Source organism: Emydura macquarii, unplaced genomic scaffold (genome assembly GCF_026122565.2).
Source record: "Emydura macquarii macquarii isolate MOO-44397 ecotype Brisbane River unplaced genomic scaffold, CSIRO-AGI_Emac_v2 contig_3113, whole genome shotgun sequence".
NCBI lineage: Eukaryota > Metazoa > Chordata > Testudines > Chelidae > Emydura > Emydura macquarii.
This window is the reverse complement of record NW_027133250.1, coordinates 6,223,293-6,358,190: the sequence shown is the minus strand read 5'-3', so window position 1 is coordinate 6,358,190 and position 134,898 is coordinate 6,223,293. Positions and strand designations below refer to the sequence as shown.

General features: G+C 48.4%; 4 protein-coding genes, 1 long non-coding RNA gene, 6 other non-coding genes and 1 pseudogene across 16 annotated transcripts; 2 read left to right on the top strand and 10 right to left on the bottom strand.

Annotated features, from left to right (window-relative positions):
* Positions 1-5,101: 5,101 nt before the first annotated feature.
* Positions 5,102-20,129, bottom strand: GMEB1 (glucocorticoid modulatory element binding protein 1). Of its 2 annotated transcripts, none has more exons than XM_067530830.1 (9): positions 19,002-20,129; positions 17,102-17,184; positions 15,871-15,995; positions 12,466-12,569; positions 11,757-11,914; positions 9,927-10,055; positions 8,920-9,057; positions 8,200-8,322; positions 5,102-7,160 (listed from the first exon to the last, which is right to left on the bottom strand). In XM_067530830.1, exons 1-9 carry the CDS (start codon positions 19,127-19,129, stop codon positions 6,457-6,459), a joined length of 1,692 nt encoding a protein of 563 aa, XP_067386931.1. In that variant the 5' UTR covers positions 19,130-20,129; the 3' UTR covers positions 5,102-6,456. The 2 variants fall into 2 exon arrangements, with proteins under 2 accessions (XP_067386931.1, XP_067386930.1); XM_067530829.1 differs by having other exon boundaries at positions 17,102-17,214; positions 19,002-20,128.
* An 8,817-nt stretch (positions 20,130-28,946) lies between these two features.
* Positions 28,947-88,662, top strand: LOC137141694 (discoidin, CUB and LCCL domain-containing protein 1-like). Of its 3 annotated transcripts, XM_067530747.1 has the most exons (16): positions 28,947-29,108; positions 44,692-44,913; positions 64,014-64,151; positions 67,832-67,883; positions 69,155-69,227; positions 69,909-70,042; positions 71,514-71,551; positions 72,282-72,476; positions 75,314-75,435; positions 77,302-77,470; positions 78,356-78,448; positions 80,199-80,289; positions 81,624-81,661; positions 83,853-83,975; positions 86,514-86,644; positions 87,264-87,346. In XM_067530747.1, the coding sequence occupies exons 1-15, from the start codon at positions 28,952-28,954 to the stop codon at positions 86,600-86,602; spliced, it is 1,734 nt and encodes a 577-aa protein (XP_067386848.1). In that variant the 5' UTR covers positions 28,947-28,951; the 3' UTR covers positions 86,603-86,644; positions 87,264-87,346. The 3 variants fall into 3 exon arrangements, with proteins under 3 accessions (XP_067386848.1, XP_067386845.1, XP_067386847.1); XM_067530744.1 differs by lacking the exon at positions 86,514-86,644 and having other exon boundaries at positions 87,264-88,662; XM_067530746.1 differs by lacking the exons at positions 86,514-86,644; positions 87,264-87,346 and adding an exon at positions 84,476-85,303.
* Positions 88,663-92,676: 4,014 nt separating this feature from the next.
* On the bottom strand, positions 92,677-94,807 carry LOC137141695 (uncharacterized). The gene is made up of 3 exons (XR_010916710.1): positions 94,591-94,807; positions 93,784-93,989; positions 92,677-93,629 (listed from the first exon to the last, which is right to left on the bottom strand). It is a non-coding gene; the product is annotated as an uncharacterized lncRNA (long non-coding RNA).
* Positions 93,118-93,259, bottom strand: LOC137141757 (U11 spliceosomal RNA). The gene has a single exon (XR_010916725.1). It is a non-coding gene; the product is annotated as a U11 spliceosomal RNA (small nuclear RNA).
* On the bottom strand, positions 93,690-93,761 carry TRNAC-GCA (transfer RNA cysteine (anticodon GCA)). Its single transcript has one exon. It is a non-coding gene; the product is annotated as a tRNA-Cys (tRNA).
* Positions 94,808-95,003: 196 nt separating the features above from the next.
* TAF12 (TATA-box binding protein associated factor 12) lies at positions 95,004-106,657 on the top strand. 3 transcript variants are annotated; one of them, XM_067530766.1, is made up of 7 exons: positions 95,004-95,186; positions 98,435-98,517; positions 101,140-101,391; positions 103,063-103,140; positions 103,543-103,657; positions 104,356-104,444; positions 106,186-106,657. In XM_067530766.1, the coding sequence occupies exons 2-7, from the start codon at positions 98,449-98,451 to the stop codon at positions 106,219-106,221; spliced, it is 639 nt and encodes a 212-aa protein (XP_067386867.1). In that variant the 5' UTR covers positions 95,004-95,186; positions 98,435-98,448; the 3' UTR covers positions 106,222-106,657. The 3 variants fall into 3 exon arrangements, with proteins under 3 accessions (XP_067386867.1, XP_067386864.1, XP_067386865.1); XM_067530763.1 differs by lacking the exon at positions 98,435-98,517 and having other exon boundaries at positions 95,011-95,186; XM_067530764.1 differs by lacking the exons at positions 95,004-95,186; positions 98,435-98,517 and adding an exon at positions 99,862-99,879.
* Positions 106,658-108,620: 1,963 nt separating this feature from the next.
* LOC137141731 (ras-related protein Rab-39B-like) lies at positions 108,621-112,840 on the bottom strand (annotated as a pseudogene).
* A 4,134-nt stretch (positions 112,841-116,974) lies between these two features.
* On the bottom strand, positions 116,975-120,007 carry RAB42 (RAB42, member RAS oncogene family). Its single transcript, XM_067530752.1, has 2 exons — positions 119,760-120,007; positions 116,975-117,398 (listed from the first exon to the last, which is right to left on the bottom strand). The coding sequence occupies exons 1-2, from the start codon at positions 120,005-120,007 to the stop codon at positions 116,975-116,977; spliced, it is 672 nt and encodes a 223-aa protein (XP_067386853.1).
* A 10,652-nt stretch (positions 120,008-130,659) lies between these two features.
* Positions 130,660-130,731, bottom strand: LOC137141759 (small nucleolar RNA SNORD99). The gene has a single exon (XR_010916727.1). It is a non-coding gene; the product is annotated as a small nucleolar RNA SNORD99 (small nucleolar RNA).
* Positions 130,732-131,678: 947 nt separating this feature from the next.
* On the bottom strand, positions 131,679-131,813 carry LOC137141756 (small nucleolar RNA SNORA61). The gene has a single exon (XR_010916724.1). It is a non-coding gene; the product is annotated as a small nucleolar RNA SNORA61 (small nucleolar RNA).
* Positions 131,814-132,132: 319 nt separating this feature from the next.
* LOC137141755 (small nucleolar RNA SNORA44) lies at positions 132,133-132,265 on the bottom strand. Its single transcript, XR_010916723.1, has one exon. It is a non-coding gene; the product is annotated as a small nucleolar RNA SNORA44 (small nucleolar RNA).
* A 1,261-nt stretch (positions 132,266-133,526) lies between these two features.
* LOC137141763 (small nucleolar RNA SNORA16B/SNORA16A family) lies at positions 133,527-133,670 on the bottom strand. Its single transcript, XR_010916731.1, has one exon. It is a non-coding gene; the product is annotated as a small nucleolar RNA SNORA16B/SNORA16A family (small nucleolar RNA).
* Between the last annotated feature and the right edge of the window lie 1,228 nt (positions 133,671-134,898).

Here is a 134,898-nt window from a genome sequence, read left to right as displayed (position 1 = left end):
AAGATTGGGGCCCAGCTGCCCTGGTGCTGCGCTGCTCCAAATCGCTCTCTCTCATGCCTCAACTCACTCTACACCCCCATCACCTGGTCTAGCTCCCACTAAAGGAAATGGAAGCTTTTGCTTGGCAGTGAGCAAGCCCACTGCAGTTAGATCTGGGAAAGACAACGCTTTAGGCTGGTAAACTGATAAGCCTGGTCTACAGAAGAGAAATTCAGAGCAGCCAGAAAGGTCTTGGGGGAGCATCGTTCTGTGGTCTTCCCTTGTGTAACACAGTGTTGGGGCAAAGCAGTTAATTCCCTGCAAAGAAACAAATCCAGAGAGCCTAGACTCAGAATAGCTCTTAAGTCAGCATCACATCTGTATAGGGAAGGTCAGACGCACGGGCTTTTATAACAGAATCTCAGTGTGCCTTTCACCCTGATCCAACACCATCTCATCCAAAGAGCTGACTGCAGGGGAAGGGGAAGCTAGACACATAGAGGCCCCCATTTCAATGGATGTTGAGGAGGTTTCAAACTTTATTGAGAAGGAAGGAAAGCTTGCCTGGGCCCTGCTCCTTAACCTAGCCAAGCCCATGCTGGTCTTCCTGTGTGGGTCTTCAGGAGTGGAGCATGGTATGGCCCAGCCTGGCCTCTCCTCACTGGCCACCTTTGGATAGCAGGGTGTTACCTTAGCCACCCCTTTTCCATCCCTGAGCCCCAGCTGGGAGGTAGGGGGAAGAGAAGTGTCTGCAAGTTTAAGATCCAGTGTGTTAAAAAAAATAAAGTTTTGGACAGATCTGAAAGTCAGAAAGGTCCTCCCTGCGAGCAAAGATCTGAATCCAGCTGTTCTCCTTGGAGGCAGAGAATTCTGGAAAAAAGGACTTAAGTCCACCTCTCAAGGTTAGCGGTGGCGTACCTGCACATTCCCAGGGGAAAAGGGCAAATCCAGTTAAGACTCCTGGACATGAAAGGCTCTAGAGAAGGGGGGAAAAGCTGCACTTGAAAGGAAATGTGACAGTTATTGCAACAGCATGCAGTATATTTGGGGGTCTATACTGTATTAAACAGTTTATAGAATCATAGGGATATAGGGGTGGAAGGGACCTCAAGAAATCATCAAGTCCAGCTCTGGCCCGGGGGACCTGAGGCAGGACCAAATAAACCTAGATCACTGAAGAAAGAGCTCCGTGTAAGCGCAAAAGCTTGTCTCTAACCAACAAAAGTTGGTCCAATAAAAGATATTACCTCACCTACTTTGTCTCTCTAGACCATCTGTGACAGGTGTTTGACCATGTTCTTAAAAACCTTCAATGAAAGAGATTCCTTAACCTGCCCTGAAAGCCTGTTGCAGAGTTTAACTGCCCTTATAATTATAAAACTTTTCCTAATAGCTAACCTCAGTCTCCCTTGTTGCAGATTAGGTCCATTACTTCTTGTCCTACCTTCAGCAGACACAGTGAACAATTGATCCCTGTCCTCTTTATACCAGCCCTTAACATAGCTAAAGACTATCAGCTCCCCCCTCAATCTTTTCTCCAAACTAAACATGCTGTTTTCTAAAACCTTTCCTTTTAGGGCAGGATTTCTAAATCTTTTATCACTTTTTGATGCTCTCCTCTGGACTCTCTCCAATTTGTCCACATTTTTCTTAAAGTGGGGTGCTCAAAACTAGACTAAATACTCCCGCTGAGGTCTCACCAGTGCCAAGTAAAGTGGGACAATTACCTCCCATGTCTTACCCACAACACTCCTGCGAATGCACCCAGAATATTAGCCACTTCTGCAAGTGCATCACACTGTTGACTCATATTCAATTTGTATCCACTCTAATCCCGAGTGTCTTTTCAGCAGTGCTACCACCTAGCCAGTTATTCCCCACTTTGCAGTTGTGCATTTGATTTTTCCTTCTTAAGTGTAGCACTTTGCACTTGTCTTAACTGAATTTCATTTTGTTGATTTCAGACCAGTTCTCCCATTTGTCAAGGTCATTTTGAATTCTAATCCTGGCCTTCAAAGTGCTTTCAACCCCTCCCAGCTTGGTGTCCTCTGCAAATTTTATAAGCATGCTCTTTACTTCATTATCCAAATCATTAATGAAAATATTGAAGAGTGCCGGACCAAGGACTGACCCCTGAAGAACCCCCACTAGATATGCCCTCCCAGTTTAACAGCAAACTGTTGATAACTTTATGGTCCTTCAACCACTTGTGCACCCCCCTTATAGTAATTTCTTCTAGGCCACATTTCCCTAGTTTGCTTGTGAGAATGGGAAATCAAGATATATCATGGCTACTGTTTCCCCTCTATCCACTAGGACAGTAACCCTGCCAGAGAAAGAAAATAGGTTGATTTATTATTGACAAATCTATGCTGGCTATGCCTTATAACCATATTACCCCCTATGTGCTTACAAATTAAGTGTTTAACAATTTGTTCCAGTATCTATCCTGGTATCGAATTTAGGCTGACTGGTCTATAATTCCTTTTGGTTTCCCTTTTTTAATGATAGGTACTATGTTTGTTCTTCTCCAGTTGTCTGGGACCTCGCCTGTCCTCCATGAGTTCTTGAAGATAATTGCGAATGGTTCTGAGATTGCTTCAGCTAATTCCTTAAGTACCCCAGGATGAATTTCATCAGGCCCTGCTGACTTGAATACATTTAGCTTACCTAAATATTCTTTACCTGTTCTTTCCCATTTCTAGCCTGCATTGTTGTTAATACTTATTGTGTTGAGTATCTGCTCACCATTAACTTTTTTAGTCAAGACTGAAGCAAAATAGGCATCAAGCCCCCGGGCCTTCTTAAGTTATTAGCTCTCCTTCCCTGCTAAGTATAGGACCTACACTTTTGCCTTTGTCTTTCTCTTGTTCCTAATGTATTTAAAAAAACCTCTTTTTAATACATTTTATATCCCTTCATAGGTGTAACTCATTTTGTGCCTTAGCCTTTCTGATTTCATCCCTACATGTTTGCTATTCTTTTGTATTCCTCCTTAGCAAGCCATCATGTTTCCTCTTTTTATAGGCTTCTTGGGCCCCATTTCTAGTCTTCCTATCTTTCCTTCGCATCGGAATATTTGCAGTTGTGCCTTTAATATTGTCTCTGAGAAACTGCCACCTCTCCTGAACTCCTTTTTCTCTTTGATTTTCTTCCCCTTGGACCTTACATACCAGTTCTCTGAGTTCGTGAAAGTCTGCTTTTTCAAAGTCTATTGTCCTTATTCTGCAGCTGTCCCTCCTTCCTTTCCTTAGATTTCATGATTCTGTCATTTCATGATCACTTTCACCCAAATTGCCTTCTATCATCAGATTTGCTACCAATTCTTTCCTATTGGTCAGAAATGAATCTGAAATTGCTGTCTCCTTGGTTACTTCCTCCATTTTCTGAAACAAAAGTCCCGAATACATTCCAATAACTCACTGGAAACTTTGTGTTTTGTGATATTGTTTTTCCAACAGATGTCTGGGTAGTTAAAGTCCCACATTACCACCAGTTCTTGTGGTTTGGATATTTGTTACTTGTTCTAGAAATACCTCATCCACTTCCTTGTTTTCCTGATTTGGTGGCCTGTAGTAGACCCCTGCCATGACATCACCCCTATTTTTTTACCTTCTATCTTTATCTAGAGACTTTAATTGGTCTATGTCCCACCTTCTTCTGGATCTCAGAAGAAATGCATATATTCTTGATGTATAATGCAACATCTCCTCCCTTTTTTATTGCCTGTGCTTCCTGAACAAGCTCTACCGCTCTATACCAATATTCCAGTCATGAGACTTATCCCACCAAGGCTTGGTGATGCCCATTAAGTCACGATTTAGCTTATGTACTAATACTTCCAGTTCTTCCCGTTTATTCCCCATACTCCTTGCATTTTTATATAGACAGCTAAGATGTTGAGCAGATTCCCCCCGATTTCCCGCTTGTTGCTTCTAGGACCCTATTGTAATTTTCCACGTTCCCCACAACAACTAGCCCTCTGAGATTGCCTTTTTTATGTTTACCTGTCGGCTTTTTATATATCACTGTGGGCCAGGAACACTACGGATTGTGGTGGGGGGTTGCCATAGTTCCTCCAGGAACTAAAACCAGTGGGGGTGGAAGGGTGTGATTAAGGCTAATAGTTGTAACTGTAAACAACCCGAGAGAGGTACCATGCCCTGGGGTGCTCTGCATGTGCAGACTGAAAGTGGGTTTTCCAGAGGAAGAAAGGGCTCTTGGTAGAAAAAGGCTGAGTTGAAACTGGCACAAAAGGTCCTTCTTTTTCATTCAGAAAATGGACAGGACCTTTGATTCAAGGGGGGACCCAAACCTTGCAGGAGGATTGGAAGGACTTTGGCTTGTTAGGATTCGGTGACGTCTGGTGAGATTTTAGCATGGGGTTAGGGACATTTATTGTTTTTTTAATGTTTTCTCTGTAATGCTTTTTTCCCTATGACTAAACGTATCTTGCTTTGTGAAGGCTGGCTGGTAACTGACATATACTGTTGTAGTCTCTGGAGAAAGGTTAATCACAGGTGCTGGACCCTGGTCAGCCCTGCCATGGAAAACATAATGAAGTGCAGAGAGACTGCAACCCTAAACCCCCATATCTGGAGGAAGAGAGACTGGGTCTCCGCCTGCAAGAGGTGACAACAGAGAAGCCTTACACCTTTCAGAGGATGCCCTTGAGGAAGAGCAGAGGGGGGAGAGGTGCGGGGGTGTCAAAGGTGCAGTTAACTCTGGAACTGTGACAAGATGATCTGGTAGTTAAAGCTGTGGCTTGGGAATTGAGTGATCTGGGTTCAATTACCAGCTCTCCCTAACAGGACAAACAGGGGCAAGTCAAGGGCTCAATTCTCCCCGGCCTTGCACTTTATGTTATTTACACCTGTGCAGATTGGGTGTAAAATGCTACCAACCCAGGGGGGTAGCATTATACACTCACCTTACCTAAGGTATAAGTGACAAGCTGCAGTCCAGTGGAAAAATCAGGCTTTTAATGTCTCTGGATCTCAGGTCCCTATCTAATAAATACTTCCTTCCTCTCACCCTTTGTTTACAGTGCAAGTGCTATATGTCATGCAATCTTTCCTATGTGCAGATGCAGTGCTTTGCAAAACAGGGACCCAATCTGGATTGAGGTGCTATTAAAATACAAATAGTAAATTCACCGTAGTCCTCTCCATTAATAAACAATCTAGATGCATTTAGATTTTTCCTTTTAATGCAAAAACAATTAAAAAAGAAAAAAAAACACACACACACACATCCTCCTCCTCCCCCTCTCCCAGGTCTATTTCTGTTGTTACTGTTTTGCTTAATATATTTCAACCAAGCAGATTTCCCCCAGGCCCCTCATGTTCCCCACAATTCAACAGCGAAACTAAAAATAGACTCCCTCCATCCCTCCCTCACCCCACAACAAAACAAAAGAGCCTCCCACTAAAGGGTGGGGGGGGGGGGTGGTTAAGGCAGTCACAATGCTAAAATAATGTGCCAGTTCTAATCCTGCAAATAGATTAAGGGGGGAAAAAAAGAAAAAACTCACACACCAACATGTAGCAACTAGCAAGTACAGTTTCCAGCGTGCAGCGTAAACAGATGGGGCCCCTGCCCAGTGGAGTCCAGCTCTCCCAGGAAGCAACAGCACAACGCACGCTTTATACATCCAGGAGGTCAGCGCTATGCTAAAGGGAGGACTGTGTTTTTAATCAGGGAGTTGATTCTTCTCCTTTATGCAGGAGGCTTAAGAAGTCAGTGTCTTGTAACAGTGTCCTGTGGCAAAGAAACTTACAAGGTGTGGGAGGGAAAAAGACAAGAAGGGAAGAAGCAGGATTTGGGTGGCAGAACTGGGAAAAGCAGCTTAAGCACTGTAGCAGCCAGCATATCTGGAAAGGGGAAGAGAAGAGCAAAGCAAAAAACCAAAAACTACAAGGGGTGGGAAAAGAGACTATGAACACTCCAGTCAGTGTTGCTGCTTCCTTTCCAAAAGCAAAATGCCAGCATAGTTGATAATGAGGAGTTGGACAGAATTCCCTTCCCTGGGAAAAAATAAAAATGAGGTACCTGTTTCCCCCAAAGCAATAATCAACCCCTTCCAGCAGTAAGATCAATGCTCCAGTTACTGGCCAGAAAGTCTCTCTGAAATAAAACAGTCCTAGCAATGACCAGGCCTGGGCAAAAACGAGAATACGGACTGTATCACTGTGCACTCTCAGTAAGGGGAGGTGCTCTCCCCTTCTGGGCAGCAGATTGCTTAGGCAGGGAATCACTCCTCCTTCCTCCCTGCAGAAACAGTTGGTTTTGTCCATCACTCCATGGAGATGGAGCCTTTTCTTAGGACTCTCCATGTTTCTCCAGCTTTTTCAGTTTTTTTTTAAATGACTGTAAAAATGAAAAAGATCCATGGAAACTAACAGGATGGCTGTAAAAATAAAAAAGTTTAACCAAAAAAAAACCAACCCATCCCAACTATGAGATTTGCTTTCCTTGCTAATCCTCCAAGACAACGATCTCTACATCATGCAACTGGTGCTGATGGTCCTCAACATCTGCCACCACTTTCTCCTCTGTCCTCAGCTCAGTTTCCAGAATCACAGCTTTGCCCTCCGATTCCTCAGTCTCTGCTTCAGGATCTGGTGCTGGGTCTATCTCTATGATGGTCTGTCCGTCTTCTGAGGTGCCCTCAACAGCTTGGATGGCAGAGGTCAGGCCAGACTCCATGGCCACCAGCTCCACAGGGTTCACCACTGCAGCCATGTTAGCTAGGGCACTGCTGTCCTGCATAGCGGCTGAGCTCAGCAGAGCCAAGCTCGAGGACGGATGAAGGGTCACGGTGTCAGATGAGCCGGACTTGGAGGATGACACCACGGTGGCATATCGGAAGAGCTGTGAGGAAGGCACGGTGTGGAGAGTCACTGGGCTGGATCCCTGGCTGATGGTTGCCACCGGAATGTTGCCCACTGAGAACTGCTGTCCCACCGGTGTGATGGCAATGGGCGATATGACCGTGAACTGAGGCTGCTGGACTGGGGTGGAGGGACTCAAGACTGTGGCAGAGGCCGGGCGCTGCAGACGAGGCCTCTTAGGGGGCTTCGGAGCACTGACTGGCATCAATACCACGTTCTGAATCGTCTGAGACTTCATCTTCTGATCCCTGGCAAGCTTCTTCTGCTCCTCCAGCTGGCGTTCCAGGTCTGCAAGAAGAATGGCAATGCAGCGTATTCAGATAAAGCTAGAGTCGCTGAAAACAGAGGGAGATACTTAAAGAATCAGCATCATCTGGTGCCACATATTTATTTTGCAGCAGGGCATCTCAGATGTCAGGTGTTTTCCCCTCGATCCACTTCGAACAAAACTTCGTTCAAGACAAGGGGCCAGACTGACTATGGCCCTGCAGCTTCAGCGACCATTCACACCAGTGGCAGGGTGGAGAGAGAACACTGCATTTCTGATCTGGTAGCTTTTTACACCCATGTTGCATTTGTGTAAATGGCTGCACAAGGTACAATGCAATGGAGAATAAAGGTCCAAGGTCCTTGGGATTCCCCTTACCTCCCCGTTCTGAGCTGTTATCTACCTCTACTTACAGCCTTGTATTCACTGCCTAGAAGATGGATGCCATTGCTGCACATGCCTGGTCCAGCTAGGAGAGAGCGTGGCAACGGGGGCTATCTCCTGAGCTTGGTTGGGTGCCCTCTCAGAACAGGTGGCATTCCTGAGCTTTCATAGGGAGTGGGAGTTCCAGGGCCACTCCCAAAGCTGGGTCTCCAACACAAACATCGCTCAAATAAGGGTCTTTGGGGGATAAAACTGAAAATAAGAAGAGGAAGCATCAACCATAGTGGAGCAGGCCAAAAGTCCAGCAAGGCCAGCATCCTACTCTGGGCAGTGGGCAGGCCTAATACTACACATTCCCTAACGGCCACTGGCCAATGGCTGATTGTTACACAAGGGACTTCGGGGGTTCCTACCTGATCCCTAGAATGGAGGGAGATTCAAGTGCATGTGTTTCACGATGTAGGATGTCAATAATTTGCAGTGACACAGGAGAACACCAGCTGCATGCTGGTGTATGGAAAAAAGGTAAATTTAGCTTTTAAATGAAGGGAGCGACATATTACTTTGTATTTGTTCACAGTCAAATATGAAAGAGCATAAGTCACATCAGCCCTAGAGAGCTGTGATGGGATGCCTGGCTTCACTAACGAAGTATTTTCCAGGCACTGATCATACCTGCTAGAGTATAAAGAAACTGCTCTTCTCCCTGCTCCGTCTGGCTTTTCCTGTTGTCCAAAACTTTCTTGACTGTGTCCATCAGGCCAAAAGTGTGGGCCACGTTATTCAGCACGGCAGCATCTATAAGGAAAGCTCACATGGATGAGTGCCTAATTCCACAGATGTCCTGAGCTTCCCGTCAAGGAGCCTGGCAGGTGAGATTTATCTATTATGCCTAAAATCCCCATGTGCTTTCTATAAAAAGTTCTTCATTCTTCCAGCATGCAGTTCCAGTAGTGCTGGCTGGGCATGGCAATGCCAACCCACTGGGCATCCAATGATGGCACAACTCTGTTCACATCAAAATAAATAAAACAGACACGTCACTCAAGCAGCTCTGAATAGCTGCAAATTAAAGCAGCATTTGCATATGCAAATATGCTGTTAGATCACCACCCACAACTGTTCTGCCTATAATGCTGGCAGTGTCATTATTGGTCCCGCAATAGTGAAGGTTGCCTGAATCTTTCCACTACATACAACTTTCTGAAACTTCCATCTCTCTGCCCAAAGGTGAATTTAAAAAAAAAATCACAGGTGTAACTAAAAAGAGAATTTGACCCCAGGAAAGGACTTTGTGAGTAGGAAAAGGCCAATTTTACATTCACTTCTCTGACCATAGCCACTTTTTCAGTAATCCTTTAATATCAACTCAGCGGCTGCTGGCTTCCCACCCACCTGTGACCTGGAAGGGAGACTGGCCGAGCCTCTGCTGAACACCTTTCAGCACCTCTTCGATCTCTTTCTGGATGTTGCAGACGACCTCTTCCATCAGCCCCACATCGGCTATTCCTTTCCAGAACATCAGCGTGTCCTCTGGCACAGGAAGAGGAAGAGACAGGAGGGAGAAGAATTCGACACGTACAAGCATTTGGCATTTTCCTGCAATGCTACATTAAAACCGTTCCAAGAGCAGCGAGCTGTCATGCAGCAGTAACTTTGGAAGCCGGCTTCTAATCTGGCCGTCAGGGTGGACATGACATGCAAAATACAAAAACAAACAAAAAAAATGGATCTGGGAAGTAAACATCACTAGTGAGGACTTTCATACAGCTTACAACTTTAAGAGCAGTACTTCACTACCTCTGCCTGTCTGCACAAGATACAGAGTCTATGGTCTTCACCTGCTGGCCTGGGGAACTCTGCCTAAGCTTCTGGACTGGTATCAGGATGGCCAGTGAAGCACCTGTAACAATAGTGCAGGGAGAAAGTGGATGGCTCAGAGAACCAATAATAAGCTACAGAGGGCTTTGCGTCTAAGTCACTGGTTTGAATCCAGCCCAGGCCAATGGGGACTGAATGTGGTGCTAGTCTGAAGTTGGTCACTGGCCTGTGGAAAATGAGTGGGTGATCTCTGCCCTGTTCCTGGTAGGCCAGTGTCTATTTCAGAAGGAGTCACCATATCATAATGGGCACTAACTGACCTGCTTGGTCATCTCAGCAGAGAGACCAAGGACTGAATGGGCTTTAGGGACTGAATTCCGCCCTCACTCATGGTGGTTGGCACCATGTGTATTTGCAGGGGAGAGGGGAAACTTGCACTGCCGCTGTCTACATCATACCTGTTCTGAGGACGTTAGCCTCCAAGGTTGTAAATCTGGATCCTTTCATCGGCCTTAAATTCACTCAGAAAATTTGGATGGGTGGGGGTGGGGGAGAATAGCCAACGGACAGCATGAACTTACCCGAAATCTCCTCTGCCTCCTTCTTGATGCCCTCTTCAGTGGCCATGGTGACAGCAGCTGTCAGGGCAGAGTTCCATTCAGTCCCCTCCTCCATGCTCTCCTCCGACAGTGCGATTTGGGTGATGCTCCCTGCAAAAGGATCCAGAAGAGGAGGCTTCAGCTGTCTCGACAGCACCAGGAATTACACACACTCCAGTCAGCAGCTTGACTTTCCACTCCCCCAGTGTTTTCACTCTCAGTCAGGCTATTTGTATCTGGAGCCATAAACCAAACTAGCTAAAAGCAGATGTTGTTTATTGTCAGTGGAACCATGTCTATGAAATGCACTAGGGTTTCTGGATGGAAAGCCACCCACAGTCGAAAGAGTTAACCAGAGACCCATCCTGGTGTAAAAATAGCAGAAGGGATCAGAATAAAGGAGGGAAGCCCAAGGAGCAAATCGGTCAGTCATTTCCCTGCCTTGTCACATTGGGAACATAGGACTCTCCATATCAGATCAGAGCTTTGGTCTATCAAGATTGGCCTCAGATCTCACCCACCAGTTGTCACTTCAGACTCAGAGGAAAATAACCTAACCACCTGTTATGATGATGTACAATGGGGAGCAAATCTCCTTCCTGACCTCAGCAAAAGATTGGCTTATGCCTCAAAGGATGAAATTTGATCACCCTTATTTCAGCATCCATAGTTAAAAATGCTATTGGTCACACAGTCTCCACCCAGACTATTTGATTCACTGACTTTCTAAATAACATGAAATTTGGAAGGACTTAGGTTTTTTATTTTTATTCTGAGTACCAGCCTGAAATGGCAGCACTGGTGCAGAAACCATGCATCATGTATGTAAATGGTACCAAAAGCCAAGGTGTAGGGTTACCAACTACAATATGCGGAAAACAGGACAAACTGGTTAGGTTACAGGTGGAAATAAGTTGCCAGAGGAAGGAGCGGGAGTCAGACTCTGGCTGGTTGGGTTTTTTAATGTTCTGTTTGTTTATTTTTCAGAGTAAAAAGGCCCATTCGATATTTGTCTGAGCCACCAGAAATCCAATATACTCCTTTGCACATGTCCCTATAATAGGCCTGCAAATAGGACTGCATTAGGAAAACCCCTGCAAGCAGGTCTCTCTCAACTGTTTTTTCATGTGCTGTTTTGTGTTCCACACCCAAGTACTTTAGAACAGAGATTGCCAAGAGGTTGGTTATCAGCAGGTTTCCGCTGGGTCCCAAAGCTGTCTACGTCCACCACGCATGCACTGCTAGCTGCTCCCCAACCTGCATCTTAGGCTACGTCTACACTAGCACTTCTGTCGGTCAAGGATGTGAGAAAAACACCTCCCTGACCGACAGACGTTTTACCGACAGAAGTGCCGGTGTGGACAGCGCTATGTCAGTGTGAGACCATCTCCTGCCGGACATGGCTGCTGTCGCTCATTGGGAGTGGTTTGATTATGACAATGGGAGAGCTCTCTCCCGTCAGCATAGAGTGGCTACACAGGAGACCTGGCAGCAGTACAGCTGAGCCGCTGTAAAGTCTCAAATGTAGACATAGCCTGACAGTGTACAGTTCATGGCAGGAGACCATTGATCCCCACTCCCAGCAGATGCAACAGGAAGCTTCACCCCTCCAGGACTATTTTGAAGCACCTTGGGTGCAGGTAGAAAGTAGTCTGAGATGTGGGACTGCAATAGGAAAGAGGTGGTGGTGCGCTGCATTAGAACACTGCACAGAAAGCAAACAGAGACAACTGAATAATCTCAGTGAGCAAAGGGCAGGAGGGAAATGCTACAGGGTAACAAGGTATTTCTAGCGGTCTTCCTGTCCCCTACCATCAGCTGATGTGGGAGTCTGCACCACACTCATCTGTTGCCCCGGCACCGGTGCTCTGGCACTGCTGATCAGGAGATCAAATTTGGTGCTTCGGCAGGTGTTGGTGCAAACCTTGTCATGCTGGTAGAAGTCAATTTGCCCAGAGTCCATCATCTTCCTGTGCAGAGAATGGGGAGAGAGAACCATGCAAGAAACTCAGTTTGGATCTCAGCCTGAAGAAACCGACAGGTCAGAGGCACAGCCATGACAGCACGAGGAGAAAGAATAAGAAACCCATCTCCCCTCCACGAGTCCTCCAGCAAGATCTTAACTGAAATACACCGGCCCTCACGTCTCCATTCCCCAATTTTGTATACACAGTTCTGGCCCTGTGACAGTATCCTTATACCCCAACAGATACCATGCTACACTCCCTGTATATGTTCACCACATCATCTCTGGGACATATGGTGAAATCCTGGTGCCAGTGAAGTCAATGACAAAACTTCCATTCACTTCAGTGGGGCCAGGATTTCACCTTCAAGGTCCTGCAGGCTACTGGCCATCCGTATGAAAAGCGAGCTGCTCTTCCATCCACGTTTTCTTGACAAGAGATTTAACTGACGTGTATTGAAGACACAGAGGCGGCAGACGAAATTCCTGCATAGGATTCTACCGCTACACTGAGGAAGCACTGAAGCTGGCTACAATGGACGGGACAGTCAGTACCTCAACATGATTCCTCCAAGGCGAATGGCTCTCTTCCAGTCCTTCAGGGTAGACTTGCCAGCCAGGTGAACAAAGTGCTTAGGGCTGATCAACTGGTCATTGAACTAACGAACACAAGAAAAAAAAATAGAATTTAGCCAGGCAGAAGGAGAGATCAACAAAACCAGGAGGGAACATTACTCTACATTAGGACAACCAGAAACCATTGGTCAGATCATCTGGCCCAATATCCTATCTCTAGCAGTAGCTTCAGCTGAAGGAGACCTCCACCTCCCAATAACGTACTTAACCAGCAATGCAATAGTGGGTGCTATTGAGAACAGTTATTTCTGACCCCTTTCCAGGAGATCATTTTCCACCCTGAAGCATTTAATTTGATACAAACATAGAATACAATCCAGCACATTTACAGGGATGTTCTATGACTTGTTAGCAGGTGGACCAAGCAGATCAAGCCCAGAGCACTTTTCCTAGCAACTTTCAATGCTGCCCTGAAGGTAGTTTTACAGTCCATGAACCAAATTCCTACCATAAACAGATGCATTTATATTTGAAGACAGTGGTAATTGCTCCCATTAAGTCATAGATTCAGATTCTATGGCTGGAATGGACCAATGTGATCATCTAGTCTGCTCTCCTGTATAACACAGGCCATAAAACGTCCCCAAAATAATTCCTAGAGCAGATCTTTTAGAAAAACATCCAGTCTTGATTTTAAAACATTGCCAATGAAGAAGAATTCACCATGACCCCTGGTAAAGTGTTCCATGGTTAATTACCCTCACTGTTAAAAATGTACACCTTATTTCCACTCTGAATTTGTCTGGGTTCACCTTCCAGCCATTGGACCATGTTATATCTTTCTCTGCTAGATTGAACATTATAACCTTTCATACCAAAATCAAAGAACTCAGAAGTCAGTCATATTCTGCATGGACATACACCTTGGGCTAACGTATTAACTTTTCTGGGTTGCATGCAGCAAAGAATTTGGTTTGACATACATTGTATGGTAATAAGGCCTGTCTTTGCTACCATTGAATTCAATGGAGCAGCATTAGGTTCATAAACAACAATATAGTTGAAGATCAGACACAACCAAAACTCCATAAAAGAACTTCAGATGCAGATATAGGTTTAGATCTGAGTTTGCAGCTGAAATCTCTCTCTGTAGAGGCCTGTATCAAAACAACAAACCTAAACACCTAAAACTTTGGAAAAGTTTAAACCCCAAATTCAAGAGATATGGGGTTTTGGATCTCCCTGTAATAAAGATTCAAACTAACTTAGATCTGGATTCAGAGTTTGGAATCAGGGGATTGGCCTCTCTTTAAAATTTAGGTATCTAATCAACATGCAAATTAAAACATTAAAATGGTCAGTGTAAATGAAACCTGATTTAAACCTTTGTTTGACTTTTAACCCATCTTCTCCCCTACTTCCATTCATTCCTTCATCCTCCTAGTTATAAAGTGACTGAGTGCTTTAAAATGAACTTTTTTTAAAAGTACCTTTTTGGCCACCCTTAACTCATACTTTTATACCTTAACTCCCTTAATTAAATACATGGTAGTTTAAATTGATGTATACATCTTATTTACACTATGCTGAATTAGCCCTGTGTGTCAAAAGACACTGCACCATTTGTATGGCATGAGCATTTCCCTTGTGAAATACTCTCAGCTTTACCTCCCACCAATAATTGAGACATGCCCTCTTAAAAGCCAAACAGTAAAACATTCAAGCCACAAAGTGCCAGATCTAACCCTATATACCAAGGAGCTCTGCACTCAGCATTTCTGGCCTGAAGGCCTTGCTTGAACATTCAGAAGCGCACACTGGCATTAACCTCAGCGGCTCAGCTGTTAGCTTATCACATTGCCAGCTGGCAGACCCAAGAGCAGGATTCCCTTTCCTCAGCCAGCATGTCAAGAATGGAATGCACTATTTCAGGAATATTCCCCAATGACAGGTGGGTCCCTAAGAACCTCTCAATGACAAGTGGCAAAGGTCCACTGTTTTAGAACAGCAACTCCTGTCAGACTTGACCACCTTACTATACCTGTCCACAAATGGGAGGTCTCTAAGAAAAGCTCATAACATACCGATCTTCATAAGCGCTGTGAGACGTATTTAAGGAGTTGTGTATATGTACTGAACATCTGTTTTAGAGTCTGTGTCCCAGGCAAGGCTGAGACATAGGTTTTGCCAGACAAAAGGATGTATATTCACTTGTCTGCCTAGGTTCATATGTAGATTAAACATAGTAAGACAAGGCAATGGAAGCCTGTTTTGCATCTGGAGTCAACACAAGGATGTGAAGGCAACTTGGAACCAGCACGCCAGGAAAGGAGCCACAGCAATCATGTGGCTTCTGGGACCAAAACAATGAATTTTGGGAAATATAAGGAGAGGGGAAAAAAACATTTTGTTATCCATTCATTAAGGAAAACCCCTGGCACAGAGGATTGCTTCATGAATACTTGGATCCTGGTTTGTCTTAAACTAGCTAGCTCTTCAAAGACTGACCCTTTGGGGAAAAACTTACTTTCTTATATAGGAAAGGTAACCATTAGCAAGTGTGGACCCAGATTATGTTTTATTATTTTGTTTTATATGTAACTATTTCTGTTTCCATTATCCTTACTCACTCTCTCTCAATTCTTAGCATCTGAAAACACACCTATGACTATTTTCTCTATAAATATATATTTGTGCTGTGATGTTATATTGGAGCTGACTCTCAGCTGAATCAAACAAATTGGTGTGTGCCCTGTCCCTTTGTGGACAGCCTACCTGGTAATTTCTGTGAGTACCCAGAAACGGGCTGGCTACTACAGGACACAGTTTCAGAGGGGCTCGGATACACCTATTGTTAACCTGCAAGGCAAAGTGAGGGCTGGCAGAGCCCTGAGGAGAGTGTTTGGGTGGCTAACAGACTCCTGGTATCAGGGTGCTGGCACCCAGTTAAGCACCAGCATGTCTCCCTCTCATACACAGTGCTGGACATCCTGAAAAAACCTCACAACAGGGTTTTGATGGAAATGTGATGGAATGTGATGGAATGTGGGAATGTGGTGGAAGAAAAGAAAGAAAAAGCAGGACTTTAAACAGGGATCAGTAGCAACCCAGAAAGACAAGAGGGGCTGAGAACCTTCCACACACCTGAATCTGCTCCTGTCTGCTCTTGGCCTCACCTCCCACAGTGACAAAACCAACTCCAATGCTTGTGGCCCTGAATGCTGCCAAAGCAAATTTAACAAACTCCAGTGTAGAGACTCAGATGAGAGAGAGAGAGACAGAATGCTCTGGGAGGAAAAAGATGAACGGCCAAAGTCCCAGCTTCAGAGAGCATAGGGGGGATCTGGCAAAGGAAATCACGCTACTCTATAGCAAACAAGTTACCTTGACGCACTTGACGTTAATGCCTGGGCAGACAAACTTCTTCCAGAGGAGGATGGCTGTGTTATCCCCACAGGTGATAGGATAGACAATCTCAATTTCCTCGTTGGTTTCAATGGTGTTGGGGTCTGTAGGCAGAAGCATGGATAACATGGAATTTTCATTACTGGGAGCTCAAACCCCAAAGGCAGAGGTGTGAGCATCCAGTTTTGTGAGATCTACTTGCAGCAGACTGAAATGGGACACGTCTTAATTCAGCAATACACCTCTTTTCCTTCCCAGCCCCATAAAGTCAAAGCAACTAGAGAGTCCATTCTCCTGCAGCAGGTGACTTCCTTCTAAATGTCAACACACATAGAAAAACTTAGATATTAGCAGAATCTGTCTGAAATGATCACCAGTGCTAGCAAAATCCATCCAATGCAAGCACTACGAAAGGTCACCAAGGGGTCAGTAAGTAGAACCACATCCTGCCATGTGCGAAATCTGAGTTTAAATTTAGGACATAGGACAATGTTCTGCTCTAGTATCTAAGCAGTGGGTCTCTGCTCCAATAACCTGTTTTCTGCAGGTGCTGACCTTCTACTGATGTCAACAGGAGAGCCAAACACACAGAAAGGGCAGAATACTAGAGTCACAATCCACTGTGTGATTCAGGGGAGAGAACTTTCCCCCTAGGCTCTTGCTCCTTGGAATGGTAGGAAGCACTGCAGAGCCAGCATGCTCAGATCATTATATTTAACCCAAACCCACAATCTGTATCAATTCATACAAAGAAAGAAGCCAGCTGTTTGACAGTGACTGGCATTGATGCTCAAACAGTTCCTGTTGGGATTCCTCGCTCACACAAACACTGTGCAACTGCCTTCTGGTGTACGTACGCTAGCATCCATGCAACTGCCTTTCTGGTACACGTTTGCTAGCATCCATGCACCAAGAAGGCCTTCAAGGTGAATTCCTGCTCCACTGAACTCAATGGGAGTTTTGTCATTGACTTCACTGCAGCCAGGATTTCACCTTCAGTATCTAGAGCCCAAGTGGCAACTCCAGCACTAGTGATCCAAGTGGGAGCACCCCAAGACAGTGCATTCCCCATCTCAGACAATCGTAGGGGAGACAACATCCCCAGTTGCTGAGCACAGTAGTGAGAGAACCTGGTGTATTAAAGGTGCAAACTCAGCTGTGAGTAATTCAGCAGGAGACATGGTTATGCCCACACCAAAGAGAAACTTACCAATCCCTTCTTCTAGTTTGTGTATAGTGTGTGTTTCTACAGCCACTACCGCGGCACTGGTCTCAGAGCCCTCTTCATAAATCCTGTTGTAAAAGTGTCCATCGATAAACAAACTATATAAATCACGGAAAAATTAAGATTCATAGCACAGGGTTAAAAACCTCATTTCATTTTTTGCTTACCTGTCCCTTAGGGACAAAATCTTTTGTTTTACAAAACTTTTTTGGTGGGGAGGGGAGCAGCAGGCAGATTCAGAGAAGATGAGCAATAATCACCAAGGACTGAAACATGCATAGCTGTTACCAGTGCTACACTCCCCACCCACACTGCTCCACCAGAAAAACTAAATTCTCTGCTTTACGTTTTCACTGCACATTTGCCTACAATCTCAGATATACACATGTGGCATTTTGCATCACTGTATATCCTCCTTGGGATCACAGACTGAAATATTCAGTTGTCATGCATACATGCAAAGGGGCAGAGTTACTGTTGTGTAAACCTGCACTCTGAATTTTATGATTTTCACGCATGTAAAATCCCCGTTCATGTTGCACAAATGCTTTTTGCAATAGATTTATTGACTAAAAGGCACGTAACTGGTGGAAGTCAGCTGTCCCTAGAAATAGATTGCCAATGCAGGGTACCACAGCACATTGCCATCTACTGCAACTGCCAACACTTAGCACTTTGGCTTTATTATATTTCACCGCAGGGGACACCAAAGCAGGCACAGACATTTGTGTATGTGTCAATATAGATATATTATCAAATAGGTGGTTGTTTCCATGTGACAAACTGTTTTATCATGCTCTTTTGTCTGATTCATCTGCACTCTGCCTATTAATCCATCTCCCCAGGCATTGTTTTAACATTCCAACCCCTGAGCAGCCATTTAAAAAACCCAACAAACTACTAGGGAATGTGAAATTCCCCTGTCCTATAATTACACTAGCCCAAAGCTCAGATACCACAGTGGTGAGCCCATTATATGACCCCAAATAAAACAAACTAAAATAGAGGGAGCAGTATTTAATCCTCGAACAATGACAAGTTTAAGGTCTAATATCTCATGACCCATCAGGGCTAGAAGCAAAAGTATTATAACTTTTTATTTTAAACACAACATATAATTAATCTGTGGAACTCACAGCTACAAGGCATTGAATCTGAGATCTTAGCAGGATTCAAAAAAAAAATCACAACTCTATATGTGGATTATTTAGCTGAAGTTAGTCCTGCTTTGAGCAGGGGGTTGGACTAGATGACCTCCTGAGGTCCCTTCCAACTCTATGATTCTATAATGAGAAAATCCAATTACACAGGACAGGATTAAAAAATAACAGATATAGACCATCATGATTCACAGCATAAACCAATCGCTGCTTGGATTTAAGCAAAAGTTTCCCCTATGGATAGATTATTCCGTAATTGTTCATCATGGAGATTTCATGCACATTCTGCTGAAATACTTGCTACTAGCCAATGTCACACAGAATCTGATCCAGCATGGCAATTCCTATGTTCCTAAACATTGCAAAGGGGAGGGATTGTCAGCCTCCCTCTGAGACAGCCAGTGCTTGCTTCCAACTCAGGAAGATCCCAAAATATTGTACCTTAAAGTCACTACATTAGTAGGTATGAGAACTACTTTAGGTCATTGTTAGAGGTTAATATTTTAATCAGTTATAATTCCTCTAAATCTTGCAGAACAGAATCAATAAAAGTATAACCCTTCCAGAAGCCCACTTACACTAGGTCCCTTTAAAGAGCATGCTGAAAAGGGACATGCCTCACATACATGAGATTAGCCACATTGCAAACATACCTCCTTCCCACACCTGTGCACCCACATGCATGTAAATATTCTACAATATGCAAAGCTACATGGATCACTTACCCTTGTTGCACTGGCTGTAGCTGTAATATCACTTGGGTTTTGGTATCTTCTGGGTTCTCCCCTTCATTTCCTTCGCTTGGTACAACCACCACATCCCCCACAGGGACGCTCACTTCAGCATTTGCCATCTTTCACATGCAGTCAAAGGGCTGGGTGGCAAGTGTGCTGTAGCAGACAAGCAGAGGCAGCTATTTACCCTGGTCTCATGGGAAGAACAACAATGCTCTAGGGTGTCAGAACGGAAGAGCAACTGTTGCCAGCAGTCCTGCCGCAGTTAACTAAATGATATTGGACTAGTGGGAGCTGAGAAGCTTATGGAAGAACGGTCCTCAATCTCAGGGTGGGTGAAGGGGAGCACTAGTTGCTGATAAAGTTCCTCCATGCTGCAGAAGCAAACTGAAGTGCCATAACTGCCATGAAAGAGAAGGGATATTGGGCTTCTGGGAATGTGTAAACCAGAGAGCGCACCTCTCAGCTTGCAGAGCAGGCAGTTGGGAATACTGGAAATTCTGGCATCAGTGAAAAACATGGAACCCCACAGTACCGTATTTACAAGCATTTTAACAGCAGACAAAATGCAGAGTGGAATTACCTGTACAGTGTAGTTTAACCACCAAACATTGCAAAATCAATGCCAGTTAGGCCACCATCAGTGCAAACCCACATGCTTCATGCTGGCAACAGACATGAGTGTGCTGGGAAACAGGTTTCTAAGATGGGGCTAATTTCCTCCTTTCCTGAGTTGTAAGATTCCTAGCAGGCATTCTGATGACATAATCTTTTATTACCAGAAAAATTCATTGGCCAGATTTTTTTCCACTATATGCAAGCATAAATGTAAGATTGTGATCAGAGCATCAAAGACAAGTTGAGGCGGGATGGGAGTATAGCTCCTCAGAATGTTTTACTGAAAACACCTTGGGTATTTGTTGTGCTTTGTTGGAACACTCTCTAGGGCTCATATGGAAAAATATACATGTAATTTTATTACTGGAGGAGTTAATTGCTTTTCTTATTCTCCTTGTCTAAAAAAGCATGGAGAGAGGATAACACATTATGTAATTTGTTTAAAGTGACCTAAGCTCCAGTTCAAGATTGTTCTCCTTGGTTTTAAAACCCTCCACCGATTTGCACCAGTCTATCTCAGAAATCATGTCTATTTCTCTACTTCATCTTGTCTAGCTGGCCTCCCCTCTGCTCTTTCCCACAGTCTCGCGGTGCTTGATAAGAGAACCTTCTCCTCTGCATCTCCTGCCATCTGGAATAGCCTCCATGTATGTGTACACATCATTAATCGTACATCTCCAGAGAGAGAGAGACCCAGGTTTACATTAGTGGGTTGCTGGAGGCAGTGTTCTCTCAGTGGCAGATCTCCAGCTGTAGCATTTCTTGCCAGATGAGATCAGGCTAAGTCTAAGCCTGACTCAGTTTAGGTCCAAACGTAAGGTACAACTTATCAAGAAAGCATTTGCTTCTGCTCTAACATAAAAAAGCACACATCCCTGCTTCAGAAAGATAGACTAGTTCTCCTGTTTCAGATTTGCAATGTTGTTCTGGGACCAACCAGAACATGGCTATAAACTTGGCAGAGAAGTGACCAGAAGGAAGCAAGGAATGGAAACCTGATGTGGCCAGTAGACAAGTAGCCCACTAAGGTTGTGGCTGCATGGGACGTACAACTCAGAATTGCTCAATGAAAATATGGCAGGATCTAGCTACCAAATCAGTTCTCCTTTGTTTTCAAGATTTCCTTGGCTTAGGTGCATCTTGACTGTGCCTAGGGGAAACCAGATCTGTGGTCTTTGGAAGAGGGAACTCTGGGAGCTTCATAGCATATCAAAGCCCCTAGTGTCAGATGTTACCAGGAAGATGAGTCACTTGGGCTCAGATGAGACAAATCTGCAGTGAAGTCTCCTGAGACGGCTGAGTTCAGTCATTTCTTGACCTGGCAAATGAACAATTGAACTGCATCTGCAATTCCCCTTCAGTACCTGTAGGAATGGCAGAGCCCTATACTTGGTATTTGTTCTCTCCCAACTTGTATGCCTGACGTAGGGACAGATTTGATCCCCTAGGAACAATACAAGTCTCTGTAGTTCACTTAATATACATCACAGGCTGTACATCGTTAGGTCCAATGTTTAATGGCTTCTAGGGTTGGACTTATAAAACTCAGTATAACATTCCCTCATTAACTGTTCTCACATCTCACTGGAGCCAAGGTCACAGGATTAGAAATGTCTCATCCTTCACTCCTCCATATACAGGCGCACAAGCTCTAAAATATTCCCTTTTCTGTAGTCAGGCTTTGACGGTGTGAGACCCCACACTCCTTTCGTTCTTTGGCTGTTAAGATACCATGGTGCTAGATCCTTCACCTGTCCTGGGTAGTGAGGACATACTCACACTTTTTATCCCCAGTCAGGGTCCCAAAGCATGAGACCAGTCATCTTTTCAGAGTCAGGACAACATGGGACAACCCACCCAGCCAAACACCATCCATCCATCTGTGGTCAGGATCATAAAGGTAACACTCATCTCTGGGATGAAAAGAGCACTACATCCACCCCCTACACACATATACCTTTCACTCATCCAGTCTGGTGCAACCACTAGGGATTCAAAAGGCCCAAGGTTTCGTAATCTCACATATAGGGGGTCAGAGGATGCCCAGTCCCCTTCATATTTGCATGGCCAGTAGACAACAGGCAGCTGGCTGCTCCTCAAAAGCGACCTTCACACTGAAGATCAGATGGGGCGAGCTTCCACCCTAACAACCCCTTACCCGTTGGTAGTCAGGAACTCAGAGAGCACGGGACCCTCCCTTCACTCCAGTAACCCCATCATCCCTTAGGAACGATAGAAAAGGAGATGCCACCTTCACAGACAGATGTCCAAAGGGCATGAGCTGCCCTTACCGCCCCACTCACCACCAGTCTGCATGGGCATGGCGGGGAAGGGAAGGGGCTAGCCTATGGCGTGCTGGCGGGAAAGGAGGAGCAGAGGTTATGAGGGGGCCAGCTGGCACACAGCCCACATTTCCTCTTCACCTTGTGCAGTGAGACGGGAAGAGGGCAGGAGCTTCCCCAGGATCGCACCACTCACCTACACACACCGGGCTGGCAGGGCAGGACTGGGCAGGGCAGGGCAGGGTTCAGGCGGCACGAACTGCCCCAGACGCCCCCTGTGGCCTTGGACAGCGGGGTGGGAAGGGCCCGCGCCAGAGGCCCCCACCAGCCCCTCCTCAGCCCTGGAAGGCGGGAGAGGGTCAGGGAATGGGGGTCAGAGGTCACCAGCCCCCCTCACACAGGAGAGCCCAAGGGCGGGGCAGGGGGGCTCAGAGGACCCAGCTCCACCCCCGCCCAAGGACGGTCGGGGCCCCAGCGCCCCCTGCCCTCCAGCTGCCCCGCGGAAAGGGGCCAGGGGGCGGGGCCCCCCTGGGGAAGGGGTGTGGCCTTACCGCCCCTCCCCTCGCTCAAGGCGGGCGGACGCCGAGCGGACGCAGCCACTCAGCCCCCCCTCTCCCCCCCCGCGGCGGCGCGACGTCCCTCTCGCGGCGGCGGCACGTACGGCGGCGCGCTCTGGGGCACCCCCTCCCCCTGCGGCCGGACCCCCCCCCTGCACTCCGCGTCCGGGCCTGGCCCCTCACGGCTCCCGTAGCGCGGCGCCCTCCGTCCCTTACCGTCTCCGAACGGCAGAGTCAGGGGCTGAGGGGGGAGGGGAGGGTTGAGCATGCGCAGCAGCCACAACAGCGCTCGGTCTCTAGCACTTCCGGCCGCCGCCTGTCTTAAAGGGGCCGCCGACTATTTACTGCTGGGTCCTGTGCGCTTCCCATCCTGGCGGTGTGGCCCGTGCTGCTGTCTGGGGCGCCCCCCCCCCCTCGGGAAGGGCTTCGGGTCCGTGGGGCACTTCCCACCCCCGGCCTGGCCCTGTGCAAAGTAAGGGGGGGCCCCAGGGCGATCAGCTGCGACCCCTGCCGTGGGGGTCGGGGCCAGCCCTGCCCTCAGTGTGATCACGTAGGGCCACTGCCGGGGGGGTTCATCCCACCCACAGCCCAGCCTGGCCCCTCGGTGGATGGCCCAGGATCCCTGCCCCGAGGAGGCAGCAGGGAAGCTGTGGGAGAAGTTGCTGCACCCCCGTTCTCAGCAGAGCATTCCCCTTCCCTGCCCCCCCGCCCCCCGGTGACTGCACGGGGGGGGGGGCTGGGAGCTGGTTCAGGGACTCTCCCAGAGACTGGCCTGGGGCCCCTGTGCTCAGCCAGCTTGTCAGCTGCAGCCTGGCCCTTGTAGGGGGTTCAGGCACCAGGGACAGCGCTGTCCAGGGGGACGTCCTCCCTACGGCCAAGCTGCTCCCCTCGGGCTTTTGGCCTGAGACTCTGGCTTCCAGGGATTTCTTGGGGCTGCCACCCAAAGTGTGGGTGCTCTCGGCATTGCTGCAGCCCCCTGAGAGTGGCACTGAACAGAGGTTGAGGGCAGAAGCCCCGGAGGCCCTTGGAGAAGCAGCTCTGGTCTGGATTCGCTTGGAGCTGGGAATGAATTATTTTCCCAGTTTGAAAATAATGAACATATGTATCATCTGTTCATTAGTCATGTCCCCTCCCCCAATACAAACAGACTGAGGTGGGAGGCAGCTCAGCTGAGAGACAGTTATCTAACATGGGCAGCTCTGCCCCTCACCCTGCCATCTGTCTGCTGTCTGCCTGCCTCCTCTCCCCCGCATGAGAATATAAAAAGGGATCCTGGTTATTCTTCCCAAAAAACAGGGGCTTCAGATGAGGACAAGAGGCTCAAATGTCTCAGATGACCATGGAGGAAGAGGGGAAGGAGTCATGTCCCCTGACATTAGGGCCCCTGGAAGTGGAGGGATGGTGCCCCTTAGAGCCCTCTTTCAGGAAGCCACACAGACTGCAGTTTCATACAATCCAGGCATACTTCTCGTCAGCCTTTGTATAGCTGTGCTCAGCGCCATCCCTGCATGGTTTGCTGCCTTGAGCGGCTAAGCAAAAAAAAAATTGCCAAACAGTCACAGATCAAATAAACCAAACAGCCGGGCAGCTGCACAATATGGCCTCCTCCCTGGATGTTGATCTGGCATCCTAACCCACCCCTAAGATAAGCCCCTGGGTGCAGGTCTCTGCATGCAGTGTTCCATCTAAGTAGCCTTGGGTTGGTTCCATGTTCCAGCCCAAAATACTTCATCTTGATCCAGGGGTCATCCACTCAGATCAAGATAAACCTGAAATCTCTGTGAGCTCCACCCCTGCTCCTTGGATCAAGAAGCAGCATTGCACACTAGGACTTTAGGATTTGTGGCCTGGGCCAGGCCACTGAAGCCATGTTTACACTAGGAAATTGCCCCTTGGCTGTTGAGTCTCAATCACATGTGCTGAAAATGGTTCCACCCAGTCTATACTAGCAGTTCCACTTTTCCATTTAAGGAGACCCATTGCTGACCAGAGTTTCCAGCACTGGCTGAGTTTCCTAACATATACAGGGTTTTTGCATGAGCTGGAGGGTTGTATGCTAGGACCGGTAGCCTTTGTGGGGTGTATTTAACCTCTCGAATCAAAATGGGGAGGCTTGCATGCTGGGCCTCCTAGGCTTTGTGGGCTGCTCCTTTTGATGCAAATGAGGCATAGATGTTGGCCTGCTGGCTGGTTGCCACCGCAGACATCAGGCAACATTTGGGTACCCCTGCAGTATAGTGGGGACCAGTCCAATGTTAAGGCATTAATGAAGCCTCTCAGAAGAATATGCCTGTTTCACGTTTGGCAGACAGCTGAGGATAGGCTTAATTAGAAACAGGAGCCTAATACCACTTTACATTTCTATGACACCTTTTTTCCCAAAACACCTCCTGAGCCACATACAGCACAACTGAAATGCAGCTGCCTTTGGGGTGGAGGGCAGTAGCCACCTGTCACACAGCACCCTGCGCAACAGCCTCCTGCTCTTATGAGAAGCCCCACTGGTTCTTTGTTGCCTGCACAGAGCAAAGACCTTGGGTTTTGTAAGGTCTCATCTGAAAAAGCCACATGCAGCAAATAGCCCAGTATGTGCAAGGATAAAGAGCTGAGTCAACCCATCCAGCATTGCCAGGGAGCGTAAGGGTTTCAGTTCCAGAGGGAGAGTGGTAGATCAGGAGCTGCAGCCCCCAAAATATTCTGAGATTTTTGGCAAGATTGGATTCAGTAAGGAATGAAAAGGAAATAGGGGGTTGGAGGGGCTGAGTTTAAAATATCCATTTGCCTATGCAAATGAGGTGAGGAAGCATGCAAGACCTGACCTGGATATAATGACACACAGTGGATCTGGTTCTCCTTTCAAGCCAGTGTAAATCAGAGCCAGGTTTTCAAACCAGCTCCTTTAGGCACCAAACTAAGTGGCCATGTGTTGAAATGAGCTCTGCAGGGGGGGTGTTGACCACTTTTGAAGAACTGAAGGCCCAGAACTGAAGTCAACAGCTGTGCTAGCTTCCCTTCATTACACCAGTATCCTTCAGTCCTGGGTTTCGCAGCCAGCATCAAGTTGACAGAATGACTCTGTGCCGGCTCGAGCCGACACTGGGCATGAGTAGACTAAGTTATTGCTTGGGGTCCCAGCAGCTCAAGGGGGGCCTTATTATTAGTATGGGGGGGTCAAAATAGTCCTGCTTGAGGCTGCACTAGCACTGGTGCCAGCCCCCTTGCAGCCACTAGTGTGGGTGGGGGCGTGTCACGAGAAGTGAGGGGGTATGGCCGGAGTGCCCAGGTCTCTGACACGTCCCAGCTGCCTGTGGCATAGAGAGGACTCTGGGTTCCTACGGCTGCTCTAATTTACACCTGGAGCCAGGTGCAGCTCAGTCAGAATGAGAATCAAGCCCTCTGTCTTTATCCCCTCACAGCCCTTCCCACTCAGCAGAGAGGCAGGGCAAAGAGAAAACAATAATACCAACATCCTCTGCACTTTCAGCATTTATACACCTCACATTTTTTTCCCCAGCTGGGGCAAAGAAAACCTATGCACTCTGTTTCACTTTGCTCATACTTGTTTTCAACTTCTCAGTGCTGCCACATTTAGGCTGCAAACACTGTCGGAGAAGGTTTATTAGTTTTAAACCCATGGTTTCAACTTGATTGTGGATCTGCTTACAAATACCATCCATGGGACATCTTTGTTAAGTGGTTTTATGGTTTTACAAACTCTAAAACTTGAGTGCAACCTTCTCTTCTATTTTGCCTTGTGTTGCCTCCTTTGGGTGCATCCATCGCACACGAGAACGGTCCATGCCACACCGTGGGGCCCAGAGAGGCTCTAAAAGCCAATACATTTGTACTCTTACCTATGTCAGTTTATAACTCCTCATGACCGCACGATGGCGCCAAGGGGCAGCCATGCTCATGCCAAGCATCTGCCAAAGACATAAAGAGGCCCGCAGAGAATAGCTAGTTCACAAGAACTGTTATTTCAATAGGCATCAGGCACTAAACATTAAATCGGAAATTTAACTGGAATTCAACTGCCCCACTCCTGATTCTTATTATTTTAAAGTGCTGGATATTGGCCATTTATGATGATTTATATTTGACTGTCTGCTCCTTTGTGCTATCGTGGCCCCATGGGTGGATCAGCAAACGGAGGCATGGGCAGGTTAAAATGAGACAGAGGAAGTGATTTATCCCAGTACAGAGGCCTGGTGCCTCGCTTCACCCTGCAGGGGCTGTACTAGTGAAGGGCTGTAGGTAGATTAGTGGTGCAGGGACAGAGATATCTATCCTGACCCCACACAAGACAAAGGAGATGACAGGTCAAGAGACTGGCCACCCAATCCACGTTTACGTAGATCCAGTGACAGACAACACCTCCCACACCCTGGCACAGAAGTGGAGCAGCAAGTGGGGGGCAAGGCTGTGTTGCAGGTTTCAATTCACTGTTACAGTACATACACACTCTTCACCTGCAGAGATTATGAGAGTTTCTGAGGGTGATGTGAATTTTACCCATAACGCACCAGGGCAAATCTAGAAACAGAGTCCAGGAGTCCTTGATGCTGCCCACAAATAACTGGAATCTCCTAGTTGGTTACTGAGATAAGCAAAGAAACACTGACGGAAGAGATGCAAGACAGCAGTGAACTCATTCTTTTGTCTGAGTAATCTGCAAGCAGTAATCACTGCTGGAATCCTGTAGGACCAATCTAGGGCCATATTGTACCACAGACCTCCCAGTTGGCGTTCCCATTGAAAAAAGATGGATTCCTATATACAGTACCTAGCTGTGCCACAGACTGTGTGTGATCTCAGGCAAGTCACTTGCCATTGATTTTGGGTGCCCAATCTGAGACTCTAGGCCTGGTTTTCAGAGACATTGAGAACCCGCTGTTATTGAGTGGGTGTGTTTCTAGTGATGGCCCACAAGGATTGGTTCGTGGCCCCTATGCTATTTAACATTTTTATCAAAGACGTGGAAGAAAACATAAAATAATCACTGATAAAGTCTGCAGATGACATGCAAACTGGGGGAGTGGTAAACAACAAAGAGGACAGGTCACTGATTCAGAGCGACCTGGATCGCTTGGTAAACTGGCTTTAGGCAAACAATATGAGTTTTAATATAGCGAAATGTCAATGTATACATCTCGGAACAAAGAATGCATGCCGTACTTACAGGCTGGGGCACTCTATCCTGAAAAAGATTTGGGGGTCATGGTGGATAATCATCTGAATATGATCTCCCAGAGTGACACTGTGGCCAAAAGAGCTAATGTGATCTGCGGTGCATAAATAGGGGAATCTTGAGTAGGAGTAGAGAGGTTATTTTACCTCTGTATTTGGCACTGAAGCGACTGCTGCAAGAATACAGTATCTAGTTCTGGTGTCCACAATTCAAGAAGGATGTTGATAAATTGGAGAGGGTTCAGAGAAGAGCCACAAGAACGATTAAAGGATGGGAAATCATGTCTTCTGGAGATAGACTCAAAGAGCTCAGTCTATTTAACTTAAAAAAGGGAAGGTTAAGGAGTCGATTGATAACAGCCCATAAGCGTTTATACAGGGAACAAATATTTTATAATCGTCTCTTCAATCTAGTAGACAAAGATATAACATAATCCAATGGCTGGAAATTGAAGTTAAACATATTCAGATTGGAAATAAGTCATACATTTCTAACAGCGAATAATTAGCCACTGGAACAATTTACCAATGGGCATGGTGGATTCTCCACCGCTAACCATTTTAAAATCAAGTTTGGTTGTTTTTTCTAACAGATCTGCTCCAGGAATTACTTTGTTGAGGTTCTCTGGCCAGTGTTATACAGGAGGTCAGAAGAGAGGATCACATTGGTCCATTCTGACCTTGGAATCTGCTCATTCCTCCAGCCATGGTGCCTTTATTACACCCACATGTAAATATTGTTATAGATGCTCCCCCATCCCATCCTGGATTTCCCTTCCCTTAATGGTTGGGGAGTTCTTGATGGGGAGGGAGGGAGGGCTGCCCCACTCTTATAGAGCTAGTGGTTTCAGTTGGGAAGTTTGGCTCTGGATCCTGGTTTCGATTCTGCTCCTCTCCCAAAGTTGGGAAAGATTCGTTTGGGGAAGGGGCTGGTCTCATTTAAAACCCTGGCACTTGTGGGAGGCTCTGATTGAAGGGTGTCTGAGGTTTCCCCTTTAAGTTATAACCCAGCTTTATAGATGCCCCCTCCCTCCGCCTCCTCTTCCTCGCCAATAGCCCTAGATCCGCTTCCACGTCCCTCCAGGGTCCCATTCCCCCGCTCGCCCGCACCTGCCCCGACCCAGCGCCTTCGCCCCGCTTCCATAATAGGGAAGCCAGCAGGCGAGAGACTTTGGGACCCACTCTCCGCCCGCTGATTGGCGGCTCCGGGCGGCCAGTGGCCAGGGCAGGGCCGGCGTCTCTAGCCAATAGCTGGGGGCGGTGGGTGGGAAGGGGGAGTGGGGACTCCCGCGCTGGTATGCCGCGGGCCGGGGGCTCCAGCGCTGCGGGGCCGGAGCCACTGGAGGCCGGCCGGGCTGCTGCTGCGATGCGCTCCCGGCTCCGGGCGCCTCTGCTGTTCCAGCTGTTCCAGCTGCTGCGGCAGCTGGCCACCTCGCCAGCCAGCGCGCAGAGCGGTAAGTCCCAGCCGGGGGGAATGGGGGGGGCGAGTTCCCAAAGTTTGTCCTCCCCCCGGGGCGCGTGGCAGGCTGGGGAGGGGGAGAGGAGCCAGCGGCGGCTGGGTCTGGGCTCTGCAAAGCAAGGTCTGCGGGGAGGGGCCCGGATCATAGGGCCCCGTCTGGGTTCAAACGGGGGAGCCGAGCTCGGCTGAGCAGACCCAGCGCTGCAGGGAAATGCCCGGGGCTTCCTGCACCTAGAACATCCCGCCACCGATGTACCTTACCCCGCACCGCTGATCCACCTGTCCCGCTGCGGACCCGCCTGTCTGATTGCACTGGGCACAGTTAGTCCTGTCTCTTTCAGAGCACGTGCAGGCATCAAATGTTGGGCCGGTCCCTACCGGCCCATGCTCTGCTGTCCAAGGCAGGGAGAGCTGCTTTTCTCATGAGGAGCAGCACAATCTTTGCCTGGCATGTCCCACGGTGAGGACAGGCCTTGGAAACTGATTGATCCATTGGCTAACAAAACTGGTGAACAGTGAAATTCCATGCCCAGTAATTACTACTTCAAAGGGGTCTTTGTGTTTGCACCTGTGTGCATGCCTGGGACATGGAACATGAGATCAGATACGGCTTTAAAGTACCTAGTACCGTTGTCATGCACATGTGGACTGTCACTGGAACGGCTGGCTGCTTACACACTGTGTGATTATTAATGCTTCTTCCTAAGTCTAAATGAATTGTTTTTAAGATGTGGATGTTTCCAGAAGCTCCTCAGCATATTGTGTGAATCAAAAGCTATCTAAGGACACTCAGGAATGAAATGTGACTGTCAGTCCTTACAGATCTGTGTACCCCATGGTGATTTAATTGTGCAGCAGACTGGGCAGATTCAGGCTTGGTGTACACTTAAAACTTATATCTGCATTGCTATATCAGTAAGTGGTATGGAAAAACCACACCCCCTAGCTGACATACTTATGCTGACAAAATGCACAGTGTAGACACAGCTATGCCGATTTGACATTGCAAATGTTGTTCGGGGAGAAGGTGTTCCTATAATAACGGAAAAATTCCTTCAGTTGGTGTATGCTTCGTCTACCTTAGGGATGTATGCAGGCACAGTTCTGCAGTACAGACATAGCTTAAGTGTCCCAAGGTCCCTTCAGATGGGATCAACCTTCAAAGCCCAGGTACCAGGCCTCACCCTCTCCTCATTCAGCCACCTTCTAAAAACTCACTTCTTCTGAGCTGAGGATGGGAGAAAACATCAAAGTGCACCCCTTCCTGGATCTCCCAGCATGTCCTGTCTTTTCTGGAGTTGTCTCCTGCATAGGAAGTTCCTTGGGGCAGGGACCATCTCAGTTTTGCACCTTGTGAAGCCAAGCACATTGTCAAAACTTCATTCTAAACAAGACGTGGTTGTAAAGTGCTTTGAGATCCGCAAGTAGAAGGAGCTGTAGAGCATAAATGCTGTCTGTAACAGTCTGCCAGATGGCTCTGTAACTGTAATCCCTCCCTAGAGGGTGAAGAAATGTAACCCACTGGTGAGTGTGTGTTGTAGAGTCTCCTCTCTGCTGATCCACTGAGGATATGCGTCTCTTACAGCTCTGTGTCAGGCGCTTTAGCTCAGGCTGTAGCAGTGCGTGCTTTCAGCGCTCCTTTGTTCAATCCCCAGTGTGCTGGTCAAGTTCGTCGCTGTCGCTTAAGCACCTTTTTGTTCCCCTTAGCACCCAAAGACCGATCTTCTGAGCAGTTGGTCCTTACTTGTGGGCCTGATCCTGTCATGTACTGAGTGCTTCCAAGTCACACTAATTCCTTGGGGGTGTTAAGCATCTTTTGGGATCGACCCTTATGTGAATAAGGACGACTGTCATGGGTAAGGGATCGCAGGATCTGGCCTGGCATTGGTAGGCCTGGTACCCATCTGCTCCAATCATGATCCAAAGCTCATAGAAGTCAGTGGGAGGCTTTCCATGGGCATGGATCAGGCCCTACATTCCCTTTGATTCAATGGAGACAGGAACAGGCCCCATGGTTACATAGAAAGGAGCTGCATAAAAGCTGTGTCGCTTTTTTTTTGTGCCGTGGGGGGTGGTGGAGGGAGATGATTTAACTTAGCAGAATAATAATAAAGTTCATGATACTCAACATTTACATAGTCAGATAATTAAACCCTAAATAATATCAGTTCCAATCTAAAATCAGGAGCTGTCATGATGTTACTATAAGAAGCCGGGGGGGAGAGGGGAATTGGTAACAATCTGGATAGAATGGTGGAAAAACACAAGTGTAAAGGAAACGTGCAAAAGAGAAATGAATGAATTACCTAGCAAATGTGTTTTTCTGCCCCCTGCAAAGGACAGATGCAATGATCTCTTCCTACCCTAATCTCTTACCCTTCCAGATCCCTACCATGAAACCTCGTCAATATCAAACAATGACATCCTGTCCAAGCATACACACAGGCACTGTGGCTGCTCAGTGATGTTATCTGTTCTTTTAGACTGGGCATTCCACATTAAATGTTCATGCTGCACATTCATACCTGGTGGTAAAATTGTATTCTCTTGGACACCAGGGAAACAAGATGTGGATCTTGCAGCCCTTGCTATGGAGCCATGACTGTGGACTGGTAATCTCATGAGGCCTGATTCTGAATTCAGTGCCAAGAGGATACATGCAGTTTAAGGTTAACAGCCAGGCAAATGTTTGCGGTTTTGAGTCACAGCAATTTGTACAAATCCTTTTTCCCTATTTGCGTTGGTTCATGTAGGCATTGCACACTCTGGGTCATGCTGGGTTTGGGAGTTGGAGGAGCCCAAAAATACTTCCAGCAAAATTCATCTGGAAACTGTGTGATGCGAGTGAATTTTATATGACCATGCTGATAATCAACACTTTACACTTACATACTATTTCTCATTCAAAGATATGAAAGCCCTTCACAGAAATGGGGATCATCATCTCATTTTACAGAGGGGGAAAGTGAGAGAGGGAAGGCAACCTGCCCAAGGTTGAAGAGAGAATCAGTGGCCAATCTGGGACTAGAACCTAGGTCTCCTGACTTTTCACGCTCTGGTCAGTTCACTGGATCACAGTATGGTCCCCCATGATCATGGAAAGATTTGCAGATTTCATGGAGCCTGGCTGGAGTTTCATATGAAACACATGAGCCAAGCATGGGATTCCACCTCTCCAGGGCAGTTCTGTGCATGGACTAAGGGTAGAGATGGGCGAATAATGGATTTTTTGGTTCACTGCCAATTCCAAAAAGTTGGAGAAAATATTAGTTTGGGGTTTGAACCAAAAACGAAATTTTTCAAAATTCAGCTGAAAAGTCAAAAACAAAAACTCATTTTGGATCAAATGACCCATTTTGTTTAGTTGTGAACAATTTAAAACAGTTTTGAGGTTTTAAAAATAAAATTAAAGGACATTTTTAAACAAAAACTAATTTCAATGGAATGGAAAAGTTTAGAAAATGTTAAAATGAAATTTCAATTTTGGGGGTGCTTTCCCCCCAAAACAAACAATTTGGTGAAACTGACATAAATCTGTGAAACATTTCGGGGTCCCCAAATCTGCTCTTTTTTTTTTCTTTTTCCCCAAAACAGTTTTGTCTGAAAAAATTTGCCCAGCTCTAGTTAAGGGTGCTCTATAGTCCTCTGAATAGGATCAGATTGAGGGAACAAGGCATTTTCCCTTGTAGATTTCCATGTAAGTTGTTTTTGGTTTTTCTTTTTAAAGCTATAAGATGATTTCAGGATTAAATAGTTGTGGCACTAACTGGTTCCTAGGAAGGAAGCCTTTGGAAGGAAATAAATTAGACATTAGTCTATTGATATACATACACACATAGAGGCAACAGGCCTCTGGCATTGGCCTTGTAGAATGCAAGTGCTGTCTGGTTTTGATGCTGTACCTTGGAGCCAAGAGGGAGTGAGATGCAGTGTTGTGTTTTGTCTTTCCTGCATCCTGTAGCAAATACCCTGGCAAGAATCTGCTGAACATGATGAAAATGTTTTCCTCTTGAGTATGCCCAGGAAAATGCAAGCGCCGGTGTGTGCTGGGAAAGCCAAAAGTTCAGTCAGGTTTTTTATGAATCAGGAAAAAATAACCCCCAAACCCTGGGAATCAGGGTTCTGCAGAAACTGAGAATTCCCATGACTTCCTCCCTGGTTCCAGAGCTTTTGCAATTTGGGAAGGTCTGAGATGGGATCCTCGTGGGTGTTGCAGGCAGGTCCAGCAGGTGGGAGATGGGGGTGCACATGTTTCTTATGAAAAGGCAGGCTTGCAGGAAGATTTGACATGAGCTGGGAGGGTTGGATCCCTTGTCTGAACCCTTGGATGGAAGGCCCTATGGAAGGGGGAAAGGATGCAGGTGACTGAATGCTTTGAAAGACAATTTCTCCTTTCCTTGGCTGGATAACAGCTGATAGCTGCTTTCACTGGACTGTTCCTGTGCCAACCCCTCCTGGCTGATCAAGGAAGTTTGCATTCTAGAAAGAGGCAGCAGGTAAATGGTTGACAAGGGCAGGTGAGAAGAGCAGGAAATGATTAAGCTCTGGTCACCAGTGAGACCTGCAATTTCCTACAGTACAAAGACCCTTTCTTGTAAATGCCCTCTTTGTGGGGAGAAGAATGTTTGTGTGTGTCATTTCTAGTGAAACAGTTACAGCAGGAAGCAATGAGCCCAGGTACCAGCACAATAAAGACACTGGGATATACTCCCCCACTGAGCCACTCCCCAACCTACCCCACCAATATCCATTCATTCCTAACCTGTAGATGTAAGAGGAGATTTCAGTCTCCAGGACCCGTTGGGACCGTGGTCTCTCTGCTGCACAAGGTGGTCAGTCAGTGGCAGTGGGTTTGTGTGACGCAGACACTCACTCTCTGAGAATTGGGTTGAGACCCACCACACTCATGTCAGAGATGAGATCACGTGAACACTTTCACTTCTTGCTAACAGTGGCTGCATCTGAACTGGTGTCTTGGAGGGGGAAGAGTAATGGGTTATGAGCCTGCCTCCTGAGCCGTCTGATTCTTGGGAATTCAGCTACTCTTTACACAGGAGTCTGTGGTCAGCGCATCTGCTCAGCTCGCCCCTCTGCAGCACCCCCATGTGGGGCATTTTGAACCGGTATTTCATCTGCAATGGCTTTGGGTCGATGGGACTTACTCTAAAATGATCAGCTTTGTATCGGATGTGCGACTTTCTCTGCTCCTTCTCCAGGACTCCAGCATTCCCAGTATCGCTGAGTGTTGGCCCTTATAATCACAGTGAACCTGGAGCCCGTCTACAGTGGAGAAACTCCTGGTTTAGGGAACCAGATTACACAGCCATTGCCCACCAGCATAGTGCGTCCCATGGGGCTGTCGGGACCTGTGTCCTGAACCATGGCAAAGCCCAGGCCCCAAGGCCAAGATTTTCAAAAGTCTCTAGTGCTTTGGGGTGCCCATCTTAAGCCTAAAAGTCCTATAAAGGGCCCGGCTATTCAGCAAGTGCTGAACTCCTGCCTTCTGGAAATCAGCCCCCTCTTTAAAGTGCCTCTGGTTAGCCACCCAGAGATGGGGGCCCCTGCAGTCTCTAGTCACTTTCGACAGTCTTGGCCCAAGGCTGTAGCACAGTTTAGGACAATGGTCAAAACAGAGTGTGGTCATGTCTATGGTCCACGGCACAGCTGGGCAATGCTGAGGTTCCAAAGGTAGGGTGATAATGGAATTTCCCAGAGCTTGAATCCACAGGCTCTGATCCTCCAGTCGTTCAAACCAGTGTTAATCAGGACTGACTCTGCTGACGTCAGTGGAGTTGTAGCAGCGTAAAACTTGTGTGAGAGGAGAATTGGGCGCCGGGTGGGATGCGGTTAGAGACGGCTGGATTGGAAATCTGATGGATTTAGCTCTTCTGCTCCTGAATTATCCATGATTCTCCCTAACATTTGTGATGCTGCAATTATCAGTTTATGAGAAGAGGTTGTTGTATCCTGTGGATTGGTTGTAGACTCTTCATTCTGGCTATCCATGGTGTGTGATGGGACACCTAAATCACACAGTATTTTTTCTGCCCTTGGATTGAAGAATAGCAAATAATGAAGGCTCTTTTTGGTCCATGAAGACTTTTTTCTGCTCACGAAGCTGAACAGCCATTCCCCAACCATGTGTGTGAACAACAATCTCTCAGAGGGAATAGTGAGTTATTTGTATTTCAGTAACACTGAGATTGGGCCCATTGTGCTAGGAGCTGTACATGCACGTAGTGAGACATGGTGCCTGCATCAGAGCTCACGGTCTAAACAGACAAGAGAGAGAAAGAATGTGACAAGACACAGAGGTATAGGAAGGTTAAGGGACTTGCTCAAGGTCACAGAGCAGGAACTGAACCCAGGTCTCCCAGCTCAGGGCTCTCTCCCCTAGGCAGTACTGCCTCCCATTGAAAGGAAAGAGGCATGAATGTAGTGGAACTGAACAGCTGTTTGGAAGAAGGAATATTCATGATCACCATTCAGCAGTTACAACAGTTACTTCCAGTTACAACAGGCTCTGAGCCCCAAAGACAGTGGGGGTAGGGCTTCCCAGGCACCAAGTGTGAAATGCCTTCTTAGTTTTCACTTTTCAATGATCAGCATCTTCACAAGCAGCGGAGTCCTGCAATTAAATCCCTGCAATTAGATTCCTGGCTGCAAGTGTGGAGTTCGGCTTATCTCTGGCATGTGCGTTAGGGAGGGTTTGGATGTTTTTACCAAGGTCATTTCCCAGGAAAATCTTCTCTTGGCCTTCTCTCCTAACCTTCCTATGAGCTGCAGCAGTAGGATCTTCAGGGAGGATGGGGAAGGGGATGCAGGCTCTTCTAACCTTCTGAGGAACCATTGCCTCTTATCTCCCTTCCCACCATTGCTCTTCCCCAAAGCCATCCTCTGCACACCTGAGAAGCCAAGCCAGACACAGGAGAAACTCCACCCAGATTAGGAGCTGCCTACTCTGCTGTCTGAACATGGGCAGCAAAGTGGAGGATTGATCTCTTGGTTAAACCACAGGTGCAGGAGATAGGACTCCGGGTCTTCTCCTACCTCCGCCACTGACTTGTTCTAGGACATGGAGTTGCAGGACTAAGAGTGGCAGGACATGGGGTGTCCCTGGTATCTGAGGAGGGCCTGGTTGTAAGGAGATGAAGTTGCTTCCCCTTAGCCTGCTTCTGGTCTTCTGCTGAAGTGGGTTTGTTCAGCCCCTTACAGCTCGGTCACTCCAACACCAGCGAATCCCCATAAACACTGCTCTGATTTCTCAAAGCCAGTGGCTGGGCAGACCCCATGCAGGTGCCCACAAACTGGACATCTCTAGCCACCATTCCTTTGCTATTTCCTTCCCCTTCCTCCCCCCCAAGCATCCAATTCTCTTGTTTGGATTTTAAATACCCTCCAGGCGTTTTGCCCTGGAACAAAAATGCTTCCTGCTGTGGGAGTTGGAAGGCAGCAGATAACAGAGCCATAGTGGCACATGTACAGAATCTAAGCACGCTTTGGATGCACTGTGGCACCACAGTGGGCAAGCAGATTACCCTCTCCCACTCCCTGAGTCTTGATTAAACTCTAACCCTATGACATTAATCCCATTCATCTGCCTCTTCAATCTGTGCAGCAGGGCATTGTCGGAAAGCAATTCCCGTAAGTACCGTACTCCCTGGCAGGAGAAAATTACATTTTTTTTTCCAGTTAACTCCAAAAGAAATTGACAGGGTGACCTGACAGTTCAGGTTAGGAACGGGCCAGGGAGACTTTCCCCTCTAGGGTGCCAGGTCTGATTCATCCTCATAACAGTTATGAGCTCTTGGGTAACATTTCCACTGCCACACTAAAGGGATGATGGAGGTCATTCCCCTTGCCCTGATGGAATTGTTACCCTGACTCCCTCCCCAGATCTCTGGCTTCTGTTAAGCCATCGTTGCTAGAGAGGACATACAAATACCAGGTGGCTGGCGGGAATGTCATGGCACCTTCTGCTTTTCCCCCTTATCCAGAAATATCTCTCTGAGCACCACAAAGTCTCCTACTGCTGAAGAGCAAATTCTGTGCCACTGAATTGGACAAGAGTGCCCCAAACGGCAGATAGGGAGAGCCTGACTGTCCACCACCTTGCGCCATGTGCTGATCATTGACGTTTGTTCAGCATGGGTGTAGAATGCTACTAAATCAGAAAGCATTGGTGGTAGTGATTTACCCCTGCCCAGCACAGGTGTAGGTGGTAACACAGGGTGCAACGCAGAAGGGAATCAGGCCCAGTGGTTGAGATTTGCAAAGCCCATGGTTTGCAAAGCCCTGGCAAATGGGGGTTATATGGGGGAAATCCGCCATCGGCTTTGGAAAGCTCGACCAATGTTTTCCCTGGGGAAGTGTCAAAGTTCAGGGCAACTGTACCTGTGCTTCCCATCTGTGGTCCAGCTAGGGCAACCGCTCTAGGCTCCTGGCTCCCCAGCTTTTACCGCTTTTGGATGGGACACCCATGTCACTCCCTCCTGACCAGGATTTTCCAGGCTGTGCAGTTCCCTGCCTACGCTGTGACATTGCCAGCAAGCCAGACTGCCTAAAAGACCTGCATCTGTGATCTGCTTTTTCTTCAAAGGCATTGACCAAGTTATCACCCACACTTATAAGTTATCCCACAGCTCTTTCTAAGCAAGCGTGTTTATTCTTAAGGTGAAAGTATGACAGAGAAACACATAAAAGCAATAAAAGAACCTACCTGCTTGCTAATAAGCTTACCAGAGATCACCCCAACTCCAGCCTCAAGGTCTGGGGGGTGTAAGTCCTTTCCTAAGGATTGGGGCCCCCCTTGGATGGAAAGATTTAAACTCAGGCCATTCATCCAAAAGTCCTTTCTTTGTCCATTGGTCTCTGGAGAACCCAGTTTAAACCAGTTCTCTCCGGGTTATGGTTCCTCTCTAGCAGGGTTATAACCTGAGTGAATTTGCCTAAATCACCCCCACACTGTTCTTAGTTGTGGGTGGGCTGTGGTTACCCTCCCGCATGGAGTTACAGACAATCCCGGGCCCACAGTGATACATAAACTTAATACAGTGAGAGCTCCCAAAGATAGTGCAGGAAATTGCCAGATCTGTCCCAGGAGGAGTCCCCCCCAGTCCCCTGTGGTGTCTTTCCCCCTCAATGCAAATCAGCCAAGCTGGCAAGTGGACTGCATGATTGACAATGTAGCCGGAGCTACATCCTCAGACAGTGAAATCAGGGCAGCCCTGCTGAATTCAGTGGAGCTGTGCTGGCTAACACCCATCAAGGATCAGGCTTAGAATGTGTTTTTTAGAACCACTGTATAAATATCACCAGCAAAGCGCAGGCTCCTGTTGGAATCTGTTTGCCTGGTGGTGTTGCCTCTCCCTTGCATACTGTGATGAGAGAGGATTTTTAACTAGATTCCCCAGTCCCTCACCCCCCTTTCTCTGCACATGCCCAGGACCCGTTACCGGGGCATTTCCCGGGCTAGGGGGAGAGATGGCCATTTTGGAGGAGCCCCTTGTTAAAGCACTGGCAGTGCATTGCTGGATTGGAAGTGGCCAGAAGTTGTTCCCATCTGGCAGCCGTTGGCGGCTGTTAGCAGGCTTCTGTGAAAGGAGATGGTGCAGTGGGCAGGGGTCCATCTCCCACAAAGCAGCGTCACAGAGAGGGCCTGAATGAATCATGGAGCCTGAACATTGCCTAGAGATTGCCAGACCAAGCTGGTGGTGGGGGGGCTCATCGGCAAGGCGGGAGGGGGAGAGCTTCATGCCTCTTGCAACAGTCCAGACTTCCCCTGTTCTGTGGTAAAATCAGGGACTTCACTCCACAGGGCTGTCACTCCTGCCCTTTGCACCAGCACCAAATTCACTGTAAACCTCTGCAAACTGGCTTCTCTCAGGGAAAACACACACCTTTACCCCTGGGATGGAGAGGTATGGCCTGCTTCTAGCAGCTGTGGGAATCCACTCCAGGCATCTGAGCTTGGGGCTGTGCTGCTGGCTCCCCCAGAATTGGTGCGAGCCTCCTGGCCCACTATACGAGAGACGTGCTGCACCACCGCTGAGGTTTGGAAAGATCGGGGATCATCTAAGAGCTGGTGTCTGGGTTGAGGCTAGAGAGGTGGCACCTGGGATATCTAGACTTTCATTAAGAGCCTAATCCTGGTTCCTCTGAAGTCAGTGGCCAAACCCCAGTGGGAGGCTGCAGGGATGGGATTTGACACACGGGGAATTTAACTGCGTCTCTCAGGCCCACGCCACCATAGATCCTGGCTTTTGCTTCGTGTGTCATCCTGGCCTATGCTGTGCTGGTGACTCTGCGTCCACTCCAGATCCCCCCTGAGGCCTGCCCACAGGAATCAGGCTCGCCTGTGGTTTGCAAGACCAGACACGCCCAACTCCAGGGGCAGTCTCCGGGCTCCAGTGGGTGCAGTGTCACTGGCAAAGTGCATGCTGGGGCTTTGCTGAGCCCCAATGGATGATCCTAAATTTGGGCCTGATCCTGCTCTGATTGAAGTTGCCAGTAACGTGTCAATGGGTTTCAGTGGAAGCAGGACAGGGCCCATTGTTGGACCCTGAATGGGGGAAAACTAGATTAGAATTGGGCATTGAGACTCCAAATTGGCCTGCTAGGTGCGTGCTGAGACATGGGGTGGGCGCATGAATGTGCATGGGAAGCTGCACTGCCCTTCGCTAATAATTAGCAGTTTGATAGCCTTTCTGGCCTGGATTCTGAGCTCACTCCTGCTGGGTTTACACCAGTGTAACTCCACTGACTTCAGCAGCATTACTCCTGATTTACACCATGTAGGATGACTACCTGTACTGAATGGAAACAAGGGAAAACCACATGAAAAATAAGGGACAACACTGTTTTAAGGGACATTTTAGGGAAAGACCATTTCCCTTAGCATAGCATGTATCTTTCTCTCACTTCTGTACATTTCCATTGCTCTCCAGTATACAGTGCAATTATCATAAGCCAGAGTTTAATGTTTAAAATGGTCAAGAGGCATCCTTTAAAATAAGAGATGGGTGGTCACCCTGAGGGACAGAACGATGAATTAAGGGACAGACCCATAAAATAAAGGACAGGTGGTCACCCTAACTCCATGACACTAGACTCAAGCCCTGCATCTTCTTGTGGATGCAGCATGGGCCATTGCCCTGTCCGACGTACAGCTCTCTGCTCCTCTCTCTCTAGCCAGCCTCTTTCTCAGCAGGATGGCGTTGAGAGGGCTGCTAGAGGCTGCTCCGGCCCATGGGAGCTTCCTGCTCTGGCATTCGCAAGCCAAGTGTGTGCCTTTGTGTTTGGAAAGGGGTGAAGAAGAATAGTTTAGCCTCCTGCAAGTGGCTCTTGCTGGAAAGTTTTTCTCAAGCTGCTTGTGCTGCAGTCTCATCTCCCTGAGAGAGGCAGAGAAAAGCAAAGGGAACAGCAATCGAGCACAGGGATGCCTTCAACGTCTCCATTTTGTCCTGCTGCCAATAGATGGGGATGGCTTGTTTTGGATGCAGCCACTTTCATTTGAAATGCAGGCTGCACAATGGCTGAAAAGCGAGAGAAGGGACCTAATTGATATTTGGCCTCACAGTGGCTCCTCTGTTAAAGGCTTTCCCCTGGCCAGCGAATGCTATAGCAACTACGGACGACGTGCTGCCAAGAGGGTGGCTAGCAAAAATGGGGGCTTTATGGGGCTGAAAAGCAGGTGTACTGGTGGGGACAGAAGCCTCAGAGTTATTGGAAATAAACGACAAATCTGTTTGCACTAGGATAATGGAATTTTTCTCCTCCTGATCAGAAACACTTAATTTGTATCTGCCTGAGGGACTGGCTCAATAGATCACGCTCAGCCTCCATTGGCCAGGACCAATCTGTAGTTGATGAAAAGACCCCGATAGAATATCTCGGCAGAACCCTGGTTATCTCCCACAATCTTCTTTAAATTTCACTTTTAAGGTGCACCATCAATTTAGTTTAAGTCCAAAATTGTTTATTTAACTGTTTGTATCATCTTTTTAAAGGGACAAGGACCTGAGCCAGAGCCCCCTGAAGTCACTGGGAAGACTTCCAGTGACTTTCATCGGCTTTAGATCAGGCTGTGAAAGCTGCTACGAAGAGCGATTTTTCCCTTCTGGGGGCTTTTAGACATTTGTTATTGTTTAAACCAAATCCGTTTTTTTCACCCTAGTGGAAGCACTTCTCTGCAGGGATGGGAAACTAGGCACAACAGTTTGCTAGAGAGAACTGGAAAGTGAAACTGACGGGGTACGGGAAATGAAACTGACCACTCTTGTTTCACCAGGCCTAACTCAGTTTGCAAAGGTCAAGAGGGAGCCTGCTTAACTTTCTCTGATAGTGTTGTTAACATTCTCCTGCGCCAGTGGCATCTCCACCTGCACTGAGCGCAGAAAAGCTCTTTTGTGATCAGTGGCTGGTGGCAGAGCTGTGATTTATGAAGGTGTTTAATTGCTGATTTTGCTTAACCATGCCTCAATGATGCCAGAGAGAAAACTGGACGGAGGAGGGGCAATTTGGTTTTAAGTTTTTCAGGCGGTAGCAAAAACAAACAGCTGCCAGGTCACAGTTTCCAGAGCTCTCCAAATCAGCTTTATCATTACACCACGGTCATACCTACAGGCTGCAATCAAGATCAGAGCCCTATTGTGCTAGGTGCTGTGTACACATAGCAAGAGACAGACCCTGCCCTGGAGAATTTACAGGCAGCGAAGTGGCTGGCCAGCAGGTCAGTGGCAGAGCAAGGAATTGACCCCAGGTGTCCTGACTCCCAGTTGTGTGCCCTACTCACTAGACCACATTCCAAGCCCAAGTGACTTATTTTCACTATTTATTATTTGCATTCCAGTACTACCTAGAGGCCCCCAACAAACACTGGGTCCCCAATACGCTGGATACTGCACAGACAAGTAGCAAGAGAAAGACCCTACCCCAAAGAGCTCATATGCTAAATAGACCAGGCAGAGAGAGGGGACTACCCTAAAACATGGCCCTAAGTGAGTTGCCCAAAGCCACAGAGGGAATCTGGGAACAAGGTTAGGCCTCTCGAGTCCCACCCAGCCCCAGTCCCTTAGCCATAAGATCATCCAGCTTCTTATCCCAGCCATGGCAGGCTACAGTAGGGAATTGAAAAGTCTGGGATTTTCATCCTGGCTGCTCCCCACACTCCAGTTCCCAAGACTTCTCTTGGCCACATGGCCTGAAACATTACACAGTAAAAGATGTTTAATGAGGAAAATATTTTAAGTGACTCCAGAGGACGGTGGGAGTTGGGAGTTCAATGAGCGTTCTCTTTCCAGTGCGTCTAACCCAGACCCCTCTCTCTAGTCCTCCTCTAATCTATGCAATAGGCCTGATTCTTCACCCTGTTACTCATCTTCGGTGCCCGTGTAGCTCCATTAAGTTGAAAGGACCAGACAGCCGAAGGATGGGTTGTTCGCTGATTTCAGGGGTGTAATGCTGGAGTGATGCAGTGGTGAATCGGTCCAAAGGACAAACATGCAGCTGCAGTCCTGAAAGTGCTGAGATCTTGGTGGCTCACCTGCAAAAGCCCCAGGGCCTTGTTCTCCTCTCACTTACACCGCTGTAAATCAGGAGTAGCTCTGCTGAAGTCAGTTGAGGTTCACCAGTGTAAATGTAAATGAGAGGGCAATCAGACTCCAAGTCTCTGGCCAAACACCTGAAGTTAGGCACATACGGGCACACCCCAAGGAAGGCTGTGTTTCCATAGCAGCTGAAGTTTCTAGTGTACTTTGGAGTGAAAAGTATGGGAGAAGGGGCACTGAAGTTTAGTGGACCGGGAGTCAGGAGACTCTGGTTCTATTCCTGCCTCTGCCAGTGAAGTGCTGTGTGTCCTTGGATAAATCACTTTGCTTCTCTGTGCCTCAGTTTCGTCTCCTATCCTTTGTCTGTTTATCATGTACACTCTTTGGGGCAGAGATTGGCTCACCCTGTGTGTAGCACAATGGGTTTGGGTTGGTTGGTGCTTCTGGACCCTCCTGTAGTACAAACGATAAAAACCAATAGAGGTGCGATATAAAAGAAGATTCTAATCACACAGCAGACAGTGCTCTGCTTCCACTACATTGAAAACTCTTAGGAAAACAGAAGATGAAATGGTCTCCTGTCCCTGGTGAGAAATGAAGTAATAAACATGTTTCTTGGAAAAAGAAATAACATTTGTAGACCAACCGCTGATTAGAGACAAGCGTCCAAATAGATATGGCAGGAGTGAGGTTACTGGATTGTTTTCTCGTCCACACGCAGTCTTTTTCAACGACATCTTTTTAAAAGCTGATTTTAAAAGCCCTGAAATCTGTGGCTGAACACATCTGAGGAGGGGAAAGGGAGATGACATTTTTTGCTTGTATTCATTAGAGCTTCTCTAGGTGGGGAAGCTATTGTGAAATAAACCAGGGTGGGAATTTCAAGCACCATACCACTTCCAGGCTAGCTATTCTGGGGCCAGTTAATGGGTCACTTCACTTTGAATGATCCCTTAGAATATGTGCAAATGACATATGCTGAACTATCTGTTCCATCTTGTATTTAGCTGTGACTATACCTTTCCCAGGCCTGAAGAAGAGTTCTGTGTAGCTCAAAAACTTTCTCCTCTCACCAACAGAAGTTGGTCCAATAAAAGATATTACCTCCCCCACTTTGTCTCTCTAATATCCTGGGATCGCCACAGCTACAACAACACAGAATACGAGCTATTCTGGGCTATTTCCCCAGGTAGACAAGTCTTTAGAAGTTAGTGGTTATTAATAATTCTAACACATCATACAGATTTTGACCTTCTATAGCACCTTCCATCAAGGATACCAGAGGGCATTACAGACATTGCTGAATTGATGATGCCAACAGTCCTGCCAGGTTGGGGGATGTTACTATCCCCATTTTACAGGTGGGGAAATTGAGACATGGAGAAAGTAAGGCCAGCATTTCTCCTTACTTTTGGGTGCCTATCTTGAGGCAGGTACCTGAATTTCCCAAGTGCTGAGCACCAGGGCCCCCACATGGGGGGAGAGAGGGAAAGGGTACACTTTACCGGGGGGACCTGGGGGGACCCGGCCTGGGGGACCCGGCCTAGGCTGCAACCCCCATTACCACGGGGAAAAAAATGTTCATGACTCATGAGATTGTATGTCTGAGATGAGGGATTGTGGTATGTGTGTGGGAGGTGGCCCGTGTTACAAGTCTGTACAGGGCCCGAAAAAATGATGCGTGGGGCCTGCTGAGCATCCCCAGCTTGCGCTGATTTCAGCTGGCATTGTAGAAGTTCAGCACCTCTGGAAGTCAAGGGGGCACCCGCCAGTTGGAGGCGGCTGGATCACAGACTTGCCCAGCATTGCTCAGCGAGTCGGCAGCAGAGTCAGGGATGCAGCCTAAGAATCAGCTCCCAGGCCCGCGCTCTGGGTGCGCCTCTATTCTGAGGGGTCACTTAGTGCCTGGTCCCCAGGGGCCATTTCTGGCTGAGCTGCAGCATGGCCGATGTATCAGCTCAGAGAGACAAGTGCGCTGCTGGTGTCTGAAATGAGTCCCGCCGCCTCTCATCCTGCTTCATTGCGTTCCAGGGGACGGATGTGGCCACACCGTGCTGACGCCTCACAGTGGGACGCTGACCTCCAAGAACTACCCTGGCACCTATCCCAATCACACAGCCTGCGAGTGGAGGATCCAGGCAGCCAAAGGGAGCTCTCTCCTCCTGGCCTTTGGGGACATGGACATTGAATCTTCCCAGCACTGCGCTTCTAGCTTCTTGCTGCTCTCATCCCTTTCTGACGGCACCAGCCATGGTAAGGACTTCCCTGACACAGCCTTCGCTGCACAGGCAGAGGCAGAGACGTTGTAGGGTGTGCGGGGGGATTTTTCTCTGCCTCCGTCAATGGGTGTAGCGCACCACAGGCAAAGTGGAAACGGTGCAGTACAGGGGAGGGCAGGGCTTGGATAGACCGCACAGTGAGAGTTTGGGCACAGAGCAGGGCTGGACTGGGAGAGGAATATGGGGGTGGGCTGGAGATCTTGTGCTACGTGGACCCCCTGCAGCCGCACTGGAAGTCCTTAGGGGTGAGCTAACACTCCCAGTGGAGAATCACAGTGCTGTGCCGGGCTGCTGGGCCTGCTAGTTGCTCTCCAGACTCTTGATCCATTCTGATAACGTACCGAGAGCCATCAGCGTACTCAGTGCTGGGCAAACGCGGAGGGAGACCCAGCTCCTGCCCCACCAGCTCCCAGCTCCAGCCATTCATTTCAAGGGGAGTTCTGCCTGAGCAAGTATTTGGCAGGATGGCAAACTCCGGAGGTCTCAGGACATGACACCCCGGTTGGTTATGGCAAGTCCCGTTCCCAACAGCCCAGCCCAGAGCCTCTTTGCTGCAATCACCACGGACCCACCGGCTTTGTCCAGAGGAATCAGCCAGGATCAGAGGGGAGCCCATGGACTGAAATAGTGTTGCCATCTGCTGCCTCTTCTCCCTTGACAGAGCTGTCTAGTCACCCACTGACCATGCCCAGTACATCCCCCTGCCCCCAATTCCCAGTGGGTGATGGGCTGGGACAGGCACCCATGGAGCAGTGCTCAGTGACACACCGAGAGCCTGGACCCACTGCATGGACTGGCTGTGATTTGACCCTCTTAGCCCCACGGGGCAGTGCAGTTCTGCCAGTTCTGCTCCCTTTTGGAGTTTAGGCCCACAATGGGACTGAGGCATTTCCAGCTTCCAAGCTAAAGCATGTGGCCTTGCAATCTCCAGCCACGATCCAGCAATCTTGAGGCCTGAGCTACTGGATCTCAAGCCTGCAGCTGGGAACAGACCCCTCCCCAGCCCCGTGGGGCTCAGAGCCGATTGAAGGATTATGGCCAGGGTTACGCAAAATCCTAGATGAGGAGAAGATAAAGAAAATCTGGGTTTTTTTATTTTTTAACAGGGGAGATATATGGGACAGGGAGATCACGCCAGAGGGGAAGGGGTGCAGGGACGGGAACAGACGTGTCCGCAAATTAATTAACTTTGTCTGCTGAGAAGTTGCCCAAATATTTCTAGGATTTTCTGGGGGAGATTTAATAGATATTAGAGGGATTTGACAGCCTCAGCAGAGCAGCGGCAGCCTGCAGAGAAATCTTGGGGGGAGGGAGGAAACAACCTTTGGAAATCTCTGCCGAGATGTCTTTGCGGAATCCGATAATTCACGCAACAGGCTGCCCTGGCAATAGGATGGAGAGCAGCCCTGAGCCAAGAGGAAACGGGGCGAAACCCGGAGTGGCAGCAAAGCCTGAGGCAGGAAGGGAATCGCTCAGCAAGAGGCACTGAGTGACAAGCATCCAGGAAGCTCAGTGCACAGCGAAGAGAGGGCCCCATTGTGCTCAGTCAAAGGGACAAATGAGAGGGTCGCTGCGGGGAAATCATCAGATGCGTCCCTGAATAACCATAGAAATCAGAGCTGGAAAAGGCCTATTAAATCACTGAGTCCGTCCCCTAGGGCCGGGACTGTTCCTACAGCCTGTTCTCCAGGGCTTTCTTGGCCCCCCACCCTCTTCTGCAGTGTATTTCTTAACCCTGTTGGGGAGAGTTCAGAAGGACAAACTGAGGGGATGGTATTTTACTCAATATTTGGTAGCCAGGAGTTCAGGCCCCCCATGCTAGGACTTGGGGCCCCGTCCTCCTCCACTGGTATAAATCAGGGCAGCTCCATTGGCATCCATGGAACCGCACCAGTTCACACTAAGAGAGACTGTGACCCCCCAGATTAGTTGCCCCAGGTCACACCACCTCTCGTGCAAGCCCCCAGCGACCTCAACGGGAGTTGGGAAGCTGGAGGTGGGAGTTGGGGAGCTGGCCCCACGCTTGGTATCGCACTGGCAGAGCTGTGTGCCTGGTAGCTGCAGCACAATTGCTGTGTAGGCTCCAGGGGGTCTTCCATAGCCCCCGTGCCGGGGGAGCTGGCCAGGAGGAGCCCTGCAGCCGTAGATATTTTGGCCTTGCCCCACCTCCCACCAGACTGCACAGGGGACACACACCCAGCACATGGTCCTCACGTCACATCCCCCTCTCCTCCGCAGCCTTGTGCAGGGGACACACACTGCTCCTCTGCCTGGAGAGAGACTGGCGCTGGCCCTCAGTGCCTGTTGGTACGGGCGCTTCCCCGATTTTGCAGGGCCATTAATGTTGAGCTGTGTTTTGTGCGACTCAGACGATCACTGGGCTGCAGCTCCTAGCTGGGAAGTGCCAGTAGCACAGCAGCTCCTGCCCTGGGATGGCGCTAGCCAGGCAGTGATAGGTTATTCCCAGGGCGAAATCCCTCAGTCTAAGCCATTAGTATTTCCAAGGTGAACAACAAGCCCTTTACCCAGCACAGAGGAACACAGGGCACAAACCTGATTCCTCTCCCTTTGCAGGTCACCTCTGCGGCTCCGTTTATCTTGGCACTGAGCGTTTCGCTCCGTGTGAATTGCACAGAGTAAATATTTAGGAGCTAGCACCACGGGCCGTTCCCAAGGGCCTTGCTACTCCCAAAAAAGTCCATTCCGCCTGGAGTCCTTTCTACTGTTAAATAGCACAGACTGTGCTTAAAGCCAGCCCTGGGCACGCCAAGCACCATGCTGCAGAGCTCGTAGCATTAATGGGCAGGAGTTGAAGCTTTCCATCTCCTGGCTACCGCTCTTTTAAAAACCCCTTGTGTTCCTTCTCCACCCCGGCCCTCCAAGCTCTCTCTCTCCCCCAGGGTACTTCTGTGACCTCCCATTATCTGAGCACCTTCCAGTCCTGAATGTATTTATCCTCAGCCCTGCCCTTAGGGCAATGCTATCATCCCCATTCTACAGATAGGGAACTGAGGCACAGAGAGGCTAAGTAACTTATCCAAGGTCACACGGGGAATCTGTAGCAGAGTGGGGATGGAACCCAGGTCTCCCAACTCCCAGACTCATGACCTCACCAGCAGGGCCATCCTTCTCTCCTAATTGAAAGGGCAATGGTAACAGAGCGCCAGGATAGGAAGAATGGTCTAGTGGTTAGGGCACTAGCCTATGACTTAGAGACTTGGGTTCAAATCCTTGCTGTACCATGGGCTTCTTATGTGATCTGGGGCAAGTCTCTCTGGGCCTCGGTTTGCCATCTGTACAATGGGGAGAGTGACACTACCTTACCTCACTGGGGTAAATACATTAAAGATTGTGAGGTGCTCAGATACTGCAGTGACAGGGGCCTGGTAAGTACTGTGCATAGACTTGTTCAGAAGAGCTCAGTTCCCCTTTAGGCACTAAATACGGGCCAGATTTTCAAGTGCTCAGTTCCCACTGTGATCCTTAAGGCCAGATTTTCAGTGGAGCTCACCACCCGACATGCTGTAAACCTAGCCCATAATGTAGTTTGGGGGGCAGGGTGGTGGGGAATCATCACTTCCCAGCTCCCCCGTTTTTGCAGAGGATGTGGTGATAATGAAAATAGAACACTTTTCAAACTGATTCAAAGAAATACTCTTCTCACGCTTTGTACGGTTGGCGAGTGGAACTCCCTGAGGAGTTCTCACAGGCCAAGAATGAATGAAAATCCACAGCTGCATTAGAAAGACAAAAAATGGGTACCAGGTAGAAACCCTGCAGCTTCGGGGCATAAGCCAGTCATCCGTGGTCCAAGCTTGGGAAGCGTGTTCTTCTCTGGGCAGATTATTTCTTAACTGTCCATTATGGTTTTTTTTCCACCTGTCCTAAGTGAGTATAAATCGCCACCATTCTGACTAGGGGCAGGTGCACACAGGTTGCGCAGGTGTAAATGACGACCCAAGTGCAACACAGGGGACAGTCAGACCCACAGGGGCCTGGGCTCCCTTTAGGAAGCACCAAATTCCGGCATGGGATGGAGGCACAAGCTTCTCTAAAGCCAGTGGGCTACATTCCTGGCCCTGGGCCAGGCTGCTCTGAGCCCCGGCCAGTGGGCATTCCTTTGCTGAGGGGGGAATCCCCCGGTGGCATGAAGCCAGCATAGCCAGCTGTAAGCCACACACCCCACTGCCACCAGCGCAGGGACAGGCCAGGAGGATAGCAGAGCTGCAGGCATCTGGGCTCCAGCACCCAAGCCATTGCAATGGGCTCGTAGGAGCTGTCGTGAGTTAAAGCAGCCGGAGGCCCGCCCTGATTGGGGGAATGAAAAGGTGGCAGAAAGTCACACGTACTATTGCTTCTCTTCCCCCGCCCCAGTTCCTGCAGCGGGCGCAGTTCAGCCAGACCAGAGGACTGCGTGTATCCAAGGGTGGGCTCTGGCCCTGTGTTCACAAACTCACAGCAGCAAGAGGAAGAGGGAGGGATTCTTTATTTTAAGCCACTGGAATGATCTTGCCATTTTTCTGACATTTCGCGGGATGTTTGCAACACTCCTGGGAGCCTCCCGGAGCTCCGGCGTCACCACCCCCTGCTGTCTATGTATGGTGACAAGGCAGGGAGCCATTCGCTGCATGCGGCTTGTGGCCAGTATATTTTTAATGCTTCTTGGCCTGTTCTATCTAACCAACAAAAGTGATTGGGCCACAGGGCAGCGATCGCTTTCCAAGGGCCTCTCTCTAGAGTGGGTGCTGCCGTGGGTCTCACCCCATTTGACATGGGCTGTTTCCATCTGTTAATAATATCTTGAAATGGAATTTGGTTTCCTTTCTGAAACTTTAAAAAAATCCCTTTCTTTCATTCCCTTGCATACTGGTTTGTTATGGTAGGGTCGCTCATGAGCTTTGAGGTGGCACGTGCTGCTGTTTATTATTGTAGGGTTGCTCAGGAAGGCTGCGGCTGCACATGCTGCAGTTTGTTATTGTAGGGTTGCTCAGGCAGGCTGAGTTACAGTCACTGTTTTCCTCTTAATAGAGCTGGAGAGGCACTAATTTACACCACTGAAGAATTTGACCCAGTAGGCCAGCTGGGGTCCAAAGCAGCCTTTACGCTGAAGCCATTTTTCACTTAAAAGAGCGTAAGTTGTGCTTGGATTTTTTTTTTGCCCGTATAGCTCACTCCCCAGGCTCTCGTTCCCAGTGGGCACAAATACTATAAACAGATCCTTGCTTCCAGGCTGGGGCGTTTGTGCCAAGTTTTAGCCTGGAGCAAAGCTCTTCTGGCTGCGTGTCTGCAGCCCGCTGAAAAGGAGGGTTTCTCACTGGGGAAGCTCTGACAGAGCTGGGGCTTATAGCAGCAGGATGCATACTGCTGGGACAGGAGAACAGCTTCTGGCTTCGGTTTCCTCGGCCTTGTTTTGTTTTGTTTGCTGTGGGAAATTACACAGCTGGCAAACTCCACACAGCTGAGGCAAGTGGTGTGGAATGAGAGATTTCACGCTCCGGTGCTCCAGTTTGGGGAGCAGTCTGTCTTTGCAAGAGCTATGACTCCAACAGCAGGGCCAGCTGGGATCCAACCTGGGTCGTTCCACAGGCTGGAGAAGATCTAACTGGGTCAGCGTTTCCCACTGCCATTGCTGAACTGTCCTCCATCATCATCATGGCAAATCCCAAAGGGAGGTAGCGTCTTTGCAGATCGAGAGCCACTCGAATCAATCTCTGGGTAGGTCCTTAAGGTGGTCCGGTTGGATATTCAGTTTCTGTCTGTCACCGGCCATCTTACCCCACCACCAAAGCTCTTGGCAATGTGTAAGGGTGTTCCTTGGTGAACACACTTCGGAATTCATTGGGCTTCCAGCCTAATAACATCAACTCTCCTCCATGCCGAGCTCCTAAATCAGATGATCTCAATGGAGCGTCAGCTCGTCACCTTTCTGGTGGAGCATCAAGCTGGAGAGAGAATGCCACAGTGCAGCCGGGGGTGGCAGGACCAGTGCAGGTTTGAGAGAATGGGAGGGAAGTGGTGATCCATCAGTATATCTCTCTTACCCACCCACCGCAGAGGGTAAAGATTGGATAACCACTGCCCTACAGGCCAGGTTTTCTCGGTAGAGCTCAACATCCCGCTGGCCTCATTGAGAACCATCTAGCAGATTTGAAGAGTGTAATCACCTGAGCTGTTGTATTCTGGGCTCTTTTGAAAATCTGGCCCCATGTGATGAAGAACAGACCAGAGAAACCCTCTAATGATGCAGCTCCTGAGACCTCTTATGGCAAGTTATTCCCCTCTCTAATTCTCAGAATAAACTCTCAAAGTTTGATGCATAAACCAACTCCTAACAGTCCAGGGTAAGAAAGAAGCTCCTGGTATCCGAGTGCATCAGAAGCTCAGTGGATCATCTAACAAGACTGACCTAGAAATCCCCTTCCTCAGTCTCACTGCTTTTGCACTGATGAGGACAAGCCCAACAGAGCTGGCTGTTCAGTGCTCCAGTAACTGCAGAAGGACTAGCTATGCTGGATCTGGCTCTTGGTCCTTCTAGCCTGGTGCTCTGCCACTGATGTTTCTTCAGAGGTAGGCAGGAGAAAATACACAACACACCTGGTAAGCCGAGCAGCACTTTGCATGGGAGAGGGGTGCTTTCCTGTTCCTTCATGGGCATTCGTTGTGCCATCACCCTGGTGTGCAGGGCTATACGTGTTATTGAATGGGCACGCTTATAAACAGCCCCTGTTTAGAAAGCCATCGTTTCCCTTCCAATGAGACTGATTTCCTCAGATTAGGACATACAATCAGAGTGGTATAAAAAGGTGTCTTTCTGTAGCACTTTCATAGGGCTTTGATTTCCACTATCAAGTAGATCAGCCCTCCCAACTTCCCCCCCTCTCCCCCGTGAAGTGGGTCTGTATTATTTACACCCCTGCCCCTTTACACAGCTCTAGCAAATGTAAAAGGGGCCAGAAAGTGAGTGTCAATGTCAGTTTCACCTGCTCATATGGGTGTGAAGGGGCTTAGTATAAATGAGACTCAGGCCCATTGTATCTTTCTTATAGATGAGGAAACTGAGGCAGAGGTTTTATGTGCCATACTCATGCTCGCCAAGGGAACCAGTAGCAGAGCTGGGATCAGAACCCAGATGTGCCTGGGGTCGGGTGACCCCTAATCCAGTAAGCCAAATATGCCCTTTTCAATTTATTTCCAACAACGTTAATTAGAGCCGAGTAACAACAAGAAGAAAAATAAAGTAAAAGCCCAGCCAAATCCAGTTAGCGCAAGGAGAGGGTCCCTTGTCTGCAAGCCCCAGGAAGCCCCAGGCCATTCGTGCTCCACCCCAGTACCATCTGCACCTGCCTCCAGCTGACCAGTCTTTTGTAGTCTGACACCCAGAACGCTCCACACCTTAAAGGGGCAGTAGCCATAGCCACAATTTCTATCATTCCTATAGCTCCACCTGGCTTCCTTTTCTGTGCTCAGCCCTCGCTCTGGTGCTATCAAAGAAGATGGTCTAACTGGCTCATGAAGGTTACACCATAAGATGCAGCTAACGCTACGTCTCAGGGCTCGTGGGCGAGTTCCCAGAGACATTGCGTGTGTGGCTGTAGATTCCAGTGCGATGGCTGCCACGGTGCTTTCTCTTCAAAAGAACAACAGTCAAATCCGTTTCCCCTTTGCAGAGGAAGGGATGGCGATGAGGAAGCTGAGGGAGTGGACCACCCTTGCTTGACTCCTAGGTTAAGTTTCTGTGTTGAGGGAGGATTAGCAGGAATTGCTGTTGGTCTGCCAGGCAATTGTAAGCACAGGAAACAGTTTATTTAGAATTGGTCCACTCTGCTGCTCCAGCCATTCATCCTGGAGCGTGTGCACACCCATCCCCCGTACTTATACTCACACTCACACATACCCTCCGCCCTTACACACACATGGACACACACCCCCTCAAAAGGTTCAGAGTTTGGTACAACTAATACAAACACACTGTGCTGATAGGGAGTTATAGAACCAGGGCCAAAGTCTGCAGTACCACCACTGCAGCCCCAGTGAAGTGACTGGTGTAACTGAGACCTCAGCTTGTCCCCAAGAGTTGGCGCTTAGATTGCAAGGTGACAGGCATCTTAGAGAAACCAGACAAAGCCAGGCTGGGCTCAGAATGACCTTGGCCTTGTGCTCAGAGAGTTGTGCCTAAAGCTTTGGATTTAGCATCCAGCAATGGTGCATGAAAGGAAGTTGTACAACTGACAGAAGCAGGGCATGGTTTTCAAAGGGGCGAAGCAGCCAAAACTCTTACAAAAGTCAGCAACGGGGATAGAACCTGGGACTCATCACCCAAAGCCTGAGTTGCTACCATTGGAACTAAGGGATTAGCTTCTGCCTAGCTACTCGCAGTAATAGGCTCTTATCGTACATGTGCAGCAGCCACTAGAGGGGGACATAACCCATGTAGCCAGAATGCCACGTTAATACCAATGAACTCCCATTGACTTGCACAGGAGCTGGGGGCGCTCAGCACCTGGCAGGATTTGGGCCCTGGTTTATGCATTTTGAGATCCTCCATCCCAATATGCTGAAGCAGGCCCAGGCATCCCCGTTCCCATCACTCACTGTGAACTGTGGAGGGGTTAGACTCCACCAGTCTGAGCCGCCTCGGGGCTCAACAGGTTGGGAAGTCATATCAGACGGGGAAGTTGGTTTAAAGCGGGAAAGCGGCCGAGGACAGGACGAGCTCGGTGTTGTGGTTGGAAGAGGGGCTTCCAGTCCGTCCCACCGCTGTACTCACTGGCACTGGCCTTGGGAAAATAGCAGCTTCTTGGAAGCGCTGTTTGAGCAGGATGAGGATGTGGGATTCACTCACTCTGACTCAGATGTGGCTTCTGGCTAGCGATGGGCACCATTGTCACATGAATCAGAGCAATATAGACATAGCGAGCCAGACCCCCCAGCTCAACTCCAACTGCTGCACCACTGCAGTGCAGGCAGCGTGCCCAGGAGAAGGGAGCAAGCCTTGAAGGTCCCTATGGCTGGCTGCTGGGAGAGACCTGTGGGCAAAGAGCACCCCGACTGAATTAGAGTAGCCCTGAGGCTGCTCTGATTTACACTAGCAGTCTGGGTCCTCTCAGTCTGGCTCCAGGAGCTGGGGGGCTGCAAAGATGACTGAAAGCCCCTCTGTCCCCCGGGCCCATCTCTCGTCTTGTGCCCAGGGCAGCTTGGCTAGATGAGCTGTTCCAGCCGCTCGCTTTGCGGCGTGTCGCTTTGTGAGTAGATTTTGAGCCACAAAATTTGGACCCAGATCCAAATTCCCCCAAAGCTTGAAAAAAAAGCATTTGGAGCTGGGCATGATTGGTCCAAAGCCGATGTACGCAGCATATAAAGTGAGCTGGTTGCAAGATTGGGCCAGCTGACCTTTGGCGGTTAAAGCAGATGTTCCTGGGTTCTAGTCCCAGCTCTGCCACTGATTCGCTTGGGGCAAGTCATTTCTCCATTCTGTGCCTCAGTTTCCCCAGTTGCATAATTGAGAAGATAATATTAATTTGTCTCCCAGGAGGGTTGTGCAAAGCCACTAGTCACTACAGCGATGGGCCCTACAGAGAAATAAAGCACTGAGATAGACAGATCACTGATAGATTAATGTTGGCAGAGCCATTTGTGATCCTGCTAGGAGAAGTGTTCTAATAACAGCGCTAAACATGTCACAAACCCCGATTTAGCCACTGGTGCCCCCCTTGTCCCCAGCTCAGCACACAAAGTGCATTGTACTCGCTTTCTGCAGAGTTAAACTTTCTAGGTCTGATTTACTGACCCCCGGGCATGACCTTGCTGGTCGCTTGTTGCAATGGACTGAATGTAATGCAGGAGACAGCAGGCTGCTTATTTTGCTGCATTGACAGCACGGAGCGAGCAGCCCTGGGTATTGAGGCAGTTCGGATTTTCTGGCCTGAAATGGCACATACCAAACACGTCAGTAACACTGGAACATCTGGTACAGGATGTGTCATCTGCCGCCATCTGGCTGTAATACAGGGCAAGCCAAACGGTAGAGGAGAGGGGAATCTTCCCCAGACAGGACCCCCACCACCACCTCTCCACCCACAGGGTTTTCAAAACACAGCCGGAGGCTCCTCTATTGCCTTGGAACACAAGGTCTTAATGATGCACAGTCTAAATTTGGGGTGACTCATCTGAAGCGTGGGAGAGCAAGAAGGGCTGGGGGGGAAGGTCACCGGGTTTGTTTCTATCCCACCCATGGGCTTATAATCAGAATTCCTTGCATGTGTCCATGTGGAGCTGAGCATTGAACTCTTCCACCCAGTAAACTTAATCACTGCTGGGGTTCAGGCAGCTCAAAATAGGAGGGGCCAAATCCATCCCCGGTGCAAATCCACTGAGTCCGATTGACTTGTGTCAGGGTTCTCCCTGTTATGATTTTTTCCCTCTTTCTCAGTACAGGCCTGATTATCAGAGGGGCTGAGCACCTACGGCTCATGTGTGGTTCTGGGTGCTCTGTACTTCTGCAGATCAGATCTGCGTTCTGGCACCATCCCCCACTAATACAGGGCGAGACCCATCCTGCGAAGCGCTGAGCTCTGCTGACTTCAATGGGGAGGGGCCCAGGAAAGGCCAGACGCTGATCGTACTTACACCGGTTCATTATGTCTCCATCGCTCTCAGGCGTCCGTGACGTTCGCCTCCCACCCCCAGGCTTTGTCTAGGCATCCATCCTCCTAGACAGTGCAGGGTTCTTCCCTGCAGCGTGTGGCCGATGTGTTGTCCTGAGTTTTAAGCGACTCAAGCAATGGCACTTGCACCTGTTACCCCATAACCGACTTTTCCACAATCTAGCAGCTCACACCATTGGGACACTTTTCTTCATAGGCAGCCTAAATTTTCCTCCTTTTCTCACCCTCATCCCTGGAGTATCTGAGCATCTTCCAGGCCTGCATTTAGCGCCACGACTAACATCTATCGTGTGCGGTTCTGTCTGTCTCGTGCTCTCCCCAGGGGAGAATGGTGTCTGCAGTGGAGGGTTTTAGTCGGGCAGGGATTTGGGGGACGTTTCTGTCTACACGCTGCTCTGTGTGTGTTAGCAACGGCAGGTCGCAGAAGCACATCTGGCACTAGGAGCAGGAGGTGGGGAAGCTTGTGATAGTCCTAGTCCCTGGGAGTGTTCATTCCACAGCCTCAGACCAGCGGCCCAGAGAGCTCCGTCTCCTGCGTGGACAAACTTTCTTGTAGAAAGCCCCGTTGTGCTCGAGGAGCAGAGCTGTCGAACCACAATCCCCATCCTGGAGCTTTAGCCTCTTCTAGACATGCTGGGCCCAGGCCACTGAGCACCTTGGAAGGCAAGGACTGAGTCCTGCAACTCTGGTATTCGAGCGGGAGCCAGTGCAGAGAGGGGAGGCCAGGTCTGATGTGCGCGCAGTGGCCTGTGTTGCGAAGGAGACGCGCTGCAGCGTTCTGTACTAGTTGGAGTTTCCCAAGGGCTGATGGCAGCAGGCCCAACTGCATTGCATTGCTGTAGTCTAGCCAGGAGGTGATGAAGGCCTGTGAAATCAAGGTTAGATCATCATTCAGCAAGATGGGACAGAGTCCACTAGCCAGCCAGAGATGCTGGAAAGCATTGCTTATGGATGCTGCTAGGTGAGAACTTAGCATTGGAGAGGCATCCAGGAGCATTTCTGAACTGTGGCCTGAACAGACCAATGCTGTGTGTCCTTTACTCACTTAAGTCCTATTACACCTAGTTATACCCTTTGGCCTGCCCTAAATGCTTATAAACAGCTACCCTAATGAGACGAGTGTTCACGCAATGCCTCCCCACTGCAGGGCAACAGCAGCGACTGAACCTGGAAAAGGCCTCTATTGCTTGAGCTAAAGAAGTTTTGAGCTATTAGCTGGTAGCAGTAGTAGGCTTTTATCTTCCCAGTTGGACACCAGCCACCAGCAAAGGAAGATGCAATCCAGTGAACCAGTGGTTCTCTCTCTAAGCTGCAGACACAGATTATTTGCAGCATGGCTGGTTCTGCCAACAGCATCAGGGAGCTGTGCTTCAGCCTCTTGCATCCCTGACTGCTGTGGTTGGTGAGACAGAAGCAATAACTCAGCAGGGCTTTTTTCTTTCCACCAGCGACGGTTTCAAAATCCAAGTGCTGTTGCTGTTGAGACATGTGACAGCTGGCTGCATTCAGCAGGAAACCAGAGCCTGGGGGAGAGAGTCAGGAGGGCAGAAGGGGTGTTGAAATCCATTTGGAATGGCTAGTTGTTGGGAAAGAGACTGGGTGGGAGGCAGGCGCTCGGGAATTGGAGCATTCAAAGCTGCTGGAGAAGAAGAGAGGTCATGAGACGCTGTTTGTGATTTTAGTGCTCAGAGCTTTGGTCTCCTTTGGGGATGGGGTCCCTGAAAGGTGACCCATAAGGAAATCATTGTTGGAATTGGGTCCTTTTTTTTTTTGCTTCTCTGTGGTGCATTAAGGAAGCCTAGAAGATTTTCAGGGTTTGATTTCCTCTCCGTCCATAACACCGGCTCTTATGAGGCCTGACACAATACTATCATTATGGCTTCTTCTTGGCATCATTAAACCTGTGGCTTCTGTTTAATAAACTTATTTTACTTTGAATATGAACCAACACGGTGCTGTGATTGAAATAAGAGTGTTTGTCAAACCCCAGTGAGATTAGCGAGTTGCCCCTTGAAAGGAGCGATACATTTAGTAGCTTCTGTGAGTGTTCCAGGAGGGGGCTGGATGCCACAGAGACACGTCTCTGGGGAACTTGGGAACTGGAGCACACTGCAAAGCAAGGTTCAGACTGGCAGAGTCTTGAGGAGTTTTGTCGGTGAGGGAGACTGGCTGGCATGGCAGGGAGCTGACACACAGTCTAATCTCCCTCTTGCTGAAGCGGAGAAGTAACACCGAGGCTCAAAGTTCTGGGTCTCTGAACAGCGCGTTCCACACCCCCTCCCTTTGCTGGTTTTTTATTATATTAGAAATCCAAATCGTATCTGCTTGGAGACTCTGTGGTGACCGGACAACTCATAAAATGATGACATCACAAGAGCCAACAGAGAGGAAGCTGAGCAATTTGGAGGGGAAGGGATTTTTAGCCAGATTGTTTAAAATTTTGGGTCAGATCCCCACTAATGTAAATTAATAGACCTCTGACTTCAGTGGTGCTACCCTCATTCACACCACCTGCGGATCCAGCCCAATGTTTGCTTGTTTTGGTTAGTACTTATTGACCTCCACCGCCTAGTGAGCATTCTAGAGTAAGGAACCTTTTGTAAAAGATTCACATCATTTCATTCAAGATGTAAGTGCTCAGCGCAAACACCCCTGAGACGTCCAGCAGGTCCTTCAGCACAACCAGACTCGACACAAGCCCATTTTTTAAAAAAGGCCTTTTCAAGTTGCCTTTAAATGAACAGTTATGAATAGCTCCTTTGAAGTAAAGACTAAAGCTTGTCGACCTCTTGTGGAAGAGTGTAGATCTTAGAAGGGGTGGGAAAAGAAATGCAATCCTCATTTTACAAACAGGGAAACTAAGGCATGGAGAGGGGAAGTGACTTGCCCAAGCTCCCTCAGTGAATCAGTGGCAGAGCCTGGAATAGAACCCAGGAGTCCTGACTCAATCCCCTGCGCTGTCCATAAGCCTATTTATCCTCTTTTGTCCTTCCTGCTGTCTCTTGTTCTCTGTGTTGCAAGGCGCAATGCCCGGATTTAGCAACACGGCATTTGAGAGGTGTGACGTTCCCTGCTCAAGGACCCTCTGTCCATCTGAGTGCTGTCAGGGTTTGTTCAAGTGCCTTGGCGAATTCCTCCAATAGTTCCTGGAACAGGTCATGAGTACCTCTTAAGTAGTGCATGCAGTGTGGTTGTAGCTGTGTTGGTCCTCGGATATTAGGGAGACAAGAAGGGTGAGGTCACGTCTTTTATTTGGACCAACTTCTGTTGGTGAGATAAATGAGCTTTCGCGCTTACACAGAGCTCTTCTCAAACTCAGCAAGAGAGAGAGAGCGGGGAAGATATAGCAGGAAGCGACCAACCATGCTACAGAGTGAGTCAGATGCTTCGGTCTAACTTGCCATATTACCCGGGGCTTCAGTCTTTCAGCAGCAGAAGAGATATGTGAATGGAGTTAAAAATGATCTAGTCCCGGATAATTATCGCCAATTACACACACTGTGGAGATAACAACCCTTCACATTCCAGTAGGCTCTCCAAGCACTTTCTAAACATGAACTAAGCCTTGTGTTCACGCCTGAAGTTATTAATCTCCCTATTTTATTGATGGGGAAATTGAGGCACAGAGCAGTAAAATGACTTCTACAAAGTCACTGTCTGCTGTAATGGGTTTGAAGCAGAATAGACCCTGCTCTGAACAGCTTGGACCCACCTCTATGGGATCAACTTCCCTGGCTGTTTATTCAGTGTAAAGTAGTTCTGCCTGAGACCCAGTAACCACCTTTTTAGAGCATTTTGTCTCATTTTTCAACTGCTCCCCCGCATGGGAAGTGTCTGCCAGCTTTATTGCTCCCTTTCATCCTTTGCAAATCCACGCAGATTGCCTCAAATTCTCCGCACTCTCCAAGGACCTGCCCCACCTTTCCTCCAAACTTAGGCCCCGGTCCTAGCTAGCATAAGTCAGCTGCGCTGAAGGCTCTGACCCTCCATGTTTAGTCTCCTGAAACTGTTATTAGCAATACAGAAGAGGACAGGGATTTAAAGTGCAAGGAACGGATCTTTGACCCCTTGTTTGCACCAATCCTGCAGCATAAAGGAGATTTAAAGCAACATCTGATCCCCAGGAGGGAATCCACAGCTGGTGCAGAGATTGCTTCAGTTCCCTGGTGCTGGAGGTGTTACAGGTTGGGCTGGGGTCAAGGAGGAAGCGTGCTAGGGGTGGGGTCAGAGTATGATGTGCTCCATGAATCCTGGCCAGCAAAGCACTTGCTCACCAGTGAGAGTTGGAACAGCCCCGAGGCTGCTCTAACTTGCATTGAGTGCGGTTTGGCCCCCAGCAGCCGCCAGGATCAGCGGAGAGGTGGAAAAGTGGCAGAAAGCCACCTACGCTCCTGTCCCCACTACGTGCAATGAGCCAGGCTGCTCTGGCCAACCTCAGGATCTGGCCTTCCTCCCGGCACTGTCCCTTTAAAAGGTTTTGTGCATTGTCAGCACGTGGGAGCTCTTCCGAGGAAGGAAGCCCAGCAGGCAGAACGGGAGCGCAGCATAAAATATGGCAATAGAGGGCTCCCATCCTGTGTTAGCATGGGCTGGACCTTGGAGGACAGGCAATATTTAAACAAACGGTTCCAACAGTGGGCCCGATTCTGCTCTCCTCTTGCACTGCAGCGAATCAGGAGCCACTCACTGAAATAAACTGAGTTACTCTGGTGTAAAGGCTGCGGGAGGTCAGTGTCAGGGCCAGGGACTTCCACAGAGCTACTCCTGGTTCATACTCCCGCCTGGAGTCAGGGAGAGCAGAACTGGGCCCCTTGTGGTGTGCTTTTCATTAAACACAGGGCTGGGGCAAGTCGAGGGAGTGACGTTCTCCATCTGCAGACCAGGGGCAAGACAAGCTTGCCTCAATACGCTGCTGCCTGTCGTGGGGCCTCCTCCACCCTGAAAAAACCAGCCCTAGAGCCCAGAGGAACTCATGGACCATGGCACACTGCTAGTCCTAGGGCTCAACGCATTTCTGGACAGCGCCCAGGCACCACGGTGACGGGTGACACAAGACCCTGGATACAGTAAGCAGAATGGCCCCTCCAGCCCCTGGCCTCTCTGCTAAGGACCATCATCAAAAGGGGTCCAGGGGAGAATGGTGACGGTGGTTTGAGGAGGTGGGAATCTGCCCCGCTAGGAACCAAAGGGACATGACAGATTCTTCCCATCGGTTGCTTGACCGGCACCATCAGCTGGTTACGCCGAAGTTTTAATCAGGGAGACAGCGATGGGAACTTCGCTGGGATTCAATGGTTCCAGGTGTGAAGGGTTTATGTGCTGGGTCTGGTTTGTGCAAGAGGAAGGTGGAGGATAGAGGGCCTTGAAACAGACACCCCCTTAGTCCTGTCCCCACCCTCCAGGGCATCAGCTGAATTAGTAGCCACTGGCTGTGCTTGCACTTGTGAGCTGGAGGACTTTCCTTCCAGGGAAGGAGAGCACTTTACACAGGGGCAGCCCAGCTGTGTGTGTGTGTGTGTGTGTGTGCGCATTTAGTATGTGGAGTGAGCAATTCCAGCTGCTTGGTGAGAGCTGCGAGCAGTCTCCCACTCCCCAGACATGATGTAATTAAGAGGCCCTCATTAGAAGTTATTCTGGGAACCCAGTGGGAGTTTAATTGTCTTGCCCCCTGCCTTGCATACCAGAAGCACGAAGAAGAGCAAATATTTTTCTGGCTCTGTGGGCAAGCAGGCACCAAGCTGCTTGGAGAGATATCTTGGAATCTGCCGTTCTCCTGGTCAGGTGGGCTTGCCTACTTCAGCACACACTGGGAAGAGATTGCTGGTCCAATGGCATTTCCCCACTGATGTACAGCTCGGTGGCACCAGCTATTCAGCTTAAAGATGTGGAGGCTTCCAGCAAGGGCAGAAGCAAAGTCAGTTTGGTGTCTTCTGTTTAGTTCTGGACAGATGAGACAACCTCCTGCTCTGTTGATCCAGCCGCTTGCTGAGTTGATCAGCCTTCTCCCCTCCAAATTTAAATGATGCCCAGTTTAAGGTTTCACTTAAAAAAAGAAGTTAAGGGCCAGATCTTCAGCTGGTGTCAATCAGTCAAGTTCCACTGACATAAAAGCAGCTACACTGATTTACACCAACTGAGGATCTAGCCCCAAGTTTCTAGCCCTTATGATTGTGAAGGAAACTTTCCAGAGAGAGCACTGGCTAAGGGACACGACAACTGAAGGTGTATTTGTGGCAGGGATTAGGCACAGCTGCGCTGGCTTTAATTTAACTAGTGCCGATAACAATAGCAGAGAAGATGCAATAGCACAGACCAAGCCTGAGCCAGCCCCCGAGCATCCACCCAGAGTCCCTGGTGGGCTTGTCCAAGGGTGATTAGCCCACATTGCCACCACGTCTTCTCTGCTATTGTTATCTGCACCAGCTAGATTAAAGCTAAAGCAGTGTCCCTCCCAGCAGTACAACTACCCCTTTGTTTGTGGTATAGAGGTACTCTTAGTCTGAAACAAGCATTCTGGGAGAGATGTAAACTCCCCTTTCATCTCAGGAGGGCACAAGGTCCTTTCAAGGCCTAATTTTCAAACAACGCAGGCCACAGCCTCGAATCTCTAGGCCGCATTGTCTTTCTCCATAGTCTGTGTATTCCTATCCTGCCCCAGGCCCCCCCAGCATACCCCTTACACAGAGTCACATGAGAAATGGGCAGTGTGTAAAGCCATTTATATCTTCCCTACTATGCTCCTGCACTGGAGGGATTCTCCCCTGACCTCCTGCAGTTCATTTACAGCCCTTAAGCTGCCAGGGTCAGTATCGACCCCACTATCCATCAGTTCCCATCCTAAACAGGTCAGCACTACTGCACTCTGTTAAACAGCTGCCATGTTCCACCTCAGAGGTAGCTGCATTTCAGTGGTGTGCAAACTGATTCCTGGACATAAGCACCACATGAAGTCCTCTGGGATCCTAAGGATGAAAGGTCCTGTCACGAACTATCTGGTTACAGCTGTGGAGGGGCAGGAAGGAGCTTTCAGTTCCAGCCAACATGTGCAGCTGCAGCAGTGTACCCCTGCGTGGGGCAAGCAGAAGGAGCATTGTGCGTGACTCACAGCACCCCTGCTGGTCTATGAAGTGATGGTGAAGGGCGCTAAAATGAGCCATCGGGTCTGATCAAGTCTGGCAGTGCCTGGCTCCCTTTTGTCCAGGATCTGACAGTAGTCAGCACCAGCTGCTGCAGAGGAAGGCATTAAGACTTGTTTAGTCTCTCAGTGAAAGGGGCCTTGAGGATGGAGTGGGTGAAGAGTGGATGTAGGGAGGGGGAACGGGTGGCTGAGAATACCTAGGAGGCCCTACAGTAATCCACAGCTGAGATGAGTTTGCTGGGTGTTTGCGCACTGCGGGGAGCTGCTGTGCTGAGCAGACCATTTGCAAGTAGACTCAGCACTGCAGAGAGCATCTGGGTCAGCCCGTATTGCTCAGCAATGACGCTGCAGCTGGCCTCCCGCTGCCGGCCTCCCCCACAGAAAGCGAACCAGCATTTCCCCATTCGACGTGGGCAGCGGCCTGCAGGGGAAACCTTCTTCTTGGGCTTGGCTGAAATCAGCTGCTGGCTCTTTTTGTTAGGGGCTCATCCCTGCTCCTGCTGAAGTCAAAGGGAGATTTGCAATTGTCTTTGGGAGCAGTGGGATCGGGCTCGAAGTACAGGGACTAGGGAGCGGCTTGGCAGAGGCTGTGGGTTTGGGGAGCCCTTTGCAGAGCTGAAGTTACATAAGATCTGCTCTCCTCAGGCCAGTCACTCCAGCCCTGAGCTGAAATGCAGAAGACCTGTGCCGCTGCTTCAGGACACCTCTAAATCCCTCCCTCTCCTCTTTGTCACCCCCTGCTGGTGAGACACACACACGCACTTTGTTCCCCTCCCGTCCTGCTGCCAAAATAGTCTCCTCTTCCTACCCCCTGGGACACATCACTCCATTGTTTGATCCCTCCTCTGCCTGCCACATCTTCTGCATCACCTGCACAGCTCCCTTTCCCCTCTGCATCTCTGTGCTCATCTCCTCCCACTTGCTTGCCCAAGCCCCTCCCCTATCCAGTCTCCTTCTCCCACTCTGGTCTCGGAGCACCTTCCTGTCCTCTCACATAGCTGTTCTACCCACCCTCCCGCAAAGCACCCTCGGAGCAGCAGGTGCAGGCCAGGGACTCAGGTTTCAGCTTGTGGAGGTGAAGCAGACACGCCAAGGGTCATGGTCAGTGTGCAGCAGCAGGTAAAGAGCCTGATAACTCTGGATCAGAACAAGGACGACTCCGCTCGGCTGCCCCTGGTCTCTGCCCATCTCTCCTGTTAGTGGCACCAGTGGAGGAGTGAATTCCCCCGCGTTTCTGTGTGTGTCACTCAGGGGCCTCTCCTCCCTCTACAGGTCCGTACTGTGGGAATTCAAATCCTGTGCCCAACGGTCTGGTGATAAACTCCAGCTCAGTGACGGTCCAGTTCAACAGCACCACTCACCGCTCAGGGCGCGGCTTCCTGCTCTCCTATACTACCAGCCATCACCCAGGTAGGAGACACCCTGCAGCTACGGGCCGGGGTGAAAAGCAGGGGGTTGCTGGTCCTGGGGAGGGGAAGAAAAATTGCACGACATGGATCCAGCTTCCTCTCCATGGGAGCAGAAGGCCCCCTGCCAGGTGTCCATGTAGGTGGGTTCTTCTCGCCCCAGCACCCCACTAATCCTAGCTCTGGGTGGATGCTCCTGGCAAAGCTGGGAGGGGTAAGCCAAGAGGATCCCTCACTACATTTATCCTCTAGTCCTTCTCCTGAATGGAGCAATCAGGGACAAAGGGCTGAGAGGTCCTTTGCCATCTCCCTATCCACAGGGCATTTGTGTTGCTCTTACAATCACATTGGGGCTGACAGCAGGATTTGGACCTGAATCTATTCCCCCTCCCTCCCCATTTTTCAGACTTGCTAGCAAACCAAAAATTCCATTCTTTGCACAGCTCTCCCTGAACACATACATGCTAACCCTGTGATTGAGCTGGGCTTTATTCCAGGCTCATGTTAATTACCCCTTTATACCACACCCCATGCCATCATGAGTTCTGTATGCAGCACACATGTTACAGAAGAACCATGTCTGGGATCTTATTTAAGAGCTTTGCAAAATTACATTGGACAACATATAACTTTCCACTCCCAAAGCCAGGTATCTTAGTTACCATTCATTAAACAGTGCAGGGTTCAAGGGAGAGAACAATTAAAATAAACAGACCTTTAAAAAATGATGTCATGTCATTGTGTCTGGAAGAGTGAATGTACAAGTTTAAAACGTGACCCTTCAGGGCCTCGCAGGGTTAGAACTGAGTGCGGGGCTCCCCCCCCCCATCAGAAACATGGGAATCTCCCCCTTTTGAATCCTTTCCAATGGTGTAAAACTCCCAGCCAGTCCCCGCCTTGAGCAGGTGTAATTTAGAAGGGCTGGGGGGGGCGGGAGGGGGTGGAGAAAGGGGGGAAAAAAACCTCCCATTGGTCTCTGGTAACTGCTCAGTGGCTTGGAATATTAAAATCCATCCCAGGGAGAGGGCTCAGAGGGCAGGCGAAGTGAGCAAAGGTGCTTGCTCAATGCAATTTATCACATGGACGCCACGGTACAAAATACCACCGCAGGAGCGAGGACTCACCCCAGCATGCCCCCTTCCTGACGTAGCTACCTCTCCACTCCTGGCGGCCCAGCTGACAGCCACGCTGGCCCGGCTTCTTGTGACTCAATCCTCCAGCTCAGGGGGGGGGGCGGACAGAAAGTCCCACAAATTAGTTCAATAAGCTTGTGTCAGATCTTCAGCCGCTGAATCTGTGCCCCATGGTCCATCCAGCCTTTGTCTCAGGGCTTCCAATAGTCCTTGTCCCTGTAGCTTCCACTTGAGGGGCCTGGAGCAAGCAGCCAAGGTCTGCTCTTGGCACACCTTTGGGCTTCTTCCGACCTGGGCCTGCCTTCAGGCCCTTTTCTGGGCTCCGTGGAGTCCTGTCCAGGTCTGGTAGCAAGCACCCTCTCGCAGGGCTTTCCCCCTGGAAAACCAGGTCCTGCCCTTTTATCCGTGCTGCCTGCAGGGGGTTCACTCCTTGCCTGTTGTTTCTCCAGCTCTCTCCTAGCCTGTTGTCAGCATTTCCATCTCAGGAGTTGATCCCAAGAGCCAGGGCCCACCCTACGCCAAATGGCGGCAAAGGCGAGGAGCGTCTTCAGCGCCCCCACCCTCCATTTGTTACACTTTAGAATAGCTTGGGGGTTTTATTGCATTTGTAGCCCATTTCACAACTTGGGTGCACACGTTAGCCCTGTCAGATAAGACGATAAATTTGCACTGTAAATCTAGGAGCTACGAGGAAAACATAGTTCTGAGAAAGTCCAGAAGGTTCCACACGATTCTACAAAGCTCCAGAACATTCTAGGAGGTTTGTGAAAAATGAATCCACATACGGAATACCTGAAATATTTTACTTCAAACCTCCCATTTCCCCTTTTGTCGCTAACAACACAAACAGCCCCCCTTGAGCCAAGCACCCCCCAAACCCACAGGTCTCCAGCCCTGCCAAGAGCGTTGCTTCGCCTGGCTAGGCCAGATGGACTTCCTCCCCACCCTCTCTCTTCTGTGCTGAGCTCCTTCCTTTATAGAGACCCAGCTGGGCCTGATAAAGAATTGGTTCCCCCACCATCCAGGTGCCATCCCGTGGGTTAATTGAGGCTTCAGCCTCCCATTAACCATTTTGCTGCCAGTGGAGGGAAGGCAGGGGCGGCCCACCACATCACCACCACCTATGTGGCACTCATGAATAATGCAGCCATCCCAAAGTCATCCCAAAGTCATGCTGGCAGACCCTTTCTGCCCTGCCACGCTCTTGTGTGTTTTATGTGTGTGAGTGTGTAGGTGCGTGTGTATGGTGTATACACAACACACACTCAGTGCCTGAGTCTTGTGCACACTAAAGCCCCTAATCTCCATTCTGGCAGCATAAAGGGGCCGTGAAGTGGGCACCATGTACCTGTGCTTTCACTTTACGGCCCCTTCCACACTGCCGTGAGTGATGCAAAGGGGTCTTAGTGCAAAGGAGAGATAGGGCCCTAAATTCTGACCAAACAGGGCAGAAGCTTCTGCAGCTGACACCTGACACTGACAGGCTTGCACATCAGCTGCTGGATGTATGCCACAAACAGCCATGAGTCACTTTCTTCTTTCCTCTGTCCTCTGGTTTCTGGAGGAATGGTGAGAGTGGGTGGGTTGGGCCGGGCCTGCCGGGAATCCACAGACATTGGATTGTGGTGTGTAATTTCCTTTAGAAGAGCAAAGAATAATAGTTTGGGTGTCCCTGTGGCTTCCCTAGGGAATGTGCCCCACTTCCTTGGACTGCTCAGCACGGTCCCTTTAATAAACTAGCAGTTTGGCTATAAATGTTGCCTGTCGCTGTGGAAGTCAGTGTCCTTGGATGGCTAGAGCAGAGTCTGTGAGTTGGGACTTCCCTATTCTGTTCCAGCTCTGCCACAGATTAGCTGTGAGAATTTTGGTCAGTCACGTCCCTGATCTGTGCTTCAATTTCCCCATCTATACTATGGGAATAATGCTACTGATCTGACTCACTGGAGGTGTTCTGAGGCTTTATTCATTTTTCATTTTAGGAAATAATTTGGAGGATAGCTCGGTGCCTAAATACCTTTGAGGATCTGGGCCTGAGTGATCACTGTACACCACGTACAGAGCCCCTCTCGTGGACCCAGACCCCATGGTGCTAGGTGCTGTACAAACACACAACAAAATGTCAGTTGCTGCCCGAAAGAGCTGACAATCTAGGCTGGTAGATAAACTCCAGCCTAAGGTGACCAAAGCTGAGACCATTTTGACGTCAATGAGAAGTTGTAGCATGGCCCTTTGTGAATGACTGTTGGTGTGATAATGATGGCGAAAAATGGCATTACCAATCCCGGTATAACATGTCAGGATGCAGCACAGGCCACTGTGAGACCATGCTGAGCAAGGGGGGGTTTATAATACAAATAAGGGCTTCATTGAAAGTCACAAATCTGCTGTCGCTTACATGGGTGTAAACCAGGAGTGATTCATGGCACTCCCCGGAATTGTATCAGTATGTCAGAGATCAGAGTCAGACTGACAAACAACAAAGCAGTCTGCCTCTGGGGATGTGAGATCAGGCAGGCCACTAGGATTCTCTGTCTGTCTGTCTGTCTTTTAGATCTGATTTCCTGTTTGGATAAAGGGACCTATTACAACCAGGAACAAATCAGGTGAGTGATTTCTGATGGGGAGTCTATTACCTGAGAATAAAGCAAACTCTTCCATGGAGTAACTCGACTGATGTCAGTGGAGTAACTCTAGGCCAGGGGCTCTCTGGAGAACATGTGACAATTTGCACTGACGTAACTACATTGATGTGCTTACACTGATGCAAGTTTCCATAATGTAGATAGGCTGTAGGAAGCCAGATTACTGGGTTCTCTGCTATTGACTCACTGAATGGCCTTGGGGAAGTCACTTCACCTGTACATGTCTCAGTTTCCCCCCTCAGTAATACTGGCCTCCCAGGGCGATTGTCAGGCTTAGTTGTCACTAAAGCACTCTGAGATTAGCTAATGAATGGCACCGTTAGTGCAGATTATACCTGATTATTAGCTACCCACCAGTGGATTCATTACACAGGTGAATAATTTGTAGTAATTGATCTGACAAATGTCACCTTCTCTCCTGTTCGTGAGTTGCCCATGAACTGATCATGATTTCCTCCAATGATTGTTATTGGAGATGTCCTGCCAAATAATGGCTGACAATAATTCTCTACCTGCATCTCTTTTGTGAGCAGTTCATTGTGAGTGTGTTTGATATTCAGTCCCCAGCTGTTATTTCTGTGCCCCACGCTGGAGAAGCGCAACCCTTCGAGTCATGTTTCTGATACGAATACTCCTGCTGACAAATCTGTAATTCCATTTCTATGGATACTTGGTAACAACAAATTGAAATTCACGTTCCTGCCAGGGACCATGGTCGTTAGACTATTTGCAGGGTGTGAATGCCAACGGGCATGTACAGACTCAAAGCCCATTTGTCTGAATGGAATTCAATGGGAGATGGTTTGCAGGTTTGGCCCAGCTCTTTCCATGACCATGGGATGCCCCACAGTGACCTGTGTGGGAGGAATCCGATGGGTCTGACTTGAATTCCCCAAGTACATCACACAACCCACCATCATGTCACCCCTTTATGGTAGCCTCTGTGGGGAAGGCAAGAACCGCACAGGCTAAGGAAACTGACTATCTCAGAGGCTGTGTGGGACAAGCTCGCACCACTGTACCTGTTCTGAGGACAGACAGGGCTCCGGCTCCCTGGACATCTCGGTCCAGCACCTTCCGTCCGGTCCGACTTTGACAAATGAAAATAACAGGGGGGAGGAATAAAGCCACAAGCCCTGTTGTCATCAGTGATGAAGTGAACCCCAGCTGTGCTAGAGAAGAGCTGAAAGAGCAGAACCTCATCCAGGGGTCTCCTTTGTCCTGTGTTTCAGCGTTTTCTGCCCTGCCGGCTGCAAGGGAGTAGCGGGTGACATATGGGGTAACACGAAGCACGGCTACCGAGACGTGAGTACCATCCTCAGTGCCTTGCAGAAAGACCAACCCTGAGCGGTGGCTGTATGGGAAGCGAGTTGGCGAGTCCACTTCCCAGGGGAGAGGTGCCACGTCACAGGGGCCACCATGGGCACAGCTGCCCTAATCCATAGCTTGCTGGCAGTCTCAGCAGGGAGGCCAAGGGTTGAACGGGCCCCGGAGGGTGAATCCCACAGGGTCTCCAGGTCAAGGCTCAAGCCCATTTGGCAGGGGCAGTATGGGACAGCATGCCCCTGCTGGGTCTGATCCTTAGGTACACGGAGACTTGCAGAGCCCAGGGCTGCCGTTCTGCCACACTTTGTGCCAGAGCTAACTTCACTTGAAAAATAAAGGACCTGATCCTGGTGGTCCCTCCAGTGTGGTCACTCCTGATTGCACTGGTGTGAGCTCAGAACTGGGCCGGAGTCTTTCTAAAGCAGAGATCACAGTCTGTCTGAGCCAGACTGTGGTCTCGGTTACACCGGTGTAAATCTGGAATAGCTCCACTGAAATCAATAGGATCACTTCGGGTTTACGCCACTGTGACTGAGGCCAGAAGCTGGCCCTCTCTGTCCCATGGAATTGCCCCACTCAGGATTGGAGCCCAGGCTGGACTCTCTGACTGGGGTTTTCTTTCTATCTCCCTTTCATTCGCTGTGTCTGTGCCTCCTCCAGACCTCAGTTCTCTGCAAGGCAGCCATCCACGCTGGAGTGATCTTGGATGAGCTGGGAGGGCAGCTGACTTTGTCTCAGGAGAAGGGGATCACGCTCTATGAATCGGCCTTCGCCAATGGACTCCACTCAAAACGGTGAACAGCCAACTTGTTAATAGATAATGCTGGGCCAGTCTTCAGTGGGGACCAGCTCCCTCCAAAGGACGATCGGCCCAGAACCTCAGACGGCAATGGAGTTAGGTTGATTTACACCAACCTGAGACCCGGCCCGCTGTTTTTAGAGGGACAATGTGTAGCTTGAAATCAGAGAGGACCAATCTTGCAGTATTTACTCTAGCAAAAGTCCATTGAAATGTTACCTGAGTGATGGCTGCAGAATTTGGCTCATATTTTCTTTTAAAGAGCCAGGGTCTGGGAGACCTGGGTTCTGTGTCCAGCTCTGACACTGACCTGCTAGTCGCTTAGGCCCAGATTTTTAAAGGTCTTTAGGGGTTATTGTGCTCAGTGTTGCAACATCTAACAGATTTAGGAGCCCATCTCCCAATGGGATTTTGGCTCCTAAGTGTCTAAATCCTTTTTGAAAATGAGATCTAGGCTCCTAAATCAGTTAAGCATAGCAACGTGGAGTGCAGCAATGCCTAAAGAGCTTTAAAAACCTGGGCCCTAATCTCTCTGCGCTGCAGTTTCCCGAGCTGTAATGAGGCTTGTCCAGTTTATGGGGTGGGTGAGGCTCCATTTGTTCTTGAATGTTTAGAAAGCTCATTGAGATCTTTAGATGAAAAGGGCCATAGAAATGCAGATCATTAGTAATCAGGGAACAGAAGCCAATTCTGATTTCATTCCAGCAATAGAATGGAGCTGCTTTCTTACCAAGACAGTAACTTGCGTCAGCAGCGTTATGTCAGTCTGATCTTGCCAGCCTGGCAGCTGGCGTGTGCAGGGCCAAACTGCCCATGTCTGATACAGAGCATGTGGTCTGCCCGGGTAGGATGAGGAGCCAGTTGTGCGTTCTAGGGAGTTAGATCTGGTGCTCTCCACATCCGCAGCCAAACCGTGACCAAAAATGGCTGAGGTTGAGGGGACGGTGTCGAGGTCGGGAGAGCAGCGTTCAGCATCAGGGTGGGAGTCGTAATCAGAGAGTAGATGTAACACCATTGAATTGGGCCGCTGCACCCATTTACACCACTCTGATTTTAGCCAAGGATGTCAAACATGGTTTGGTTTCTGCCAGGTCAAGTTGATCGCGCAGAAGTGTCACAGCAGGGCACATATGGTGCTCTGCGATGGTTGTGCCTTCTTGCACGTGGCCTGGCTCTCCTCCCACTCACACTGGTGTGAATCAGGAGTGACTCCACTGAACTCAATGAATTTACAGGCGGGAAGGAGAGTGACAACTGAATTCTGCTCTTAGTCACACTGGGGCAAATTTGGAGTAACTCCACTGACTTCAGTGAAGTCATTCCAGATTCATGCTGGTGTGACTTACCCCACTGTGATTGCATTGACCTCAGTGGAGTTACATCTGATCGACACCAGCTTGAGATCAGAATCAAGCCACCTCTGTCCCCCTTTTTGTAATGTTCTCCACCTATTTTCCTTTAAACAGGGGGTCCTTATCTGAGAAGCGCCTCATTTTTCACAAAGGTACGGCATTTTCCATTTGTCCTAGAATAAACCCAACCCTGCTGCCATTGAAACCAACAACAAAGCTCCTGTCAGCTTCAGTGGGAATAGGGGGAGATTCCCTGGGGTGGATTCTCCTCTCACTTACCCTGCTGTAAATCAGGAGTAAGTCCGGCAAAGTGAATCAGCCAGCTCCTCAGCTGGTATACAGACACTCAATTGCAGTTGAGCAATCTATACCAATTTGCTCCAGCTGAGCACCTGGCCCAGTGGGGCTACACCTGGTTAAAAGGGGGTGGTGGGGGAGTGAACCAAGAGGCTGGCTTTGCTCTGCCGGTTGCACTGACCTTTGTCTGCAGGCAATGCATGAACAGCTTGCCAGAGAGAATCCCAGCTGGGGAAGATGAATGTGCTGAACCCTGCTGGAGGTCCCGCCTCGCTGCATGGAAATGAAACCCCCCCACCGACTCCTCCCCAGCTTTGTCATTGGGGATAAGGCTCAATGGAGGAGATAGCAAGAGAAAGGCAGCTACCATCAGGGGCTAATGCTGAGTCAGATGGAGCTACCGGCTGTTTGCCACAGACAGAGGAATTTTTCATTAAGACCCATCAGACTATCCCTAGCACGTTCCCTCTCTGGCTGAGCCACTGTGGCATAAAGGCTCCCCCCACTCCGCTAGGTCCATCCCCGTGACCTCCCACCCTGGCTGGTTCTTCCACTTGCCTTTCAGTTTTGCACCTCCTTTTCCAGCCTGCGATGATACCCTCGAAGCAGCTGGCTTCAACGCCTCCTCTTCCTGGCACGAGGTGAACGCCATGGGGCAGTACAAGCCCTGGACAGCTGAGCGGGTGGCGTTCAGCGCCCATGGGAACTCATGGGCTGCCGATCCCAGCTCGGAGACCGAATGGCTGGAGATAGACCTGGGCGGAAGGAAGAACATCACAGGTCAGTAAGTATCGGAGGCTGTTCTCTTCCTCCAGGACTGTACTGTGGCACGTCGGAGCGAACTTCAGCTGTGTAAACCGGCCTTGTCCCAATTACTCCAGTATAGCTATGCTTGTTTCAGGGCCAGATCCTCAGCTGTGTAAACTGGCACAGCCCCAGTCACTCTGGTGTAACTACTCCAGTTGAAGGGCCAGCTTCAGGTGTGAATTGTCATGACTTCATTGGGGCTCTGCCAATTGAGGGATTAGATCCTCAGCCAGCGTAAATCAGCATAGCTCCATTGCTTCCATGTAGCTGTGCCAGTTCACAGGCTAGATCCTCTGTCTTTCACAAGAGTCCCAGTGAAGTCACTCCAAATTTACACCACTCAGACGTCTGTCCCACAGTCAGAGCATGGGCCTCACCCTGATCTCACTAACGCAGGAGTAAATCAGGAGTCATTCCACTGAGGCAGGGGTGGTCGCACGGCTGGCAGAGAGACGCAACATGAAAGGAGAATTGAGCTCCACGTGCCTTTGGTGGAATGTGCAGAGCTAGAGCCTCAGATAGTGTAAATCGGTGTCGCTCCCGTTCCTTCAGTGGCGCTAAGCTGATTGATACCAGCTGAGGACCTGGCCAATGTGTGTTGCTGGCCCTAGGCCTAGTCAAATAGTCCTAGAGCCCCCGATGCTTCCTGCACTGTGCCCCACACAGTGGCTCCGAGAGTCACAGACCAGATGAAGATCGAACTGAAGCCCACTGATGTGGGTGGGAATCTTTGCAAGGACATCAGTGGGCGTTGAATCCAGCCCCAAGCGAGGTGTAAGTGGCCATCAGTGGGCACGTGCAAAATGAGCCATCTGGATTAGGTGGGAGTGAGAAAGGCAGGTCAGGGGTGAGTTACAGCGGGAGGAGAGGATCTGCTGTATCTGACCCCAGCTGGCGGGGAGCCAAAGTCTCTCCTCGCACAGGGTTTGCACTACGGACGTTGGTGGAGTTACTGCTGATTCACGCCGGCATCAGCAAGAGCAGAGTCAGACCCAGCTGCTTGTCCCACCCCAGCTCTCATTCTGTTCCCTTGGTTTGTAAGTTACACTCATGTTGCCCGCCCACCGGATGCCAGATGTCACACCACATGGCTGCTGGCCCCTGCTATGTAACTCATCCCACCCACAAGGCCCTACGAGCGCTGCCTCTTGGGAAACCTTGGCTCATTATTCTTCTTCCATTGGCCCAGCCCCCCCCCCCCCCCCATGGGGGAGATATAACTGAGGATAGATTTGGGGTGCTCTCTGGCCAAATGGCAGCTCACAACATGGGGATACCTGCATTTCCAGGGTGCAGACGCTTTTCAAATAAGGACCCCCTGTTTAAAGGACAATAGATGGACAGTGTTATTTAAAAAAAAAAAAAAAAGTTGGGGGGGCGAAACTGGGTTTAATTTTGATCTCATACTGGTGTAAATCAGTTGACGACAACAGAATCACACTGGATTCAGTGACACTGGTGTAAATCTGGGAAAATGTCTCTGAAGTCAAGGGAGCTACTCCAGATTTGCTTCAGCATAACTGGGAGCAGAATTTGATGCAGGCTAGTTTTTCTGTTCTCCTTTTGTCCCTTCCAGATCTGTTCCCTCCCAGCGTTTTCCTCCCTATGCCCCATAGGGCTTGTGTGCTTGGTGTCCGAGACCATAAGATTCCTCTCTCGGAGCCCCCCCCCCCTTTTTTTTTCACTCTTCCTTTTTCACCATCTCCCTTTTCTCTTGCTTGATTGATCTCTCATTCTTTTCCTTCTTTTTTTCTTTCCAGCACTCTTTTCTCCCCCACCACCACTCTCTCCCCAGTATCTTAGGGGCCTGGCCACCTCTGGGCTGACCAAGTTAATGTTATGTTCTTGCAGCAGCTGCCAGCAAATGCTCTTTGTTTCGAGAGCCCTGACGAAAATTGGGGCTTTTGTGTGGCGGGCCCAGAATGTGCTTGTTAATTGGAACGAGGAAAAATGGAGGCATTGTACGGCGGGCGGCTGGAGGCTGAGAGGAATGCAGGCTGGGAGTGGAGTTTGGGAGTTGTCTGCTCGTCTCAGGCAGGGCGAGGGGAGCCAGCTTCCACAGAGGTTAGACATTCAAACCTGGTGGCCTGGAAGCTCCCCTAGGACAGCATCTCAGCAGTGTGGGGTAGGAGGTGCCATGGCAGAGGTGTGGGGAATGGAAAGGAGGGATTCAGACCTGAAAGGAAAGGGAGCGGAGACGTGGGATGGTGGCAGGTTCTTATGAAATTCCTAGCAGGAGACAACTGCAGGGAGAGAGAACCTAATAATGACTTGGCCCCTTGCTGGGGCCTCTCTTCAGAGGCTCTCAAGGCATCCCTTAATCCTCCCACCCCCACCTTCAGTCGGTATCATCCTCCCCATTTTACAGAGGGGGAAACTGAGGCATAGAGCAGGAAGTCACACAGCAAGTCATTGGCTAGAACTCCTGATGTCCAGACCCTTGCTCTTGCTTCTCCCTGGGAAGGAACCCAGGAGACCTGATTCTTTCCTGCTCCAACCACTACATAACTGCTACAGACAGTACCAAAGGCTGGGGGGTATCATGCCATTAAAAAGAGAGCTCTTCATTGCCTGGTTTCAAATTCCAACACCTATTTAGGGCAGTGGAAGTCTGTCCATTGACGTCAGTGGGAGTTGGATCAGACCCACCCTCCGGGTGGGATCTCTGCCCCCGTAAGTCGACATTTCTATGCAACACCAACCCCAAGATCATTTCAAGACCGCAAACGCCAATGACTGTCTTCATATCATGAGTCCTACCTACATCCTGTCCTGTTGCCAATATTTTGATTTAATTGTACCTGTTCCAGGAATTATAACCAAGGGATCCTCAGATCAATACAACTACTATGTGAAATCTTACCGAATATTCTCCAGCAGAGATGGGAAGAATTGGAAAGGCTACAGATCCAGCAGCGGGCAGGATGATAAGGTGAGATTGTGTGGACAGGCAAAAGGAGGCTGAGTGGTGGCAAGAGCAGAGAGCATTGTGGGAATTCTGCAAAGGGAAACTTTACTAAATCTTTCTAAAATTGGCTTGTTGGCTTGTTCTGGTTGCAGAAACTGCAACAGGAGCTGGGATATTTCTCTCTAAGGAGTCTGGATACAGATTCCGGTCTCAGTTACTCCACTGTAAAACTGGAGTAACGCCACAGAATTAAATCAGTGGAGTTGTTAGTTTACACTGGTGTAGCCTAGATCAGAATCTGGCCTTTGGAGGTGTTTCCATTTCTATAGTTCTCAAACATTAATTAAGCCTCTCGGCAGCTAAGTCAGCATTGTAAGCAATTGCAGCCTGAAGGGCCTTATTTCTGTTATACTGCATATCACAGCCACTTGATTTTTACAATGGCAGCTGAGATAGAACTAGAGTTTCCTGTTTCAAAAAGCACAGCCTCCTACCACCTGAGCTGCAGGAGAATCCCTTTTGGTTTTTAGCTTATGGGAACTACAACATATGGTTTGGATTCCATGCAGCAGAAGGCAGTGGTGCACATACATACTAGCCCATTTCTTACAGTATTATCCCCATTTCACAGATCGAGATACAAAGAGATTAAGTGTTTTGGCCAAGGTCCCAGAACAGGTCAGTAGCAGAGCTGACTAGAACCCAGGAATCCTAACCAACGTTGACTCCCAGTTCATTCAGTCCTACTAAGGTGTGACAATTGCGTGAAATTAAAATTGGGGGCAAAAGCAAAACCAGGGAAGAAAAATGGACATTAGAAAAAATACAAAGTGCTAAGAGTGCCTTAAAAAGAATAGAGCTTTAAAACAAAGTGGAAATAGTTTTCAGTTCTTCCATGCCTACCCCTGTCTGCCTCTGCATTTGTACTGTCTTCTCTTCTCTGGCTGATTGGGAAATGATTTTTTTCTCTGTGAAAAATGTAGACTACCCCTAAAATGTTAGTTTTCATCAAAATTTTTCTTTGACAATTTTCAGGGTGAGGATTGGTGGCTTTTCCTATCAGAAAATGAAAACTTTTGGCAACCCAGACCTGAAATTTTCTGATGAAAACCTGAAGGGTTTTTGTTTTGTTTACAAGATCTGACTTTTTCACGAAAATTTCCATATAGTCATAAAAGCCAAAAAACATTTTTAAGGAAAATTTTCAACCAGCTCTGTTCCCTTCCCATCACTTGCCTGCCTGTCTATTTCTGTCTACTTCAGCCCTCTCCCCCCCGCCCGCCACACACACAAATGGGTCTAAGTCCCTAGCAAAGTGCCCTCCCACCTTCTATGAGCATATGTAGAAGAAAGGAGAAGGATACACCCCAGAGCATCTGGGTCCTTTCCCTTCTTGCCCCTCCTCCCCTGACCCCATACATATCCCAAAATATGGGATAATAAATAATAGTGAATAGCAGAGGAAGTAAGAGGGGAAGGCAAGGGAGAAAAGGGGCGTTGCCAGCTGAGATCTGCGGTGAGACAGAGAGTGGTTACACAGGGAGGCTGCTCCTGGTGGCGAGAGCTGCAGAGGAGAAGGTTCTTGCACCAAGGGTGGTGAAATGGTGTGAAACAGCAGAGGGAGGCTGACTGTGGGTGAGAGGAGGAAGTGACAGGAGAACGGACCAGATACTGGATTGAATTCTGCTCTCGTCACCCCAGTGTAAATCTGCTGTGATGCTAATGTGGATTGACACTGAGCTGTCGCATCAGAGGCTGGTCCAAGGCAGCTGGTTTTAAACTGGTTCCTCTGGAGTCTGGGGAGAGCGGGTGGCATCGCTTGAGGATGGGTATGACGGTGTGACCCTGCTCTTCTTTGCTGAACCCCGTCGTCTTCCTCTCATTCCCCAGGTCTTTGAGGGAAATACCGACAGCTTCCAAGAAGTCTCCAACACATTCATCCCCCCCATCCTGGCCCGCTACCTCCGCATCGTGCCTCAGAGCTGGAACCACAGGATCGCCTTGAAAGTGGCACTGCAAGGCTGCCAAGTGGCTCGTCTGAGGGCGTCCCGGCCCTATGGTGAGAGGGGCTGGATTGGGAGAAGAGGGGGGGCTCCTGGCAGGGGCTGTCCAGTCAGACTGAAGTGTGGTTACTAGCCAGCTGCACCGTGTCCTCCAGCATGGACCTGTATTGCTTCCTTGCTGCATGGCTCTTGGGTGCAGGGGGCTGCTCTCCTCTTCAGTGGCTCCCTGGGTGCTGAGGAGATGAGGGAGAACCCCAAGACTTCTCTGCACTGGTTAGCTAAGGGTGAAAGCGCAAGCTCTGCATCCGGGGCTGGGACACATGGGGCTGAATTCCATCGACGGGCTGGAGCCAGCTGGCGGCTGTATCTGCTTGGGCTGTGCTGATCCCTTGTCAGCTAAGTTGGGTTGGGCTGGGTCATGCCTCAATTGGGAGACTTAACACAGAGCATGCAGGTGGGTCAGAAGGGACTGGGAGCCAATCCCCCAGGTAAGAGCCGGGGTCCTTTCCATGTGTCCATTAAAGATCCTAGGGCAGGTTATCTTGGCTAGTGTATCCTGCCACTCCAAACTCCCCCGGCAGTTTCAATTGGATTTTCTTTCCTTCCTGTCCTACACTATGGTGTAACATTACAGCAAAGTGTTAGACAAGCTGCCTTACACCCCGCTCCCATCCCAAGGTGACTGCATGGCTGCAGTGGGATGAAAAGCACCCTGTACAGCTAAGAGCATTGCCATGGAGTCAGACAGCCTTAACATCAGCCTGGAGCAAGCACTCTTCTGCTGGGAAATAGCCACTTCTGACCACTCTGCCTTGCCCCATGCTGCTGTCTAGGAAGCAGGGCAGGTTCAGATTGACACAGTCCTGATTCTTGGCTGGAGTAGGTGACTCTCTGTTACTTGCAGTATGCTAATGGTGCTTATTAAACTGTGTGGTTTGCAGTACCCAGTGCCCCGAAGGAGGTTCCCATCCTGACCAGCATCCCTCCCAATCACACCCCGATACCCGGAGTCGTCATGAATCCAGAGAAAGCAGGTGGGTGCAACTCAGAGCAGAGGGGTAGTATGGCCTAGTGGTCCAAGCTGGGGGAACACTTCTGTCTTCAGCTCTGCCACTGACTCAGTGCAACTCTGAGAACATCGGTCATTTCGGGACCAGTTTTTAAGTTACTCACATGCACCAGTGAATGGGCAAACCTGGGATAAATCTGGGGGTGCAAATCCAGTATGTGCAAATCCAAATGGCCAGTTAGAAGTGTAGTTGGCTATTGGCTTGTGCAAATACCTGAGCTGGGCACACTATAGTGGCAGTGGTACATGCGACTTAGGGTCCTGATTGCACATGCAGTATAGCTCATGCAGTTGGACACCTCTTCTTTATAAATTAATCAGGGAGTTAACCTTTGTGCCTCAGTTTCCCCACCCAGTTGTGGGGATAATAATGCTCTCTTGACAGTGAAGCTGCACAGGTTAAGAAAGAGATTTTCAAAGGGCAGCTCGAGGAAATCAGCGGGAATTGGGTACCTAATTCCCCTTGGTGCCTTAAGAATCCCCACACACACACTTAAGTAGTGTGTATGGAGCACTTTGAGTATACAGGGGCAGTCCCCAAACTTCTGTGGAACTGCTACTGCAGTACACCAGTGAGAGGGCAGAATCCCTCCACTATAGCACTATCAGTATCTATTATTTGGTCATTTCAGATGGTGCTGTGTATTCTCGCCCACTGCCGTGAATTCCTACACAGTTGGGCAGGGAGGTGGATGGGGGATGTTTCAATCCCCTGTGAGGGAAAGGAATGGACTGAAAGGCTGAGGAATTCTGAGCACGATGAAATGGACGAGCCCCAGGTCCTTGTGCTGCCTCACTCCAGCCTCACCCACCACAAGTCCATCTTTCAGTGCAGGGACAGCAGAGCAAACTGGCAGTGACATAGCAGGGAATCAGGCCCTTTCATACTGAAATAAAGGAAGAGCTGACCACTCTCTGCTCGCGCTAATAGTGGTGTCAATTTGGAGTGATTCTGCATTTACAGAGATGCAGTTGACGTCGGGGGTTACAGCAAAGGGGGAGTGATGAAAAGCTCAGCTCCTTTTCCTCTGCTAAAAGCAGCAGGGATCTCCATTTCCCCTCTTCCTGGACTGGTGTAGTAGAACTTCTCTCCCATTTCAATCTCCTTTATCCAGAATTTGGCACCCTGAGTTTAATTTACAAGGCTGGCACCTGCACATTGATTGCAAAATGCAGGGGAATAAATGGCGAGCTGATGCCTGTTTCATGAGGTTTGTGTTGTAATCAAGAGGAGAGACTAAAGAGTATTTTTTAAAAAAATCCTGCCAATATTAAAAGTTTTCTGGAATTTTTCCCTGTGGTTTGCAGTCAATCTGTCTTTCTAAAACACCGTCCTGGTTGTGATCCTTGACTGGTCTAAGCTGGAGTCACGCCACTGCAGCCAGTAGCGTCACTCTGGGGTAAATCAGGAATCACTCCCCTGCACCCAGTGGAGTTACCAGGGCACAGAGCAGGTGCAGGAGCAAAACCAGATTCTGTATTTTCCTTTTTCAACTAACCTAGGGATCAGCCCTTCACTGTCAGCCACAGCTGCAGATGGCTCCCAGTGGAGTCCGGGCTGCTCCTTGTATGGCAATGGCAGGGCTTGGACCCTCTGCAACGGGGGCCTGGCGCAGAGCATCCTCCCGGGGGTGTGGTGTAACCAGCTCCCCCTAACACCAGAAGAGAGGGAGGGACAGAGGAGCCCTTTGCTAAGTCCCTGCTTCCTTCTCCAGGCTCCATGTTACTGGTGATGTTGCTGATCGGGGGCTTTGTGCTGCTCTCGTCCGGCCTCTTGCTGTTGGCTCTCCTCTGCTATAAGAAGAAGTGGGTAACGCCCTTGCTGCCGCCTCCTCCCTCCCACACTCTGTTTCCCTCCATCAGTTAGGCAGCGAGCTCTCCCAGTGCCCCCTGCAGAGCTGGGCGCTCTCCCCCAGGATCTGACTTGTTCCTCACCAAGGCCAGAGTTTGTCCTGAAATAGAAGCTGCTGCTGACAGAAACCAGGATTGGGCACGCAGGCCATGAGGTCAGCACCCCACAAGGCTGGGCTGGTACCAGGCCGTCCCCGCTGAACAGGCTGGGGGGGCCTATCCACACCAGGAGATGGCCCACCCTTTGCACAGCTCAGTGCCAACCTTGCAGAGCCCCAAAGGCTGCCCCTAAGATAAAAGCCCTTGACCGTGATGACTGCTGGGGCTCTGGTCTCCTGCACCATGGTACCCAGCATGCTAGACACACAAGCAGCCCACTGGCACCCCCGTGCGTGGGCTCTGTGGGCTTCAATGACTCTCACCCCCGGTCCCTAAATGAGTGAATCCTCTCAGCACCTCCACTCTAGGCCTGGATGGCGATCCCCATTTCACAGGTGGGGAAACTGCTGCTCAGCGAGGCAAAGCGAGCCACCCACAGCCGTACAAATCAGCGACAGGGCCAACAATAGGACCCAGGAGTCCTGGCTCCCACTGCCCTGCACTGACCACTAAGCCGTTCCCCTGCCTTTGGATTCTCCCATTTCTCCGTCTTCACGATGGCAGCAACAGTATTTGCGCAGATGCCCAAAGCCAAGTTGGCCGGCTGCATCCTGAACGGCTGCCCTCAGCACCCCTTGACTGGTAACCCTTGACTGATTCACAGCTGGTGAATTCTCCTTGGCTTGCATGGCAGATACTAACACTGGAGTTGGATTGGCATGTTCAAGTGAACCCTGGCTCCTTGGGCTGGCTCCAGTGCTTACGTCCCAGGAGGTTGCAGGAACTGAACTGCTGGCTTCAGCCCTCCAGGGCTCATAAGCTCTGCAGGAACAGATCAGGCGCTTGCGTCTCTCCTTGGTGAGCGTAATAACTCTGTACTGCTGAAGCTGGCACTTACACAGGCCCCTGATTACCCAAAGATTTGGGATGCCCCCAAGACCTTTGAGTAATTGGGACTTCACCTCTAGGTGCAAATTACGTGACAGGCTTAGAAGTTGCCCATGAACAAAGCCCTGCCTTAGCCTCCAGGGCAGTGGCCGTTCAAAGATAGATTCTACCTTGTGCTCGTTTGGAGCAAATGGGCGGCTCTAATCTGCTCAGTAGCACCTGGGCCGTGCACTGGCTTCCTGGGCGCTTGGACTGTGCGGAGTCACCATGAACTTGCCTTGTTTTCCCCTCTCTTTTGGCAGGAAGACAGCGGCTGATCTGAACTGCAGCCTCATGAAAGGTAAGTGCCCCTCCCCGAAGCACAGGATTGGAGTAACCGGGTGGGATGGTAGCCAGCTGGCAGAGTCTGCCCATGGCTTCCTCCAGCGTCAGGAAGGGCTGGAGTCGGACAGCAGGTTGTTTCCACATTAGCAGTGAAATGAGTCACTCCAGGTTCACGTTTCCTAGTCTGCCTTGATTGCAGTTGGCACGCTCCTCGGCAGCCGTGTTAGCAAATGCACGGCACGGCACGAAACGCACAGACGCCGTGCGGCACCTCCCAAGCCCCTCTGGGCTCAGACCCCCAGCCCAGCTGCTTCTCGCTAAGGGCGATAATCCGTGGGCTCACCTGGGGCTTGGGCCCTGTGCTGGCCTCCTGCTCAGAAGCAGTGTCAGTCCCTGTGCAGCCCTTGCCCACAAATGCATAAAGGCCACAATGTTTAGATGTGTCCTCTCATTCTGGGTGCCCCCTTTGAGCCACCTTGTCCCAGATCCTCAAAGGTATTTAGGCACCTAATTCCCCTTGAAATCAATGGGAGAGAGGCACCTAAATACCTTTGAGGATCTGGGTCCTTGGTCCTGATTTTCAGAGCCACTGAGCACCCACAACTCCTCCTGACTTTAGGTGGGGTTGTGGTTGTAGCTCTCCATCTTAGGGACTTATAATGGCCCCCATTTCAGCATCTCCCAATCTTTAATGTGTTTATCCTCAGACACCCTGTAAGACAGGGCCAGGCTGTTATCCCCCTTGGACAGATGGAAAGTTAAGGCACAGAGCACAGCTAAGGGACTTGCCCAAGGTCACACAGGAAGTCTGTGGCAGAGCAAGGACTTGAATCCAGCTCCTGCATGGCATAGTCTGGCATGCTCTCCACTGGGCCAGCCTCCTCCTCAGTCCTGATGCAAATCATCCCCGAGATGTCTCAAGTTGGGCACCCAAAAGCAGCAGCCACTATGACACATGTTGGCCACAATCTTTAATTACCAGCTTGTGACTGAGCTCTCCTCAAAACCCTCCTCCCCCACCCAGGTGTCACTTAAACCCACTTCTCCCCCAGCACGGATATTGCGGGGATTATCCGGGGGATGGGCAGGCGCCTTTCCTTGCACATAGCTGCTTTGTGACACACAATGAGCGCCACATGAATTGACTTGCCTCTGCGGGGCCCGATTCCTCACTGCCTCCTCCATCATTTACACCACTGCAGAGAGCATCCTACGTGAGTGGTGCCTTGCACTCACTCTGCATGGGGGGCAAGGCACAAGGCAGGGGAGAAGCAGCCCAAAAGCTGACATGTTCATCTTAGGTGCCCTTCCCAACCCTTACTACTCCCACGGGGAAGTTGTTTCCACCAGAAAAGCTGCTCTGATATAACCAACTCCATTTAAAAATCCAGCTGGTAACACTGGACTGCAAGGCCCTAATAAAGGGAATAAAGGGTTTATTTGCACGCCCAGCTAGTGCGTGGGAAGCACTCCGCGCAGGCCTGTAAAACTGCATACACAATGTGACCCTGGAACTAACTGGTGCCAATTGGCAGAAGGCATAAGAAGTGTATGGGGCATCCTAGAAATCCCAGCCGTGTGTCAAAGTCCAGGATGTTAGCAAGCCCTGAACGGCTGCACCCTGGGTTGCCACACACTAAGTCCTCATATAGACAAGCCCATAGATGCTGCCTGAATGTGAGGTAGTGTTTCCTAGTGGATATAGCGCTGGACAGGGAGCCAGAAGACTTAGGGTCTGTTCCTGGCTTCGCCATGGGGCTGGTGGGTGACCTTGGGGAACTCATTTCCCCCCTCTCTGCCTCAGTTTCTCCATCTGAGAAATGGCATTATGATACTGGACTCCTTTGCATATGGCCCTTTGATTTCTACTGCTGGAAAGTGCTCTGTAAGAGCAAGGTGTTATTAATTCAAGTAAGTGTTAGTAGTAGTTTTCGAACCCGCATCCCAGGTTTGTGTTAGCCACAAAGCTATCAGTTCTCCAGGTACTTTTCCCACCCCCTATTGCTTGGTTTGAGAAGTGGCCTCTAATTTTGCACCCACTGTGTCTCTATGCCACCCAACTACCTTTTTCCTCTGCAGTTTATTTCCCCCCTCCCTCTTTGTCAACCCTAACACTGCAGCTGTACCTCCCCCCTCAGCCTTGGGGAAGAAAGGAAAAGCCACCCAACTAATAGAGGCTGGGGGGGGGGTTCCTCCTCTCTTCTTAGGGTACCCAAAATTGGAGTCCAGCCAAGTGTGCTCCAGTGAGAGCCTGCAACCATCCAGCAATGAACTGACCTCATTCCCCATGGCTGGGACGCCCCTAGACCTCAGCGGAGCTCATTTACCAGGTAATGGGGAGCCAAGTGTTCAATTGCAGCATGGGTACCATTTCCTCCACTAGCTCATACAGGACAGCATCGCCCACCCTCCCATGCTCCTGCTCAAGGGTTCAAGATAGTTCCCTGCAGTGTGTTCTCCAAGTCATCGTCCACACCAGTTGTCAAATAACTTGAGGGCTTCCTCAGGAGATGATGGGACAGTCCAGGAGAGCTCAGCCTCTGCAGATGGGCCCTGTTTTACCAGGATCAATCTAATCAGGCCGAACTAGACCCACAGAAATTCCCAGGGGAGCAGTCACCCCCTGCCCCCTCCCCCCCCCCACACACACACAGCACCAGCATGTTTGCACTGATGTACCAACACCTGCCCCTCAGCACTTGGCAAGATGGGCCACTTTGAACATCTGTGGCACCTTTTATTCAAGGCTCCCTCTGTACCTTACCAGCTATCAGCTTCACACACCCCTCCCCCAGAACGGTAGGTCTTCATCAGTATCCCTACTTTGTAGATGGGGAAACCAAGGCCCAGCAAGATGAAGTGACTTGCCCAAAGTCACTCAACAGATCAGTGGCAATGCTGAAACTGGAACCCAGGAGTCCAAGTTGCCAGATGCCTGCTCTAACCACTAGACAATTCTCCCTCCCAGAGGCAGGAATAGAACTCAAGTCCTGATTCCCATTCTTCTGGCTGGCCAGGGCAGAAAACATCCTTCCCTCCCACAAACCCCCAGAGCAGCAAAAAGTGTCAAGTGGTACAGAGCACTCACCCTGGAAGCTGGCCCCAAGGCAACCACTCTGCTTGCCTGCTCCTGCACTATACAGGCTCCAGGGTCTGCTACCCACACCTGTGTACCACCCAAGAACAGAACCCGTGACCCAGCAGACAGAACAGATGGGGGCACACACAATGCAATGCTGCACCTGCCAGCAGAGGACACGGGTACCACCTACGCTAGTCAGCCCAGCTCAGCCATAAGGCTCAGGAAAGACCTGCTGACTGGTCACATATAGTCAGGAGCTGGCTGACTAAGGGGGTGGAAGAAGGAGGGTGAAGTCTCTGCCATTGGCATCTGAGCCTCCCAGGCCCCTGAGAGGGAGCCTTTATAGCACATTTCCCAGAGGTTGCATGCCCCAAGCCACTGACTGGCATGGGCAGCCTTGGGGGCAGTGAGCTGAAGTGGATGACATTGCCATGCAGGACTTCTGTGGCAGCCCTCCCCACAGCTTCCCTGGTGGGGAAGGGCTGTGGCGGGACAGCCCTGGAGACCAAAGGGCTCTGTTTATCCAAGATTCCCCCATGATCCACCTGCCAACCCTGATCTGGAAGAGCTAGCTGTGCAGGAAAGGATGGAGTTCACTCTCCCCAGCCAGTTAGCCTGGAGACACCACCACCCCCAGCAGCAGCAAGGGGGCTCTTTGGGGTGGTGGATTCTCCCGCATGGGCTGAGATCCATCAAACTCACTCCCCTCCCCCCGCCCCCACCATGACCACTGGTACCCTCGGCCTGATTCCATCCAGCCTAGCTATGAAAAGACTTCAGCTCCCATTGTCACGGCTGGCAGCTTCTGAGCCTGAGCAGCCCAGATGACTGAGCCAGGCTCCACCCGTCTGCTGTCAGTGAAACAAACCAGTGCAGCTGCAAAGAACAGCTCCTGTCTCTCTTTCCCCAGCCTGCCTGGGAAACCTTGGCCTGGCTTCCTTTCCACCCTTGGCACAAGCCAATCCAGGACATGTAGGTTACCCAGTCCCCACTCCCAGCACCTGATCAGGCTCTCTGCCCTTCTGTTGTCCTTCCTGTATGCACGCACAGAGGTCTGCCGGCCTTTGCACATTTCCCTGACCCAGTATCAGACTAACAGCCCCAGCCTGGGCTCTGTAATCCTGGTCCCCATTTCCTCAAGAAGGCTTTCCTACCTCTGTCCTAGGGATGAAAGGGGACTGCAGGGCCACCTTCTCCTCTGGGTTCTGGCTCAGGGCCCCACGGGCAGTGGCTGGAATCAGTCTCTCCCAGCCCCTTACTGTTTCCCTGACCTGCTTCCTTCCACTGCCCTCCTGCAGGCCATTTCTTGAACTCAGGGCCTGTGAGCCTCGCTTCTTAGAGGTCCAGCTTCCCAGGTATCTTCTTCCCACTCTGCTGCTGAAGGACTTTCTGTTCAAGCTCTCCAGCAGCCTGGAACCTCTTCAGCCTGCTTCCTTCAGGGCTAGTACTAAACAACATACTCCCTTCAGCAACTCTCCTCCATCCTATGGCCACTGGCCCTGCAGTCCCTCCTTTATATGACACATCCAGGCTGATTCTCCACAGCTGGATCTAACCCTTAATTACCTGCCAGTTTCCCTCCGGGTATCACAATGGGCTAACTGGGCCCCCCTTAATGCTATCAATGCTAGAGTGGGGTTTATAAACCCTATCATGGAGTCTCTTCCTCTTGTCTCTGTCTATCTGCTATGTCTTTCTCCCCTCTGCCTCTCCAAACCCTTGGGTGGGGGGTCCCTGTTTTATCCCAGCCGATGTCCTCCCCTGAATGGCTCATTTGTTCCCCCAGTCAGGACACTCAGAGGGCCAAGTACCAGCAGTTGGGTTTGTTTACCCATACATTTATTTGGGGCGCTGCTGCCCATTGTCCAGATGTGAAGCCAACCAGGGAGGGAAGATGCCCATTGATTACCATCACGGGTAAGGAAGCTGCTTCCCTCCCTGCACATGTGGGCTGACACTTGGCCCACTGACTTTCCATCCCCAAAGGTTGTGATGGAGAACAAGTGGTGCCAGCATGGAGGGGGAGGGGAAATGGACCTCAGTCCAGCAGCAAACACCTGGATGCTTGAACAGCTGATAACAGTGCCATCTGTACAAAGGGACCCACCAGGTGCAAAGAGGGCAGGGATCTGGGGCTTTGAGTGTAGCCCTGGTGATGTCTGGGCATTTGGGCACCATCTGCACTGGCTGAGCCCACTCATGTCATGGTGGACTCCTGGCAGAGAGAGCAATTGGCTGCTTTGCTGAATGTGGATCTGGTACAGGGAGCTGCAATGGTCCTCAACAGGTATAGAAGCTCGGCCAGCACTGGCAAAAAGAAGTCCCTGGTCCCTCACAGGGATGGGGAAGGGGAGTGGGGGAGGCCAGAATGAACAAGTCACACCTCTCTGCTCCCCAGCTCTGGCAGCTGGATTCCCGGGCAGGTGATGGAATCCTTTCCAGGCTCAGCCTGGTACATCTGTGCCAGTTGCCTGGGGCCAGCTGGCTCAGGGGTTCAGTTGTCTTTCTAAGGGCCTATGCTGCTTTTCCTTTGTAGAATACGCTGAGCCTGACGTGATCCAGGTGAGCCCCAACAGCCAGACAGCCCCATCCACCTTCAAACCCCCCCTGGATGAAGGCTACACACTCCCACTGGTAGTGAACCACTACGATGTGCCGGGCAAGTACCATGAGTACGCAGAGCCCCTGCCACCTGAGCCTGAGTACGCCACCCCTTTCATGGAGCAGGTGCTGGAGGCTGGGGGCGCCGCTGCCAAGAAGAACATCTGCGTCATCAAAATAGACCCCACCACACAAGGCCGGACAGGCTCGCTGACCTCCCCAACGTCTCCGGGGATCCACTCACAGTATGACTTCCCAGCTCACCGGCCCAGTGAGACACTGAACGGCACAAGAGGGGAGGGGTCCCACCAAGCCAGCGTGTACACAGAGCCCCAGACTGAGCGGACTCCCACTCCATTAGGTGACGTCCCCGCAGGGCCCACCACCTCCCCCGAAGAGCACTGCTTACAGCTCCGAGACTCCCCTCTCACCCACATCTACCACGAACCTTTATGAGGCTGTGGAAAGGGGACTCACATCAGACACACACCAGGCAGCTCAAGAAGGGGAATCAACTCTGGACCTACAGAGCAAGAACCAGCCCTTTCTATCACCAGCAAAGGGAAATGAAATAGCCATGGCATTTATAGCACTGAACTATGTGGAAGAGGCAATCCTTCTAACTATGTGATTGTTTTGTTTGGGTTGTTTTTTTCCCTTTAATTTAATAGATACCCCAGATTATCTTCACCTCCCTTTAGGACTTGAAGGGACAGTGTCAGGATCAAAGATCATATATAAATATATATATATCTATATATCCTTTACCTGCATCATTATTATTATTGTTTTCTTAATAACCATCATTTATACTGTGCCATGGGCTTTACATAAATTGAAAGAACGCCCTCTGCTGCTCTCATGAGCTCACTAACGCCTCCCTCCGGTATTAAAACTTGAATGGAATTTTACAAACCACATCAGCTTGTCTGTGCCAAGGCTGTTGGTTTGTTTGTTCTTCTGCACTTCATGGTGAAAGCAGGCATGTCAGTTTCACATTTTGTTTTTAGTGGGTTTCAGATCCTGTGTCTGCCTCCTGTCGTTGGCATGTAGGTACCGTTCCAGCACAAGCTGGTGTGGGGTGTTTAAATCCCAAAATAAAGGCTGCTCTTCCTTGAAGTATATAATAAAAGGAGCAGGAAAATATTACTATATAAATTAGTGCTTGTAAAGTGATTTTTTTAAACCCCCAAACTATGTTTTCTATACCTCAGCTTCGCTGACCTGGGGGCTCAGGCCAGAAAACACCGATTTTATGTAGACGTGTCACATTACTCGTCTAAGTAGTCCTGTTGGTTTTAAGGAGTAAAATTACTGATGTGTGTCTGCAGAAAGATATTTAAGCGTTTGGCACCTAAATAACTTTGAAGATCTAGAGTTAAGTCCCTCTTTTAAATCAGCTGTGAAGAGACAGATCTTCTGTACATTCATTGCAGCACAGAGCTGGAGAAATTGGAATCAAAATGAGAGGAACTGCAGTTCTATGCTCGCTCCACCTTGGCCTCTTTGTTGATCAAGTAGGCAGTGTTTGAATTAGGATAGGTCAATGGCTTGCAAAGTGTAGTGACTTGGTGCAGTGTACATTTATTTCTGTTAGAGAATTGTACCTGTTTCCTGTGATCTTCCACCCTCTCCCTCTGTCCCTGCAACAAGCAGTTCATCCAAGATCCTTGGAAAGGGACAAAGCTGCAGTGCAATACTAGACATTAACTGCAGTGCTGGGACAGCTCTGAGGACAGGAGCTTGGTACTCTTCTTAAGCAAGTACCAGTGCAGGTCCAGCTCTGTGGTGCTGCTAGGGGATAGTAATGTCCCCCAAGAAGAATTTGATCTGTAACTGTGTTTCTCTAGCAGCAGCCAGATGGATGGAAAGGACCCATGTTTGCATTGTCAGAACTGCTTATTCTTGGTGGTCACCATCCTTCCAGCATTGCTGGCTGCCAGTTCCTCCAGCGGATGGGGAATAAAAATCTGTGTCATGTTTGACAATGCGCTGCCAGGAAGAGAAGAATGAACAATAATAATAATCACACCTAGTTCTTCTAATAGCGTTTTTCATCAGTAGATCTCAAAGCACTTTACAAATGAGATCAGTATCCTTATACTCATTTTACATATGGGAAAACTGAGGAACCAAGCGGGCACTGACTTGCCCAGGGTCACCCAGCAAAGCAGTGGCAAGAGCCAGGAATAACACTCATGTCTCCCGAGTCCCAGTTTAGTTCCCTATCCACTAGGCCATACCCATTCAATTTGCACTTATCCTGTAGAGAACCACACATGTACACTCCACCAAAGATGCACACACCCTCATATACAGATTGCTATGCAGCCTCTCCTATACGCAGCCACCTATTCATTCACAAACACATCCGTCTAGGCATACACATCTTCTGGCAGTACCCCACAGACCTGTCTCTTTGGCAGCAGCGCCAGGACCGGTGGGGGGGCTGTTTAATATTCAGCAGGTGCATTCTAAGAATCTTAGGGCACATGTGTCTAGGTGCCTTTTGCTGCAGATCCATCCGGCACAGCACTCTGTGGTAACTCCTCAGGCACGTGCACAGAATGATGCAGCAAGTCCATACTCTGCAAGAGATTTCCTGTGTGAGTGACTCTTTGCAAGTTCAATACCAAGGCATGGGAGCCCTCTTGTGGTATTTGAAACCCCATGACCAACCCCAAGTCTTTGCCAACCCTGTGCTTTCAGTGAAGGAGAACAGCCATCTTCCCCACAGTGTCGTGATACTGTTAACCCTTTCACACTCTTGATGCTGGAGAGGCAGGCCCGTGGAGGTGTACATTAAGGCCCTGATCCGGCTTCCATTATAATCAGTAGAAAGACTCCTACTGACTACAGTGGGGTTTGGACTGGGTACTAAGTGCCATGGTTCAGTATTGCAGCTCCCCAAGTTTGGGTGATGCTGCTCCAGAGGTCTCATGGTGCCCTAGTGTCACATGGGGGTCACAGCACCTGGATCTCCCCAAAGGGCAATTGACTGATTCCAAATAAAAGCCCCTCTGACCTAATTGCCCCTCTCCAGGCCCTTGAAGATGAATGGGCCATATTCTTAGCTGGTGGAAATCAGTGTTGCTCAGTAGAGTTATGCTGCTTCACACCCGTGGAAGATCTGGTCTGAATGGATCAATCAGAGCTAGGTACAGTAGAACCTCAGAGCTATGAATTGATCAGTTAACCACCCATCTCATTTGAAACTGGAAATACACAATCAGGCAGCAGAGATATGCACAAAAAGCAAATACTGTATGGTACAGTACTGTAACTGCTTAAAAAAAGTGAGAGTTTTTAAAAAAGGTTCGACAAGGTAAGGAAACTGTTTCTGTGCTTGTTTCATTTCAGTTACAGTGGTTAAAAGCAGCATTTTCCTTCTACATATTAAAGTTTCAAAGCTGTATTAAGTCAATGTTCAGTTGTAAAATTTTGAAAGAACCACCATAATGTTTTTTTCAGAGTGACAAACATTTCAGAGTTACAACCTCCATTCCCGAGGTGTTCGTAATTTTAAGATTGTACAGATTTTCCATTTGGAAACCTTCTCCTCCCCAGTGGCTGGCTGCATCCAGTTCTGGTTTCCAGTGAGGTTTGTACCTTTTACCCTGCTACATTGTTTGTGACTTTCCCATGGTCAAACAATGAAGCTTGAATGAGATTAATCCATGGCTTTTTCATTGCATGCTACACGTTCAAACCACTGTATGAACATTCATTAATTAATCTTCATGGCACTTCTGGGAGGAAGTTAGGAATCATTATTCCCATTTTACATATGGGGAAACTGAGGCACAGGGTAGCAAAGTGAATTTCCCACAGCCACTCAGCGTAGACCTGGGGATAGAACTCAGCTATTTCTGTTTCTTGTCTGTTCATTCCTCTGGATTACATTGCCTCCCAAGAACCCACAAACCTCCCAATGCTGAGCCCTTTGCTGTGACCACTAGGCCAACTGGACCTCCTTTACTTCCACCGAAGAGGGCAGAAAAGTGGGAGGCAACAGCCTACCATTTTACAGGTCCTCCCTCTTGGATACAAAATGTGCCGGCTTTCAGGATCCATGTGCTTGGTTATAGTGAATTTCTTCCTAGTGCTCCCACCCAAAGCCATCAGCATTCCTGCCTTGTGGTTGGCTTACTGTGCATGTCATGTAATCACTTCCCCTTAAGAACTGTCAGACAAAAGTTATTTGGACTAGCAGAAAAAAAATTGTATAAATGTATTTTTAAAGAAAAATCACTTTTGGACCAAAATGAAAGTTTTTGTTTCAGCCAGATTTTTTCAGGTTTTTGAAAAAAAATTAACATTTTTTTGTTTTTCAGTTTGGGGGGCTTTTTCTTTCTTAGTGGAAAAAAGGGAAGGTCAAAGGATAAAGAGGAACCAACCAAAAAAACAAAACAAAACAAAACAAAACAAAACAGAAAAATGAAAGTGTTTTGGCTGTTGAAGACTGGAAAAACATTCAGTTTTGTTTCAGCCAAAATAAAGGGGGGGGGGGGTGGGAAACCATTAGAAAAATTAATGGAACACTGCTGGGATGAAATCCTGTCTCCATTGAAGTCAATGGCAAAATTCCCAGTGTCAAAAATTTGTGAATAATATCAAGGAACCAAGCGCTCAGTGAATTCACAATCTGAATGATTTGCAAGCAGAATTCCACGGGAATTGTTTACATCTCTAACACAAATTTCCCTTTCCCAATCAACACACTGAGAGGGGCCTTGAGCATCATTCCGCTGAGTGCACAGTTACTCATAGCTATCTCTCTGTCCCCATAACACCCTTTATCCGTCTAATATATCTATGACAAAATTCAGTACACTTGACTACATACACACATAGAGAGTAAATAAATACATTAAACCATAGTCCTGTGCCCAGCATGATTTCTGCATTAGTTTGCACTGGAAGCGGAGCTGAGCCCGTTCTTGAAGACCAGCACTAATCAGGGAAGAAAGGAATGATCCCAGCACCCAAAGGAATTACCTCTCCCCCGCATACTCCAACGACCCCCTCTCTTTGATTCAAACACTGTGCCAGCCACAAGATCACTTTCAGAACCAATATTTTGCAGATTGCAGCAAGATTTTGGGGAATCTAATTTTAACCCTTGGGGTGGGGGAAAACTATGAAAGGAGCTAATCTCAAAGAGGGAAATTATCTTCAATTCCACTCTGCTAGATGGCCCTTTGTTAAAATAACTGTAAGCACACAAATGGGGTTTTGCTTTTTTTCCATGTAAATAATGCTTAAATAAAATCAAACTGCAGGAAGAGCTAATTTATTAAGTATTTAGCAAACAGCAATGGAAACACAGAAAAACAGAATTGAGAAGGGAAACTATACATATTCTGATCTAGATAGTTAATAAGTAGCTAAAGTAAATTAAATTCTAGAGGATAAACGTACTTCCTGTCTGGAAAATTATGAAAGACTTTAAAGCAAGGAGTAGAAATGAATATTAGTGATAATTTCAAACCAGAGCACTCTCTCTCACACACACACACACACACACACACACACACACACAAACAAACTTCGTGAAGACAAAAATTACTGAGGGGTTATAGAAAGTTTAAACAGAGAAACATAGTTCCTAAAAACTACAAGGATTCAGGGAAATAGAATGTAGGGCTAAATTTCTAACAAACTGCTCAGCCAAAATTTCACCTTACCATTCACAGCACATAAAAAAACTCGATAGCACCTTTAAAAATATAATTTAAAAAATCAGCATGTCTAACCCCCCAGTCAATCTGACTTTTACAACCTAGTTAGGGGGCGCCGGAACCAACGATTACCAGCTGCCCCAGTAGCAAAAATTGTGCTTCCGAAATCTCTTGATGTCGATTCCGCACAGAGCAAGGTTAAGCCGCAGCTGCCTCACTCCATGTGCCATACATAGCAGAAGCCCTTTTTAACTCGAGCGCCAGGCGGCTCCGCCCCCCCAGGCTGTGACCTATCTTTCCAGCTCAGGGAGAGCTGCCGGTTCTCCCCATAGGGGCAGCGAGCTATCAACCCCAGGATCACCCCCCTTTTGGCCCATCACGTTTTTTTCATTTACTTTACTGTACTTTACCCTTAGCTCATTAAAATGTGCGCACCAGAGCAGCCGTCAGGAAATGCAAATAAGGCGCATGGCATGTTGGGATTTCTCCATAGACCAGGCAGAGAGGCGCTCGGAGAGGGGCGGGGCCAGAGTGAGGGGAGGGAGGAGGTATGTGTCAGCAGCTTCAAAACCAGGTTAAACGTACAGCCAAGCCCCAGGCTGATGACGCTGCCTGTAGCCCTAAGTAAGAGATGGGAAGGAACAGGGGAAATAGTGAGGGTGAAAAATGTACCAATTTAAAGGGGGCACCTGGATTTGAACCAGGGACCACTTGATCTGCAGTCAAATGCTCTACCACTGAGCTATACCCCCTGCTATAATAACACTGGCTCACCTAGTAATAAGGGTGTTACACCCTAACCACCTGCCGTGGGCTACTGCTTCCCAGCACGTCTCTCATTGCTGTCGCCATCTTTCTTGGCCTTGGTCATCTCTCTTCCTCTATTTTACTCAGTCTCTCGCATTCCCCTTTCCTCTCCATTTTGGTTGGTTCTCTGAACCCTCCGTCTTTCCAGCGCCTCTTCAGCGTCCATGCACTCGCTGTGTGGATGGGACAAGGTGACGACAACATTAACACAAACAAAGGTGACGACAACATTAACACAAGCACGATGAAATGCACTGACCTCCCTTACTGTCTGTGTTTGCCAGAATTTGACGCTATGACAACGCCAGGCTCTGACCCCCGCCCACAATCCCGATTCAAACCGCATTCAGGCCCAGGCTGGACCAACAGCTGTTTGACCCCACCCTGATTTTTTTGTGCTTCAATTTTCTTAATGAGTGATTCATTAATAATAACAATAATCACACGGTATTAATGCATAACAGGCTCGGTAGCGCCTCGGCGCAGCAGAGGCAGTCACAGACTGGATCCCGCTGTGCTAGGCGCTGTACAACCCTAGATCAATGGTCCCTGCCCCAGCTAGCCTGCACTGGCAGTGGCCACCTCACGCTGTCTCCGGTGGCACAGCCTTTGATTTTCAAACGTTAGGAGCCATCCCTGCTAGCGGGGGGACGTCAATCGGAAGGGCCAGAGGAATCCCACCCCCCTTCCGCCCCCGGCTTGCCGGTTCCCCGCCCGAGGGGCTCTGCCGCCGGCCGGCGCTGGCTGGCCTGCAGGAAGGCGGCGGGAACGCACCTCAGCGAAGGGGCCCCGCCACGCACGCGCCGAGCCGAGGGGGCTGTGGGGACGGCGCTGACACCGCCCCGGGATTCTCGGGTGGCGGGACCAGCGGGGGCCCAATCGTGAGGCAAAGGCCGGGCTGTGCGGTTATGGGGGAGCTGCGCGAGGCCCGATGGGGATTGAGCCAGAGGCATTGCCATGGGAACAGGCTAGGCGGGCCGTGGAGTGGGGGGAGGGGTCTGGAGCATGCGCAGTCTATGACGAGAAGCCAGCTAGTGTTAGTACATGCGCCCTCTCGGTATATGTATGGAGGGGGGAGGGTTAACGCATGCGCAATTTGGGACGTTTGCTCGTTGTGCGCATGCCCGGCGTCGTTTCCTTGCCAGCTCTGCCGGGGAGGCTGTGGTTGGTCGCGGGGTGAGTGTTTCCGGGCGGCACCGGAAGGACGCTCCTGCGGAGGAGGGCTCGGGACGCGGGAGCGAGCGAGCGCGCGAGCAGTCAGTCAGTGTAGACTGAGCCGGGGGCGGCGGCGGGCCGGCGCGGCGGCAGCAGCCTCAGCAGCAGTCGGGGGGATCCAGCCGCGGAACATGGGGCTATAGGAGGGGACGCCGGTGAGTGCGGGCCCGGCCCGGGGCTGGGCTCCTCCCTCTGGGGGGAAGCGGGACGAGCCTGTTCTTGGGGGACAGCAGCCCCCAATGTGGGTTAAGGGCCGCCCCCTCCCCGCGCTCCCAGGCAGGTCCCAAGGTGGGGGTTAAGGCCTCCCCCGCCCCCTGCTCCCAGGCAGGTGCAAAGGTGGGGGGGGTTAAGGGCCCCCCTCTTCCCCGTGCTTCCAGGCAGGTCCCAAAGTGGGGGGGAGTTAGGGGCCCCCCCTCTTCCCCGTGCTCTCTGGCAGGTCCCAAGGTGTGGGGGGGTTAAGGGGCCCCCCACCCTGTGCTCCCAGGCAGGAGAGGCCTCTAGGACACTCCCACCAGGGGGCATTGACACTCCTGTCACCACCTAGATAGACACACCCCCATGGAGAGTCGAAGAGGGGGTTTAATCTCCAGCATCCCCTTGCAGAGCCGGAGATGCGTGAACTGGGGGTTAAACAACTTGTGAATGACACAAACTTTAAATAATTGCTGGAGGATTCTCTTCCAGCCCAGTCTGGGTGGGTACAATGCAGCCAAGAGCAAGAGGCTGTCAGGGATACTATATCTTTAATTCATCCTGGTCTCTTAAATTCAAATGCAAAGTGCAATCTAACTTGATTTTGTATCACATCTTCAATCCAAACTCGTAAATGCCTTAGAGGAAAAAATGACAGAAGGAAAACCTCAAAGCTCTAAGGATAAAAAATTGATTTCAAATGAGATTTGAAAATAGATGGCAGATCCATTTAATTGCCCAATGGCTTCCTACAGTTTCAGTGAAAAATCATTTCAGAGGTCATGTGCTGAAGTTTATAAAGTTAAAAAAAAAAAAAGCTCTGAACTCTTGTCATATAACTGAAACATCTGCAAGCTCTCCTGGACCATTCAGTTGTTTGTGCAATGAAAAACTACTTCAGACAGTGGGTACAGCTACATTTCAGGAGAAACTGCAATTTCCCTCAGTGTTCTCACATTTAGAATATGTATGCATGTTCCTTTTCCTTTCTTATAATTGGAGATGCCATATTATATCTTTCAGCAGGTAAGATTAAAACTTGAAGTGAAGGAGCAGTATAATGAAAGAGAAACCAGATGTATATGCTTTAAAAAAAATTGTAAAGGGGAAAAGTGGCATGCTCTCTGTCCAAAGTGACTGGTGTTGAATAAGCAAATACTTAAGACGTTGATAAATCCTTAAGTGTTTTGTTTAGAAGACTTTGGACCTGCAAATGTAAAGTACAAGCACACATTTTAGAGCCATGCAAATCCTTGGATATCCACTTTATGTCCATGGACCATGATTGCAGATGGATGTGGATCCAAATTTTGTATCGGTGCAGGGCTCTACACAATTTCCCTTAGTTATGTGCAGCATTTATATTTTGCCAAATCCACAGATGTTAACTTGAAAAATAGAACTTGCTAGTTGGTGAGAATATATATTGCTCACTATCCAATCATAATTAGTGGATAATTATTGCTATTTATTTGTAGCATCTAGGAGTCCATGTTAAATGCTTGAAGCTTGAGGAATTTACTGAGATTTCCCTAAATGTTTGTGAAAGCTTAATTATACTCTGTTCAACTACTTTTTCCTATCAGACTGAAGTTTTAGAATTCTGTGAGGACATGAGATTAATTTTTTAACCTTTGTTAATGGGACATAGCCACAGGGAGCCTCAATAAGTTGTTAAAATGAGTTAGTGTCTGCTATGATGTAAGAAAACAATATTACTTTTCCTGTGACCATTCTTATTCCTGGTTTAAACAAAAAGAAGAACCTGATGGAGCACGGTTAGGGTACAGAACTTATTTCTACACTTAGGTTTTTAGTGTTCATAGAGAAACCTGAGTAGGGCTGTGGATGCATTGTATAATGTGTTTTGACCTCCAGTTTATTAAATTGGTTCAAAATTAACCCTTCATTTCAGAAATGATAGAACTGATTCTTTTTATAGTAAAGATGGGTGGCCTCTGTGTTCATATTTAAATCTTTGAACCTGATTGATTATAGTATTGATTAATTAATACAAGATCCATGACTATCTATATAATCAGCCATGGGGCCTGTGTTCAGAGGCTCTTTTTACGAAGCATGCTGAAATATTTTTCTTCATACTTAAAGGTTTGAATCAAACTCTTAAAGGTGATCTACAAAGAGGGAAAACAGTGGAATTTGTCATTTTTCTTTGGTTGTGATGAGCATGGAAGGCTGGAAAGAGTCTTGTCTGCTTAATTTTTAATGCTAGAAATTCTGGTATTCATTATCCTGGAAAATTCTGTGGTAACTTGAGAACTAATGAAATTATGATATTGTAAGACTGAAAGCTGAACAGTTGAGAGGGAGGAAGGATTTTAGCTACAGTTTAAATTACCACTTATTTCACTCCATGGCTAATGAACACTTGGTAGAAAGGAGATCTCTTAAAGATTCAGCCAGTCCTGATCCTACAGTTAATGTATAAGTATTTGTAATATACCTCTCCTGGGATAACCACCACTTCCAAAGAGGTCCTCTAGCAAAACAAGGGATGACCAGACTTGACACTCTTGATATTTCTAAATTAAAAAGCAAGCAGTGAAGAAAGCTTTCGGCCTTTCTTTATACATCATAAAGCACAAAAAAGTCACATCCAAATTTCTTAAAAAATCCTTTGCAGATTACCTTTAAATTCTATGTACAGATTTATTTGCTCAATAGCTTTTCTTCCTGGAAGTGGGAGCTGCAAGCACTCTGAATGTTTTGGCAAGTTATCTTGTGCTGTAGACTATAAGTAACTTTTCATCTTCTAGCGTAATGCTGCAATAGCAATACTTAGTGAGTTGCAATACACATTACACAGGTACCAGAGGCATCAATACCAAGCCATGGGTCCTAGTCTTGCTATGGAGGAATGCTACTGTTGCAAAAATCTGTGCTCTCTGCTCCAAAGCAACTAGCCCTGTACTTAAACTTTTAACCTATAAACAAAGGTTTGACATAGACAGAGACTTCCCCTCCTCATTGAGGATCTTGGGAAATACCTTGTCACTTGAGAAGACAAGGTATGCTAGAGTCATACACTTTAATAAGGACAAGGCATAGCTGTATTGTGGTGTGTGTTGTCTTCTGAAGCTTTTTTATCTTCCTATGATATGGAAGGTGACAACTGGTTTCTTTGTGGGAATGAGAAGTATGCAGAACGGGAGGAGGGGAGAGTAGGTTAACACTGGCTATTTACTTACAGGAAGCTTTTTGGAAATGGCCTCTCCATTCGCTGGGTCCACAGCAGTTGCTGATGTAATTAAAGATCTAGACACTCAGATAGCTGTAAGTAAATTGCTTGAGTTTGCCATGAATTGGCATGTAGGACTTGAGTTTGAAACCTGTGCATCCACATTTGGTTTGTGTTCTGGTGACTTGATTATACCCAAAGGTTGAAATTAGAGGTGAGAATAAAAATCGCTCTGCATTAATATAGTGCTTTTTGCCAAAGGATTTCAAAGCACTTCATAACATCTTCTGACCACTCCATGGTAGGTAAGATTTCCAACTTTACAGATTTGTAAACGGAGGCCCAAGATCACCCAGTGAGATAGTGGCAGAAGCAGGAACAGAACACGGGAGTCCTTTCTTTTGCTTCTTGCACTATTATCTAGACAACAGGGCCTTGCTCCAGAAATGCGGACTAAGAGCTTTTAGGCCTCTGTATGATTGAAGAACATCCCAAAGCAAGAACATAGGGATTTTGCATCATTTTAAAATCTGTTAGCATTGGGCTAGAAATTGCTATCAGAGTTACGTGACGTGACTTGCATTTATATTTGTTTTTAAAAATAAAAATATATGTGATATGTTTGCAGCAGTGCATGACTTTCAGCATTGGAATGAAACACTAAAATATCTGCTGTCTAAGTATTCTTGTGTGACTATTTTTTGAGTGACTTTTCTGTGAATTAATACAAACTAACAAAGAATTTAATACTGTTATAGGAGGAAATAATATTTTCTATAAAAGGTAGAAAATATTCTTTCCCTTAGTTTTATATATAAACGTCCTTGATATGTTTCTGCCTCAACCCCACCTGTTTTCAGCTTGCATCACTTTGAGAAGAGACATTTCCAAAGGATGCTGTTTTGTAAAAACATTTAAGGAAAACTGCGGTATGAGAGAGTTTGAGATCCCAAAATCTAATTATGGAAAGTAAATCACTTAAAACAAAAGTCAGAAATACAAAAATTGTCATCACAACCAGTTATATGTTCAGACACAGAAAATGCATTTGCCTCAATGCATGGGCTATATGATTTTCAGAATTAATATAGCCTGCTATAAAAATTTCCACTTTACAAAAATCACTTCACAGATTGTCTGCTTTCAAATAGTGAGATGCACTTTCTGTGTAACCTCTGACGTATTGGTCTGAACTATCAGCAAAATGTCAGTTCCCATTGACAAACTGGTACATTCATTGAACTGAGATGATAGAACAGTGAAAGACTTGTAAAAGCATCTGAAACCTCTTACTCTGATAGTTCAAACAATTTTAATAAATATTTATTTGTGTATTGGAACTAATCACTTGAGTTTTTCTTTACCATTGTGGATGATGATTGAAGAACACAGGTTTGGACAGAGCCATCCTATTATGGAGCTGTGGGCCACAGATCTGACTGCAAGGAAGCCAAGTGGTGGGTCTGTAGTAATGTGTAGTGTGTTAGGAAGAGTAGATGGCTCAGAGGCTCTATACCCTATTTACTACTCTACGTTGCCAGTTCAGATTCAATCCAAAAATTATCTGGTGTTTGGTGGCCTATGACATGGGTTAGTCCGAGAACCTTATGGCTAATCTGGAAAGAGCAGGCTATTAGTTTACGCTTATGAAATTAGTCAGTCCTGGCCTGTGCTTGACAGTCCACTAAATTCCATGTTGTGCAGCTGAAAGCCTCAATTGAAATGAGGAATTAAATAAATCAAAGGAAATCGAGACAAAGGTGAGTTTTCTTTTGTCATGTCACTTTTGGAGACCTGGCTTAATGCTAACAAGGTTTATAGGTGAAATTGAATTCTAGAGGTTAGGCCAACTTTTCAGTATCTGTTCTCATTGCAGAACTGTCATATGATTGGAAATATCTTGGTTCGGGAGCAATTACAGGTCAGGCTTGAAATGCATTGTTGGTGTTGTGTGGCAGGTGCTAGAACTGTGCCTTCCTGCTCTGTGCCTGGTTCTTGCCAGAGCAGCTACATGAAGAGCTTGTACTTAGCCTTTCTCCTCTTCCCAAATAACTAGATGTCTGAAATGGAGACTCTTGTATTGTGGCAGTGCCTAGAGACCCCAATCATAGAACAGGCCCCATTGTGCTAGACGCTATACAAACACAGAACAAAAAGACAGTTCTTGCCCTGAGGAGTTTATAATCTGATTTTTTCCCTCTCCAGTTAAATCTTCCCAGCTTTACCTCAGGAGGTTGTCATTTTTCTGCTTATTTTAACAGTTAAGAGTAAGTATGGAGACCTAAAAGCTGCCACCAGAGAGGCACAGGGTAGGAGAAGAGGGAAGAGACCTTTTACAGGTCTGTAGGATTTAATCACGGATTGAATTTTGGTGTTGGACTGGAAAAGGGAATGCAGCGTTCTTAGGATGTACTCCGGCTGGCTCAGTCAGACTTCGCACCATCATCGGGTCTCCATTCAGTGAACTCTGTGCAACCATAATGTCTTCCATTACAGTTTTATTTTTAATGTATAATAAGCTTTTGCTTTTCCCACCCATATCCACCCTTCCCCTCAAAGGTGTTTAGAAGTATCAGATTAAGTTGTAAACCTCTAGATGCTTCCTGTGGGATATGGTCGTAGTACAGCTAGTGAGAGGTAGTTTATGGAGTGAAATCCAATCTCTAAATTCACATCTTTACCCCAGTGTTAACTTTGGTGTTCCTTTCATTCTCCAGCTGATTGGTCTGGGTCCTCACAACCCCAAAAAGAAGCAGGATCTTGATAAGCTGTATGATTTAAAGACTAAAGCCCAGCAGATTATGAACCAGTTTGGCCCATCTACCTTGATCAACCTATCCAGTTTCTCCTCAATAAAGCCAGAACCAGCCAGCACGCCACCACAGAGCTCCATGGCAAACAGCACCACCATGGCAAAGATGCCAGGGACTCCTAGTGGAGGGGGGCGCCTCAGTCCTGAAAGCAACCAGGTAATTTCACTTGAGATCTTGGGCAAGCAGAGGGTTGTTCAGACCTTCCCATAGTTGATTCCTCCCCCTTAAATGACCTGGAAATATTGTACATTAATTAAGCTAATCAGTTGAGTACCCACAGTTCATCCAGCACTATAGAGAGATTCCAGTTCCTGCCTCTGTTGGGTTTACAATCTGAATCGGACACAGACTGTATAGATGAGCTGCAGGTTTCATCCAATCTCATAGTGATACACATCAGGGAGAGATCAGAAAATCCCATTCAAAAAGTGAAATACAAAATACTAAATACAATGAAAATCTGTCTTCTAGTGCTGTAGGTCATCATAACAAGTATAGGGCAATGTGCTGGATTCTCCTCCCTGGCCTGCCTGAAATAGGTGTGTAATAGATTTAAACTGTCTCCTGAAGTCAGATTGCTGGCTCCAACCTACTGTGGGTGTAGGTAACTTATACCTCCTTGAGACAATGAGGAAGCAGCACCACAGTCAAACAGCTGCCATTTTACGCATATAATGCAACATTTGTTTTCAGTTTTTAACACATGTAAAATGTCAATTTTTGTTCCCAGAATGCATCCATATTTTGAAAAAGAAAGATATCTGATTTCAGTCTTCTCCAACACCAGGCCTTGCCCTGCAGAAATACACCCATCCCATGCAGTTCCATTCTTGTGACAATGCTGGGGTGTCCTGTGGAATGGAATCTTTCATTCAGCTTCAGAAGAACTAGAAAGAGAGAAGCTGAGATGGAGAGAAAGCCATGCTCCCCTGGAAGGGGGTGCCTTAATAGCATAATCATGTCTGAATTCCCTAGCCTTCCTGGAATCACAGGTTCAGATCCCAGTAGCTTTGATTTAGCCTTTCATTGTACCCTGGAGACAAACTGAATTCCCCACAGTTTGTGTGTAGATTTTTTTTTTTTTTAACGCTTTTTAAACTGAGGCTTTGTGGATATTTGACTCCTTGGCACGTCTCAAAAGAGAAGGGGTTTGCCTCAGTGTCATTGAACCAAATGTATCTAGTTTATCTTGCAAGAAGATAAACACGGTGTTACCTTCCCTTGATATCATACAACAGTGAACCATGCTGGTGATGCTCAGAAACTAATAAAATCCTCACTCCTTCCCCAGCTGCTGTGCAGCATGCTCTGTGTTGATTGGCTGCTATCCTCTGCCCAGAAGTACTGCACTTCAGTGGTGCTATATGTATCTTATTTGAAGCACAGGCACCACAGAAATATTATCTTTTGCCCATAGTATAACCCTGCAGTTATGAAATTCTTCTTGTACTTGCAATCCACCCTTCAAGAGTTCTCATTATGCAATTGTTTGCTCTTGACAGCATACTATTGCTTTAATTAACAGTATTTTAGTATGAAAAAGATGGTAGCAAATGTTGTCACATGAAGGGACAGCCTTATTTATTATTCTCTACCATTGGCCACTGCATTGTATGTAGCTGCCAACTAGGTTTTAGAATGCATAGTTATTTCCAGTGTTTATCTGTGTAGTTCTTGGGCTGTTACACTTTTGTCAATACTGTGTATAACCTGGACCTTTTATTACAGTTTTGGGGGTGGTTTAAGAGTGATTTTTTTGCTGCTGTGCTGTGTATTGCCAGTCAGATAGCTAATGCAGTGTGGAAAATCATCCCCTTTTACCCTCAGGTTTTAACCAAGAAGAAGTTGCAGGATCTGGTGCGAGAGGTGGATCCAAATGAACAGCTGGATGAGGATGTGGAGGAGGTAAGCTATGCATGACAACTTGTACCAGTAAAATGGGAGGTATGAAGAGCTACTCCAGAGCTGTCATACACCGGTATCTCCTTAATGAGTCCAAGGGGGGGATTGGTTCATACTGTTGTGCTGTTACACAAGTTCTGGTCAGCATCAAACATGGTGCTGAAGGCCCATATACATTGCTGGTGCTGAGAGGTATTAATTCTAACTTATTAACCTGTCTCTTGCTGGTGAGACGCTGATATCTCCGAGGATGTTCTGTGGGGTGTAGTCAAACTGATTTCAGAAAGCAGTGGTTTCTGAAGGCTGAATTTCATACTGGCCATTGCATTGTTTGATTGTACCATTCATCTGAAAAATAATCAATATTAATGGGCTTGAGATGCTGCTCTTTTCACCCCACAACAGATGCTGTTGCAGATTGCTGATGATTTCATTGAGAGCGTGGTGACAGCCGCCTGCCAACTCGCACGGCATCGCAAGTCAAACACTCTGGAGGTGAAGGATGTTCAGCTGCATCTTGGTAAGAGATTCATACCTTGTCAACAAGAGAGTTGTATTTTGTCAGTGAGGAGACAGAGCTGAGGGATAGAAGTACCTGAAAAGGCATTAGATATGGGATTGTCCCCATTTGGGGTAGGGATCTGGGTACACATTACACAACTCGGCAAACCCTGAATAGTGATGTTGGAGGGAAATAATCTAACTGAAATGTGTGGAAGCAAAGACATTGAGGAGGCTGCCCATTTATGAACTTGAGCCTAGGATGGCTATCTAGCCATCATTTCTTAATGGACTTGGCGGGTGCCAAGGATGAGTTAAATGTTATGTTTCTCTTCCTCCAAACTCTTCTATTCCTATGCACAGGCATGCTATTTTGTACCTATCTGTAACCTGGATTGTAAGGTCTGTGGTGTAGAGACTGTTTATAATAGGTGTACATAGTGTCTAGCCCAATGGGACCCAGATTGGAGTCCTTAGGTGCTAGCACAGTACAAATAATAAATAATCTTCAAGTGCCTTTAGTTGGAGGAGTCCAGATTTCCTAACACCCCCATTTCTCACTAAATATCTATAGCCTTGGCACTAGGGGGATTCACTGAATAGTTCTTAGTATATTTCTAACGAGTTCTTACTGTTCTAACGAGCTCTTATGTTGAGGGCTTCACTGTGTCGGGCATTCTGCACAGTTTATGCAGTGATCTGTGCTTTCTGTTCCAGAACGCCAGTGGAACATGTGGATTCCAGGTTTTGGTTCTGAAGAAATCCGGCCATACAAAAAAGCCTGCACTACAGAAGCTCACAAACAGGTGAGGAGCCCCTTGCGAATGCACTAATAGCCAAATGTAGGGAAGTCAATACAGTAGAACCTCAGAGTTATGAACACCAGAGTTATGAACTGACCTGTCAACCACACACCTTATTTGTTACTGGAAGTGCACAATCAGGCAGCAGCAGAGATGGGGGGGGACGGACAAATGCAGCATAGTGCTGTGTTAAACATAAACTACTAAAAAAAGGGGAAAGGTTTGTTTGATTTTTTTTTAAAAATGTTTGACAAGGTAAAGAAACTGTTTCTGTGCTTGTTTCATTTAAATTAAGATGGTTAAAGCAGCATTTTTTTCTGCATAGTAAAGTTTCGAAGCTGTATTAAGTCAGTGTTCAGTTGTAAACTTGTAAAGACCAACCATAAAGTTTTGTTCAGTTATGAACAACCTCCATTCCTGATATGTTTGTAACTCTGAGATTCTACTGTACAAACTGAGTTTTTGTCCAGCTCCCAGTACAGACACCAGTGCTGCTCTTGTTCATCTCCACTCTTGCTTTGCGGCCAAGGAAGAAAGGAATCTTGATGAGGCTGGGTAGCTTGTATATTCTTTTAGACTCCCCCTGCAATGTGTTCCCAATTCTCTCACCAAGCCTCTGACACTCCAAAGAGGAGCCCAAAACAGTCCTTAGCCCACAGACAGTTAAGCAGTCAGGGAGAAGGCACTCAGTCCAGGAGCCAAAAGATGACTATGGCCGTGAGACGATGCTGCATGATTGGTTTTGCATGCTCAGTTCTGCCTGGAGCCAGCATACATGTGAATAGCCAGAAAGCTCACATCCAGGATAGTTTAAAAATTCACACTGACTGAAGGCGATCCCTGTGTCTAAAAACCACAGTTTTGCATACTGTGATTAAGAGTGAGTAGGACTGTTAAGTCTTGCTGCTTGTTAAACGTTGCATTAAAATGTGGGGCTGATGGCTCTGGCGACCAAAGACAGCAGCCATATACATATGTAACAATGTCACAGGGCTTACTGAGCTACTTCCAAAGGTCAAAGCCATGAATAAAAATCTCCATACTCCTGAAACACTCCAGTATGGGAATGTGACAGCTCCATTCCTGACACTGGATAAAATGCTGTGCGGACCGAGGGCCTTACAGTGGATTTTGATTCAGTGCACAGTGCAAGTAAAATATTAAACTGTGTAGTGACAGTGAAATTAGGATTAAGATAGAATCACCAAATCAAAATGACGACTCAGGACAGAATTTCTCCCAAGGAAAGAAGCACAGACTCTGAAAATCTTCCCCCCCCCCCCCCCCCTTTTGGCTATGGATCTATCCATGCGAGGATTCAAATAGACTTTAAGAACCATGTTTAAACACCGGTCTGGCGAAGTCATGGTAGAACACTGTCTACAAGCATGTACAAGCCTTAGTAAGACCTAGGTTAGAGCACTTCTCAGCATGGTTTATGGTTTGGCCCCACCCATGAGTTAGACAAATCAAGTTACAAATGGATTTAGCTAGAACCCATCTTAACTGTTAAAATGTGGTTCCCACACTGTTTAAGGCCGTTATAGACAGGGCTTGTATCTGTAGTTCTTGATATATCACCACTATTTACCAAAGCTTACTTTCAGCGTATGGTATTGCATAAGCAACCTTTCGTGGATCCTGTATTCTTCAATCTCATTCCTATATAGTCACGTTCCAGGCTTGATTTGCAAATAACCATGTCCCAGACTCTGTTCCCTGTATTTTCCCTTTATCATTTCAGAGGATGGCACTGATCCGCAAAACAACCAAGAAATAACCTCTAGGAATGGCACAGAGACGCCGGTGCATTTTGGGATATCTGCCTCTAAGCTGAAGCCTCCATGATACCATCCATGGGATATTTTTTTTAATGCTTTACAGAGAAGCATATATTTTTTATTAACAGTGCAGCAATATCTATGACTTTATGAGGAGATCGGCCAAAAACCATTATACGCCCCCTTTCCCCAGTCCCCCATAAGAGCACATTGTATCTTGAAACAAAGACTTTATTTGTGATCTTTAAGTGGTTTATTGTATAAGTGATTGTCCAAGGAACAGAGCATTTTGATCTTGTTTGGGACAGTATTAGAAGCATCTGTAGAGGTTTTGTTTCCCCTTGCCCTCCTGCCAGTTCCAGTACTTTGTAATGTTAATGTTTATATAAATACTTGCATTTGTTTTACATTAATAAAGAAATTATTAATCTAAAACCCAGGCACAATCTTGTGCTGTACACTCATCAAATGTAGAGGCACCTCATTTAAAACTGTAGGCAGTAGGAGAGAGGGGCTACTTGCTGTATGGATGTTTAAAGGACATTCCAGTTTAGGTTCAAAATGGAGGGGAGAACAAGGATGGCTCTTGAACTGGTAATGGGACTGCACAGACCTTTTTGCCTCCAAGTAGCTGGCTGAAATCTAGCCAAGGTGGGTAGTGACCAAAAGTCGTCCTGTCTGTTGGCTGTTTGGCCTATGTGAAATAAGCTAATGGTATTTGTCCAGCTCCTAGTGCAAAAGGTTCCCATTAAGACCAACTGGAGTCCTGGCTGGCAACTTCAGCAGAGAGGCCAAGGACTTGATAAGTTATGGAGACCAGACTTCCTTCTGGCTCCCTGCAGATCAGGGATGTTGGGAAGGAAGCATGTGCTATTCCATGGCCAAATGGAAGTCTTCAGTCTCCAGGGCTATTAGTTGAGCACATTTCACCAGCACATAACTCACTTTAAAACTGTTTAGAAAAGAAATTGATGCTTATGCCCCAGATTGGACCCTATTAACTCTGCTAATCAGATAGGAAAGGTTCTTCAAATTGCAAACATGAAAGGGGAGGGGTGTTCCTAAATCTGTACCTCTTGGGTTTTGGGTTGACAGGGCTGAAATTGAATGCTGTCCCCAAAGACTTCTTAACATATAAATGGTCCTAAAATAAGCCATCAGCTTTCCAACCTAAAGGCATGTCTTTCAGCTGAGCTGCTGTTGTAGGGGCCAGTTGTAGTGATGGTTCGTTATGATGTGATTTGGGACAGTGGCTCCCAAACTTCATTGGTTCATGTAACACTTTCTCATAAAAAACTGTTGTGAAGTGAATGAATGGAACATCAAATTTGTGTACCACCAGTGGTACCTGTACCATAGCCTGGGCTGGAAACTGGATAGAGACCTGCCCAATTCGTTTCTTACAGTGGTCACCTAAAGAGCCAACAGATCCTAGTTTAAAAATAAAATCGCTACCAGAATGGTCTGGATTCTAACCAATAACTTGGAGGTGAAAGCTACCCTGTTCTGTCTTCAAGGCATTTCAATATGCTGCCAAGTCACAAGAATACAGCCCAGGGGAATAGCCAGCCCTGTTGGCACAGAACCAGATTGCTAAATGTGTTAGGCCTGAGAGGGAAGCTGCTTTGCCCAAATAGTGACTCTTTTCATATTTAAAACTTGCAGCCTTGTTTCTAGGCCATGTCCTGTCAAGTGAAGGGTAAGTCCAGGGACGTGGTGGCTCGATGTTGCAGGTAGGATAACCTGCAGTAAAACGTGATTTAATGTTAACTTGAGGGTTTTAAAATGAGGAGCCACACTGATGAGAATGGGAGAAGTTGGTGGTACTTCATATGCTGTTGCTGGGTGGCTCTGTAGATTCCAACCTGAGCATTAATTCTGGGAAAGTGCTTCACATCTGGGATGGCTGGGAGGAATGTTTAGTCTGTAAGAAACAACATCCATGGAGATTCTAAATCCCCCGAATCTGCAGGCACCTCCTGAGCCTAGTGTCACTGTTTATGCCACAGGGGAGACACTTGCCATTTTCATTGGCATGTTTAGCATTAAACGGTTAGAACAATATAGGTAGCCAGAAATGTGAATAAAATATACTTAACTTTGCATCCAAGTGTAAATTCCAGTCTTTTCCAGCGCCTAGACCATTAGATTCCTATTTGGAATCCCCTCCAAGCACAAAGGGTGCTGTGTAACCCTGCAGCCTTGGAACATGAGTGGATGGAAACATTATCCCTTCCAGTTCTGTTTGTCGCCTGGCTGGGCGGGGTTAACAGGCAGCACTAGCCTCTTAGAAGAGGCTGTTGTGACTCATTGCATACAGTTCTGCCCAGCAGCCAACTCTCATACGGGAAGGTGGGTGATGGTATCTCACTCTAGTTTCCTAGTCTACAATGTCTCGCTAGCATGTGCACTTCTTTTGCTTCTCTTGTTTTCCCAGCTTTTGTACCTTGGGCTGTGCTGTGGGTGGCAGTCTGCTTTTCCTTGCTGGGGCTCAGCACTCCAGCCATCCCCAAGGTCAGCAGCTGGAAGGCATCCTCCACATTGCTGTTGCTCTTAGCGGACGTCTCTATGTACTTTGCCCCCAGTGAGAAGGCCCATCTTGGCCTCCTTTCACTCAACCTGGCCCTGTGCCACCAGGTCACTCGTGCCCAACCAGCACAAAGACCCCATGAGAAGGTTTCATAGTGTCTGTCACTTCCCGATGCCACTCCCTGATGCTCTCAAGGGATGCTCAGTTGGTCAGGTCAAACTTCACCACTGCCTCCAGTGGAGTTGTAGTAGGAATGTGTCACTAACCTAGGACATGAGGAGGGAACAGTGTGAGACTCTGCACTCTCTATTGCTTTACTTTCCCAAAATGACCTTTATGGCACAGAGGCAGCACTTGTGGAACTGCTCGGAAAATGTTTTTCTGCAGACAATTTCAGATTCTTCACGAAATATCAAAAACCAAAACTTCCATTCAAAATGACACCGTGCTGCCTCATGGGAGTTGTAGTTCAGGTGCCTTATTCCCCTGCTATCCTGGATAGGGTGGGCTTTATGGATAGACTACATCTCCCATGTGGCACTACTTTTCTCCATGGTGGTGAGAAGAGGTGATGCATCCCATAGGAGTCCCTGGTCATCGTGCATCCTGGGAGATGTAGTCTGTCCAGAGAGCCCACCCAGAGAGGAAAATGGAAGCACAAAGCTCCTGAATTACAAGTTCTGTGAGATGGCTTGGTGCCATTTTGAATGGAAATAGTTTGGGTTTGGGGTGACTAAATATTCTGAGGAAAGCAGCCATTTTTCATGTCAAAACAAAAAAACAAAACCCTGCATTTTGCAGAAAACTGAATTTTTTTTGTCAAAAAGGTTTGTTGGAATTTTTGTAACTAGCCCTACTGCGTAGATATAGCAGCTGTCTATGGTACATGTTCAACCAGAGTCTTGTCAGAGGTGTGATTCTCATCTGAGCCAGTTGCTTGACTTGCATCCACACGTCCACAACGCATCTTTTCCTTCCCCCAGTCTAGCCAGGTTTATTCTCCTATCATGCCACCTAAATATCAGTGCATGTTAGGCAACTGTCCTGTAGGACCTTGCACACGGTAGAGTACCCTCAGGATGTGCCCACCAGTACCAGGTAGAGCAATGGATGCTCTATCAGGTGGAAAGAGCTGGCTCAACTGGTTACACAAATGTGATTAGTGTCCCATCTCTACTCCAAGACAGGCTCCTGAACTCACTGTGCTAGCTTATGCTGCTCATGGCAGAGAATTAACTATGTAGGGTGTGAACAGAGCATGTTTACATCCAGTCTCAGTTCTGCCTTTTGGAAACTTTCCTGCTGTTGCCCAGCCATTTGTGTGTCCCCACCTGCAGGGGCAACAGCTCAGCCCTTGTTTCTTTTGTGTCCTCTGTGTCTGCTCAAAGCACAGAGATGCTGAACAGCTGATCCCTCTCTATGCTAATGCTCCCACCCATGGGAAATTCCCCAAACTGACCAAACCTCCAGTGTAAATGAGGCTTCAGATGTCCCCCTTATCCCATGTGTCTGGGCTGGGCTGAGCTGAGCTGAGCAGTGTGTCAGATTTGCACAGCCTGTTCCTTTCAAGGGGGTGTGCGTGGCTGGTTAATAATTACCCCTTAGGAAAACTCTGTACCTAACACCCTGGTGTGCTGGACTATAAAGGGCCCTGGCTGTGGACTGGATAACTGGTCTCCGTCCAGTCCCTAGGAGTTTGGGTTTCCTTTCACTTACCCTGGTGTTAAACCAGCAGGATCAGTGGAGTGCCCTGGTGTTAAGCCAGCGCAAGAGCAAGGAGAATCAGGCTTTGGTGTGTGTATCACAACTGGCGCCTTGCCTGGCAGGTGCAGTCATGTAGATGTAATTCTCCTCTCACCCTGGAGGTGGTGGCTGCAGGATTTCTACCCCTCGCCTTCCTCCCTCGGAACCTGGGGTGAATCCTGCTCCCACTGAAGCAAATGGGGGAGGGGGGTAAAGGCTGAAATAATAACAGCAGAGGAAGAGCCCAGCCGAGCCAAACAGCCTTGCTGACTCTGCCCCAGCACGGAGCGCTCAAGTCCTGCCCTTACGCAGAGGGGGCTGAGTAGATGCCTACAGCATTGTTAGCTGGAGCGTTCTTCGTACGCAGTGTGTGACTCTCCCTGACGGTGCCCCAGCCCGTCCATGAAGCCCCACCGTGTATCAGTGGTTTTCAGTATTATTCCTCTGATAAAAGTGAAGTGCTGGATCCCTTCTCCCTCCCACTCTGCACCTCTGTTCTTGGCAAAGGAGCCAGTGTTTGCTTGGAAACCTCAAGAGTCTCCCCTGCCATGGCCTAGCAGGTCGATGGTTCGTGCACTGAGAATTTGGGAAGAGATGAGGTCTTTAACCCCCCTGTGACGGGTCATGTTCTCCAAGGGTTAACTCTACCCTGTGGGCTGAGGAAGCCATGTCCTCACAACCCTGCTGGGCACGCTCCAGCTGCAGACTGGGTGTAAGAGGGAGCCAAGCAGCTCTCTCAGGGCTGGCCCTGGCTGCTGAAGCGGGAGGATGCAGACTGCTGGCTCTCCCCCAGGGGCCGCGACAGGCTCCAGACCCACACAGAGCCCAAGGCTGTCGGATGAATCCAGAGAAGGGACCGAGCTGCCCTGGCCAAGGACCCAGGGGGAATCGTGGCTCATCACCACAGAGGACGGTAGGAAGTAGCCCAGGGGACTTAAACATTGGGGAACTGGTCAGCGTGGTTCGGGTGGATCCCCACTGGCTCAGTGGCAAGTACCCCTGCCGCTGCCAGGGCCCTGGGCTGGGGCTCGGAGGAGCGGGGAGGGCCTGAACCCCCCTGCCCCAGGCGCCACGCACTCCTAGGCGGCGCCCTACTCCCCCAGCATGCCCGTAGGCCGCACTAACCCATGGAGAGAGGTGCCTTGATTGACTCCAGCCACTGGTCCTTGCCGCCCTGCGCCCCAAGGTCATTTTACTGCCTCCGCCCACTGGGCCGCACCTCGGGTGACCAGCTAGCACGTGTGAAAAATCAGGACGGTCGTGGGGGTAATAGGCGCCTATCTAAGAAAAAGCCCCGAAATATCAGGACTGTCCCTGTAAAATCAGGACATCCGGTCACCCTCGCCACGCTGCCCTGAGGGAAAGGGCAGCCATGTTGACTCTGGCCATTAAGCCATACAGTTCGGAGAGAGACACAGAACAGCCACGTTGGCTTTGGCCCTCCAGCTGCGCCCCCTGAGGCGAAGGGGGCTGGGACGCACAGTTGTGAGGCTATAGCGTCCCCCACCGGCCCCAAATGGGGGATGGGCATGCTTGCCCCAGCGACCCTCCCCCCACCCCAACACACTCGAGAGAGCTGCGTGCGGCGGTACCTGAGCACAGCTGCGTGCGCTTTACACACAGTCGGACCCAGCCCAGGTGAAATGAGCTGGTGGGGGGGAGCGCTCTGTCCGGTGCCTCAGGATGCCTCATTGATGAAACCGCTCTCCTGCATCGTCCCCTTTGCTGGCGGCTCAGCAGAGAGGCCGAGACCATCTAGGTCCCTCCAAGTTGGGCTAGAGGTACATCAGCAGTGGGCCGCATGGGAGAAGTTAACCGAGCCATGGCTCGTGCTTTTCCTACTGCGAGGCCTTTGGTCTCCAGGCCTGTTACCTGAGCTCCCACCCCAGCATTATTCACTCAAGAAGATTACAGCCTGAGCTCTAGCCTGGAGTTTCCTGCATCTATATTACCCCCTTTGCTGGCTCTGACTCTGTCCTGTCCATGCACTTACACATACATCTAATCCCCCCCCGACAAACCTACCTGAATTGTTCCTGCCCAGCCGGGTCCCAAAACTACAGCTTGATTCGGAGCCCAGGTTCAATCTCCACAACCTGGACGTAGGAATTCACCCCCACCGTCGGGTTGATGGAGTCGAGGAAGGCAACCTCGGTGCCGTGCTTTAGCAGGGACGACTTCCTCACCGTCGCGTCTCCCAGCATGATAATGAGGAACTGGTAGTGCCAGAGCGAGTCCATTGGGAATATCCCAGTGGAACAATCCAGACTGGAAGCCACGAGGAACTGGAGCTGAGTGTCTGCGGAGCAGCGGGAGACAGAGTGAAATCCCACAGGGCTGCCAGTTGGGACTTGCTGGAACTGGAGTGAGATGGTTTGAGCTGGCGCCTGAAGGCTGAGAGCTACTCTAGGTCATGTCCAGGCAGGTAGGTGCCACGCCAGCCTGACTCTGCTATCTATGCCCCCTCCTCCCCTCCTGCTGAGTATATGGTGTTTATAGAAGGAGAAGGCAGAGAATGTATGGCTCCTATGTTCTGCAGTCAGGACTGAGTCTCCCCCTTCCTAGCTCAGGAACACTCAGCCCTGTGTGTCAGGGGAAAAGAAGGAACAAAACAGATGCAAAATGCTGTAATGAGGAAGCATCTCATTTGCATTAGGTTAGGTTAAGACGATTATGTTGTGTAGGGCGCTTGTAGCTAGTGAGGCCAGAGTGTCAGGTGACCTTGGGTTCTACTCCCGGCCCTGCCCCTGTCTGTCCTTGGTTCTCCCTCCTGTAAAATACAGATGATAATGCTGACCTTACAGGGGCATTGGGAAGCGCAGAGCTTGTGTACCTGGGGAGCTATTCCAGAATATCCGTTCCTGATTAACACCACGCGTGGACAGGGCTGCCCAGAGAGGGGTGCAAAAGGGGCAGTTTGTCCCTGATCTCCCATCTGAGAGGGCCTCCAAACCCATGGAGTTTGAGTGGGCAGTGTTGTGACCCCATGCACAGGGCCACAGCGCCGCTCCGGCTTGGCCCAGCTGCTGAAGTGCTGAGTGGTGCTGTGACCTTGTGTACCAGGTCCAACACCACTCACTGAAATTTGGCCCAGCTGCGCGTCCCATCATGACAGGGGTGGCCGGCCCAAACCTGGGCGGCACTGTGGCCCTGTGTGTCAGGTCACAACACCCAGAATGGGGAACTGGATCTGGCCTTCCGGACAGAAGCTGTCTCTGTGGGGTGAGTGCAGGGCGGACTCCCTGTCTAACCATCACTGCCCCTGACCCTCAGTTGCAGATTTTGCCCTAGGCCCTCAAAAACCTACATATGTTCCTGTATGTAGACACACTTATTCCAGAATAAGAGTGTCCACACACAGGATTAATCAGGAATAGTTATGTTTTAAATTCACACCCTATTTTATTCCAGATTATAGCCAAGGCCTCAATCAGTCCAGATTTAAAGGGTTTGAGCTCTTTGGCTGGAAGGCACTAGAGATGGACTAAGTGTTAGTATGATATTGTAGAGAATATTTTTTAAAGTTCCACATTCCCTTAATGGCATTGGTTTTTAAAAGCAGTTCCTTCCCTGCCCAGCTGCAGCCAACATGGGCATGAGCTGAGCACCTGGGTAAGCAGAGATCTGTTGTCACAACCACTGGTTTCCCTTGGGAGAACATTTAAGCAACAAGACATGACAGGGCCTGTATTGCATTGTGTTTTTTCATGCCTTATGCATCCTGATGCCAAAGACCAAGCATCGATAACACAACTGGACATGAATTAACGCAAACTGTGCCTCGTGCCCGAGTGGCTGATTGGGCCTGCAAAATACTTGTATTTGAATGAATTAAATCCGCTCCTGCTTCACTTGAATCTGAACCCACGTTCACCCTGAAAATTTGAAAATGTCAGTCCAGGCTGCGGTGACAGACTTTTCCTTATTGCCTCACAGGTGTCTACCAGATAGAACCCACACATGGTGCGCTGAGCCCCTGCTAGTGGTGTCTGGAGCACACACGTGCAGGTAGATGAGCATCCTATAAGTTTGGTTAACAGAGTGAGGCTTTTAGCTCAGGCTGAAGCAGCTCATGGGTTAAGATGCACTAATCATAGGTTTGATCCCTGCTGCCACCAAACATACAAACATAATCAAAGATGACCTATTGGTTAAACTCCCCTATTACAACACTTCCTGCTGCAACAGCTGACAGGGTGAGGAGGCAGCAGCACCAGCAGTTTTCCCCATGTGGATCCTCGGAAATTCCACCCCAGAGGTGGGAGAAAAGGACCCTCCAAGACTAATTATGAGAGCAGTATAAGAACCTGAAGAGAAATGAATCGGGAAAGTCTGTCCAGTTTGATTCTAGAGTTTCATAGAGTTTAAGACCAGCAGGGGGCACGATTATCATCTAGTCTCATCACCTGTGTATCACAGACCATAGGACTTCCCTTTATTAATAGTATCTGACAATCCCCACACAATTACCTCCCTATCTCCATTGACAGATTAACCCAGACAAAATAATATGATTACTGCAGAACTGAAACACAAATGGGGCTAGATACCATAGTGGTGGCTTTATAAGAAATGTGATAACTAGAGTAGGTACAATAGAAACAAAGAGCAGAGAGATTAGTTCATCCTCAGGAAAAAACTATTAGTTTAAACTATCTCCTTTAAAATAGTTTTAAACTTTCAAAGTGCGGCCTAGTGAGTAGGGAAGGTGGCCTAGACGTCAGGACTCCTGGCTTTGCCACTGTTCTGATCAAGTCACGTGACTTTATTGTGCCTCAGTTTATCCATCTATAAAATGAACATAATATTTCCACCCTTCACTGGAGGGTGGTGAGCCCTCTTTAGTTTAAAAACTGTTGACTGTTTGAAGATCATCAGATAAAATGGAGCCACAGAAGTCTATAGCATCAGCAGAAGGCCTTTTACTGTATAACTTAGCACAGTTTTTCTCCCTCCCTAACCCCCAATCTTGAAGGAAGCACCAAATTATACAAAGGAAACATAACTTGTTTTTAATGAATTCATACAAGCTGTAGATATATGAGTAGCAGCGATTGCACTAGTCCATGTGAAACAGATTCCATACCCACAAACAATAACATCAAAGACCTGTAAATACATTGGGGTTAAATCCTGGTGCTACAGAATTCAGTGAGTTTTTCCATGGGCCAGGATTTCACCTAGGGAATTTGATGCCTGCTTGATTTTTGACAGATGCAGTATGCTTGGCTCTGGAGGAACAGAACTGGGATTTTTCCAGTCAGACCCAAGATGGTACCATTATGTCACTCTTGTTTAGATCCAGCCTATGCCATTGAACTCGATGGTATTGCACATGGATAAGAGAGGGTGGACTTGTCCCTGGGAGTTTACCATGTCAGTTTTAAAGTGTTCAAATGTAGTCAAGCCAGAAGGCTGAGCATAAGAGCATGATCACAAAGGGTGTGTGGCCTACTGGACAGGATGCTTGTGGGAAAGTCAGGAGACATAGGTTGTATTCCCAGCTCTGCCCATGAGCTTGTGCCAGTCACTTCCCTGCTCTGTGCCTCAGTGTCCCCTCCCACCCCTTTATCTATTTAAATTGCAAGCCCCTTTGGGAAGGGCCTGTCCCTTACTATATGTTGGTATAGCACCTAGTACAATGGAGCCCCGATCTTGATGGAATTCTAACCAAATAATGTAGGGTTAAATTAGAAAAATGAACAATTAATTCTATAATTAATAAATTAAAGTGGTGCATAAACGTGGTACTGGCCCTTTGCAAAGGGGTGAATGTCACACCTTTGCACTGATTAGTACAATTGAATTCCACTCTCTATAAATATCTAATCTGCTTCATTAGGTACTGAGAATTCTTCCAATCACCATGTTCGTTAGGCACCCAAAATCAGGCCATGATGATTTCTTTGTAAAATTGAAGTCTCAAAGATGTTTCAATAAAGCAGGGGTGTTTGGATTTAATCCCTTGTAATGCAGGACCACTTTGGGGATCCTATTCAGAATCAAGGGTCACATTGATGGGATCAGTAGTTTGGTGTATCTGATGCATGCGCGTATGTTTTAAGAGCTGCACTCCTAGATTCCTAGGGATGTTCTTAGTCCTAAAATTCAGTTTTAAAAAAGAGTAATTAAAAAGTTTGAGACAGTCCTGTAGCGTATTAAAAGGGATTTCCCTTGATAAGACCCAAGTGAAAGCCTCTAGCAACAAGTCAGTGTTGCACCACTGGCCCCTGGATTCTCTGTTCTTCACCTAAAGGGGGCAGCAGTGCACTTTTTACTATTCCGATGGAATTCACCTACTACAGTGAAGGAAGATCCCGGAAGTTTTTATTTTCCCTAGAGACAAACTGAACTCCCATCCCCCTGATCCTCCAACTTTGCACCTCAGTCCCATCACTAATTTATTTCTGAATCAGCTCATCCAGCCCCTTCTCCACCAATTCCATCCCCTACACCAGGTCCTAATCCCTACTTCTTGGTTAACACTGGCATTTTTCTTGTGGTTTTCGCCTCTTCTTCTGGGGGTTGCAGGTTCTCTTGTGAATAACCTTCACCCCATCCCAGCCTTCCTGCAGATCGATCTCCTTGTTCTTCAAAGCCTCGTAGATGGTGTTGGTCAAGGTCTGGAAGGCCAAGTCCACATTGGTGTTGCTTTTGGCAGATGTTTCAATGAAGCCCATGCCCAGGGAGGTTGCCAGGCCCTCTGCCTCCTCAGTGGAGACTTTGCAGTCTGACTTCAAGTCACTTTTGTGGCCAATCAAGAGGAAGACGACCTTCTCCATAATCTGGATGTTGGCCACTTCGTGGTACCACTCGGTGATGTGGTCGAAGGACTTCCGATTGGTCATGTCAAACACCAGCAGCACACCCACTGCGTTCCGATAGAAAGACCTGGTGATGCATCTGGGAACACAAACATAACAACTCATTGAGCCCTTAACCTAGGGATCTCATAAGCTTTGCTTCTCACCTCCAAATGCCATCCAGGGACTAGGGCTGACTTTTTAAGGCCTCACTGGCTTTTACTCAATTTGGACCATGTGTCACCTTCAACCCCCACACAACTGGTGCCTTGCCCTTCTTTGCTGCTTTATGACATGAACATTAGGTTTGGGAGCGGTTTTCCCTCCCTGTTTATCTTTTACATTATACATTCAGATCTTGACTCCTTTTTCTTTTTCTGGAAGACTCTTTGGACAGCTAGAGCCCAAACTGTGGCCCCAAGTCCACAACTCAGCTGTATTTAGGTACCCAATTCCTGTTGGTTTCAATCGGAATTAGACACCTAAATAGCTCTGAGGATGTGGGCCCCAGTGATGGCGAAGAAATAAAATCTGATGAATTAATCAGGGAAGTGATTTTTTTGTCAGACTTCTTGAAACTTTGTTTTCTGTTAACATCTATTTGACTCAAGTGTATCACACACACTTCAGAGAAAAGCACTTTTTGTTAAAGATTAAATACCCTCACCCCTTGAGTTTAGGGCTGAGAAACCTCCCAATCCACTTCTCTGCTGCTCCAAGGAACCTTTCATCAAAACCAGGGAAGACAAGACATGATGGTCCTGACACTTCTAATGTAAAACACAAGCAGGAAAGAAATGTTTCAGGCTTCCTTCAGCCATTATACAAAGACAAATAAGGGCAGAAGCCCACTATTTCCCACTGTGCTGTCCATCTTTAAGGACCTATGTTAAGAGGCTTTTTCTGGGAGCTGGTCTAGCCAAAAACTGGCCTTATGGCTCGGGTTCTCTCCTATGATCCAGCAAAGAGGCCAACTTCACGGCTATGTGGGTGGGGAGTCTCCCTGGGTAAGAGGAATCCCTGATTATGCAAGACTGATGTAGTAGCTCTATCTCACTTCCCTGCCCAGTCCTCAGCATGGCCAGCAAAAGAAGGCTGTGGTCGAAGTGCCAGTGCCCCAGTGGTCAGTGAGTGCCAGAATGACCCCCTGGGTGTAATTTAGAGCAGCCCTGAGACATCTCTAAATTGTGCCAGGAGTGGAATCACCCCCAACTGGCTCATGGATGAGGGAGCTGCAGAGCTGACATAAAACCACCTTTGCCCCCCACACTTAGACCTAAGCAAAGCACAGCTCAGATAGCCTCAAGAGTCTGGACTAGGAAGGCATGCTCTAGATTTTCAAAGCATACCCCTCACTGTGTTCTGGGAGTGCTTCAATAGTGAGGGTTTCAAGCCTCTGGCCCAGGGGAATTAGGTGCCTAAATACCTTTGACGCTCTAGGCCCCTATCCTAGGCCCTCATCCAGCTGTTTTGTGCTGCATTGGTGTGCTCCATGTAATATGTGTGCCATGGGGTGGGGCGCGCATGCCTGGAGTTCAGTGCTAATTGCCCATTAATTCCTTAGGGCTAGCGTCCCCCCATGACCGTTCCCACAGCTGCACCCCTAGAAGCCCTGCTCACATTCTTTAATCTTGCGGCAGAAACCCCAGTGCATAGTAAAGTTATAAATAATATAAACTGAAACGGTAGCTCACCAAAGGCAAGCTGATTTCAGTGGGACAATTTGCAGCGGTAAGGGGTGTTCACCTGTATAAAGATTTGCCAGACAAGACCCCATAACTAAAGTCATCATGCCATCTCCAGCCGCTCTGATCTGAAACCCTCGGCTCCCCAACAAACAAACAAACCTCTCAGCCGGTTGGATCCTTTTTCACACTCAGTGGAATTGTTTCTCCAGCCTGCAGGAGTCACTGAACAAAAACATCCACTCCCCCACACAGTCACATGCAGATAGCAACAGTAGCAAATCCAGCCTTCTAGACACCAAGATTCCCCTGTGCTGTAAACTTCATTCACTCACCTTCCATCTGCTCTTTCGCCATAAGAAAGCCAGATTCCCAGTAAAAAATGAGTGGTGGGCTACTGGCAGCCAAATAAATAGTTGGAATGGATTCTAAGTACGAAAAAAAAACAAGCTCTCCTATTGCAATGCAGCCCCTCCCGCCCAGGCCCCTCAGTGCAAACACACAAGCGTGACTGGGTGACTTCATCATGCACATGATAATGATACAGCATGACATTTACAAGGCTGTAAAGAAAAGAAAACTGGAAACAAAAACTTAAAAAAAAAACCCTCACTCGGGCTATTTGGTGCGGGAAAGAGAAAGCAGCAGATCAGGGAGGCTGTGTGTGTTGGAGTGAAGGAAACCAGTCTGGAGCTGGTGAGCTGGGTTATGAGTATGCCTGTCCAGTCGGGGGGAAATGGGGAGATCTGGGTCTCTGGTCCCTGAGTTCGCCTCACCTGAATCTCTCCTGGCCGGCTGTGTCCCAAAGCTGCAGCTTCACTTTGATGCCCGGAGGTAGCTCCAGCATCTTGCTGTAGAATTCCACGCCCACGGTAGGGCAGGGAGCCGGGATGAAACACCCCTCGGTGTAGCACCTCAGCAGGGAGGACTTGCCCACGGTGGAATCCCCTAGCAGAATAATCCGGAACTGGTAGTGCCAGTTGCCATTCAGGTTATAGACCGGAGGGGATGGCACCGACTCCATTCTGAGGAGCGGCAGAGGGACTGGGCTGGGGGGGCACTGGAGCGGCCTTTGAATTAGGATGCAGAGTCCCCAGAGAACGCCTTGGGTGAATTGGCCTGGATGAGGTTACAAGCCCAGATCCTGGCGCCAGCTTGAGCTGTCATGGAATGTCAGTGTATGACACACAGAGAGAGGGAACGGACAAAGGAGAGAGAATTTAACCAGAGCTCTCCACCCTCATCCCATTAACCTCCTCCCACCCCACCCTCGTGGACTCCCCTCTGGGAGCAAAGTTCTGTTATGGGGAAAGAGACACTCCCCCATTTCCTTTCCCACCCTCAGTCCCTACCATCTACCCCCACCCCCAGGCAATAAACAAGCAACTCCTCCATATCAGATTACCGTCAAGATCACAGGGGAGGTGGGGGAGATGCAATTCTAGGAATGTAGCAGTTGCCAGACCAGATCAGACCTGGGGTCCATCTAACCCAGTGTCTTGTCTCTGACAGTGGCCAATGCCAGCTGCTTCAAAGGTAGGTGCAAGAAATTCCACAGGGGACAGTTATGCCCACAGGCGAAGTCTCTTCCCGACCACAGGCAGTTAGTGGTTGGTTTATGCCCTGAAACATGAGGGTTTATATACCTGCTACAATGTTTTGTCCAGTATAATGTAGCTATACACATTCTAGATAGATAGATGTTCCTATTAGGGTCTTTCTTGGATTCTTGTGATAGTCAATTCCACAGTGTCTCAATTATCCAAATTAACTGAAGAACATTCATTAATCTGCATTTGAACAGAGACCATCTCATGGACATCTCCACTCCCATTCACAAACACTTAATGTCCATGTGGTGGCAACTACAGCACTTACTTACAGGGGAAAGTAATGTTAGGAAAGAGCTTGGCTTCCTTTAGTGGTATTCAGTAAGGAATGACTAGCCAGCACTCCACAGATCCCCAGCAAGTGCTCCAGTTTGAGCGCTCCTGGGTAGATCACCATCCGGAAGGAAGACCATGTATGGAATGCCAATGGAGTGAGGTTTGCACTATTCTGCTTAGAGCTTGTCTACATGGGATGGTGATTAACATTCATAGATTCCAAGGCCAGAAGGGACCATTGGGATCATCTAGTTGGACCTCCTGCCTGACACAGGCTAGAGAACTCCCAGAACAATTCCTGTTTGAACTAGAGCAGAGTTTTTAAAATCCCGGCGCAGTGTCTACACTAGAGCTTCTGCCATTATTACCATCACTGGAGCTGCAACAGTAGGACACTAAAGGAGGGAGGGGGAAAGGCTAGTGTTGACAAGGCCCCAACGACCAGCACTTGCATTGGGAAAGCTCATTTTAGCAACCAGGAGGACTAGAAGTGACTGTGCTGGGACAACAGGGCTTTGTCCCAACCACCTCACATCAGGGCATAGTGTAGCTTGTGTGGACAGAACCAAGCTGGGTTCGAACCATGTCAAGGGCCAGGACTCCCACCAAGCATTCAGCCCAGCCCTGCTTGTGAAACCACAGCACAAGCTGGTATGGCTGCAGGCCCAGGAGGAGGTGTACGGAGGGGCTAGCATGCGCAAGGACAGGCCTTGCTAGAAGAACCAGGCTGAAGGGTAGATTAGGGCCTCGCTAGGCCAAAGTTGGGCATCCCCTGTTGGAGCTGGAAGTGCGTTTCAGCAGGGGTTTTAGACTCTGCTCTAAGGCCCGGGGTAGGCGGTGTCAAAGGGAGAAAGAGGAACCACAACTTAAGATCATAAAAGCTGGATACTGGGACAGACCATAGTCCATCTTGCCACGTACCCTGTCTCCAACAGTGTCCCATACCAGAGCTTCAGGGGGAGTGTACAAGACAGGGCGATTTAGAGTGACCCACCCCTGTCTTCCACTCCAGGTTTCTGGTAGTCAGTGATTTAGAGTTGCCTCAAGCATAAGGTTGCATCTTTGACCATCCTGGCTAGTAGTCATTGATGGAGCTATTCTCCATGAACTTATCCAGCTCTCTTTTGAACCCAGTTATAGTTTTAGCCATCACAACAGCCAATCGCAGGTTAGCTGTGCATTGTATGGAAAAGTACTGCCTCTTGTTTGTATTAAATCTGCTGCCTATTAATTTTATTGAGTGACTCCTGGTTTTTGTATTGTGTGAAGGGGTAAATAATACCTCTCTATTCGCTTTTTCCACACCATTCCTGATTTAAAAGATCTCTATCATATCCCCCCTTCATTGTCTCTTTTCTAAGCTGAACAACCCTAATCTTTTTAGACTGTCCTCGTATGGAAGCTGTTCCATACCTTTGGTCATCTTTGTTGCCCTTCTCTGAACCTTTTCCATTCTACTATATACTCTGTGAGATGGGGCGACCAGAACTGGACATAGTGTTCAAGGCCTGGGCATGCCATGGATTTATATAATGGCATTATGATATCTCCCCCTTAAGACCTGACTGTGGGCATGTCTACATTTCATCTAGCAGATGTGATTCCCAGGTCGCATAGACATACCTGTGCTAGCTCTGCTTGAGAAAGTGCCTAAAAATAGCAGCATGACCACAGGATCACAGGCTGCCCCAAGTGCAGTCCTACCCAAGCACCTGGGTCCATACTCGAGTCACTGCCCATGTTGGCACAGCCATGCTGCTATTTTTAGGTGGTAGATTGAACAGAGCTAGTGCAGTTGTGTCTACACAAGCTGGGAATCACACCTCACAACTCAAATATAGATGTAGTATGTGTGTCTGCAGCGTTACATTCCCAGCAGACCTACAGAGAGGGAGAATCAAAACATAAATACTCTTCCTGGAAGGTTGCAATGTAAGACTGTTTCATAGAATCCAGAAATGTAACACACCACAGCCAAGTACAAAGAGAAACAAAGCAGGCTGCTCCCTGAGGCAGAGAGGTACAACTCACCCCACCTTGCTGCAGACTGCTTTTTTGCTGACTGATTGTGAGGATGCAGATCCCATGCTACCCTCAGAGAACCCCTAAGCTGCAAATAGGAGCAGGCAGGCCCTTAGAGTTTAAAGTGATAGCTTGTAATTTCAGCAGTTTTCAACACACCACATGCAGCAAGGGTGACATCCTGTCTCTGTTTAAGTCAAAGGGACTCAGTGGCATCAACAGCTTCAGCCTCTGACTTCATTCTCCACCACAGTTGAAAACAGTCTGGCCTCTAGTGCAGCCAAGCAGGCTAGATCCCTGGAGGAATTGGAGGTTCTCTCTCCACTAATGTGAAAGTTTGGCCCTGTCTATCCTAGTTGGAGCTCCGTCCACTGTTGTGCACCTGGGGTGAGAAGGGACAGAGAGAACCATTAAGAGGGAGTTTTCCTAATGTACACAGGGTCCTTGAGTTAATTAGAAAAGAGATTATCTGTGAAGAAAATCCAAACACATGGAGCAAAGCAAAAAAATGAATGGATTGAATTGTCTCCAGATAAAGCAGTTCTGAAGGATCTGCAAACAATGGCAGCTTGCTCATTGCCTCTGTGTCCCAGGCAGGGGTGGAGGAATCCTTTGTTATATCAGCGCAAACTATCTGTCCCCTCCACCCGGTGCTTCTTTCAATTCTGGGTAATAAAACAGCTTCCTGGGCTAAATGACACCAAGATTTTCAGAGTCAGGAAAGGAAAAAAATTAGATGGTATAAAAAGAATGTGACTCAATTGAAATGTCTGCACTTCGGCTCTGCTCTCCACAATGACCAGGTTTTCAAAGTGCTCAACACCCAACACATGACCAATGCACCGAGGAATGTATTGAAATCAATGGGAGTTGGGTGCCTAAATAACTTTGCAGATCTGAGCCTGATCTCTTTTGAAAGGCTGGCCCCTAACAGTGGGTGCTGAGCACTTTTGAAAATCTAATCTATCAATCTATCTATCTATCTGGTTTTACCCTGCTGACCATCCTTGTAGTATCTGAGAGTCTTCCACATTAAAAAAAAAAAAAAAAAAAGTAATAGCAAAGTTACGTCTCTGGCTCTGTTCCCTTTATGGGGTCAAAACCCTGCTTGAGTGAAGGTTGGATTTTTTTGGGTGGAGGGGGGTGGTTGGCAGAAGGTGACGGGGGATGGCAAAGGGTTGGGACTAGATGGGGGTGTTCATATTGCGTCTCTTTTGGTGGAAAGGCTTTTTCAAAGAGGAAGGTTTTGCAGCAGTTCCTAGAAACGGTTGGATTCTGGGGGGAGCCTGATCTGTTTGGAAGTTCGTTCCATAGCCGGAGCTCTTCACCTGAGACTGCCTTGTCCCCATCTCTTACATGCTTCATCATCTGGCCTCTAGTTTCATTTGAAGGGGAAAATGAAGAGAGGAGATATTTCACCCAGCTGCAAAATGGGTGATCTAGTCCGAAGTGACACTGGCCATGATGTTGGCTATGAAATTGACATACCAATCATGTCAGCTGGATGTGCCATTGGCTCAGTGGAGTGTTGACTTTGAGCTCTGGTAGGATCCACACACGCTGCTTTGTGGCCACTGCTAAACCCCAGGTTGACCAAATGAATGTAGTGCATTCCTAAGGCACAAGAAGAGTCATTGCTTCAAATCCAGCTCACACTCATAACGACTAAGGCCATGTCTACACTTAAAACTGTTGCCGCTTTAGCAATGTTGGTTGGGGTGTGATTTTTTTTTTAAACAACATTTTTACGCCAGCAAAAGCCCCAGTGTAGACACAGCTAGACTGACAAAATTGCACTTTTCCTGGTATGGCTTATTTTGTTTGGGGAGCTGGTATAAACTGTGCTGGCAAAAGCACTCCTTTGCGGTATACAATATACACATGTATATCGTCTCTCTAGGGCAAACTGTTTCTAGTGTAGACTAGGCCTAAGGCTGAAGTGGATGCATTCTCCATTGAAGTTTGTAGGAGCAGCATCCAACTTACTCCTGGGCTGCCGTGGGTGCTGGAAGTTGCTTCCCGCTGCTATGAGCTGTGGGCTCTCCAGCACGTTCCTGGTGAACAAGGGTTCTCTGCTCAGCAACAGCTCAGATGCTGCTAACCAGTCTCCCTAGCAGGCAGTTGCAATGGAGAGGCAGCTAAAGTACTGAATGAGTGAGTCACGAGAGACTCTGCTCTCCTCTCAGGGTTGGGACACCTTGGTGGGGGTGGGGGAAATCTGCCCTGCTCTTGCTGGTGATGTAGCTTATCTGTGGATAAGGCATTTCAATCTTTACAGGGCTGCCACACTCTCCTCCTGGTACTGGCCACGCCACCCCTCCAGCAGTACAGCAAGCTAGTCCTGCGTGTGGAGTTGTCTCTCTGACAGGAGGCTTTTTTTCCCAGTCCCTTGTCTCTTCATGCACCCAGGCAGAACTCTTCTCCACAGCATCCACTGACTTTAGGCTCCTTAGATCAGTGGGCGCTGTCTGGGGTTCTCTGCTCGGTGTCCCCCTCTGGATTCTTGATTTGACCCTATGACCTGCAAACACCCCCCCCCCCCCCCAGTCCCTGTTTTTCCATAATCAATTTCATTCTGAGCTCTTCTGTGGCCCCTCCCTCAGCTGAGTGGGCGGGCATTCTGTGGCCACCACCTTCCAATCAAACAGGTTGGCCCTGCATCCACAGTAACAAATTCATGTTAAATGCTCTCAGCCCCCACCCCTGCAGGTTTAACCCTGGAAAGGGATAGGGTTCAAAGAAGGGGAACAGACAGGGGAACTTTACTTTCATGTATGTAGGTTTGCCACGGTCCCCTTTCTGCATCTTGAGCGTGGGAAGGATGTAGGTGGGGTGCTGGCAAAGCACCTCACCGAGGGTCTGTAATAGACAGTGTTCTGCCTCCACACTTGTCATCCGATTGCATTAGGAGCAGCCCCTTTTATTACAAGGGTCTTTTCAATCAGCAAAGGGCTGCCAATGCTAGAAACCGGCAGATCCTTCAAGCACGGCTTGCAGGGGGCTTCTGGGGCAGCAGTTCTTGTGCACCACATAGGCCTTTCCCTTCATCACACTCCAACTGAGGCTCTCAAAGCACTTTGTGGACATCGATAAATCAGTGCACCTACCTAGTAAATCATTTTCATTCTTTACAGAGATGGTAGCGGAGGCCAGTGAGACAGGACAGAAATGGGAAGTGAATGCAAGTCTCCCATTGGGGCCCATTCCCCATTCTTTAGCCACAATACTTTTCATCCCTGTTTTATATTTCTAAGCTGAGACTTTTTTGCAGCAAATGGGTGCCTGAATCTAGGCCCCATATTTAGCCATGTAAATTGGTGGCTTCCCTTTCTGAGGTGCTGTGTACACGATGTCAGAATAAGGAGGCAAACATGTTCTCCGTGCTGCTTTCAGGGGAGGGAGAATGACAACCCCATCACTCATGCTTATGTGTCTGAGGGAACACAGCTCACCCCCCAGTGACTTCCTGGGGTAGGGAATGCTGATCCCACCCACTCTTTCAGAGTGCAGACAATCTCAGCAATATTGTCAGGGAAGAAATGTGACGACAGCCCCAGGCTTCCTGCAAGGGGCATGTGGCCCTATTGCCAGCATTGTAGGGGGGGAGGAAGGAAATGCATCTCCTCATGCACTTTGGGGGAATGTGTGAAATTCTTCCCACCTACGCTTTGGGAAAACGCAGCCCACACGCAGTGACAAGGTGGAGAAAGGTAGCAAATGGCTTTTACCGACAAATGGAATACACAGCTGGGGTGGGTTTGTAACGGGGCTGAAGATCAGTAGGGGGTATTACCTGGTGGGGAAGGACAAAATTTCCTATTTCATGACTATCTTATCCTAGGATTTTATCCTGTTGCCTATCACATGGTATCTGAGCATGTACAATCAATAGTAAAGTCACTCGTTCCTACTGCCATTCAGCACACTGGGTGACAATCGATGGCTGCCTTCTTCTTCATATTCTCATTTCAGTTTACCTGCTGGTGAAGTAAGGTGCACGGGTCTGCCATGACAAGTGATCACATATGCCTTGTCTACACTACAGGTGCTGCAAGGGCTCAGTGATGGTACTGCAGCGGGAGCATAAGTCACTTCTTACAGCACCAGAAGGGAGCTTTCCATTGCTGTAGTTAATCCACCTCAGAATTTTTCACAGCCCCTGAGCCACTTCGCTCTAACTGCAGCATAGACCAGGCTTTGGGCCCAGACCCACAAGGCTATTTTGGCTTCTCACATTGATTTCAATGGAATTTAGGAGTCTAAATACTTTTGAGGATCTGGGCCTTAGACTCTCCTTTTTGCTTCCCTTCACCCTCCTGTAGAGTAGCCATGTTTAATGAGAAATTGCACATCAGGAGTAATAGCTCAACCACTTTAAGTTTCTTCAGAACTCTTGGCTATACACCTGTTGGCCCCGGGAACTTGTTGCTCTGGCTTTTTAATTAATAAACCTTGTTACTTGGTCAGAGCAGAACCAGTTTTCTCTGCCCCCCTCAGGCACTTTGCTCCAGTAAGGACTATTTCCAGGCCAGATTTCACTGCCCATTGATTTAAGGTGTAGTGCACATTATTAATTTTAAGACAGCTGCAGGTATTTTCACTAATGACAGTAGTATCTTTTGTCGACTCTCCTCATATTCAGGCTGCACTAAGCCATTTTTCTTTGTACACTCCAGGCCTGGAGACGTGAGTTCTTCCTAAACACATACAGCAGATTTTACTTGTATGTCCAAGTGGGAGACCTTGAAAAGTTAGCATCAGTTACACCCACATAAAGACAGAGTAGAACAGACATACATGAAATGTTAGTTATAGCTGTTTTACCAGAAGCTGCAGCAATAATTTGAGAAATACGTGATCACATAATTTAAAAGGATATTGAAAACTTAAAGCTATTCTTCTGTATTACATTTTTCTCATTTGTGTATGTGAGAGCACCTGGTGTATACACACAAAGCAACCATTAAAAAAACCTATTTGTAGAATAGAAATTGACCAGAAGGACACAAGGGCAGGTATCATCTCATATCTGTTTTTAACTCTTCAAACTGACTCAATTTGGAGGGGGCTGTATTGTATTTCATACACACGACTTTGGTTATTTAAAATGTAATTTGAAATGTGATTCTCTATGAACAGAATGAGGATCAGTATGCAATGTTGGTGAGGTTATCTTTATTAGACTAAGTTCTGTTGGTGAGAGACAAGCTTTCTGGGTAGGTTGAAAGCTTCTCTCTCTCTAAGGTAAGTTAGCTCACTTTATCTCCCTAATGAGGATGTCAAATTCTCAGTTTTCCCCAGGATGCAACTTGTCCTGTGATCTGAAATTCAGTCAGTAGTGGTTCTCTCATGTATCTTCATGAGACAAACCTGTTTTAAGGGGGGGGTGTTAGCATTTGTGAAGCTGAAGGCAGAATTAGTTTTAACTTTCATGAATCAGCTGAGATTCTTGCACCCCAGCAGCAGTTTTGCTCTGAACAGCAGTAAAAATAGTATTATAGCAAGCATGGCTCAAGAGAAGAGAGCAGGTCGGGTGAGCAAGTTGGTATTTCTCCAATATCTCCTTAGAGCCCTGCTTCAAATTTGTCCTTTCTCCCATGTGAGTTTTTTCACCAAGAACCTTTATTACAGCCTTAGCTAAGGTGCAAACATCTACATTAAATGTATTTCCCTGCAATGGGATATCTATGGCATAGAAGAGGTTTCAAATTCACAACAAAATCAAGTCATGCATCCCATGCACTGAGATTTTGACAACTGTGGCTTTAATTACACTACAATCCATTTACTAGCAAATCCTGTACATTTTGCAAAATTAAATGTAAAACTCAGCACTTTTCTGTTTGGTCTGCTGACCTGAGATTGTCTATTCCTATTGAACAGAGCCTCACTCTTCAGAGCAGAAGTAGCTCCACAGAACAAATATTGCCAGAAAATATTAATTAGGCTTGAAAGGATGAGATTTATGTCAGTAAATCTAAATTTCACCACATACAAACCAACAAAAAATATTTCCCCCTATAACAAGTTTATAGACAGGCAAAGAAAAAAGCTGCTTGAGAACTTACTAGCATTTAAGGATATTTACTTTGTATATTTGGACATGTGATGTTGACAATTTGTTTTGTTATAAAGCTTTAACTTTTTAAATCTCATCTACTATCATGAAGTTCCCTGACCCCACAATTTCCCACAACACTGAAAACTTAAATCAATAACATGCCTAAAAAAAATCTGTTGAAGTTATAGAAAAATAAATACTATTACATAGAGGCATGGCAGGATTTTTTATTAACCAGCAATTTGATTTGCTTTAGTTCTGTCATTTCTGAGATTCCATCCGTCTTACATGGATTTTCACTTCAGTTGCTCTTGTAGTTTCTCCAGTAATGTTTGGCTGGAAACCCACTCACCACCTGGCCATCGATGAAGGCAAGAAAACTTACTGGGTTATGTTTCTCCAAGAGTCCACTTCATAGAACCCTTTGTTAATATGGCAACACCTAGCTCTTACACATGCTTAGCTGACATAATGCTTTTTAAGAGGCATATTTTACAGTTCAGGAAACTAGAGCAGAGAGTGAAATGACTGGCTTTCTGTAGCTCGGGTTTTCACAGCCTGTGGCCAGGACCCAAAACTGGGTCACCAGAATGTTTCAAAGGGTCACGTGGCAGCTCCTGTCCCATGGAGCTGGCAGGGCTCACCTCCCTGCTCCAGGCACTGCAACCTCTCAGGTCCCAGCACCGCTGAGCTTTGGCCCAGCCGTCATGATGATGGGAATGCAGGCAGGCCAAATTTGAGTGACACTGCAATCTCATGAGCCAGGTCACAACTCCCCCACACAAGTTTGGTCGTTGGGGGCAGGGCCCAACCTCAGCACTGCTGCAAGTCCATAGATTGCAATGCCTGGGGTGAAGAGCCAAACTCAGCCAGCCCCACAGCACAGGAGCTACCACTGTGGGGTGAGTGCCAGGCAGGACCCACCTGACCATCCCAAGGGCAAGATCTGACCAAAACCAGACTGACCAAACCCCTCCACACCAGACTATTCACTTGGTCACAACAGGCCACAGACATTTGTAAATGAGTCCTGAGCTCAAAAAGGTTGAGTGCCACTGGTTCTAGCTCACCCAGCAGCAGAGATGGGAACAGAATCAGACCACATGCCAGTCAGTTATTTAATTACCAACTAAAAGTATGAACAGAGGAGTCTGAAGCCAAAGTTTCCTCAAGTGCTGCATTTATTATTTCCTGATGTTTTATTTCCAGATTCCCCTATGAAGGAGAGTTTTTACTAAGAACACAAGCTCTGGGGAAAGAATAGTCCTTGTGTTGTGTAATTATACACATTTGTTTACCTGTCCCTGATGCAGCTAAGCCTGTAAACAATTTCCCATTGTGTGTGTGTAGTGCTAGGTGATTGTCATACACAGACAGAAGAGCTTAAGAAACAAGCAGAGGTCAGGGAAGAGGAACAGGGATTTACTATGCAAGACAAGCAGCTTTTAAGAGGGACGTGAAGTCTTTCTTATGGCTGCGTTTGGAAGGTGATAGGTGGGCTGGAACTGGACTTTCTCAGCTCTTTGTTCCACTCTGATCTGAAAGAAATAAAAAAAATAAAGGTAGCTATGGAGTGAAGAAATGTGCAGGCTGAACCTCTGCTAGATCCAAGTCCCAGTCTGCACTGGAGACGCCACGCTGCTGGCCAAAGGCACTACACTATATAGCAATTTTAAACGCGGCCCAACTGCTCTGTTAGCGATGGGTGCCTGGTCTCAGCCCCATATCCGCAGGATTCATCCAACAGTCACCATTTAACAAGAGTCATCACTGACCAGGCGGAGTTAAGCAGAGGCCTATATGTGGCTCTTCATTGCCCCAGCACTTCCAATTAGACCCAGCTCCTGCAGAAACCAGGGTCACCAACAGATTTCCTAGCTCTTATGATTGCAGAGAAAAAAAAAACTTCCCACCCTGCCAGAGCCATCACACTTCAGTTAGCTGCCTCTACACAATTTAAGTGTCACTAGTAAAAAGGGTCTTTTGACCACTGTAAAGCAGTCAACACCTGCTCTGCATAAAGCATTCCTGCTCCCTGAGATATGGGACCAGATGCTCAGCTGCAGGGAACTTACATAGTTACATGAATAGCAACAGAGCTAAGCCGATTTACACCAACTGAGGATCTGTCCCATGGATCACAAGGTTGCTGCCTGGACTGTCTATGGATGCAGTTAATTTCAGAAGTCCTGTACTGCTCAGAGGTTGGGAATAAAGGCCACTTAAGATGCCATAAGCCCCAGGAGGCAGTGCATTAACAATCAAGGTTTTTGAAGCTGTTGCCATTTCATATGGGGGGGAAAAATCCTGTTTTAATACCAAGTCCAGAGTGATTCACTGAATAGAGTCAGTCTGTTCTGTATCTGGAGTATTGTCAGGCATGCTATACATGAGAATTACAGCATCAATGGCTCTTTAGCTCAGTTACTGTGGAAGCTTACTTTGCCAGTCCATGTGTCCTTCTGGAGTTCCAGCTCCTTGGGAGACACCATCATGTTCCTCTAGGTGACAAGACTGATGGCCACGAGCCATTAGTTCCACTTGACAGCATCAGCCTCTTCCATTTAGGAAGAGATTCCTGGAAAGGCAAGAATGTAACTGGAATTAGATCTGAAGTGCACAGGCCTTTACATACAGACATTCCAAAAGAAAGCCACCGAAGATATTCACCAACACCTCTCTGAACAATACAGACTTGCATTTCACCAAGGGCTTTGCGGATGAATTGCTGTTCCAAGCCAGCCCCTCTCAGTGCATGACTGTTCTAGCAGAGAGGATGAGGCCAACTTGCATTTTACTTTCCCTCCTTTTTTGACCATGAGATCGGTGTTCAGATCTGATGGGAAAGGGATCTGGAGGTGAAGGCAGCGGCATTTCTGCTCCAAACAGAGTTTTTTAATCTCACCTTGCACGACAGCTACTGCGTGCCAGCGTTCTTCCACTCAGCAGGCGAGAGATCTTGGCAACCGCTCTGGGTTCTGAATGGTGCCTCCAGACAGGCCCTAGGAAACAGATGTGCACCAACAGCCTTACAGTCAGTGAAGAATGGGGCTGCAGATGCCATAGAACTAGGAATTCATACAACTTACTAAGAGCTTCTAAGCAAGAAGAGCACCACACCCTACACCTCAAAGAAGCCAATAGCCTGCAAGTGGGAACATCCCAGCCATGCTTGTGAAAGCTTGTAGGAGAGGCGAGTGACAGCCATAGGCACCACAGGCTTAGCTGCCAAAGTCTCTCCTCCTTGTTCTTGCATGTGGTTGGAGATCCTGTGGCTATTTCACTGAGCCACAGCTCTTGGTTTTACATGCAGTACAAAGGCCCAGCACTCATTCAGTGAGGCTCATTACTGCTGCAGGAAGGATGGGGCGATTAGAGAACAGGCAGCATGGCCTAGTAGACAGAGCACTGAATGGAGCCTCAGGAGGCCTGGGTTCTATTCCCAGCTCTGCCACTGGCTGACCTTGCTGGAGATGTTCTGGTGACCATTTATGTCAAACAACAGCTAGTTGGAAGCAAGTGGATTCCTTGCCATGTAGTATTTCACCTGCACTCCCCCACAGGCCTGGCTGCTCCGACAACCAATGCCATAAGCAGAGCAACATCTTGTACTCACCTGCTGGACTCTGCAGTGGGTGAAGGCAGGTTTCCAGTACAGGGGCACCAGCTTCTCACTTGAAAAGAGAAAAGGCAAGCAGCACATTAGCCCACCGCAACCTCAGTCTATTGGACACCAAGTCCTACTGAACAAGAATCAGTCTCTTAACGGTTATTGCATAGGCCTCTCCCTTCAGAAAGCATGCACTAGAGCACTGGGTCTCAAAGTGGGGGTTACGAGCTGTGAGCCTCTCTGCTTCCTCCCAGCAGAGGAACTTGGGGGCCCCATGGGATGGATGGTGACACACAGATACTGCTCACCTTCCCCGCACTCAACATTCCCCCACGCTCCCCTGAGGGAGGCTGTGAGTGGGGGGGAAGCAGAGCAACACTAGGGCTCTCTGCATCCCGGTCACTTTCCCCACCTGGGCTATGCTGTGAGGCGAGCATCAAGAGCTGCTGTTCTGTCTTCCCCTTATGCAGCCCAGGTGGGGAAAGTGATCTGGATGCAGGGAGCCCCGACATTGCTCCTCACTCCCCCCACCTCACAGCCCCCTGCGGGGGCATAGAGGAGCAACATGTGAGGGGGAAGTGAGCAGCAATACCAGCCGCTCTGTGCATGCAGGTCAGTTTCCCCAAGTGGGTGCAGGATAGGGGGTGCAGGGAGCCCATGGGGGCCAGGCAAAGAGGGAGTGGGGAGCCCACAGAGGTGCACTCAGAGGCTTGCTGTGAAAGGTCACCAATACAAAAAGTTTGAGAACCATTGCACTAAAGGATAACCTCTGCACGGTCCCATGTGGCAGAGAACAGCAGTTTCTCTTCTAGAGGATGGGACCAACCTTTGCAGGCTGACTCAGTGAACAAGTTTTATAAATGCCAAGTGGCTCTGGAACCACCCCATCCAATTGACAGCGAAGCCTGGAAATAAAATCCCTAAACATCTCTGGACAGGCAAAGCCTGCCCATAAATACTCAGCACATGTATTTTCCTGAAATGTTGCTGGACAGTTACAATAGAACAAACTGAACAACGACCGTCGAGGAAAACAGGTCACTTTTGGCTCCTTTTTGACCACGTCAGCTACACAAGACAGACAGACGCAGCTTCGATAGGGCCGTGGGAACACCTGAGAGTTTCCTGAGCAGGTTAACAACAAATCATAGCTAGATATTGTTGGCTTCCTTAACCACACTCCCAGTAGCCACCTCCAGGGCTCAGGGTTAGCAGGCTGCTTTTTAAAAATGCAATAGGAGAACAAGGATATATAGCAAGCCACTTACCCTGCTGGGAAAGCAAGGCCAGCCCCATTCTTGAGAGATTACAGCATCTCCAGGCTCCATCCCAGCCCACGCACAGATACCACGCAAGATCTGGAAGAGAGGAACGGCAGGTTAAGGGGTGATAAAAATTTATTTTTGGGGGGAAAAACGTTGGTTTTTTTATTTAAATTGGTTTTATTGTTATTTAAATAAGTTTACTTTTAAAAATAAATTTGTTTAAAATGAAATTTTGAATTTAAATAAAATACAGCCTAAACTTATTACAATCTCTTAAAGCATTTAAGTAAAAGAAACCCAAAAATTGGTGAATCCATGAGCTTCTATCAAAAACTTTGCATTAAACTAAAGGCTCCTTTTCTATATTAAAAAAATTTCCCCCTTCCCCCTCAAAAAACTGAATTTTGAGGTCAGGATTTATAAATATGACAAAACAGGCCATGTACTGTATTAAGGGCTTGTTTTATTTAATAAAATAAATTTCCTATACTCATGTGTTTAATTAAATTTCCCTTACCATCCTAAAACAGCTTGATATATCATGAGCAAAAAGATGTACCAAAACTAGTGTAATGGCTCTATTTAGTTTTAAATCAACTTGTTTAAGTGGTTATATCAACCAATGAGAATGCACCTTTCTTTAGAAAATAACTGAAGTACAAATGGAAAAGTTGATTCAAGTCAATGATTTAAATTGATGCTTTCCACTTGGTGATTTAAATCACGATTTAACTGTTGGTTTAAATCACCCCACCCTGGGCAGGATGGATTTCACTGCACAAATCCAGGAAGCACAGGCACATGGAGATAAACAGTACACACAGCAGCCGTTAGTATTAAATGCTGTGAGATCTTGCTACATGAGAACACCAGTTGTGGAGATTTTGCTTTAATGAGGGTGAAGGGAATCTTCTTTCTGCCTGTTTTATGGACCCTCCCCTTCCCTGCCCATGAGTATTCCCTGAAAGACTAAAATTCAGACCTGTCTCACTATAAGTCTGTCCAACCTAAACATTGATTTTAATCCACTCCCACACCACACCAGCTTTCCCCATTCTCCACACCCACTTG

Bases quoted from the DNA above. Each gene is read 5' to 3' on its own strand.
- GMEB1 (XM_067530829.1), bottom strand. From the start codon at position 19,129: ATGGCAAATGCTGAAGTGAGCGTCCCTGTGGGGGATGTGGTGGTTGTA. The intron at 17,215-19,001 runs GTAAGTGATCCA...TGATTTATATAG, and splicing joins CTACAGCCAGTGCAACAAGG to TTTGTTTATCGATGGACACT. The intron at 12,570-15,870 runs GTAACTTGTTTG...TGTGTTCGTTAG, and splicing joins TTAACGTCAAGTGCGTCAAG to TTCAATGACCAGTTGATCAG.
- LOC137141694 (XM_067530744.1), top strand. From the start codon at position 28,952: ATGCCGCGGGCCGGGGGCTCCAGCGCTGCGGGGCCGGAGCCACTGGAG. The intron at 67,884-69,154 runs GTGAGTGATTTC...CCTGTGTTTCAG, and splicing joins TACAACCAGGAACAAATCAG to CGTTTTCTGCCCTGCCGGCT. The intron at 70,043-71,513 runs GTGAACAGCCAA...TCCTTTAAACAG, and splicing joins AATGGACTCCACTCAAAACG to GGGGTCCTTATCTGAGAAGC.
- TAF12 (XM_067530766.1), top strand. From the start codon at position 98,449: ATGGCCTCTCCATTCGCTGGGTCCACAGCAGTTGCTGATGTAATTAAA. The intron at 98,518-101,139 runs GTAAGTAAATTG...TTCATTCTCCAG, and splicing joins ATCTAGACACTCAGATAGCT to CTGATTGGTCTGGGTCCTCA. The intron at 103,141-103,542 runs GTAAGCTATGCA...ACCCCACAACAG, and splicing joins TGGATGAGGATGTGGAGGAG to ATGCTGTTGCAGATTGCTGA.
- RAB42 (XM_067530752.1), bottom strand. From the start codon at position 120,007: ATGGAGTCGGTGCCATCCCCTCCGGTCTATAACCTGAATGGCAACTGG. The intron at 117,399-119,759 runs GTGAGGCGAACT...TTGTGTTCCCAG, and splicing joins GCCGGCCAGGAGAGATTCAG to ATGCATCACCAGGTCTTTCT.